The 144,179-nt window shown below is 45.2% G+C and overlaps 1 protein-coding gene across 2 annotated transcripts; it reads left to right on the forward strand.

Moving 5' to 3' along the window:
- The first annotated feature begins 9,953 nt into the window (after positions 1-9,953).
- On the forward strand, positions 9,954-75,160 carry VSIG4 (V-set and immunoglobulin domain containing 4). 2 transcript variants are annotated; one of them, XM_073558380.1, is made up of 8 exons: positions 9,954-10,088; positions 39,676-40,020; positions 45,135-45,200; positions 50,687-50,749; positions 59,488-59,646; positions 64,146-64,247; positions 64,635-64,656; positions 73,500-75,160. In XM_073558380.1, exons 1-8 carry the CDS (start codon positions 10,034-10,036, stop codon positions 73,645-73,647), a joined length of 960 nt encoding a protein of 319 aa, XP_073414481.1. In that variant the 5' UTR covers positions 9,954-10,033; the 3' UTR covers positions 73,648-75,160. The 2 variants fall into 2 exon arrangements, with proteins under 2 accessions (XP_073414481.1, XP_073414487.1); XM_073558386.1 differs by lacking the exon at positions 50,687-50,749.
- Positions 75,161-144,179: the final 69,019 nt, after the last annotated feature.

Consider the following 144,179-nt stretch of genomic DNA (forward strand, 5'->3'; position numbering starts at 1 on the left):
ATATGGGAAGGGTAACCTGAGTTTCATCAGAGTCAGATTCAGGCCGTGTAGCGTGCGAGGGGAATGTAGTGGTCTGGGTCAATGTACCAGCAGATTCATCGAGCAGTGGCTGGGCATCAGTGCACTTGTGTCGCCCCCAGGAGTACGGTCGCCACAGTGGCATTACCTTCCTCCTAGGGAGTGTGATGTCATGCTTGGGAGCAACGAAGGATCTCTCTAGCAGGGTAACTGATTGGGCGGCGTTATTCCCACGAGTCATGACCCTCCAAACAGCGTTCATGAAGGCAAAGTGTTTGTTTTACGTGGGCAGTATGGTTGCAAAGCTGAACCTTAAAGGAATGTCCAGAAGGGCACCACCAGGAGTGGAGCCTACGGTTAAATTCGACTCCACCTGGGAAACCTCAACCATGCCAGCTACAGAAAAGATGCACACATTGCAAGCTTAATTCTGTTAACGAACGAGACTCCGTCATGCCCCGCGGTCCGAGTCCGGCTTACTAGAGGGACACGTGAGGCTCTGGCACATGAGATTGGCCAATAACTGGTGTGTCATGCCCTTACATGTCCGTGGCTGCATGTGCGCTACACTGAAAAGGCCAGCGTTTGTCGCTTACAGGTGCAGATAACCCGCTGAACAACGTTAGTGATGGGGATCACTGATTACAATTATTACCCGCGAACGATGATTTCCCAGTAAGTGCAGGTCAACCGCAGTTCCGGAATTAGGCCTAGCCGTCATTCCTGAAAAAATGAAAAACTTACGTGTGCAAACCACAGGTGCTGTAGCTTGCTTAACAGCTCGCCAGCCGTTCTCACGCCCAGTATGGATTACACGTGATTGCACAAAGGTGAGAAAGGGTACCGTATCCCCGGATAACATGTATGGATAGCGTACACATTCAAAATATATGTCTATACATCAGGAGGCATGCTCAGACGGTGTTAGGCCCAGTATGGCTTGCACGTGATTGCACAAAGGTGAGAAAGGGTACCGTATCCCCGGATAACATGTATGGATAGCGTACACATTCAAAATATATGTCTATACATCAGGAGGCAGGCTCAGACGGTGTCAGGCACAGTATGGATTTGACGGCCCAGACTACACAGCGGAGGAGCAGGGAGAGGTAAAGATTGCAAATGCTGGGGCCCTGCCCAAGCATGGGGGGCCCACTCGTGGGTGTCGGTACTGGAACTGGGCCCCTCATAGTACGGCGGTGTGTCTGACGGCGGGTGTGCACCACCACCGTCAGAGACACTTGATTGCACTATGAGGGACCCTGTGCCAGTGCCCGCGCCCGAGAGTCGGCCTACCCACCTGTCCAGGGCAATGGCACTCGCACGGTGTCATGCGCTAGGTGGTGACCCCGGCCATGGGGGGGGGGGCAGCACAGTTAGGGAGTTTTAGAAAGTGGCATATGTTGATGTTGGACATTCAGCTGATGCAAAAGGCGAAATAGGTCAAGTCCCAGGAAGAGGTGACCAAAGCAAGCCATTTTTCTGTCACCCTATGTGTCATCAGGGGAAGGTGGGACAAAATCCTTGGAAACCCATGCATGGTTCATTTTAATGAAGGTTAGATCATCCACATTTTGGGTTGACAGACGGGTCCTTTTTTCTGTCAGGATTGATCCAGCTGCACTGAAGACTCTTTCCGATAGCACACTTGCAGCTGGGCAAGCGAGCTCCTGTAAGGCATATTGTGCCAATTCAGGCCAGGTGTCCAGTTTAGCGGCCCAATAGTCAAAGGGGAATGACCTGTGTGGGAGAACATCGATATGGGAGGAAAAGTAGTTTGTAACCATAGTTGACAACTGCTGTCTCCTGTCACTTTCCATCGATGCAGTATTACCAGTTGTGTGAGCGGTACGTGAAAAATCAGTCCACAACATTGTCATTAAACCCCTGTCTCCAACGCCACTTCTGCTGTGTGCACCATGAACACCTCTGCCAAGCTGCCCCTGGCCCGTGCGGCTCGTGTGAGAACCATCATCGCTGCTGTGTGCTGGGAATGCCTCAAGCAACCGATTTATCAGAGTTGCTTGTTTATTAGCCAATATTAGGTCAAGGTTCTCCTGTGGCATGATGTTTTGTAATTTGCCTTTATAGCGTGGATCCAGGATGCTGGCCAACCAGTAGTCGTCATCGTTCATCATTTTGGCAATGCGGGGGTCCCTTTTTAGGATCTGCAAGGCATAATTGGACATGTGGGCCAATGTTCCCGGTGTCAATGATGCACTGCGAGTGCTGGTTGGAGGAGCACTTTCTGGCAAATCCACATCCCTCCAGTCACGCACAAACCCTGTACCAGACCTTGCCACGCCAACATTTTTACTTGCCCCACGAGATGCATCCTCCTCCCCTAAGTAATCATCCCCATCATCATCCTCCTCCTCCTCTTCTTCCTCCACCTCGTCCAGGAGAGGTCCCTGAGCAGACAATGGCTGAATGTCATCAAGGATTCCCTCCTCGTCAACATTAGCTGCAGACGCCTGCTCCTTAAGGTGCATCAAAGTTTGCATGAGCTTCAAGGTGTATGTAGAATTGGGCAGAATAGGAATCTCCCTAGAGTGTAGGTCTGTAAGAACGGAACAAGTCCTCCTCTTATCCTTCCACAGTGACACACAGATAGCTTCACTGTGGCCGTGATAACAGCCGTTACACGGTACTGAGAGGAGCGTGCACGTACACGGCTGTCCGGTGTACGTAAAATTGTCAAGCTCCGTGTTTTTTAAGTATACGGACTGACACACGCTGTCTCTCTATAGTTTTGAATGTGATCAAACAGCAAATATATTTAACTGTTTGAAAGCTAGACAAAACTAGTAGGTGCAGGTCTGTAAGAACGGAACATGTCCTCGACTTATTCTCACAGAGTGACACACAGATAGCTTCACTGTGGCTGTGATAACAGCCGTTACACGGTACTGAGAGGAGCGTGCACGTACACGGCTGTCCGGTGTACGTAAAATTGTCAAGCTCCGTGTTTTTTAAGTATACGGACTGACACACGCTGTCTCTCTATAGTTTTGAATGTGAACAAACAGCAAATATATTTAACTGTTTGAAAGCTAGACAAAACTAGTAGGTGCAGGTCTGTAAGAACGGAACATGTCCTCGACTTATTCTCACAGAGTGACACACAGATAGCTTCACTGTGGCTGTGATAACAGCCGTTACACGGTACTGTGTGAGGAGCGTACACCGCTGTATGGTGTGAAAAAATGCACGCTCAGTACCTCAGCAGGACAAAAAAAAAATTGGGATTGCTTTTAAAAAAGCAGTTTGCAGAGCAGTGGGTAAACAGCAATGCAGCTGTCAGGAAGCCTTAGAAGGCAGCCTAACAACCAACACCGCTGATCCACCACAATATAGCCTCCCCTTGCACTGCACACACAGTGACTGGTGTGTTGTACAGGCAAAATCGCTAGTAGCAGAAGCAGTTTTTTTTTCTTCTTCCCTGCCTAACGCTCTCCCTACAGAATCAGCAGCAGCAACCTCTCCCTATGCTAAGATCGGCAGAAGTAAGATGGCGGTCGGCATGCACGCCCTTTTATAACCCCTGTGACGCCCACCAAAGCAAGCCAATCACTTGCATGCCCTTCTGAAAGATAGTGGTGACCCCTGCCTATGTCATCACGTTGCCCACAGTGTCCGTGGATCCTGATTGGCTGAAAAAGAGCGCAAAACAAACTTTTGAAACGCGACTTTGGCGCGTAAGTCGACGACCTCGTGGCCGACCTCATCCTAGGGTCGGGTTTCGTTTCATGAAACCCGACTTTGCCAAAAGTCGGCGACTTTTGAAATTTTTCGACCCGTTTCGCTCACCTCTTACCGTCACCATTCTCCGCTTAGGAAGGTTAACCTGGGCACATGAAGTGCAAGCCTGGATAAATTTTTTAATATCTCGAGCTCTATGAGGCCGCCAATACGCTCCGGCCAAGAGCTTCGAGATTTGCATGTAACCTCAATGTTGAGGCGCTTGGGAGGCATGCGCCCATGCGAGAACTTGAGCCCTAAGATGAGGAGGGACAAAAGTCTCTGTGACCGGTTCAGATTCTGACCATTGCGGGGAGCTGGCTTCTGGAGAAACCGCACATACATGGGGATAACCGCATATGGATTCCTGATCATAGTCTGTGTTGAGATCGGTACGAGACACCTCCATGGGCTCAGGGGGTATAACCTCTGGCTCAGACAGCTCAGGAGGTACAAAAAATTTAGGAGCTGAGGCAGTTCTTCGCTTGGAGTGAGCCCTCTCCATACCGCGATTCGAAAAATGGAGGTCGATACGCGAGGAGACGGAAATTAGCTCTTCCAAACTGGTGGGGATCTCTCTAGTGGAGAGAGCATACTACTGGCTGAACCCAAACACTCACACAATCGTATTATCAGAGGGAAGGAGTTTCTTAATAAGTTAGTCACCAGTCCAAGCATCCATCACCATACTTACAGCATCAAGCATGAAATACTAGCGCATGGCGGAACAGCCATGCGTGCTTTTTATACCAAACGGGATCTTCCGGAAGTCTCCAAGGCTCCAGGAGGAGCCAATAGGATTAGACACAGGACCTGAGCATGTGACTCACGAACTCCAATGGGAGCTCGTCCCATGAGCATGCTCAGTGGAAGGAACAGAGGACTTAACCTCTGGAGACAGTTGCCGCAAGGTACTCTCCTCTTCAATCTCCTCTACCGCAGATGAAACGCAGGAGACTGCAGCATATAAGGGTCTAGATTTCATCATAGGGAAGGAAGAAATCAGACTCCTAACAGTTTAATGGTGCCTCAAAATTTTCTAGTGATACTTCCGTTTCTGACAAGGAGACTTTTAAACAATACAGAAATGCCATGTTTAAGAAAACAAGGATGTGGTGGACAAAGATGTCCTTAGAGAATTATGTAAGCTATCAGATAGTACCAAGAGGTTTGAGAGTACAGCTATTTCCTACGTTTGAATAGAATGATGAAAACTTGGTGAAAAGGAGGTCAACTGCTGCTTCTTCTTGTTCACTTGAATTTCTTAAAATCATCATTGAAAGTAATGTGCATTCATTGACAACAATTGAAAATGATTTAGAGAGATTAGAACAGTTGATGAAGAAGGACATAAGAAAGGACCTTTTAGATGTATGGTCTAAAGAACTTAATGAAGATATGGAAAAATGGGAAAAGGAGATTTGTGATAGAAAAATTAAGAAGTATCAGAGAGATGTAACTGACTATGAAGAAAATAAAATTTTCAGGTGGCAGTTAGAAAGAATACAAGCAACATGCCACGACAATGAGAATCATCTTTCAGTTCAACATCATCAACTTCTGAATATAATGCATTAGTGAATGAACAGGATTCAAATCATCCTACTAGGCATAGAACACGGAATGGAGGTTATAAGAGGCAAGCTGATATTTTTTCTAAACATCCTAAAAGAAGTAAAAGTGATAATCTTAAGGTAATTAATCTATCTAAACATAGGTTATCTGATATTCAAATATCGGTGTTGGAAAAAGGTTTAACTTTTTCTCCCTCTGCAAGTCTAGACCCATTTATAGCCATCAAAGATTTACATCTTTTTTCGAGGAAAATGATACTCCAGAAAATGCATTTTAAGACTGAGGATTCTTCCTCATCTGCCCTGGAAAGAGAGGCTTTGGAAAACCTCAAAGCATTAGCAGAAGAAAGTGAACATACACCGGTGAGCCAGGTTTTCCCCCTTTCCCTTATAAATAAATCAAAGAAATTACCACCATTAAGTATTTGCCCTGCTGTAGAGGTTTTCACTCGAGTAGTAACTGATGAAATTGAACAACTTTGCCATAATGGGTATGGTATTACCAAATGCAGCAAGTTTGAGCGTGAGGCTATTAGAAGTTTACAAAATCTCACTGATGTTGTATTTAAATCAGCGGATAAAGGGGGGAACCTGGTAATCTGGCCTAATGAGTTATATGAAAAACAAGCATATAAATTATTGAATGACAGAAATTGTTATGAAAAGTTGCCAGTTAGTCCCTTACAGTCATTTCATATAGAGTTGATTAAGATTTTGGAAGTGGCTTTCATAAATGGTACCATTCCTAAAAAAATTGCTGGATTATGTGAAGGAGATGCATCCTCGTCTTCCAACACTCTATTTAATCCCTAAGATTCATAAAAATGCCTTAGATCCACCTGGAAGGCCTATAATATCAAGAAATGGGGGTCTCTGCGAGGTTGTCACCATGGTAATAGATTATTACTTAAAACCTTTAGTTGATGAGTTGCCATCCTATATTAAGGATACAAACTCTGCTTTGCGGAGAATTGATTATATTCATCTGAGTGATGATGCTATCATGGTGACGGCTGACATACAGGCTCTCTACACATCTATACGCCATCAGGATGGTTTGGAGGCCGTTTCTTGGTATTTAAATGCAACTAATAATGATTTGATTTAATTGATTCTACAACTATTGGAGAATGCACTAACCCACAACATTTTTATTTTTAAAAATGCTGTATACAGACAATGTCAGGGTACTGCGATGGGGGCTTGTTGTGTCCCATCATATGCCAACTTGTTTCTTGGTTTATGGGAAAGAAAAATCTTTGTCACTGATCCTGTACCTCATTCCGGCCTAGTTTTAGGCTGGATGGGGTACATCGATGACATTTGGTTCATCTGGGAGGGATCCAATCTTGAATTATCTGTATTTATGGATTCCCTCAATAATAATGACTTATAATGTCAAACTTACCTTCAAGACAGGCAGAACCATTGAATTTTTGGATCTTTTAATCAAGGCTGATGAAAAAGGTGTTTTGTCTACTGATTTATTTAGAAAACCAACTTCAACAAACTCCTTTCTACATGCTACGTCCTCGCACCCCCCCGACAACTATCAGGGGTATTCCAGTGGGACAATTCCTGCAAGCTAAAAGAATTTGTACAAGCGTTGAAGATTTTCAATTACAAGCAAAGGATCTTTCTCAGAGATTTTATGAAAGAGGCTATAGCAAAAAAAGTGTACGAAAAGGATATCAGTGAGCTTTGAGCACATCGAGAAATGATCTTCTATATAAACAAAAAACTCAGGATGTAGGCATAGCTAGTCAGGTGTGTATGATTGCAACATACCATAACAAGTGGCACAAATTTAGAGATATCTTTCAGAAACATTGGAAAATACTCCAGACAGATCCCATTTTGAAAACAATTTTGCCTGAAAAACCTCTTGTGGTGGCTAGGTTATCTAAAAATCTACGAGATTTGTTAGTGCATAGTTTGCACAATCCAGCAGGTGATAGAGCATTGAAGGATCTTTGCGATCCAGGTTTTTATCCATGTGGCCTCTGTAAGGCTTGTATCAATCATACCAAGACCAAAATGTTTTGTAATTTTGATAATACCAAAATTTACAATATTAGAAAACATATCACCTATGCCTCTCGTGGTGTAATATACCACGCTACCTGTCCTTGCAATAAAATTTATGTGGGGTTAACCACACATGAATTGAAGATACGGACATGAGAACACTATCGAGACATCACCAATGCCAAGACTATTGAGGATGAATCTACTTTAAAAACATTACCTAAGCATTTTAGGAAATACCATCAATGCAATCCCAATGGTTTGAAGATAAAAGGTTTTGATTTGGTGACACTGGGGGTTAGAGGTGGTAACATCAGTAAAACTTTGGCACAAATTGAGAGTAGGTGGATATACAGACTAGGCACTTTATCACCTCAGGGGCTTAATGAGGGTTTTGGCTTTGGGGCTTTTCTGTAGTTATTTAATGTCTAAGGCAATCTTGTCTCTTTTATGGGGGGTTTTTGGTTTTAATTTATTAATTGCTTTTTAGTAATTTAATTTTGTTTCATTAGGTTCGTCTTTATATTCCGGTTAAGCCAATTGGTTTCATGTATCTTATGAGGATCATCTACAAGCTTGAACTTCATCCTATTTATGTGTTCATATGGATGTATGAGAAGATTATCTGCAATATCTGGAATATTATGGCAGCAAAGAGTTCGTTTTCCAGTCCTTCACATTTTTATGTGTTTTGCTATATGAATATGGTGTTGTATTTATGACACAATTATAGTTGTTAATAGGATGATTTTTTATTTAACAACATTGTCAATTTTTTCTTCTCATTGTGGTGACCTTGCCTGTATTTATTTTTTATTTTTTACTTTTTATCTTTATTTTATTTTTGTATTTTAATATCAATATGCACTATAATATGCACTATATTATTTATCATGTGAATTTCACTTTAGTAACATTGCAGCACTTTATGGTATATGTTATTTAATAATGTAGATTGCACTTCTTTATTTTCACTTAAGCTGTATTATTATTTGCATAAGCGCTATATGGATATTTTTAATAAAGTATAATACTTCTGAGTTTTGGTACATTCACATTAAGATCAGGTGTATATGTCATTTAAGCCCAGTAATTTGTAATTATATATACAATGAACCAATATTAATCTTTGTTGACACTGCAGGCACTTTATTTATCACGTTCACAGCCGGTGGGTGTGCGCATGCGTCGCCTAGACCGCCCTGAATCTCCCAGTCCCGGCAACAAGATGGTGGCGCCTGACTTCCGCCCGGTTTCTGACCAGGTGGAATGCTTGCGTTACTATGTCCGGAAGTGGGTGGTTCATTTAGGAGCGTTCGTGGCTTCGGATGCGCTGTCATACTCCTGGCTTTCTAACAACATATGGTTGGAACTTTTTACACGATGCACACACGTAAGTGTTTAATAATATATGGGCTACGTCACTGATGATGGGATGATAGGATTGGCTACCGGGTGTATATAATGACATTCTGCCTCCCATTACAACACGCCCCCGGAAGAAGAACAGGCGAAACGCACGTCGGGGTGGGTCGCAGTGGCAGATTCAAACACGCATTCTGGTAATATATCTATTGCACTTTTTTGCTGGCATTGTGATCGTTTTGATTCGCTGCTTTTACCTCTCATTGGTCTGTTGTCCAGGCACTACTGCTTTAGGATGATTATGCATTGTAGGCATTGTTATTATTAATGGACTATAGATAATGATTGTGATAGGTTAGTGGCTATTCAATACGGATATCTGATGTATCAGTAAGCAGCTTTTTTATTGAGTCAGTGTGTTTACTGCTTGTGACTTCTAGAATTTGAGGCACTTTATGTATTTTTATGTAATGTGATAATTTAAATAAAATTTTCTTATCTTTTTTCTACATTCCTTGTGCCATTAATTTATTTTTTTGGCATTTTTTGTCATTGATGTATTACGGAATGTGACCTGTGGTGTTATTTAGGTTAAGAGGACTAATATGTATGCAGATATATGAATATGAAGTCCCCCCTCTGTTTGGCCACAGACATAAAGACTTTACTGATTTTCTAAATCTGAGAAAAGTGGTTATGGACACATTGGTACCATTTACTGTGAACTGTACAATTATGTTGCATCACAATAACACACAATCTCCTTCAGTTTGAAAAGTTCTAAACACATCATTCTTTCTTATGAACACTGAAATAAAGTTCCCCAGTAATGTATTTAACATGTACTGAAGAAATAAAAAAAAGTTAGAAAAAGGGGCAAAGCCTATATACTATGTGTGGCATAATTAGAGTACGTATGTTGTGAAAAGGGGCATTATATATGACTTACATCAGGTGAGAATGGAATAAAATAACAGGGTGGAATTAAACAACTGAAACAAAACTAGAATTTTACAATTGTACACAATTATGTGAAGTTCAAATTTGTTGCAAAAGGTCACACGTAGCCTAAAACATAAAGTTCCTAATTGTGGTAACCTACAAAGGGATGAGTTCATGAATATCCCATATTTTGAAATAGTTAACAAACATTCTTGGTTGCCATCTAAGAAGAACTGAGAAAAGGGAAGGAAGTTGTATCACTAGGACATTTAATTGATAATATAGAAAGCAGAAAAGGAAATTTTCATGTCCTTCTCGTTATTATAGCAAGCGACGTTCTGAGAAGAATAGCGGATAACTGAATCATGGAGCAATTTAAGTGGCTTTTTGTGTTTGTCATTTGTTTTTCGGAAGGCAATGGTGAGTTATGATTTTTTATAAATTTGCCAGCAAATAGCTAAGATTTTGAGAATTGTTATTCAATTCTGTTTCTAAGGATTTTTTCATAATCCTTTTTCTAAGAATTGATTTTATGGATTTTCCTTTCCTGTGTTTGAAAAAAAAGTGTTTTCTCACAAATCATAAAAATAAATATTAATGAAATATTTATTACATATTTAATACATTAATATTAGTAGTAGTAGTATATTGAAGGGCTACATTTTGGAAAAGTTTTCAGAGACTGAAAGTTGATTGGCCAGAATTAAGTGTCTGGAAACCCCTGATTTGGGCTGTTACTATATGTCGGGTAGATGTTCTTTTACGATGTTCAGGATATTTGAAACAGTAAGAGCATATTTGAGCATACACGGCAAATGTATAGTTAAACCAGTAAGACTTCTCATGAACATTTTTGCAGCTGATCATGAACCCATCACCCCATTTTTTATCTTCAAAAATAAACCAATTATACTCTTCAGTGTGTGCCTTCTTGATGGCACCCATTCTAAAAAAATCCTCAACAAGCAGGAGATGACACCACCTGGACGTACATAGGACCAACAACACGAGTACTGGTTTAATAGAAGGGAATGAAGGAACCTTGTATGTGAAATTTCAGACTGCTCCTCATAGAAACCACATATACGGCACCAGCCATATTAGAGAGATGAAAATGGAAGAACAGAGCATATGATTGTCAGAAGAAATGTTCTGTTCATGATTATCAGCAGATACATGTTTAGAGAAGACCTTTCACCAGTTTTCACATGCTAAACTTGCCACATGATTACAGTAAGTCATTGAAGATCTGAACAAAATGTATCTTTTATTTCTCATGACTGCTTATGAAGTTTATATGCCAATTCTCCTTTCAACCAAGGATAGTTAGCAAAGATTCTTCTCTGGGGCATTTACTTTTCCCCCTTTATGACATTGCCCAATCATGAGCAGGCAGCATCTTGCAGGAAAACAAATTGTCCCCAGAAAAGTTTGCAACAGGATTACCCTGTGTTATATGAAAAGACTTTGTCTAACCAGGTGACCTAGATGTCACTGCTGGCATCTACTATAATTTCATCTATGAAAGAAATCAGGAAATAATGCCCCGCTACCTGGGATAAAAGGAGAGCACTGTATGTGTAATGCTTCTGGCACACTGTATGCAGCTCTCATCTCACAGCACTGCCCTTTCTTTCTTACTATAAGGACACGACAGCTCTGGCAAAGGAAAGCCTCATCTATCTCAAATACTGAGTCATCATTCCTTGATGAGCGAATGTGATCGGTTAATGCCTGTTTCACATCTCTCTCTCTTTCTCTCTCTCTCTCCGAGTGACTTCGATGTGCTCGAATAACATTCAAGTCCCTGCGACTGCATGTCTCATGGCTGTTCGACAGCAGCAACACATGTAGGGATCCCCAGTTTGTTAGGCAATCTCTGCAAGTGTTGCAGCTGTTGAACAGTAGTGAGACATGCAGTTGCGGGGACTTGAATGTTATTCGAGCACACCGAAGATATTCTGTTAGTACCTGAGTATGCTCAGATAACACCTTATTCAAGCACATTCGCAAATCACTACTGTCCTCCTATGCTTTTAATCACACGAGCGTCAACAGTGAGATCAATGTGACCGGAAGCATCAGTCTTACCATATCATACAGAGCAAGCCTCTTCTAAGCTAATGTGGCACCCCCAGGAGTATGGTCGCCACAGTGGCATTACTTTCCTCCTAGGGAGTGTGATGTCATGCTTGGAAGCAATAAAGGATCTCTCTAGCAATTAATCACAACACACAACACAGTTTCCATTCCAGGTCAGCAGAGGGAGCTCTGAACCAAAACTGGGGGAGGAGCTACTCTCTGGGGCCAGGAGGGAAAAATTAGAGGAGTTCGTGTGAGAAGGGCAATGTGTGTGGACGTGGAGGAGAAGAGCTGGGAGATTGAGCAGGGAGTTCAGGCTCATTCCCAGCTATAGCGCATAATCTGGAGCCCAGTCTCCAAGGCTGTACGGACACTGATGGTCCTGCAACAGAAACCGGAGAAATAGGAAGCTGTAAATGCTCCATTCCCACATAAGACTCAGAGGCACAACAGCGATGTGTGAGCCAGAAGAGGAAGGCTACAGCTGTCTGCCATACGAGGGAGTTTTAAAGAGAATAAGCATGTGGAACTTCAGTGTAACACAGTACTGTAAGGACATAAAAATAAGCACTAGGAAGGAGACTACACAACCCCATCTGCATAGAGAGATTCCTAAGCTGCTTCCAGGCTAGCCAGCTCCTGGACTGCATTTGCCAAGCAAAGCAAAGGTAAAAGAAACTGCACCCTGTTGTGTCCTTGCCTTCTTCCTGCAAATTCTTCAGCACTGCTACATCTCTGTGCCTAACACTACACCCTCTTCCTCAAGACCTATTCTCACTGCCCTGGGACTACAGCTCTGCCTGTGGGGAGCTATTACATCTTGCTGCTATATACCATCTGTCCAAGAGGATCTGCTTGCAGCATCGGCTTAATCCCTTCATTGCCGAGCACCACAGGTGGCGACACGAATCATTCAAACTTTATTCCATCACTTAACCCCGTTTACATGGGTGCCCAGGGCTATGGACCGGGTCACCGCTGCTGTGACCTTCCCCTTTGAGAGACCGGCCCGCTACCGAGTACCCCACAGCCCTGGGAGGGCGACCCATTTTAGCGTCACGAACAGGATTAACGGAGCCCGGTGTCCCCGGGTCCTGTGTGCCAGAGACTGTGTTGTGTGCCACAGACTGTTGACGCCATCGCTGCCATTACCCTGCTGCTTGGCGCGCGCGGGAAACCAAAGGGGCGGGTTGTCATGGGCGGAGCCAGCCGAAGAGCGCGAAAAAGTGAAGCGCCGCGCGGGAAGAGATCAGCGCACGAGAAATGAGAGGCCGAGGCCTGCAGCCCCGGCGTCCCCCGATCATCCAGCCAGTGGAGCGGTAACCGGTAAGCAAGCACAACCCAGGGCCTGGCCAACGTTAACTAGGGGGGAAGAGAATGTCTGAAGCAAGAGCAGACGCATTGGCGTATGCCACTGCGAACCTCACAGCGCCACAAGATGCAGGGCCCAGCGCAGCTGCGGCTCCCATAGCGCCGCTGAATCCAGCAGCCAGCACTGCCTCTGGAGCACCGCAAGAATCAGCACCCACCGCAGCAGTCCCCATAATGCCGCTGTCCATGCCCTATATACCGGGAGCGGCCTGGCTACCGCAGTACACAGGTGAGTCACATACCCTGAGTGAATTCAAAGAGAGACTGTGCAGTTTGTTCGAGGTGTATCCTCTGTCTGAAAACCAAAAAGTGAACATCCTTATTGGGCAGCTCACAAGTGCAGCGCAGAGGGAGGTAAAAGCCTGGCAGGACAGTGATAAAGAGACTGTTAAAAAGATTCTGGCTAAGGCTAGTTTCACACTAGCGATTATTCCACGCAGCGCACGGCGCTGCTAAGCCCCGCCCCCTGCCGGCTCCCTGCCCGCCCCATCCTGTCATCGCCGCCTACTATCGCACATGGATGCTTGCAATCTGCGCACCCTATCTTTAGCATAGGGTGCACAGATCGTGCGCTGGCCGTGCGCTAGTAGGATTTTGGCGTGCGCTGTGCACTTTTGAAGGTGCGCCAAGCGCGCCGAAATGCAACATGCTAAAGATGCTAAAGCACCCTATCTGCTAAAGATAGGGTGCGCAGATTGCAAGCGTCCATGTGCAATAGTAGGCGGCGATGACCGGATGGAGCGGGCAGGGAGCCGGCAGGGGGCGGGGCTTAGCGGCGCCATGCGCTGCGTGGAATAAACGCTAGTGTGAAACTAGCCTAAGCTAAGAAGCACCTTTGACACTCGCACTGCAGCTGAAATAAAGATGAGATTCTTTGGGTGTAAGGAGAGAGTGCAGGACAGTATACGGGACTATGCACTTAACCTGCAGGAGGCGCTGCGAGCCATAAAGCAGATTGATCCAGACAGTGTGAAAGATGGAGACAGACTGTTAAAAGAGCAATTTATTGAGGGACTCCTATCCAGTACCCACAGAGCACAGCTGCACATCATAGCCCTACAAAACCCTGACCTAGACTTTGCAGACTTCAAGGACAGGGCTATTCGGGTGCTGCATGAACCAACTGTCAGCCGCCCAGTGCCCCCTAGACGCCCAGCGATCACATACCATCAAAAAGCAGCATCTTTCTCAGCCCTGTGGACTCTGGACAAAGACCCATCTGTCAAACTGCGTCTTCAGGTCCAGGAGTTGACCAATAATATGGCTGTACTTGCCAAAACCATGCAGTCCATGCAGGAGTCCTCAAAGTTGAAGATCCAGCTGGCCTCCAGTCCAGAGGATGTCCCATGGCTATGGAAAAAGAGGATCCCGCCATGCCGAGGGAGAGACAACGATCGCTATGACCAGAAAGGACGTCCCATCTGTCATCACTGCTGCAAGGCAGGCCACATCGCAAGATTCTGTTATTTAAACGAGCAACCCCTGGGGCAGAGGGCCAACCCCCAGGAATAGGACCACAAGGCCCAAAGAACTAGCGAGCCAAGTATGTTGGAGGGCGACCGATCCTCCCAGTGGTGATTGACGGCATCCCCATGAACGCTTTGCTGGACACTGGCTCTCAGGTGACAACTATGCCCTATATCCTTTACAAGCGGTATTGGGCTGACTCTGAACTTACTGGTGGCCCCAAGTGATGAACTGACAGTAGTTGCCAGCAATGGTCAGTCCTTGCCGCAAGTAGGATGTAAAGAGATTACTATTAAAGTGGGGCGGGTAGAGTTAAAATCTCAAGGTCTGATAGTTATAGACATTGATCGACGAGAATGTAACCCAATGATGACCTTAGGAACTAATGTGATTGAAAATTGTCTTTCCGAAGTTATTGTTTTGCTGCAACAGGTAGCCGAGACTGCTGGTTCCAGTGAACAACAAGTCCTGCAGAAGGACATCAAGGCCCTGATGCAAAGACAGCAGGTAGAACTGTCTGGCGGAGAAATTGGCAGCGTCAGAGTGAGTGATTCGTTCCCTATTGCGATACCCCCCAGATGTGAAATGTTAATTTGGTGTCGGGCAGCCATCGGCCTCAGAGGAAAAGATTACCAAGCATTGGTAGAGCCAGTGTACTCTGATAGCCGACCCACTGTCCTGACAGCCAGAGGGGTAGTTGATGTCCGTAAAGGGAGAGTACCTGTACATCTTTGAATTGTGGGGAAGAGGAGGCCATAATACCTCGGTATGCCACAGTTGCTAAGCTGCTTACTGTCAGCAACAACGCCATACAGGCAGCAGAGCCCTTGGTCTCGTCCGACCAACCAGGTGGAGGACAATGGCTCTGTAAAGCAGCTGGAGGAGTGGTGTCAGCAGCTGCATGTGGGAACTGACTCCACCCCTTCATACCAAAAGACTGGGGTTTACCGAGTGACTCAGGAGTACGAGCGGGTATTCAGTTATCACCCCCTAGACTTTGGGAAGGCAAAAGGGGTTCAACACCATATCCCCACTGGAGATCATCCCCCCATTAAAGAAAGGTACCGGCCTATACCCCCAACACAATACCAATGTGCCAAAAGTATGTTGCGGGAAATGAAGGAGGCTGGGGTGATCAGAGACAGTTGGAGCCCCTGGGCAGCTCCAATAATCTTTGTGAAAAAGAAAGATGGTACAGTGAGAATGTGTGTTGATTACCGAAAAATTAACAGTATTACACATAAGGATGCCTACCCATTACCCAGAATTGAGGAGTCATTAGCCGCACTTAAAACTGCTAACTATTTTTCCTCCTTAGATCTCACTAGTGGGTATTGGCAGGTTCCCGTGGCAGAGGCAGACAAGGAGAAAACAGCGTTTACTGCCCCAATGGTTCTCTGCGAGTTCAACTACATGCCATTCGGGCTCTGCACTGCCCCAGGGACATTTAAACGGCTAATGGAGTGCTGTCTTGGACGCAAGAACTTCGTGACAGTCCTGTTGTACCTTGATGATGTCATTGTTTTCTCCAAGACTTATGAAGACCATCTGAAGCACCTGGCTGAGGTGTTCGAAGCCATGTCCAACTTTGGCCTGAAAGTGAAGCCATCCAAATGTCACCTCCTGAAGCCCAAGGTACAGTACCTCGGTCATGTAGTGAGTGCAGAAGGTGTGACACCGGATCCTGACAAAGTCACTGTCATCCGGGACTGGCAGAAGCCCAGCAACCTCCATGAAGTACGTCAATTCCTCGGGTTGGTAGGTTACTACTGAAGGTTCATCAAAGGCTTCACTGAGATAGCCACGCCTATGCAAAATCTTCTGGTGGGCCAACCCAAGAAAGCCAGGAAGAAGAGTCCTACATTTGAATGGAATGAGGAACTGGAGAGGTCCTTCACTCGACTGAAGATGGCTCTCACAGGAGATGAAGTTCTGGCCTACCCAGATTATGACCAACCATTTGTTCTGTATACTGATGTCAGCAACGTGGGACTGGGAGCAGTACTTTCACAGGTACAGAATGGCAAAGAAAGCGTGATCTCCTACGCCAGCAGGAAGCTTCGTCCCACTTAAAGGAACCCTGACAACTACAGTTCCTTCAAACTGGAGTTCCTCGCCATAGTCTGGGCTGTGACTCAACGATTCAAGCATTACCTAGCTTCAGCCAAGTTTGCCATCTTCAAGGACAACAACCCATTGACTCACTTGGAAACTGCAAAATTAGGTGCACTGGAGCAGCGATGGATGGCCCGGCTGTCTAACTATGAATTCACCATCAAGTACCGAGCGGGGCACAAGAATGCCAATGCTGATGCGCTGTCCAGAATGCCTAATCTGCCAGATGCAGAAGACCCTGAGGCACTTGAAGAAATAGAGTTACCTGCCTTCCACTGGCCAATTGCGGCCCAACGTGCCCAAGGAGTGAGAAACAGACGGTCTATCATGAAAGAGGCCACCCTAAATCCATTGCCTCATCATGACTGGACAGAAATGCAGGATAGCGACCCCACAGTCCGCCTGGTAAAGCAGCTACTGTCACAAGCTGACTCACGCCCAGATCCAGATGCTCCTGAAGAAACCCAGCAGTTGTGGAAGGAAAGAGGCAGGCTGTTCATTTATGAAGGAAAGCTGTATCGGAGGAGTATCAATGCCCGCACTCATGAGTTGCTCTGGCAAGCGGTAGTCCCAAAGAGGGAGGCATCAATAGTCTTGGAAGCCTATCACAATGGAGCTGGACACTTCGGATGGAAGAAGTTGGAAGCCTTGCTCCGGGAGAGATTCTACTGGACTGGAATGAGGAAGGCCATTGAAAATTGGGGCCGGGAGTGTGGACAATACAACCTGCGCAGAAAGGACCGTAACAGCCAGCGAGTTTCTTTGCAGCCAATAATAACCAAACAGCCACTCGAGTTGGTCGCCCTGGACCATGTGAAGCTAGTCCCGAGCCATTCAGGCTACATTTATGCTCTTACCATCGTTGACCACTACTCAAGATTCCTGGGTAGTCATGCATGTCAAGGATCAAACAGCCAGGACAGCAGCCAGAGCATTCCAACAGCACTTTTGTAGACCACACGGATATCCCGAGCAAGTGCTTACAGATCAAGGTCCAACCTTTGAGGCAGAAGTGTTCCAGGAATTCTGTAACTTGTACAGTTGCAAGAAGATCAGGACAACACCGTACCATCCACAGACCAATGGTATGTGTGAAAAGATGAATCAGGTGGTGATCGACCTACTGAAGATCTTGACTTTGGAAGAGAGGAATCTGTGGCCAGAGAAGTTGCCAGATCTGGTTGACCTCTACAATCACATACCTGTGAATTGCACCAAGTGCACTCCAGCCTACCTAATGAGAGCAAGGCCTGGCAAGTTGCCTATTGATTTGGATATGGGAGTCCTTACACCTGAGGTGACATCACCAGATGCTGACTGGGATACAGAGCGGCAGCAACCGTACCGTAGAGTACAAGAGTGTGTAGAGAAGAGTCTAGCTCAGGCGAGGCAAAAGCAGGAAAAGAACTGCAATCAACATGCACCTGCAGTTCCCTTGTCACCAGGAGAACAAGTCCTAAAGAGGAAAAGAAGGATGCGTAAATTGGATGACCAATGGGAAGCTGAACCCTACACCGTCTTACCATCAAACTTCGACAACACCAAAGTGTGCCTTATCAGTAAGGATGGAGGAGAAACCTTATCAGCAGTCATCGAGGGATCATCTGAAACTGTGCCCTGACCAGCTAAATTAAAGGATGGGAGAACAAAACAACCTTCAACCCCTAGAAGAAGAAGAAAAGGTCAGCACTGTACTCGGAGAATTTCCTGCAAACTGGACAAGGGGGAGGAGCTACTCTCTGGGGGCCAGGAGGGAAAAATTAGAGGAGTTTGTGTGAGGAGGGCAACGTGTGTGGACGTAGAGGAGAAGAGCTGGGAGATTGAGCAGGGAGTTCAGGCTCATTCCCAGCTATAGCGCATGATCTGGAGCCCCGTCTCCAAGGCTGTAAGGACACTGATGGTCCTGCAACAGAAACCGGAGGAATAGGAAGTTGTAAATGCTCTATTCCCACATAAGACTCAGAGGCACAACAGCGACGTGTGAGTCAGAAGAGGAAGGCTACAGCTGTCTGCCATACGAGGGAGTTCTAAAGAGAATAAGCAAGTGGAACTTCAGTGTAACACAGTACTGCAAGTACCTAAAAATAAGCGCTAGGAAGGAGACTACACAACCCATCTGCATAGAGAGATTCCTAAGTTGCTTCCAGGCTAGCCAGCTCCTGTGCCATCTGTAACCTGGACCCTGGACTGCATTTGCCAAGCAAAGTAAAGGTAAAAGAAACTGCACCCTGTTGTGTCCTTGCCTTCTTCCTGCAACTTCTTCAGCACTGCTACATCTCTGTGCCTAACACTACACCCTCTTCCTCAAGACCTATTCTCACTGCCCTGGGACTACAGCTCTGCCTGTGGGGAGCTATTACATCTTGCTGCTATATACCATCTGCCCCAGAGGATCTGCTTGCAGCGTCGGCTTAACCCCTTCATTGCCGAGCACCACAGGTGGCGTAACGAATCATTCACTCATAAACTTTATTCCATCACTTAACCCCTTTTACATGGGCGCCCAGGGCCTCAGACCGGGTCACCGATGCTGTGACATTCCCCTTTGAGAGACCGGCCCGCTACCGAGTACCCCACAGCCCTGGGAGGGCGACCCACTTCTCTAAAGGGTTTTTACATTTTTCTTTACATGGCACTTACTACTTATAATTGGGTAATGTCATACGGGAGAAAAAGTAAAGAAGACTCTCCAATCACCCCTGAGGTTGAAGGGGAAGTTATCATATAAACTTTCCAAGATAATGTCTATGCAACTGAGATAGCAGATACAAAATATAAAAAATTATTTTATTAAAATCTTCATCAAATATATATCATTATGTGGCCAGTTTAGCATGTAATAATGATGAGCTAGTTATGGTGACTAAACGTTTGCTATAGATAATCCAAATGTCAATTTGGACTGGAGGGTTGCTGTCCATTACTTCAGCATACAGTAAACTGCATATTTTCAAAAGTTTGTCAAGAAGACTACTTTAATAAAGTGTCCTGTATTATAAAGCAAAATAACTAAGCAAATAATATATTATTTCTTATCATATTAAAGTAGATTTATCACCAGATTTCACAGTGCAACCTACATACAATGTTACATAAACCTCTAAGACCTGAAGAGGCCGCTGTATTATGTTGACAAGCCCCATCAGAATGGTTGTATTATTATTTATAAAGTTTTTTATGTGATAATTATATTATATTTACCTGAAATTAACATGGCATCCATTCTATAAAGACTCGCAACATACAGGAGAAGACAGGCTGGGTGGACACTTCCCAACTCCTTTAGGCTACAGTATACTGTATAAGTAAAGTTGGACAAGAAGTATTCGTGTAAAGCAGCACATTTTAAAAAGCAATTACACAAGCAGTCAAGCCTTATGAACCACCAACGTTAGCTTGTCTAAGGTATCTATTTGTAATGTATGTAGATTGGCTGGAAACATCTTACCCATGTGTGGTCATAAACTGCTAGTTGAGCAAACACCATAGACATTTGAAAGAGGAGGTGCCGTCTTTGTATTTTCGCTGCATCAGATTGCAGATCACCTTATGAGACTTCTCCACAAGTGATACAAGTTTTTCAACTACACCCTTCAAGAAAGTTTTCTAGTAGTTTAAGGAGCAATTTGAACCCATAGGTGCATTGCAGAATTTTAGAATATTGGGAACCAAAAAATTACACGTATCCCACTAAAATGTTGTTTAAACCGCAATTTTTTTTTTCATTTTTCACATGAGGGAATAGGAGAAAATAGAATGCATAATATGTAATACAAATGCACCTGAGTACGCCAATGCTCCATCTGTAGTCAGAAACTAATGTTGGTGCCCAATGCAAAGCTCCGAAGGGAAGGAGTAGCATTTTGGATGGCAGATTTTGTTGGAATGGTTGGCAGAGCACCTAAGGAGCCAGGAAGGCAGAAGAAACCCAAATGTTACCTAATCTTACAAATCACACCCCTTAGTGAATACATGTAGCGGAATAGTGAATATGTTTACCCAGATGTTTCATAAAATTTTAAATCATTGAGCCATGAAGATAAAAACTTAATTGTTCACCACTAAAATGTTGCTTTATCCTTAGATTTTATAATTTCACAAGGAGTAATTGGTAACATTAATGGCAGCATAATGTGTTATATAATTACTGTGGAACAAGACTATACCCTACGTGGGGTTGTACAGTACTATTTGTGAACATGGCAGATCCGGGAAGGAAGCAGCATTATTTGACTTTTGCAGCATAGATTTTCCTGAAAGAGTTTGTGAGCTAAAACCTCCACTGAAGTGACTCCATACACCTCTCTCAGAGGTCATCTATGGATGTAGTGATTATTTTGATTCCACAGTAGTTTTCCAGAACTTGGCATGTAGAGTGAAATGGCAAATATGCCAGCGTAGCATACAATATCATGCACTGTGACCAGATTATGCTTCTCATGCACTGTTACGTGGGCACTCCATAATACACAGTGATGCGAATTGCTGTTAGGCAGATTGTGGGACTTAGCAGGGATGGGATGGGGACATTTGGATTCAAGAGCGCAAATTTGGCTGGGTTTTGTTTTAGAGGGAGGTACATCACTTTTTAAGAACTTTTGTGCTAACGTTAACACGGAAAGCCCTTATATTTACAATGATAGATGATGGACCTGAGTGGGTTTCAGTTTCTTGAGTTGAGTTGAAGCCTTTATTGGTACCATTCTGGAGTACATAACATTTTCGATCACTTTTAAGGCTTGGTTCACATTGATCCTGTGCTCTACACTGAACACAAGTCAGAGATTAAGTTATGTCCTGGTTTATGTCTAAATCTCCAAAGTACAGTACATGATTCAGATAGATCCCTCGATAGAACCATTCACTATAAGGAGGTTGATGAAGTCACTTTGGACTTTGTCTGGTCAATGTTCCAGTAGTGACCTTCTAAAGAGTGGTTAAGTGTGTTTTTGTACATACCTTAAAAGATTGAGCACCGCAGGGAAAAAGACTAAAAGTAGTTTTAATTGTTTCCATCTGCTTTATTATAGTGAATGGTTCCATTGGGAGTCTAATCTGAATCACATTCTTCAGATATTCAAACAGAAACCCTGATGTAGGAGCTCAGTGTAGAGCTCACGGTCAATGTGAACTTAGCATTATTGCAATTTTTGGCAAAGTGGACAAATCCATACAGCTGTTCAAGAATTGTGTGGGTATATTTTTTATGCCATTCATTCTGCCGTAAAAGTGATTTTACAACTTGTTACCTTGGATCAATATAATTAGAGTTATACCAGATTCATATATAGTTTAGATTTTGCTACTTTCCCCACAGTAAAAACACCCATTTACCTCACATCTTTTGTTTCTGCATTTTCACATTTTGAGAGCTATAACTTTTCTATTTTCTCCAACCAGAGCTCTAAGAGAGATTGTGGTTTTCTAAGGGATGTTAAATTTTTTATTAGTAGCATGTGGGGGTAAATAGCATTTTATTCGGTCTCCCATGACAGCACCAATGAGAGATTGGATCTGCCCTTCAGGGATAGGAAACCTACATACATAAAAGGGTGGCACCTTTCTCCCGCATCAGTTGGTTTCCTGTCCCTGACAGGTGAAACTCTTCAGACATATCTGTGGAAGGTAGAAAACTGAAGATTGAACATATGCCCAGGCCCGGCTGGCCTACTTAGGCAGTGGGGGTCCTCTGCCTCGGCCTGTCCGGTGTCCTGGAAGTGCCACAGTGGGTCCAACTGGGGCTGCACATGTGAGTGACAGCAGGCAAGCAGCCTCCGGGTAGGAGAGCTGGCATGAAGGTGGTCCATTGCCAGGGTGTAGGAAAGTATGCAGCTGCGGTGTGTGTACAGCCTCTGGGGCTGCGTCTGGGCTTGCGGTGGTGATCCCTCTGGCGGCTGGGTGTGCACGGGTGGTGACCGGCGGCAGAATGCAGCGGGGTTTGCTCTTGCTGTCCAGGTGCATGTGCTGTGGTTTCCGGCGCGGCCTCGGTGATGCGGCCGGGGCATGGCCTTGGTGACATGGCAGAGGCACGACCCCGGTGATGCGGCTGGGGGCATGCGCGGTGAAGTCAAGGACGCGCCTGAGTGACATGTCCACATGGGCCTCGATGACGCGGCTGGGGTGCACATTGGAACACGGCTAGGTCACGCCCCTATGACGTGGCCAGGGTGACGGCGGAAGAGACAGCAGCCGCGGCGGTGAGTCTGGGGGTGTGGTTCCTGGGGCTGTGTGCAGTGGCACCTGGAGGCCGAGTCCCGCGGGTGGGACCACATGGGTCAAGGGCTTGAGCTGGGGAGTGTTTCGCGGCATGTGTATGGGGGTAGGGGCACAGCCAGCAGTCTGCAGTGGAAACACTGGGAGGACCTGCTGGCCCCGGTCGGGGACAGTACCAGATTGAGGGAGGAGCTGGAAATATTTAAGGAAGCTGGGACAAGAGCCAGGTGCTTCTAGACCCATATTCCAGTCAGGACATGGAGTCACCAGAGCAGCATCAGGTGCAGGTGCAGCAGCAACAGCTCACTGAGAAGCCCCATGTGAGAGAAACCCAGCCACGACCACGTAGGGACGCAGGAGGTGGTTGTATGGGTGAAAGTCCGGTCAGAGGAGTTCCAGCAGACTGGATGAGTCTCCAGCCTCTAAGGAGGATCCTTCGGCTGAGAGATGTCTCCCGCATATTCCGTTACCATTCAGCTACACGTCACTGGTAAGTGATCTTCATGAAAGTTCGCTAGGTGATGTGTTTTCCCCTTATTTTTCTGTTAGGGGAAGAAATGTACCGCTAAAACTAAGCACAAGGAGTGCGCGGTTTGTGGAGCCCTACTACCAGATTCCTATGGGAAAAAACTTTGCCAACCATGCATTCAGCAGATGGTAGCGGAGGAAACACCAGACTTTGTGTCCAGCTTGAGAGATATTGTTAGGGCGGAGGTTAGGGAATCAGTGAGATCCCTTTCCCAGGAAGGTGCTCATAGAGATAGGAGGACCAGGTCCCCATTGTCAGATAGTGACAGCAACTCAGGGGAGATGAGATTGTGTCAGCTTCTCCTTGTTCGACTTCATCATTGGAGGCTCGGTCGAGCCTTTCCTGCTCTCCGATCAATCGGAAAAACTAGCTAGTAAAGGTGGTCAATAGTACAATGGGCATAGTCGAGTCCCGGCCTGAGAAGTATATGCAGGATGTGATGTTTGGAGGGTTGGACCAGAGAGGTCGTAGATCTTTTCCCCTGAATGATAAAATCTGTTCTCCTATCTTGCGTGAGTGGAAGAGACCAGAAAGGAAAGGTTCCCAACCTCCTGCCTTTTAAAAGAAGATACCCATTCGAGGAATCGGGATCATCTTCATGGGATAAAGCCCCGAAGCTGGATGTAGCAGTTTCCAAGGCATCCAGAAAAGCCTCACTGCCATTTGAAGATATGGGGAATTTAAAGGACCCGTTAGACAGAAAAGCTGATACTTTTCTGAAAGGCGCCTGGGAAATGTCGGCGGGGTCCCTTAGACCGGCGGTGGCTGCTACCTGCATAGCCAGGTCTTTGATGGTCTGCTTGGACCAATTGGAATCCAAACTAAAAGACAGAACCTCCAGGAAGAGTATCCTGTCGTCTCTTCCCATGATCGCGGGTGCTGTGGATTTTTTATCTGATACATCAGCAGACTTGGTCAGACTAACCGCAAGAGCAGCAGCACTTTCAAATGCAGCAGGGAGAGCCTTGTGGCTAAAATGTTGGCCGAGTGACATCCAGGCCAGATCAAAGTTATGCAGCGTTCCTTGTGAGGCAGATCACTTGTTCGGGCCAATCGACAGCAAGAAGTTTCCCAGCCTTACCGATCCCCCCCATGGTCGTTCCTTCAGCAGGAAAAGGTCCAGCCGCAGAAAGTCATCTAGAGGGTACATGTTTATTTCCTCCCGGGACCGCAAAAAAACACCCCAATGACTGCCGACCCAGGTTGGGGGGAGGCTTTCAACCTTCTACCCTTCCTGGTCAAGAATTTCGGACAGTATGTGGATTCACAATATTATCTGTGCAGGACTTAAATTAGAGTTCCAATGGCCATTCTAGATGATCTCGGGTGGCTGGTGAATGTTAAAAAAATCACATTTACAGCCCCTATAGGTGCAGGAGTTCCTGGGTTTCGGTGCTGGAATCTGAAGTGCAGGAATGTCATTTACACCGTCTAAAGTAAGCGGTTTTCAGTGTCAGGTTCGGAAGGCAGTAAACAATCCACCTATGTCCCTTAGTGGGGCAATGTCTCTTCTAGGCTCACTCACATCGTGCATTCTGGTGGTTCGCTGGGCCCAGTTCCATACTAGGGTCCTTCAGTGGGGATGTATTGCGTAATGATCGTCAGCTAGGAGGGTGCCTGGATCTAATATTCTCTCTGGCCCCTCTACAATATGGTCCCTGCATTGGTGATTACATTTATCCAACCTAACCAAAGGGGTTCCCTGGGTTAACCATATCTCCCAGATTATTACTACCAATGCTAGCCCCAGGGATTGAGGAGGTGTGGGTCCAAGGGACCTGGATAGGTGCTGCGCAGACCGGTTCCTCTATCGGGAAAGAATTATTAGCGGTGGAGCTAGCAATAAGTCGGCTCCTTATGTCTTTGCAGGGTGCTGTCCAACAATTAGGGAACTGTGGCCTACATCAACCACCAGGAGGGAACCTGGTCCAGATCTTTGATGGAGGTGATGGATTGTATTTTTCAGATGGCCGAAACACATCTACTATCATTAACCTCCCTGCACATAAAAGGAAAGGAGAACATCAAAGCCGATTTCCTAAACTGCAACCAGCTCAGACAGGAGGAATGGGTGTTGAATCAAAGTATTTTCAACCAGATGCTTTCCAAATCCCATGGGAATTCAAACTAGCATAAGCATTTCCTCCAATAGCTCTGATCCCATTGGTACTACGGAAGATACCGGAAGACAGGGCACATGTTATTCTGATAGCCCGATTTTGGCTCAAGAGACCGTGGTTTTCCTGGCTGAGGATGTCCATCTCTGACCCCTGGGTCTTCCCAGAACTCAGAGACCTCCTCTCCCAAGGTCCGGTCTTTCATCCACAAGTTTCCAACTTTCATCTAACGGCGTGGAATTTGACAGGGTGTTGTTAAGGAGGGGAGAATTTTCACACAACTAGATGGACACTTTACGTAAAAGCAGAAAAGCATCTGTAGGTACGTGTGCCGACCGGGGGGGTGGTCCCTTTTTCGCCACCACGAACAGACTTGAGACAGAGACTGATGTGCGTTCAACAGGTCTCTTTATTGGCCATCCTTTTGACGACCGTAGCACCACACAGCAGCTGCATGCAGCACCACACAGCAGCTGCACGACACCCTCCATGCACAGGCCCTTTCACCTTTTCTTCTCTTTCCTCTTACAGTGATGTCACTCGCGGTTCTTTCACTGTGGCTGCCATTAGGCCCATGGCCACAGCACTTCCCCTGCCCGAGTCCGTCTGGTACCCCCAGGGCATTCTCTGTCCGCAGCTCTCCTGTCAGGGCCACCCACCCGACCGTCTTTCTCCTCAGTCCCCTCCGGAGCTTCCTCTTCTGTCTGTCTCTCCCTTCCGTCTCTTCCTCTCCTGAGCTCCTCCTCCTGGACTGGCCTGCTTTTGGAACTCTCTACCACTATTTATTCCCCTCCTCAGGAATTCCCCTCTAGAGCTCCTGTAACTCCACCCCCTATGACTCTGCGGTTTCGTAGCCTTAAGCTGTTGGTAAGCCCTTTCCTCACTGCTCCCTTCTACCATCTTATGGCCAAACTACAGTACTACACCGTCTTCTTTTCCTGCTGTTCTTGGTTTCCCCCTAGTGGCCAAACCCAGTATCTTACCATCCTCTACTGTCTCCAGCTGTCTCCCCACATGCATATACAGCAGTCCACGTCAAGCACTTTTATGGCGCATTGCACATTTACCTTCCTGCTGCAGACAGGTCCATAGGTCAGTCCACTTCCCCTACACATCCACAACGAAAATATATGCCAGAACCTGGAACAAGTTCCTATTAGTTTCAGGGGTGGAGGTTGGAGGACAGGTTAAGATAGGCCAGGTACTGGAGTGCTACCTCTATTAGGGCCCCGTCACACATAGCGACTCACCAGCGATCCCGACAACGATACGACCCGGTCAGGATCGCTGGTGCATCGCTAAATGGTCGCTAGTGAGCTGCCAAACAGGCAGATCTCACCAGCGACGTAGCAGCGGTCGGCGGTCGTTACTTACCTGTCAGACGTGGCGATGAAGACGTCCTCCCGCCCGCGTCCACGCGTCGCTTCTTGGTGCCAGCAGGAAGCCCAGCAGGAAGCCGCCAACAGGAAACGGCCCAGGACGTTCTCGCGCGATCAGCGATAACCAGCGGGGGAGCCGGTCAGAGGTAGGTGTCACATATAGCGATATCGCTAGCAATATCGCTGCTGCGTCACAAAATCGGTGACGCTTTAGCGATATTGCTAGCGATATCGCTATGTGTGAAGCCCCCTTAAGACTATTGTCATTGAGCACTGCAAAGAGCTAAGGTTCTTATCTCCAGAGTAAATTCAATCTTTACAGAGGTAACAGGGAATATAAGGGCCCTATCACACACAGCGAGAACGCTAGCGAGATCGCTGATTTTGTGACGCATCAGCTATCTCTCCAGCGATATCGCTGTGTGTGACGGGGATCAGCGACCGGCCCCCCTGCTGGGTATCTCTGATCGTGCAGGATCGTCCTGTGCCATTTTTTGATCGTTGGTCTCCCACTGGCCAGCACGCATCGCTGTGTGTGGCAGCGGGAGAGCAATGATCAGCGACGCTGCATGCTGGTTTCCAACGTAAACATCGGGTAACTAAGAGCCATGCGGCTCTTGTGTGGTACTAGCAGGTACGCAGGACGCAGTGACGAGGCGCGAGACGGTTTGGTGCTTTAAGTAATAACGTTTATAGGCCTAGAGGTAACTGTCCTCAGTCGTAGCCTGACCAGTCACAGGGGTAACAAGAGTTGCCCTCGCAGGGGCTCAATACAAGCAAACACAAACAGGTAGAATACGATTACGTCCGGCGAAAGCCGGTCACTATAGGGCCGCGGTATGGCCGACTATGGGTCCTTAACTATATAGTCAACTTAGCCGTCCTGACGTCCCTCGGCATTCTGGACGAGGGTTCTTCGGCGTAGCAGCCGCTGGGCCCAGCGGCTGAAGAGTTGACGAAGTCTTCGAGCATTCCGATGCTCCGGTGACACCGGGGCACCACAGGCCCCAGAGGAGACCTTGAACGGATGGGCCACAGTCCCCAGACTGGGGCAAGCGGCAGCGATGCGGGGTGGCGATTGGCAGGCCACCTGTGCAGCTAACAGTTGCGACGGGGAATCCACGGCGAGCAACGGCCCAGCCCCTGCCGTGGACCAGAGCGGGACAGTGGTGGCTGCCGATGGCACTGGACTTGCCACGGCCACAGGTGAGAGCAGGGCGGCTGCGGGTGGCGGGAGACAGTCTGCAGCCGCGGGCTGGAGCGAGGTGGCAACGGTCGCCAGTGACCGCAGGTAGGCCGCAGCCGCGGGCTGGGGAGAGGCGGCAGCAGCCGTTGATTGAAGCGGGGCAGTGGCTCTTGGACGGTCGTCTGGGCGCCGTCCCTCTGGTGTCCTAGGTGAACGTCTCTCCTGGCTCTGGTCAGTCACTTTGGCTCTCAGTCGCTCCCACGGTCTCCTGCTGCTTCTGTCCCGGTCTTCTGAGTCACCTTGACTAGCGTTCCTCGCCCCTTTTATACTGGCTCCTCCCCTAGCCCATCTGTCCATCTCCACGGTCCGTCCCTGAACTCTGTCCCCCGGGAACAGTCTCCCCCCCGGAACCTAGTTGACGGAGTTCGGGTATGGTGGAGCCTTCTGGGGTGGTGGATGGTGGTAGGATAGCCGATTCTGGTGGGATGCCCGGGTCCACTGTAGTGTTACTACTTGGGCGGCCCGCGAATGCGGTTGGGGAGTCCTCTTCATCGTCCAAGTCCCAGACCGTGGGCGGAGGGTCGGGGACCTGAGGGAACGTGTTGTGAGTTCATTCTCGGGTTCACCAGTTGTGAGTTCCCCTTCTGGACTCCCTCTGGTGGTGACGGGAGGTGGTGCAGCTGGTTTGATCGGTGGAGATCTGCCACCTGAGAATGAGGATGACGATTGGATCTCAGGATTCTCAGATTGGATTTAAGACAGCCGATGCCCTATTCAGTTGCTGGTGATTCCTTCTGGCTTGTCAGCTCTTGGTTTTCAGCTCTGTTCCAGTCATCTAAAGCTAAGTTTTTCTGCTAATGTTCACACTTGATTTTGTTGGTCTATTCAGTTTTTTGTGTGGTCTGCTAGCCCCGGCTGGGGGCTGAGCTGAATTTCCACTCTTATTTATCAGTATTTTGCCAATTGGCTTTTTGTCCCTTACTAGTTCGGTCTCTTTTTGCTCTGTCTCAGAATATTTCAGAGTGCTGATATAGTGGGAGAAGTCTAGTGACTTCAGGGTTAATTTTGCTATCAGAAGTGTTGGACATTATTTTTGTAGGGTTTTTTGCAGGTTGCAGATAGTGTCTTCCCTTTCTTTTCCTGTCTAGTTAGTTTGGGCCCCATCTTTTGCTCAGCCTATTTTCGTGCCTGTGTTTGTGCCTTCATCTTGTTTCACCATCAATACATGTGTGGGGGCTATCTATTCCTTTGGGGTCTGCTCTGGGGCAGTTAGTTTTCCCTTTTCTTGCTTTAGGCTTATGTAGTCCTCCGGCCGTGACGAGGCGTCTAGGTTCATCATAGGCACGCTCCACGGCTACTGCTAGTTGTGTGGTAAGATCAGGGATCTGCAATCTGCATAGTTACCAACCACTCTGGTTTTCTGTGGCTTAGCTTGTTTTGCTTTTTTCTCCTCGGTGACCCATTCATAACAGAACGATTCGAGTCGCATGGGATCAGTGGACGCACAAGGCCGTAACATGTTACGGTGCACAACACGAGTGAGAGGTGCGTCATTTCGTTCGGATTGTATTTCATACACAGGCCCGTCGGGGCTTATTCGGCGCAACACTCGATACGGGTTCTCCTCCCACCGTGGTTCTAACTTGTTTTGGGGGCGTTGATCTAGTACGAGTACCCGATCCCTAGTCTGGAAGTCAATTAGTGGGGGCAGCGCTCCTCCCGAGTGCTCTAGATCCTGAAGCTTTGTATAAACGATTCGGTGGAGGGTCTGCAGCCGGTGCCGGTGGTTTCGGACCCACGAGGATACTCCGGTCCAGGGTTGGGGTTCCTCCGGGTTTAATTCCACTTCCCTGATTCCTTTACCTTCCCGTCCGAACAACAATGAGTAGGGGGTGTTACCAGTCACCCGGTGCACCCGGTTATTATACACCCACACCAGCTCAGGAATGTATTCAGGCCAGCGGGCCTTTCGGTCGCTCTCCAGGGTACGCAGCATTTGGATTAGTGTCCGATTGAATCGTTCGCAGGGTCCGTTTCCCTGCGGGTGGTATGGTGTAGTTCGAGACTTATCAATACCGTATAGATGATGTAGCTCTTCCATGACCCTTCCTAGGAAGCATGCTCCTTGGTCCGAATGTATTTGTTGCGGGAAGCCGTACACTTGGATAAAGTTCTTACAAATCGCATAGGCGGCCGACTCCGCAGTCTGGTCTCGTTTGAGGGTGACCACGGCGAACTTGGTGAAATGATCCACCATAACGAGACAATATTCATACTCCTGGTAGGCGGGACCTATGGTCAGATAGTCCACCGTGAGGAGCTCGAGGGGAGCTAATGGTACAATTGTCTGCACCGGGGCCCGTTGCGCGGGAGGTTTAGCGACCTCTCATGGGCGGCAGGTTTGGCAAACTTCGTCCACAGCAGCATACAAGCGTGGATGGTACACTATCTGCTGCAACCATTGCAAAGTTTTTTGGGCACCAAAGTATGCCCCCTTTTCGTGGGCTTCCCGAACCAGTTGGCTGAGATGTGTTCCGGGCACAATCACCTGCCATATTGTAGCCGACGTTGTTCGTGACACGGCTTTCCGATATAGAAGACCCTTTTTGATGGCTAGTTTCTCCCACTGGCACAACATCAGCAACATGTCCTGGGTTACAGTCTGTCTCTGTGAGCCAGTGGGCAATTTGCTGGTGACCACCCATCGGCGCAGGAGTCCGATTTCTCCATCTTCCTGTTGCTGCTGGATCAACTTGTCGCATGGCTGTTCCAGCATTCCTCCTAAGGGTCCTGAATGAGGCGCTTCTTGCGCGTAGGCGGTAAGCGCGGTGGTGGTGAGGGAGAATGGCGTCTCTTCTCCTTCTGATTCGTCATCTCGATTCCTCCCTGGGGCGGTGTGTCGGATTCCGGAGAGTGCGTCAGCGTACACGTTTTCATCCCCTCTATTGTAGATGATCTTGTAGTTGAACTTTGCCATCCGAGCCACCCATCGCTGCTCCAGGGCCCCCAGTTTGGCATTCTCCAAATGGGCTAGTGGGTTGTTGTCAGTCCGCACTACCACTTCGGAGCCCGCCAGGTAGTCTGCAAACCGCTCCGTCATTGCCCACACTACCGCGAGGAGCTTGAGCTTAAAGGAGTTGTAATTATCCTGGTTGCGTTCGGAGTCAAGCAGCGACCGGCTACCATATGCGATCACTTTCTCTCGGCCGTCCTGCACCTGTGACAACACAGCTCCTAGTCCCTGGAGACTCCCGTCAGTATGCAGGATGAACGGTTGCGAGAAATCCGCATACGCCAATACCGGGGCTTCCAAGAGTGCAGCTTTGAGATCTGAAATGCATCCTCTTGTGGTTGCTGCCACTGGACCTTCCGCCCATTCGCCCCGGCTGGAGCCCCCTTCAGCAGGTCCTGCAGGGCTCGGGCTCGGCGTGCAAAATTCTTCACGAACCGACGGTAGTAGCCGGCCAACCCCAGGAAGGCCCGCACGTCTTTCACCGTCTCTGGCGTAGGCCACCCCTGGATGGCAGCGACCTTTTCCAGGGACGGTCTGACACCCTCCGCCGAGATGTTATGCCCCAGATATTCGATCTGGGTGCGGAACAGGTGGCATTTCTGGGGCTTTACCTTTAACCCGTACTTCTGCAGCCGGCCAAGCACCTGCCCCAACCGACACAGGTGGTCCTCGAACGTGGCGGAATAGATAATGATATCGTCCAGGTATATCAACGTGGCTTCAAAGTTGAGGTCTCCCAGACACCGCTCCATCAAGCGCTGGAAGGTTCCTGGGGCATTGGCCAGCCCGAATGGCATCCGATTAAACCTGAACAGTCCCATGGGAAGGATAAATGCCATCTTGGCCCTGTCTTCCTCCGAATCGGCACCTGCCAGTACCCACTGGCCAGGTCTAGAGTCGAGAAGTACGTTGTGTTCCCCAAGGCGGACAGAGACTCTTCTATGCGGGGCAGCGGATACGAGTCCTTGATGGTGCAGGCGTTCAACTTTCGGTAATCCACGCAAAAACGCAGAGTGTCATCTTTTTTGCGAACCAGTACAATGGGGGCCGCCCAGGGGCTCTGGCTTTCTTGTATGACCCCCTTTCGAAGCATTTGAGCCAATAGGGTTTTCACTTCTTGGTATAGCTGCGGTGGTATTTGCCGATATTGCTCCCGGATTGGGGCCGCTCCTGCCGTGGGGATCCCATGCGTGATGGCCGTGGTACATCCAAAGTCATCCTCATGACTGGCTAAGACACTGTAATATTGTCCGAGAAGTGTCTCTACCTGGAGAAGTTGGGCTGGCGCTAGGCTGGAAAGTTCGGCCCGCATTCTCTCCAGGATGGCTTGATGTTTCCCCTGGGTCGAGGACACGGCAGTCTGTAGGGTTCGTACCGTTACTGCCCAAGGATCTTTGGGCTGCACCTTCAACTGGACCGCGGGGTACGGCAGCATCTCCTCCAAAGGCCTTACTAGTTTAGCCATTTTGGCCCGGGGCTTCAAGGCGATATCTTGGTCTCCCAGGTTGACACAACGCACCAGGACGGTCCCTTCCCGCACCAGGGAGCGGGCTACCAGTATGCCAGGGTGTAGGCGCTCCGAATAGCATGGTTCCACCTGCACTTCCACGCCCTCCAGTGGCATCGGGGCGCGGATCGGCAGGGCCACCACCGTCTGCCCTGGAGGAAGCACGAGCGGGGGAGCCACCAGCGTGACGACTTTACCTAGCGCCTCACCCTCCTGGCACTCCTGGAGCACTCGCGCCTCCCGCACCAACCCCACTGGCTCAGGGTCTCCTGCGTGGGATCGTTGAGGAGTAGATTGCCGAACTCCCGTAGTACGTTCATGCCCAAGATAACTGGATGATGGTCATTAGCTTCCCCTTGGGTCATGACCACTCCCTGGCGGCCGAGGGATTTACCACACAGCGTCATCTGGAGCCACACCACTTCGGCATCAGGTACCGGCAGTTGGTTTGCGGCTACTAGTCATATCATGGGCCCCCACTGGGGCCTTGCTGCTTCCGGGAACTGCTGCCAGAAGTAAGTTGCAGGCATGGTCATTACTTGCGACCCCGTATCCACTAGGCACCGTACAGCACGGCCCTCGACTTCGGCCCACACTATTGGGCACTTAGCGACCAGATCTTCGGGACTTCTACCACCCCTTGTTGTGGCTTCTGGCTCCGAGCAGCGTCCCCCATGCCCGGAGCCCTCTAGTTTAATGCCTGCTGGGGTGGGTATCTCCCACGCCGCGGACACTCTCGTGCGAAGTGGCCCAGTTCTCCACACTCATAACACTGGGGCGGTGAGGCCCAGCCACCCCAGGTATTGCGAGGCCCCCAGGGCCCGGGATTGTAGCCAAGCTGGCCGGGCGCAGGCTCCGTTCTCTTCTTCACTTCGGCCAGCTCACTGTGGATACTCTTCAGCTCTTGCCTCATTTCCTCAATCCACTGAGGTTCTCTGACAACGTTTACGGCAGCCTCCATGCTCTGGGCCTTCCCCACGGGAACCGTCACCCCCTGCTCCTGCTCCCGCACCCAGGCCTGACTCCCCACCTCAGAGAAAGCTATATGTGGGTTCACCCGGATCTAGTCCCGCAATGCCTGCTTGATTAACGGGTCCCGGTGTCCAGTCACCAACTGGTCGCGCAGGGTAATGTCGATGGGCCCTACTCCGTCCTTCCGCTCTATGGCTGTGTATAGCTTCTGGAGGGCGTTCATATACTGGGTGATGGTCTCTCCCCCTGCATCCGACTGAACAACTGCGTCCTCAACTCTCCCACGTTTGTTGGATCCCCGTGGGTTTCTTCCAGAATCTGCAAGACCCCGGCAAAGGTGTTGTGGTGTCCCGGGGGTCTCAACATCACTGACTTCTGGGCTTCCCCATCCAACGCCATGAGGGCCACTTCAGCCTCTAAATCGGGGGTCATCGGATGCATGCGGAAGAGGCCCCGCATGCGCTCTGTCCAGCTCCAAAGCAGTGTATTGGAGCCAGAAAACCGGGGCAGGTTACTTAGCATAGCCCCCAGAGAGATGCTGGAGCGGGGGCCCCCATTATCGGCAGCTCCCGCAGTCCCACTCTGATCGGGCGCACCGCTGTCTGCGCTCGGAGACTGCATCCTGCCGACTACGCCAAATGTGGTACTAGCAGGTACGCAGGACGCAGTGACGAGGCACGAGACGGTTTGGTGATTTTAGTAATAACGTTTATAGGCCTAGAGGTAACATTCCTCAGTCGTAGCCTGACCAGTCACAGGGGTAACAAGAGTTGCCCTCGCAGGGGCTCTGTTGTGAGCTCATTTTCGGGTTTGCCTCTGGCTTCTGGTGAGGGTTATGGAGCTGGCTGTGCTGACAGAGGAGTAGTGAGTTCTCTATCTGGACTCCCTCTGTTGGTGAAGGGAGGTAATGAAGCTGATCTAAATGGCAGAGACCGCCCACCTGAGGAAGAGGACTGTGATTGGACATCAGGAATTTCTGATTGGATTTAAGGCAGCCGACTCCCTAGTTTCTTGCTGATGATTTCTCCTGTCTGTGGCTTCTGGCTTCCAGTTTGGTTCCTGCCTTCTTAAAGCTAAGTTTTCTCTGCTATTGTTCATATGTTTTTGTCTGGTTTACTTAGTTTTGTGTTCAGCCAGCCCTGGCTGGGACTGGGCTGAATCCCCATTTTGTCTCTGATCAGTTGATCTCTTTTGCTCTGTCTTCAGAATATACCTGAGTGCTGATATAGGGAATTGAAGTCTAGCGACTTCAGGGCCTTTTTCTATCAGACGTGTTGGACATTTTTTGGCAGGGTTTTTTGCGTGATTGCAGACAGTAGCTTTTCTTTCCTGTCCTTTCTAGTTAGTGAGGGCCCCATCGTTTGCTCAGCCTATCTTTCTATCTGTGTTTGTGTTTTCATCTTGTTTCACTGACAATACATGTTGGGGGCTGTCTTTTGCTTTGGGGTCTGCTCTGGGGCAGTTTAGATTTTCCCTTTCTTTCTTTAGGCTTATTTAGTTCTCCGGCCGTGACGAGGCGTCTAGGACCACCGTAGGCACACTCCACGGCTACTGCTAGTTGTGTGGATAGGATCAGGGGTCTGCAATCCGCTAGTTACCAACTTCTCCGGTTTTCTGGGCTTAGCTTGCTTTTTGTTTTTTCCTCCTCAGTGACTCATTCATAACAGGGCTCAATACAAGCAAACACAAACAGGTAGAACACGACTACGTCCGGCGAAAGCCGGTCACTATACAGCCGCGGTATGGCCGACTATGGGTCCTTAACTATATAGTCAACTTAGCCGTCCCGACGTCCCTCGGCGTTCTGGATGGGGGTTCTTCAGCGTAGCAGCCGATGGGCCCAGCTGCTGAAGAGTTGACGAAGTCTTCGAGCATTCCGACGCTCTGGTGACACCGGGGCACCACAGGCCCAGGAGAAGGCCTTGAACGGATGGGCCGCAGTCCCCGCACTGGGGCAAGCGGCAGCGATGCAGGGTGGCGATTGGCAGGCCACCTGTGCAGCTAACAGCTGCGACGGGGAATCCGCGGCGAGCAACGGCCCAGCCCCTGCTGCGGACCGGAGCCGGACAGTGATGGCCGCCGACGGCACTGGACTTGCTGCGGCCACAGGTGAGAGAAGGGCAGCTGTGGGTGGCGGGAGACAGTCTGCAGCCGTGGGCTGGAGCGAGGCGGCAACGGCCGCGAGCGACCGCGGGCAGGCCGCAGCTGCAGGCTGGGAAGAGGCGGCAGCAGCCGCGGGTTGAAGCGGGGCAACGGCTCTCGGACGGTCGTCTGGGCGCCGTCCCTCTGGTGTCCTAGGTGAACGTCTCTCCTGGCTCTGATCAGTCACTTTGGCTCTCAGTCGCTCCCACGGTCTCCTGCTGCTTCTGTCCCGGTCTGCTGAGTCACCGTGACTAGCGTTCCCCGCCCCTTTTATACTGGCTCCTCCCCTAGCCCATCTGTCCATCTCCACGGTCCGTCCCTGAACTTTGTCCCCCGGGAACAGTCTCCTCCGGAACCTAGGTGACGGTCCCCTTGGTTCCGGCCCAGACACTCGGCGGGGGCCCTTCTTCCCACACTTGGATACCCGCTGTTTACCCTAGATACCAGCGCACGCTGATATCTAGGGTAAACAGCGGGTATCCAAGAGCCGCGTGGCTCTTAGATACCTGCTGTTTACATTGGAAACCAGCTTGCTCGCTGGTCCTGATCACTGGAGGGGCTGTCTATGTGACAGCTCACCAGCGATCAGCCTAACGATGTCCCAGCGATCCCATTCATGTCGGATCGTTGGTAGGATCGCTGGGACATCGTTATGTGTAACAGGGCCTTAAGTTTGGAGAAGATGCACCATGATGACATAACCTTGAGAATTCTTTTTAAGGACAATGGAATGGAGATCTAGGTAAAGGGAGTCTGAAAAACCATGTCAGAATTACTGCATAGTCCTCTTTAAAATCCCCTCTCCCCAAGACTCACAAAATGTTTATTTACTCCCCCTCATTACAGGGAAACTTTCCATTTTAATGCTTTTATTTTTTACTTCCCTTCTTCTAAAAGTCACTTCCCTTTTAATTTTCCCATCAACACAACCATATAAGTTCTTGTTTTAAAAATCAGTTGTAATTTTAAATTACTTTATTCACTTTAAAATGGAATGTACTGAAAATGGCAAAAAATACATTTGGAAAAATGGTGAAAAAAAGCTATTTTAACATTGATTTTTGTTGTTTTTTTATTGCATTAATTATGCGGTAAAAATGACCTGGCTGTTATTCTTCAGGTCAGTATAAGTACAATGATTTCAAACTCATAATGTTTTTTCTAATTTACTAGTCAAAGAAAATACAGAGTTTTGTTTAAAAATGTTGGTTTGTTTTACCATTTTCTGAGACCCATAACTTTATTTTTTACATCAAAAGAGCTGTATGAGGATTTATTTTTTGCATGACGAGCTCATATTTTTATTGATGCCATTTTGGCATATACAATACAGACCAAAAGTTTGGACACACCTTCTCATTCAAAGAGTTTTCTTTATTTTCATGACTATGAAAATTGTAGATTCACTCTGAAGGCATCAAAACTATGAATTAACACATGTGGAATTATATAATCAACAAAAAAGTGTGAAACAACTGAATATATGTCTTATATTCTAGGTTCTTCAAAGTAGCCACCTTTTGCTTCGATTACTGCTTTGCACATGTAGGGGTGGGCGAGGCGAGGGCCCAGGACAAAATTAGGTGGTGATGCTGCTGATGATGCTGATAGGCGGAGGAGGTGTGCTGTGCTCAGGTGATACGGATCCAACAGGGCTGGGGGGGTGACCCACCTCTTAGCGCAGACAGACAGGAGGCTGAGACAGGAAAGTGTATTCAACAGGTCCGTGATTTATTTTCCAACTCCTTTAACAGCTTCCACAGATCATGACAAGACCTCTTAGGTATTGCTTCCCTCACAGACCCGGGTACCTCCACTTATGCTGTGTGTCACCGTCGTGGTGTCCCCGTGGTTCTCTTCACTGTGGCTGCCCTAGGCACCTTCACCACAGCGCTTCACCGCCCAGGGTTCACCGTTATCCTCACCCACAGGGTGTCACTGTCTGCTGCTACCGTCGTCTGGGTTACCCCCCGTGACCATCCTCACTGTCAGGCTCTCTCTCTGAGGGTTCTCCGCTGCCTCTCCTAACAGCAGACCCTCCTCTCTTGTGAGCTCCCCAGGCTGACTGAATCTTCTAGAAGCTTACCTCAGCCTTTATACTCTCAGCCCAGGTAGCCCCACCCACTGTCACCTGACAGTCACCTCTAACCAATCAGAGTGACCATGACCTATGGCAGTTATGTAACACTCTCATGGCAGTTACATAACCACCCCTTACAAGCTCCTCACTGCCCTCTAATGGTCACTCTCATTATGACAACCTTTTCCTCGATTTGAGTGTCCCTGTCAGGTCAACCTCCCCACACATACTCTTGGCATTCTCTTGATGAGCTTCAAGAGGTAGTCACCGGAAATGGTTTTCACTTCACAGGTGTGCCCTGTCAGGTTTAGTAAGTGGGATGTCTTGCCTTATAAATGGGGTTGGGACCATCAGTTGTGTTGTGCAGAAGTCTGGTGGATACACAGGTGATAGTCCTACTGAATAGACTGTTAGAATTTGTATTATGGCAAGAAAAAAGCAGCTAAGTAAAGAAAAAGGAGCGGCCATCATTACTTTAAGAAATGACGGTTAGTCAGTCCGAAAAATTGGGAAAACTCCTGCACATCCCAGTCACAGATTGGACAGCAAAGATGTCAATCAAGGCACCGACAGCCCAGCAAGCCATCACAGTATTGGACAGCCAAGCTGTAAATCAAGACGCAGATATCTCAGCAAGACAGTTTCCACAGAATAGCATAGCAATCATTCACTGAGAGGAGGAATCGTGACATCACTATAGTGTGCTCCGATTTTCTCGGATGTAGCACACTGTGAGGAGAAGATAGAAAATTCAATTTCTCCATCTTCTCCATTGTAGGAGTCAGATGACATCCAAGTGCAGTTGGATGTTTTCCATGTGTAGGGAAGGTGACCTAACGGACGGACTTGTCAGCAAGTAGGAAAGAGGGTTCTCACATTTTAGACAGATAGCAGTTATGACACTGGGGAAACAGCTGGGAAAGTGAAGGTGACATGCAGTACCTTGGGTTGACCATTAGATGGCAGGGAGGAGTGTAAGTTCAGGACTCAACAGCAGCTTAGGGCTTTAGAAACCGTTGGTCATGGGGGGCGGAGTTACAGGGAACCAGGAAAGTATAAATTTGACAGGAGGGTTCAAGAAAGTTCCAGTCCCCGGGAGGTGCTCAAGAGACAAGGAGTCTGTGCCAGTGTGTTTGCTGTGAGGAGAGCCAAACCAGGGGACTGAGGAGAGAGAAAGTCAGGGGGGTGGTCCTGACATGAATTACCGCAGTACAGACGAGGCCCCGGGGAAATGCATACCGTATTGAAGACGAAAGCTGACCAGTAAAAGTGCTGATGGTGTATGGGCCTAAGGCGGCCACAGTGACTGTGCTGACAGGATCGTCGCTCAGTGAAAAAAGGGACGGTATGTGTGTTTACTTCCCTGGTGGAAAAGTACGGTGTGGGTAGCGAGGCCTGGAAACGGAGGCCCGTGAAGGTATTACATGTACTGCTGAGGCCGTCAGTCGGACGGTAAGGAATAAACTTGGACCTGTTGTACCCGAAACCTGCCTCCATCTTTTGTCTGTGACGTCTCTGCGCAGTATATAGAGGGACCACCCCCCAGCCCAGCCCACGACTCTACACATGCACCCAAAGACTTGAATGGGTGAGTGTGTTCTGATTTCAGAGTGAAATTGCAGCATGCTGTGATTTTTTTTTCGCTGACAGATTCTGTCAGTGAAAAAAATTGTGCATTAGCACTGCCCCATTGAATAACATTGCTCTGAGAGCTGAGATGAAAGCAAATGTTCTGTGTGCAACAATGTACTACAGATGAGAAGTAAATTCATTTATCTTTGAATTGTGTCTTTTATTCTTATTCAAAGCAATTTAACATTTTGTCTCCATACAGCGTCATCTGACCCTTCCTTAAATATGAAGGACACTGTGACCGGAGTACGTGGTCGCTCAGTCAACCTTCCTTGTACTTACACACCCTCAGAAGATGAAGTGGAAAGGATTGAATGGTCTTTAGATTCTGAAGTAATAATTATTCGCATTAAATCACAAGATGATGTCCCACTCACTAAGTTCAGAGAAAGAGTGGCAATATCCAGAGCTCCAGGGGATGTTTCCTTGACTATCAAGAAGCTGAGCCTAGATGACAAAGGTCATATCAAGTGCAAAGTCACATGGAAAAAACCTGATGGGACGTTAATCTCTAAGGCAAATATCACTATTCTTAAAATACTAAGAGGTAAGTTTTTTCATTTTAGGAAAAAAATCTTAGCAATTTGTCACAGTGCAATTTTCCTGCTAGCTAGTAAAAGTAGCCAATCACTACTGCATCTACTACTGGTAATGCCAAGCTAATTGAATTTAGGGTGGTAAGACATGAAGACCGCAAGGTATATAATATAAAATGTAACCTAAATGGGATCTGGGGGCATATACATTTATAGCATTTTTATCAAATTTTCCAGAAAGGCCTGATATGTGTCTGATCTGTGTTGTCCTGACCTTTGGCTTGCTAATCTAACAATGAGAGTGACCATTCTAGCAGAGAAGTGGGCACATTTGCAAGGGTAAATTCACATGCTATTTTCTGCAGGTAATCCTGCACTAAAACATGTCTCTTGGCAGGAAAAACGGTGCATAAAATACGTGAATATTTTACTGCGTTTTTTGCACTTTTTAGGTATTTTTAAATGCATACAAAATGTAACATGTGCACATATCCTTATGGTATGTGTGCTCAAACACTAAAGGGGTTGTCTACTACTAGGACAACCCCTTCCTGATCAAAATGTTTGGCCCCGATAAAATAAAAAACTTGAACTCACCACCCGTGTCGGCGCTGCTCCTGCAGTGTCGGCGCTGCTCCTGCAGTGTCAGCACTCGCTTTCCTCGGGGCTCCTGTGCTGTTGCTGTGACCCAGGTGCCCTCCCCCCAAGTTAGATGCAATATAATGGATTATAAGACACACCACCATTTTATTTAAAAGGAAAAAAATCCTAGTTTCCACCACAAAATTTGAGGTGCGTCTTAAAGTCCCAATGGTATTATAATCCACAAAATACTGTAATGATTTTTCATCTTTTTCTAATTGACCTGTCATGAACTTTGTCAGGTGCCTTGGATGCTACTGAAAAAGGAGTCTCCGCTTCCCACTCACTCACTGGTATACTCACATATCACAATAGGCTGGCAAAGAGCTTAGCGCTCCCCGCAGTCAGTTCACACTTCCACCCCACACTTTACGCTGGCAACACTCCCAGTTTTACCAAGCGAGTGAGACGCCTGCACTGGACAGCGCCCTAATACACATACACGTCCAGCTTTCCCAATGAATGGTTCAATACTTGCATGCTGGCTACAAGGTAACACAACTAAGCTATTTTCTCACCTTGAGATTGTGAACACATAAGAGCAGTGGTCTCCAACCTTTCTGACCTTGAGAGCCACATTCAGGTTAGACAGAGGGTCGCGAGCCACATTCAGCACTGAGAGAGGGTCGCGAGCCACATCCAGCTCCCACCCCCTTCAAAGTAGAGTCAACCAAAGCCCCCATTACAGGTATAATGATAACCAAAGCTTTTCCACAGAAATCACTCCAAAGCAGTACACTGAGATCCAGGGGTTCCTGCAATACTCCCATTCAGTATTCTCCCATCAAGGACTCCCAGCACACTGTCACATCCAGCTTTGAGCACCTCCTCTGACAGGAAGTACCATCCTCCAGCGTATCATACCTAAAACATCGCTAAACCCCTAAGACCAGGATATGTGCATCCAGATCTGCAATTCTGTGCAGGGCTACTCACAAAATTCACCATTTTGAGATGTATTATTCATACCTGTTTGCTAGACCTGGGCCTAATGCACCAAGTTGGCAGACAGCCGCGAGCCACAATTCATGGGACTGCGAGCCACATGTGGCTCCCGAGCTACAGGTTGGGGACCCCTGCATTAGAGCAATGAGGTTCAAACTTAAAACTTTTTTGATTTAATATACAAAATTAACTTTACTGCTTAAAAAGGTTACAAAAGGTGAAATCACAAAAAGACATAGTGTTTTACATGAATGCTGTCACAGAATTAACTTTTTTGCTCTTAATCACATGAACCCTGCCAATCCTAAGCATTTCTGGTTCATGTCACATTCTTTTGAGGTTGAAATAGTTTGGTAAAGTTTACAAGTGAATTAAACTTTATACTTGTGTCTAAAGTGTATGCTAAACCCAATCATGGCATGGGCAGTGAACATGGTAGGGCCATAGTGTTAGCCGTAAGCAACAGGTTCACCACCGACTCTGCTGCCACAACCGTGCGTACACTAGTAGTATCAAGCGCAAATCACAATTAGCCTTCTTTTCTGGCAAGCATTTAGTGAGGAGGCGATGAAGGGCATGGTGAAGTGTATTTGTCAAAAAGAATCAGATATAAATCAGTGAATACTTTTATTCACAACTGGTTGATGCCAATAATTAGATTCGCCATAACATCTGTCTGCCTCCCATCTTCATGCGATGATGTCCTCCTCCTTGTTTCTGCCGTGTCTCCTGTGCAGGATTTGCCCTGTTGAGGGCAGAGTAAAGTACTGCAGTGCGCAGGCGCCGGGCCTCTCTGACCTTTCCCGGCGCCTGTACACTGCAGTACTTTGCTCTGCCCTCAACAGGGCAGAGAATTATGCCTGCGTAGGAGCCGCGACAGCAGCAAGGAAGAGGATGTCATCACATGAAGATGGGAGGCACCGGACCCAGACCTGCGACACCCATCAGACCCAGACCACATCGGACTCGGACCACACCAGACCGCCCCTGGGTGAGTATAATCTAACTTGTTTTTCTACTCTTTGAGGTTACATTGGGGGCTTATCTACAGCATTACAGAATGCTGTAGATAAGCCCCTAATGGCGGTGGTCGCATCTTATACGCGAAAAATGAGGTGACAGATTCCCTTTAAAAAAAGTACTTATCATGTGTTGTCCAGCCATCATGATAATAAATATGACATTTCAAATAAGCTGCGTGATTTGTCATCAGCCAGTATCTGTCTAAGTACCGTTACTAATTGCTATTGGGTGCATAGAAGATGTGGGGACAGATGAGAAAGAGAGACCGGATACTGAAAAGAATTTAAAGGGAATCTGTCACCTGGTTTTGGCGGACTATTTAAATGAGGTCTGTCCGGTCCGATGGGTGGTGTTTCGGATCTTTGCCGCCTCCCAATCCTTGGCCACCGTCCACAGTTTTTTCATGAACAGGAGTAGGTGTCCGCCATCTTTCGCGTGTGCGCTAAGCATTCTTGGCTCGCGCACGCTCAGTATGCTTTGCCCAACTGCGGGCAAAGCCGAAAAGCCTTACTGCGCATGCACCGGTTAACTAGGCCCCGGAACACAGCAAAATACTTCCGTGGCTTAGTTGACCGGCGCATGCGCAGTAAGGCTTTTCGGCTTTGCCCACAGTTGGGTAAAGCATACTGCATGTGTGCGAGCCAAGAATGCTTAGCGAATGCGTGAAAGATGGGGGACACCTACTTCTATTCATGAAAAAACTGCGGACGGCGGCCAAGGATGGGGAGGCGGCAAAGATCCGAAACACCGCCCATTGGACCGGACAGACCTCATTTAAATAGCCCGCCTAAACCAGGTGACAGATTCCCTTTAAAAAGAGGGAACAAGGAAGAATTAGATTAGTGAGTTGAAGTTATAGGCCTGTCTAAAGAGATGGGCTTTTAAAGCACGCTTAAAAATGCGGGGGCTAGGTATTAGTAGGGCCGTCTGGGGTAGTGCATTCCAGAGACCTGGCAAAGCACGAAAGAAGTCTTGGAAACGGAGGTGCGAGCTTCAAATTATAGAGGATGTTAGTCTCAGGTCAGTTACAGAACAGAGAGCATGGGAAGGGTAATAGACAGAGATGAGGGAGGAAATGTAGAGTAGTACAGAACTGTGGAGCACTTTGTGGAAGAGAGCGGTAAGATTGTATTTCATTCCTCAAGGTGGAGGCATCGTTGAAGCGGCTGGACAAACATAAGCATCCATCAAAAATTAATCTGGCTTGAGAAAGGCCCGCACCCTTTCTGGACCGAAACGTCGCACTGAATGGGCATATAGCCCTATGGGCTAAATAAATCATCTTCATACTCTTCAAAAGGCGTGCTGCTTTCAATTTTTGATGGATGCTTTAAAGGTTTGGTATATGCCTGGGAGCGTGCACCCCCTCTTTTCTTATTTTGTTTGTGCTGCTTTTTTATTTTTTCAATTGGACAAACATAAGACTAGCTGCCGCATTCAGGACACAGTGGAGAGGGGAAGGTTTGGTAAGAGGGAGACCAATCAGTAGAGTTTCAGCAGTCCACATGAGAATGAATAAGAGTGACAATAAGAATTTTTGCAATTTCAAAGGTGAAAAAATTTGAAACAGCTCCCAAAATAGGGCTAATTTTTCAAATGGCTTGGTGACAACAAGCCATAGCTTCTTAATATTCAAAACAGGGCACCTGTTTTGTCTCCAGAAAAAAAATATTTTTACACACCTTGATAAAATGCTTTCGTAATTGCTTAATCATTTTGTGATTAGCAAATCAGTTGTGGATCCCAAAAAGTGAAAAAAATTATATTCATACCTTATAAACAATTCAAAAGGTACCTATGCTTGTGTTCTAAAGAGATAATTTTGGGATGGCTTGTAAGAAAGCTATGACTTCTTCATTTAGTAAAGTGATAAGCTCTTGTTACTTTCCAAACAACAATAATTTTTACACCCAACTGCGTGAAAATGTCACAGCTTCTTCCACTTGTAATGCCTGGGTATAAACAACATTAAAGTATGCATCTGCTGCCAAAAAAGACATCGTATTTAGACTTTTTATATAATATAAGTAGCCTACAAGGTCTTAAACTGTTGTGGGTGATTAGTTTGCTTGTTACAAACTGTGACATCAATTTTCCCCTAGTCAGATAGTTTGAGATCTCTTGGACATTATAAAGGCTGTGTTTGCGTCGAGTTCAACATCAGATTAATAGATTTCAAGTGGAATTCCATAAAGATTAAAAAACAACCATAAAACAGATTTCATCAACCAAGGTTATTATTTTAATCAGTATAATGACGTCGACCTGACACTGTCGGTAGGTTACTGTGCACAATCCTGTTGACAGGCTCCCTTTACCATGAAAATTGATTTCCAACACATGCCACTGTGTTATTGTGTGACGATTTCTGTGACCTGCTTAATTTTATGTGTACAGTATAAGCCATGTTGGTGTCATAATATGTTGCCTTGTAGGACTTTCTTTTTACAGTAGGCAGCAGTACAAAGCTAATAACACCAATTAATACATTTTGTTTATTTTATTTTATTTATAGTGCAACCAATAACTGAAAAACCTAAAGAAAATATAGTGACAACAACACATCAAGAACGTAAGACCAGTAAGTACTTATCTGGTTTATTTCATTGTTAAGTTGTATACAGTGACTTGAAAAAGCATTTGAACACTGTGAACCTTTCCACATTTTCCATGTTACACCCACAAACTTAAGTGTAATTTATATGGATTTTATGTGCTATGCCAACACAAAGTAACAAGTATTTGTGAACTGTAAAGAAAATACAGAAGTCACATATGTAATTTATTCTCATTCTAACTACATGTCACGGGGCAGTAGTGGGAAAGCAGGGGACGAGGAACCTGGGCCCCTGAACTGCCCCACAAGCTAAGGGGGTGCCCTGACTTTCCTTAACTTGGGGGTACACTTGATGGTAGTGAGGCCCAAGTCACCGACCTGTCCCTATCTCCTGTTTAGCCCTGAGCTAAACCCCCAACCTCCTCCCCCGGAGGTGAGACAGGGAAAAAAGTGAACTGCACCAAAAACCAAAGGAAAGATAAGACAGACACCTCGGGGTTAAATCAACTAAAAAACAAAACTTAGCTTTATCTGCTGTAATGCACCTAGCAGCAGAGTAAGGCACCAGATCAGCATTCAGCAGAACCACCACTGCTCTTGATAAGCTGAACCACCACTGCACCAGGTAGCTCCAGTCTTCACCATGGTTAGTGTCCAAAAGGAAGTGTATCACCAACACCAGGTGATGCCTCAGGTGACCTTTTATAGGAAGGTGGGAGTGGTCACCATCAGCAGACTCAGACTAACCAAACATGTAGTAACACCAACGGCCACCGGGGGGCAAAAACTATTATTAACCCGCAATGGCCTGAAAGGAAAAAAGTTTATTTAAGAGTATCCAGAATCTGACACAGATCCAAAAATGGATTGTGACACTACAGCTGTTCTGTGAAGACCACAGAGGTTTGTTTGAGAACATTAGGGATCAAACAGCAACATAAAATCTAAGGAACACACCAGACAGGTCAGGGATAAAGTTGTGGAAAAGAGTAAAGCAGGGTTAGCTATTGAAAATATAGTCCACGCTCTGAACATCTCAAGGAAAACTGTTCAATCCATCATCCAAAAATGGAAGGAGTATGGCACAACTGCAAACCTATAAAGACATGGCTTTCCACTTACACTGACATCCCAAGCAAGGAGAGCACTAATTAGAGAAGTAGCCAAGAGGCCAATGGGCTCTCTGGAGGAGCTGCAGAGTTTCACAGCTCAGGTGTGAGAATTTGCCCACAGGACAACTATTAGTCACATACTCCACAATCTGGACTTCATGGAAGAGTGTCAAAAAGAAGCCGCTTTAGAAAACAAGCTGTAAGAAGTTCTGTTTGCAGTTGCAAAAACGCATGTAGGGGACACATCGAACGTGTGGAAGAAGGTGCTGTGGTCAGATGAGAGCAAAGGAGAACTTTTTGTGCTAAATGTAAAACACTGTGTGTGGCAGAAAATATTTTACAAACCTAAATTTAATGATTAAGTGGTATGACCCAATAGTTTTGTCCACATAGTGTAGATTATACTGTTGCAGAAAAAAGATGTTGAAAAAGGGAGAAGTCACTGATATGATATTCCACCATACTTGGGCCTCATTCAGACATTTTGATTTTTCTCGTATTTAAAAATACAACCTACTCTTCATCAGTGTTTTGTTCTGAGTTTCAGTGTTTATCATGTATTTTATCAGCAATTCTTCACTGATGAAAAAAACAAACAACAAACCCCTCCTGTCCCAGAATATTAACATCAGCCATCAGCCGTCAGCTTTCCCTCAGCTGTTTATGAAATTTATGGAGTACCCCACTCTGTTTTTTTTTTTGTTGTTTTTTCATTTTTTTTTTAATTTATTAACAAGTTCAGCAATATACACACCCAAGGTAACCTTAGTTTACAGCCTTCAGGTGCTTCAGCAGCTGGAAACTTCAGTAACAATAAAATGTAAAAAGGTTACCGGGGTATTACGGTAGCTCTAGTGCCGGTCTGTTGAATGCTGGAGTGCCGGACTCGCAGTCGTTCATCAGTCCGGCATCGGCATCGCAAAGCAAGAGAAAGAGCTGCTGTGAATTCAGGTGACCTTAATGTTCTTGTTGACAATGAAAAAAGTAAGTAAAAGATTTACCATACCTGTGCTAAGGATGCAAAGTGCTATTAATAATTACCTGTAGACGGATCTCATGTATGTTTAGGTTGTGGGTAAAATCGGGTATAAGGTGCAGAGGGATACACTAAAAGGGAGAGGGTAATAATTATTATTAGGGCAGAATAAAAAACACAATATTAATACTCTTATAAAGTGACAAGTGCTACATTTAGAGGGATCATATGCATAAATCAGTCATAGCGTGCGCCCCTCTATAGGAGAATGTATCCCTCCGCACCTTATACCCGATTTTACACATGACCTAAACATACATGAGATCCATCTATAGGTATTTATTAATAGCACTTTGTATACTTAGTGCAGGTATATCTTTTACTTATTTAAATTTTATATCTCTAGGTGGTTTATTAATAATAATAATTTTTTTTCTATAGCGCCAACATATTCCCCAGCACTTACATTAGAAAGGGGACTTCTACAGACAATAGACATTACAGCATAACAATATACACATAGATCAAAACAGATACCAAGAGGAATGAGGGCCCTGCTCGCAAGCTTACAATCTATGAGGAAAAAGGGGAGAAACGAAAGATGGATGGTAACAATTGCTTTGGACCATCTCTAGTGTAAGAATCGGGTGTTCGTGTTGCTGCATGAACCAGTTAGCAGTAGAGTTGAGCGAAACAGGTCAGTCAGATTCAAAAGTCGCTGACTTTCGCCAAAGTCGGGTTTCATGAAATGAAACCCGACCACAGTGTGAAGTCGGCCATGTGGTCGGCGACCCAAGCGCCAAAGTCGGGTTTTGCCGAATGCTTGCACGTGACTTTTTTCAGCCAATGAGAGAAGCGTAGTGGGAGCGTAGCTGGAGTGGGAGTGGGAGAGAGAGAGGGAGAGAGAAAGGGAGAGGGAGAGAGACAAGAGAGAGAGAGAGAAGCGAGAGAGATTTCGCCGCCTCTAGGGTTAAAATTCATGCCAGGTGTGTTTACAGTCTTCCACTCACTGCCGACTTTTCTCCCCATTGACTTGCATTGGGTTTCATGTTTCACGACTTTTCCCTATAGTCGGCCGATTTCGTTCGACTCGACTTTTGAGAAAGTGGGGCTTCATGAAACCCGACTCGACCCTAAAAAAGGCAAAGTCGCTCATCTCTAGATAGCAGTCCAAATATGTAACAGTACAGACACAGAGGGCTATTAAATGCATAAAGCATGTGAGAACATGATGTGAGGAACCTGGTTATGGTAAAAAATTTTGAATGAACCACACAGGGATATTTAGGTTAATGCGTTGAGGCGATAGGCCAGTCTGAACAAATGCGTTTTTAGGGCACGCTTAACACTGTGGGGATTGGGGACTAATCGTATTAACCTGGGTAGTAAATTCCAAAGAATTGGCGCAGCACATGAAAAGTCTTGGAGACGGGAGTGAGAGGTTCTGATTATTGAGGATGTTAACCTCAGGTCATTAGCAGAACGGTCTTTAGGTCTTTACTTGCTGCTGATTCAAAGTGTTTACATTAGCGCCGCTAGTTTCATTCAATGCAAAAAGTAATTGAAAAAAAAAGTGTGGAGTCCTCTGTAATTTTCATAATCAGTCAAGGGAAAGCCGGTGGTTGGTGGCTGATGTTAATATTCTGGGAAAGAGAAAATATTCATAAAAGTTTCCAGGCTATTAATATCAGCTCACAGCTGTATATTTACCCTTTCCTGGTTATTAATATGGGGGACCCTCCCAAAAACATTATGTCGGGTTCCCCTGTGTTATTGATAACCAGCCAGGCAAAACTGACAGCTGCAGGCTGCAACCCTCAGCAAGGCTGGTTATCAAGAGTAGAGAAGTCCCCATGCTGTATTTTTCAATTATGTAAATAAATAATTTTAAAAAAATGGCGTGGGGTCACCCTCAATTTTGACAACTAGCCAAGCTAAAGCTGACAGCTGGGGGCTAGTATTATCAGGCTGGTAACTGGCCATGGATATTGGCCCCACAATCTAAAAATATCATCCCACAGCCACTCCAGAAAAAACGCATTTATTAAATGCACCAATTCTGGCGCTTTGCCCGCCCCTTCTGACTTGCCCTGTGGCGGTGGAAGTAGAGTACTTATTTTTGGGGTTGATGTCACCTTTGTATTGTTCGGTGACTTTAAGCCCACAGCTTAGTAACAGAGCGACGTCTATCCATTACTAATCCTATAGTTATATTGTAAATAAACACACTGCAAGAATAAAGTCCTTTCATTGGAAGGATGATAGAGACTCCTTTAATTAATCTAAATTAAAGCTTACACACATCATCACCCATTCCACTAAAGCCATGGTTTCCTGTAGGAAAGCACAAATAAAAAACAACAATATCCCTCACCTGTCCGCCATTCTGTCCCACTCTGTAATCCATGTCTGGGGTAAACAGTTTTGAACCTGGACAGTGCCAATATGCGACCGTCCAGGCTGAGAACCAGTGATGAATGAACTGCTGAGAGCGCAGCATCAGTGAGCAATGGTGACATCATAGAGGTTTCTGCTGGTCACTGAGGCTGCATTCCCAGCTGGGCCCCTGAACTGTGTGAACCTCAGTGAGATCAGCGCTGCGTCGTGAGATTTTTTTTTCTTATTATAAATTATTTTTTTATAGCACAATCGATGGGTCAATAAATGCCACTTTTCCTTGTGACGACCCCTAATTTTAGTTGTTTTGGCACCTTGAAGGTGTTGTCTATGCGTTTTATTTTGCCTCCCATTGAAGTAAATGGGGTTCGGGTATTTGGCGAACATCAGGACATTCGCCGATCCAAACCGAACTTTGAAAGGTTTGCTTATCTCTAATTACGAGCTGGTGCTTGCAAGTACTGGAAACATGCCATTTAAATGATGCAATCAGAAAGAGATCAGTTCTGGCTGTGGCTCCTAGACCCAGATGACAGCTGTGTAATATAACCATCATCATCTCCATGTGTTGTGAGGCGGGCTCAGTTCTTGATCCCCACTACACTTGTGGAACACTGCTTAGAATGCTTATTAATGTTCTAATGGTGGAAAGGGTTAAAAGGTCACATATATTATTTGTGTATCCAGTGTCGAACTTGGGTGTCAAGGTCCCACCAGTAACCAACTCTAGGGCCCCACTTTTCATCTACATGCAAATATGACATTATCCTCAATCACAGATTTATATAACAATGAACTGGGTAGATTGATAAATGAATAAGACGCCGCCTTTGTCTGTACATAGTGATTCAAGTATATTGTGCCAAGTGCTGCTCATATAAGAGGATGGTGGCCCTCTCCTGCACTGGGGCCCACCAGAGAATTTTCCTATTTTCCTATGGGCAAGACCAAGCCTGTGTGTATCTCTTGGTACTAGAAACAATGTTACATATGTGATCATCTCTGTTCATCTCTTATCATTTTAGCAATGCCAAACTCCATTTTTACTAAGAAAAACAATGCTACCATTGTACCTGAAGTCACAACAAGTAAGTGATAAAATGTTTTAGCTATCATTTAGGGTTAAACTGTTTCTCACCTACTCTCTTCTGCAGCAAATGTCTTATGTGCACCCAGGATCGGACTGGCCCACCGGAGAACCGGAGGGCCCAGGCACTGACATCTGCTGGCATACTGGCAAGCAGCTGCTTAGAGCCCCCACTTCTCCAGGGGCCCCCAGCCAATGGAGTGTCGCTAGTAGCGGCACACCCAGCAGCTATGGGGCCCCTGAGTCCGGGGGGCCTGCCCGATGCCAGCAAAGCAGCAGCTGGAGACTGGAGCCTGTCCCCGCTGCTAAAGAGAAATATTCACGCTTCCCCATGCCCCCATGGGCGTGGAGAGAAGTGAGTATTCATTTCACTTTAATAGCGGGCAGTGTTAGCCGCAGACTGAGGCTAACACTGTAGTACTCGCAGGTACGCAGGATTCAGTGACGAGACGCGAGACGGTTTGAGCTTTAAAGTGTAACTTTTATATATATAGATGCCTATAGGGGCTATCTTGAGCAACCAAACAAGCTAACAATAATTGTCCTCGCAGGGATCAACACAAGAATACACTGGTAATGAAAACACGACTAACCCAGCAAAGACCGGTCACTATAGGGCCGCGGTATGGCCGACTACGGGTCCTTAATTACAACGTGTCATTTATCCTCACTGACATCCGGCAGAGTACTGATCGGCGATGCTTCGGTGTTTCAGCCGCTGGGCCCAGCCAATGAGGATCTGGCGAAGACTTCGGGCGCTCCTAGGCCCAGGCGAGATGGGGGCACAGCAGGCCCCTGGAGAGTTCCTCGGCATAGTGCCCCCCGGCGGAGGCAGTGTCGCCTGGGGGCTGGAGAATGGAGGCCGCAGCCCCAAGATGGGAACAGAGCTGCGTTGTGGGGACCGCAGGCGGCAACGGACAGGCTGTAGCCGTGGGCTGGAGTGAGGCGGTGACTGCCGCGGGCGGTAGTGGGCAGGCCGCAACCGCGGGCTGGAATGGAGCGGCAACGGCCGCGGGCGGCAGCGGACAGGCTGCAACCGTGGGCTGGAGTGGAGCGGCGACGGCCGCTGGCAGCAGCAGACAGGCCGTGACTGCGGGCTGGAATGGAACGGCGATGGCCATGGGCGGCAGTGGACAGGCCACGACCGCGGGCTGGAGTGGAACGGAGATGGCCATGGGCGGCAGTGGACATGCCGCGACCGCGGGCTGGAGTGGTGCGGCAACGGCCATGGGCGGCAGCGGACAGGCCGCAACTGCGGGCTGGAGTCGGGCGATGGCGGCCGCTAGGAATGCGGGCGGACGATCGGTGTTTCTCTGCTGGACGGCTCAGTGCCGTCCTCCTCCTGCCCATGGTGAGTCTCCCTTCCATCTCTCCTGTCGCTGCTCTCCTCTCTGGTCTCTGGCGGAGGCCCTTACTCTGGCTCCCTGGCGCCCTCTAGCTCCCGTGCCTCTTCATCCTGCTCCGTCGACTGACTGCTGCTGGCGTTCCCAACCCCTTTTATATTAGCTCCTCCCCCAATCTTTCTAGAAGTCTCTGCGGTCCGTCCCCTCATTATGTCCCCCAAAAAACAGTCCCCCTAGGAAGCTTGGTTCTGGCTCGGACACACAGCGGGGACTCCTCCTCCTACAACACTGCCCACATGTAAAGCCAGTGTGGCTGCATCGGGGCCCCGGAGGTGGGCTCCTGCAGGGCGGCTAACCCTGACGGTAATCAGCGGGCAGGGAGCAATTCCTGCAGCTTGGCAGTGGAGCAGAGCTGCAGGGATCCAATGCCGTTCTGCTTCCTGCCTGGCGCTTCCTGTCTGACACAGCCACAACATCATCATTCCGCGCGGCTGTTTCAGAGAGAAAGCTGCCGGCAACGAAGATGCTGTGGGGATATGCCGCAGCTGCGGGGAACGTGCGGAGAGGTGAGTGGTGCTGTGTGTCTGTCTGCATGCATGTATGTGGTGCTGTGGGTGTGGTGCTGTGTGTGTATTGGAGATGTGTGTATTGGAGATTGGCAATGATGTGGGTGATGGAGAGTGTAGTGATGGGGGTGGTGGGGGAGAAGGCAATGTTGGTGGTGGAAAGGATGATGGGGTGGTGGGGGACGAGGAGGCAATGATGGAGGTGGTGGAATGGTCAATGATTGAGGGTGGTGGGGGAGAAAGCAATGATGGAGGTGGTGGAAAGGATAATGATAGGGGTGGTGAGAAGGCAATGATGGAGGTGGTGATGAGGACATGATGGAGGTGGAGGGAGGCTGCTTTATACCCTATGAATGGGGGTTGCATTATACTCTGAGGGGGCAACATTTTATTCTGTGGAGGGGCTGCATTATACTATATGAAGGGGGCTGCATTATATTCTATGGGGGGGCTGCATTATACCTTATGAGGGAACTGCATTATACCCTATGAGGGGGGTTGCATTATACTCTGAGGGTGGCAACATTATATTCGATGGAGGGTCTGCATTATACTATATGAAGGGGGCTGCATTATACCCTATGAGGGTTCTACATTATATTCTATGGGGGGGCCACATTATACCTTATGAGGGGGTTGCATTATATTTTGTGGGGTGCTGAATTATACCCTATGAGGGGGGCTGCTCTATATTCTATGAGAGGGCTGCATTATATTCTATGAAGGGGCTACATTATATTCCATATGGGGGGCTGCATTATATTCTGTGAAGGGGACTACTTTATATTCTTTGAGGGGGCTACATTATATTCTATTAGAGGGCTACCCCAACCCCTGCTACATAATTAAGACATGTACTACCTTTTGTTATACCCTGATATTTGCGTGTTTTACCACACAATTGATGGTCTTGTATTTATTTCTATGTAGCTACATAGTGGACCCCAAGAATTATTTTCTCTGGTGTGCCCAAGGTACTCCAGTTCGACGCTATGTGCACCATTGGTCTTGCCAAGCAGTTCACTACCGCTTCCCAAATACTTGTTCTGCATCAATCTCCAACTTCCTCTACCTTGACTCTGGAAAGCTCTATTTTTGTGACCTGACCACTAACAACAATCCTACCTCCCCCGGGTTTCTCTGGGTCCTTTGTGAAGGACCCTGGAAGTAAGATGGCATCTCCCGGGAAGCGTGCTCCTGCTGCACAGCAGGGGGTCACTAAACTGACTTATGCCTGCATGCCCAGTCGAGCGTGAAGCTTTTGCTGCAGGAATTCTGCTAGATGGTACTTGGTGCAGCGAGGCACCGCTCACAGTGGGGGAAGCACTGATGTGTCTCCTCCGGGACCCAGCAGCTGATCTCCGAGTGGTTGATAGCAAGCCTATGCTGGGACTAAAGGCCCTTTTACATTTAGCAATGCACCAGCGATCCGACCAGCGATACGACCCGGTCAGGATCGCTGGTGCATCCCTAAATGATTGCAAGTGAGCTTCCTCACAGGAAGATTTCACAACGATGCAGCAGCGACGCAGCGGACGATACTTACCTTTCACAAACAGCGATCCAGACGTCCTCCCGCCCGCATCCAGCGTCGCTCGTCTCACACAGCAGGAAGCCCAGCAGGAAGTAGACGACGAGAAATGGAGCCGCCTGATCTCGCGCGATGAGCGACAGACAGCGGGGGAGCTGGTCGGAGGTAAGTATCACACATAGCGATATCGCTAGCAATATCGCTATAACGTCACAAAATCAGTGACGTTTTAGCGATATTGCTAGCGATATCGCTATGTGTAAAACCCCCTTAGCACTGCTCCCACCCAGGATCCCATTGATTTTTTTTTCCAGCCATCCCAGGGGGTGAACACTGGCTGCTGCCTGGAGTCTCCCTATAAGAGCATCCATACCAGTAAGAAGATCTGTGCACAGGCTTCAGGGTCTTGAAGGTGGAAGGGGGTTGGGTTGTCCCTCAGTTTTTCTGGGTCTTGGGTTAGGAACTTTGCTGTCCAGTGGTCCGAGGTCAAAGAGGGCCACTCAACCTCAGTCAGTCCTATTTATGTTTCTTCCCCTGAGACCCCACCTATAACCTATGTAATTTCCCTCCTACCTTCAGACCACTACCCCCTGGATCACCTTTCATCCCCCTCCCCACTTTCCACCCCTCATCTTATCCCATAAGGTCACTCCCTCCCTTCCAGGGTCATGCCAAGCCTCCCCCTATCCCTGCGTGAAGGGTCCAGCTGATGCTTGATTGACAGTTTTGACATTCCATGTACTAAAATAAGGACATAGATGGAAAATAACTAGGTTGGAGTGTTCACTGATCTGCGTACAACCACCAGGTCTGTCTGCTCACTCAGCTTTCTAGGAAGTCTCAGGCTGTGTGCCCAGATTGTGTTTTTTAAGTGTTTCTGACGCTTTTTTTCCGCAGCAGAAACGCTTAAAAAACACATCCCATGCAATCCTATGGGATTCCGCAGTTGCTGTGCCAATGATGCCGATTTTTCCGCTGCGGACTCACATAGCGGAAAAATCTGCAGCATGTCCATTAATTTTGCGGAATCACTGCCATTCCGCCGCTATAGGATTGCATTGAAATGCTCACTTTACGCATGTGGCTATGCCCACCATGCGTAAAGTGAGCGCTTCATGTGAGGATGGTACCCAGGGTCTGGAGGAGAGGAGACTCTCCTCCATGCCCTGGGTACCATAATCCTGTTAAAAATAGAATTAAAATAAAAAATCAGGATATACTCACCCTCTGATGGCCCCCGGAGTCCTTCCTGCCTCTTAGCCACGCTACCAGTATCTTCCGTTCCCAGGGATGCTTTGAGCGAATCACCTGAGATGACGTCGCGGTCGTGTGACCAAGACGTCACAAAGGTCCTTCGTGCAAAGCATCCCTGGGAACGGAACGTACCGGGAGCACCACTGAGGAGATTGGGGGCTGTCAGAAGGTGAGAATAACCATATTTTTTACTTTTTTTTTAATTATTTTTAGCATCCTATCTTTTACTACTGATGCTGCATAGGCAGCATCAATAGTAAAAAGTTGGTCACACTTGTCAGCACTATGCTTGACAAGTGTGACCAACCTGTCAATCACTTTTCCAAGTGATGCTTCAAATCGCTTGGAAGGCACAAGCATTCCACAAGCTAAAAACGCTTGCAAAACGCTTGTGTTTTGCGGGAAAACACATGCGAATTCCGCATGCGTTTTACCCACGGCAGGGAGTTGCGGAAATGCTGCGGAAAAGTCTGCAGCATTTCTGCAACCTGGGCACTTAGCCTCACTGTTTTCATGGTCCCTCACTGGATCACCCTGGTACTTGAATGATTAACCTGGTGTTTTCTCTACCTATTCCGAAACGTACTAGTAATTTCGAATAGAGCCACCACTATATTTTTGTCTTATTTCAAACATAGTTCATAGTAATTTCTTAAAGGGAGTCTGTCACAAAACTCTCTACTCTTTTCAGTCATCTTATATACAAGGCTCCCTGTATACTCATAACCGCTATGGCCAAGCATCAGGTTTATTACAGGCTGGTTAGTCTGTAAGCCACTAACCTTTACAATGCAGAAAATGCACTGTTAGTCCTACATCTTGAGTGCAATCTTCCTGACTAGAAGAGGTAGAGAGTCAGCCATAAGAGGTATTGTCAGATACACACACAGTGTGAGTCCCCACAACCCACAAACAGTATGATACCACACATAGAATAATGACACACACAGTATGTTCCATAAAAGCTCTCAATAACAGAATGATGACCCTCACATTATGATCTCCAATGGTCCACCAAAGCATTATGATGGCCACCACAGACCCCAAACAATATTATGCCAAAGACCACTACACACAGTGTGATGTCTCCTTGGTCCCCCACACAGTCTGTTCACCCACAACCCTGAAATATAAAATGATGACCCCCACAGCCCACCTACACAATATAATGGTCCCTACAGCAACTCCAAGCACAAAATAATTCCCCACAGCCCCCAAACACAGAAAGAGAACCAACATAGTGTGATCCCTTACAGCCCCCCTAGTGCAGAATGATGACCCCAACAGTTTGATCTTCCATACAATCCAACACATGATGGCCACAACAGCCCCCAAACACGATGTTGTCTCCCACAGCCAACTATACACAGAACAGTGGTCCCCATGGTGCTCCACACATTATGATCCCCCACAGCCCTCAAATACAGGATTATAACACCGACAGTAGGACTCCACACAGCCCCCTAAAACAGTATGATGGCCCCACCGCAACTCCAAACACATTATGATGCTTCATGTCAGGAACACCGCACTGCACTTGCTCACTGAGCCAGTGTGCATGTCCTGAGTACAAACCTGTGCCCAAAGATACCTGTGGAGTGGGGCAGCAGTGGTGACGATGCGTGCTCCATGCTCACAGGACCTGTGTCACTGAAGGTAGAAAGCAGTGAAGGACCTACGATCATGTGACTGCAGGGGGCGGGGCTTAGCATCCTGCTGCTGGAGTTAAGTGCAGGATTCTACTACAGGGATCCTCAAATCAGACAAATGGGGGTCATACACAGAGAGGGCAGCGCGGTACCAGAGGGACAAGCAGAGAGTAGTCAGAACGTAAGCAATGAGTCATACACGGAGATAGCAGCAAAGTACAAGAGGGGCAAACAGAGACTAGTCAGGACATAGGCAATGAGTCAGAAACCAGAGAAGCAGATAAACAGTACAGAATCAAGAGACAAACTCACAACAGGGGACAGAACCGGGTCAGAACCATATAAGCAAACTAGAAGACAATCAGAATGTACAGGCACACAGGGGTCACCACACTCGGCCAAAGGCAAAAGTATAACTGACAGGGATTGAGTCTCCCAGGGCTATAAGAAGCCCTCCTTGAGCCAAAGAGAGGCTACAATAATTAACCCCCGGGTGCAGGTCAAGCCTGCACTGAGCCCAAGACATTAACCCCTGACGTGCAGGTCAAAATCTACACTGGGATCATGACACTTCACAGCCCCAACACAAAATGATAATTCCTAAATTATGATCCCTCACAGACCTACAGCACAGAATGATGACTCACACAATATGATCCCTCACAACACCCAAAGAATGATGACCCTCACAGTAAGATATCCCACAGCCACAAACACAGACTCATTACCTCAAAGCCCTGAATAGCAGAATGATTAACTGTATAGCATAATCAACCAGTCCCCAAACACAGAGTGAAAAATCCTTATTTTCATTTGTACTGTATTGTTGATTTCTGAAATAAAAATTAAAACCACGGTTATGCTTTAAAAAAAGAGAATTGAATCACCTTACTTTTTCCCCCATTAAAAATCAATACATTTTAAAAATAAACGTATATGGCATCACCACATTCATAAATGTCAGATCTGTCAAAAAAAAAATTATTCGATTGGTAAATGTCATACGGAAAATAAGATTTTGACAGGAGAAAAAGGCATTTTATTTTCCATTGATCACACCGCCCTAAAAAAAAAAAACAACAACACTAAAAAACTCATACCGCTACATACAATTAAAAATAAAAACTTTATGAGTCTTGGAAAACCAAACATTTCTTTTTAACAAACTTCTTAATTTTTTTTTCACCACTTAAACAGAAAAAAAATTCTTCATGCTTTCTATCACCATAATCCTACTGACCTGAAAAATGAAGCACACACGTTATTTTTACTATTAAGTTAATAGAATAAAACAACCCCCCCCCAACAAAAATGGTATTTCATTTTACAATTTCATTAGAATTTTTTCCAATGTTTTCAGTACATTATATGGTGTTAATGAAAACCACAAATTGACCAAAAAAAAAAAAAAGATACAAGTACTAATATGGTTATATCTATGGAAAAATAAAAAGATATCGCTCTTGGCAGAAGAGGTAGAAAAAACAAAAACGAGAAAAGGACACAGGTTGAAGGAGTTAATGAAACCAAAAATGGTCAGAGAAAAAAAATTGCCCAGTCCTAAAGGGGTTGCCTAGGATTTGCATATTGATTGTCCATTGGAGAAAAGGCAATCAATATGAGATCTTTGATGGTCTGATACATGGCGCCCCACCATTCAGTGGCTGGATGTAGCCAATATACAGAGTTGGGAAACTGTAGCGCCAAACATTGTTTAGTGGCTGCTAGTGATGAGCGAGCGTGCTGGGATAAGGCGTTATCAGACCATGCTCGGGTGCTAATTGAGTGACTTTGGCGTGCTCGAAAAATATGTTTGAGTCCCCGCGGCTGTATATGTCGTGACTGTTCAACAGCCGTAAGACATGTATGGATTGCCCGGCACCATTTCCCACACTGCTGAAATATTAGAGAGTGGGCTAAAGTCATTTTGTGTTGCCGCTCGGGCCTCTCTGCAGCTAGGACATCTTACAGATTATCAGTGGTGGCCAGTACCTGGGCCATCTAATATCACCAATTCCCAGCAGAGCACAGTTTGTACGGCAGAGTCGTTTTCCCTTTTCACTGGGCAAGTCTCTTTCTTCTGTAACGTGTAAGCTCTTCTGGTCAGCGAGTTCCTCTCTCTCACCTGTAAAGTTTAAACTCTTATGGTCTGAAGGTTTCTCTTTCTTCTCTCCCTGACGTGCATTTTCCAAGCTTTCTTACTGAGATTCACGAAAATTTATTTATTTATTTACATATCGATTTTTGGTGGGAAATTCGGCAAAGTAAGTAAATTTGAATTTCAAAAGAACTATTCATCTGTACTGAGGAGTCACACATTTACACACAATATGACATTTTAGAGGATGGATTTTTAAGTGTGAATTGGAATCAAACACGAATCTGTTCTGTTGAAGGAATCTCACATTTGGATGACATCTCACATGTTGGAACTGTCAGCACAGTGGAGACAACTAAACTTACAACTATTGGAAAACTTAATGAAGACACAACTCGGACACCCTTATATTCTGTGGGAATACTCTACACAAATGCAGCAATTGCTCAAAAGAAAGGTAATTCTAAAATGGAAAAAGTATATAAAATACAACTAGATGTTTTGGAAAGCTGCTTGTCAGCGGGAAAACTGGTCTATATTTATAGGCAAAAAAAAATTACTGTATATACTCGAGTATAAGCAGACCCAAGTATAAGCCGAGGCACTTACTTATGCTATGGAAAACTGGGTATGCTTATTGATTCGAGTATAAGCCGAGTACATATTGTCCCTTCATCCCTGTCCTGGTATGCATGGCTCCCCCTGTCCCGGTATGCATGGCTCCTTATACCCTATCCTTGTATGCATAGCTCACCCGTCCCTGTCATTGTATGCAGGCCTGCCCCGTTTCTGTCATTGTATGCATGCTTTCCTGTCCGTGTCATGGTATGCATGGCTTCCCTGTCCCTGTCCTGGTATGCATGCCTCACCCATCCCGTCCCTGTATGCATGGCTCCTTATCCCCTGCCCCTGTTTGCATGTATCCTATTGAAAAAAAAACAAACACACATCCTACTCACCTACCTGTGCTCCCTGGGTGCTGGCACTGCATCTCGTTCTGGCCGCCGGCACTTGTATCTCTTCCTTCTGAGCGGTCACGTGGCCCCACTCATTAAGGTAATGAATATGCGCTCCACGCCTATGGGAGTGGAGAGCAGTGCATATTTATTACCTTAATGAGCGGGACCACATGATCACTCAGCAGGAAGAGCTGCAGGCATCGGCGGCTGGAACGAGGTGCAGTGCCAACACCCAGGGAGCGCAGGTAGGTGAGTATGATGTGTGCTGGAAGTCGGCAGCTGCGTGCGCTATTACAGCAGCGGCACAGGATTTAGCCGCCGCTCCCCCTCCCCTGTTAGCTTTCTGGGACAATGACTCGTGCATAAGCCGAGGGGGCATTTTCAGCACAAAAAAATGTGCTGAAAAACTCGGCTTATACACTAGTATATACGGTGATCAGAAAGTATATATATTTTACTGTACAATATAAAATCTTCCCTTTCTCTATAAAACCTTTAGCAGTGAAATAACTTCTAAAGAGAAAGGTGACACAACTGCTTTACAAACACAGAACTTCCTTTTAAATAGAGTAATTTTTGGGCTAGTGATAGCATTTCTGTTATATCCATCGAATATTTTATTAGTATTATTACTATGTTGTCATTTTCACTAACCTGTAAAATTTTCATTTTTTGGTTGATGGGGCCATGTGAGGGCTTATTTTTTGTGGGGCGAGCCATCATTTTTATTTATGCCATTTTGGTGTAGATATGACATTTTAATTGCTTGCTACAGCATTTTTTGAAGTATTGCGGAGACTAAAAAAATGTAATTTTGATATTTTTGTATTTTCGTTCTGTTTTATGTTGTTCACAAAAAGGGTTAGGTATTTTTATATTTTAATAGATCGAACTTTTCTGAATGTGTATTTTTTCTTTTTATTATCTTTATTTTTAATGGGGGGAAAAGCAGGGCGAGTTGAACTTTTATGTTAGGCCGGAGTCACACTAGCGAGAAATATAGACGATTGCTATGCGCAAAAAAATCGCATTGCACTCGTCGCAATGTTAATCTATGGGGCAGCTCCCATCAGCCGATTTTTTTTTCTCTGCCATATTATGCGATTTTCACCGTATTACACCTGTAAAATGCCAATGCAAGTCTATGGGGGCGAGAAAAATAAGTATTACACATGGACCAGACATGTGACTTGCGAAAAATACGCACTGGTGTCCTTTACAAAAGCCAGCAATTCAGTGCGCGATACAGTAAAATCACACTGAGATGTTTAATAAAGAGATTAGGAACAAACCCAGTTGCATAATTATGCCAGGGAAGAAAAACACCATGCAGTGAGTCTTCCTATAAAAAAAACAGCTGTGCCAGGCAGTGATCTAGTCACACAGTAACGCTGCTTCTCCTCTGATTATCTGTCAGTGCGAGATCAAAGGAGAAGTCGCGTTACAATGAGTCAGATCCCCGGGAAATAAGCGAGCTCTCTCATTGGCTGCTGTGATGCTGACGTCATCAGGACCTGAACCAATCAGGTCTCAATGAGGTTGGGGTTCGCAGCAAGCATTGTGCACCGGGATCCCTGCATTAAAAGGTATGTGGGGGTCCCGGGGGGCACAAAGCCGCCGACAGTAGATAAACATCGGCGCTGCACAAAGCCCAGCAAGCGCCGACGTTTATCTACCGTTGGCAGTCGGGAAGCGGTTAGCAAGTGAAGAATTCGCACACATCAATAAATGCACAGCAGGTAACATTTGTAGATAGATGTGGGGTCGCTTGAGATGTGGCGGTCCTGTAGCAACACAGATAAGAGGTCCTATAATAACTGCAAATTAATGGTGAGACAGGACAATAGAAATGAAAATTAATAAAATAATAAAAACAAGGACATCTGGTACAAATGGAACCAACAACAATAAGCGAAGAAAAATAAAATGTGTATTAAGTTATAAATCTCACAAAAAGGAGGCAAAGCTGAGATGTTCGTTCAGGCCTTTGGGGGCCATAGTGTCAAGCAAGACTATCCATCTAGCCTCCATATGAGCAAGGATCTTATTATTATTCCCCCCTCTATTTCCCACACTGTCAGTTCACCTCAGGTCAGCTGGGGACTCCGCGTAGCCTCAGTGACGTCAGTGGTTGTCAGTGAGGCTGCGCAGAGTCACTGGCTGACCTGAGGTGAACTCAGGAGTGTGGGAAAAAGTTCACAAACTTTCCCACGCTAATCAGTTCATCTCCGGTCAGCCGGGGAGCCTGCGCAGACATGATTTCCTTCATTCTGCAGTAGTTTACAGCCGGGCCGGTAGCATTATCACCAGTCCCTGTTGTAAACTAGTTAGCCCCTTGTGATGGATTGCAGCGGGGGACTTGACTGAACGGCGAGGAGGTATGAATATTGTTGATTTTTTATTTAATTTTTTTTACAGGAGAACAAGTGATTCAGTTGGATTGGCAGCATAAAGGCAATGGGAATAGAGAGGCTAAGTGACAGAAAAGCCGCATCTTATTGATGCACCTTTTCTGGGGTGGCTGGGGCAGATGTTTGTAACCAGGGGGGGCAATAACAATGGTCCCTCTCTAGGCTATTAATATCTGCCCTCAGTCAGTGGCTTTCCCTCTCTGGTGGAGAAAATACCATGGGAGCCCACGCAATATTTTTCAACGAATTTACCCATTAACATCTACATGTCCCAAATTTTACACACATACACTAATCTAATTATTAGTCAAACACATATATAAAACTAAATGAATTGAAATGGTTTACTGTATGTAAACCATGTGTCATTTCATGTCGGGTTCTGCAATGATTTTCCAGAAGCCGGCAATTCATTTAGCAGTTATAATGATATGTATAACTCTATGAACTATAAATATATACAGTCATATGTAAAAGTTTGGGCACCCCTATTAATGTTAACCTTTTTTCTTTATAACAATTTTGGTTTTTGCAACAGGTATTTCAGTTTCATATATCTAATAACTGATGGACTCAGTTATATTTCTGGATTCAAGTGAGGTTTATTGTACTAACAGAAAATGTGCAATCTGCATTTAAACAAAATTTCACCGGTGCAAAAGTATGGGCACCCTTATCATTTTCTTCATTTGAACACTCCTAACTACTTTTTACTGACTTCCTGAAGCACTAAATTGGTTTTGTAACCTCATTGAGCTTTGAACTTCATAGCCAGGTGTATCAAATCATGAGAAAAGGTATTTAAAGTGGCCACTTGCAAGTAGTTCTCCTATTTGATTCTCCTATGAAGAGTGGCATCATGGGATCCTCAAAACAACTCTCAAATGATCTGAAAACAAAGATTATTCAACATAGCTTTTCAGGGGAAGGATACAAAAAGTTGTCTCAGAGATTTAACCTGTCAGTTTCCACTGTGAGGAACATAGTAAGGAAATGGAAGAACACAGGTACAGTTCTTGTTAAGCCCAGAAGTGGCAGGCCAAGAAAAATATCAGAAAGGCAGAGAAGAAGAATGGTGAGAACAGTCAAGGACAATCCACAGACCACCTCCAAAGACCTGCAGCATCATCTTGCTGCAGATGGTGTCACTGTGCACACACTTTCCTGGAGTGTTCGCTCTCCAGGCCCACACTAAACACTGATAGCTCTGGCAGTCAGCCTTTTAAGCCCAGACTACGTGACTCCTCTATCATGTGATTGATCACATGATCCTGACATCACACAGGTCCTGTCAGGACACTGCAGGAGGAGATACATGGACATTCTCCCTCCCGCTCTATAAATGTCCACTAAAGCCAGCCTATAATATTGCTTTCAATAAACCGTCCCAACACATAGTGTGCTGGAGGAAACTATTCTGGTTTTACATCACTGACGCCATCATGCGCAGTGACACATATCTCCCCTCCATCATGTTATCAGTGACTCTGTCACAGGAACATAGACACAAAAGGAGGTAAAAAAAAAAAATGGAATATCTTGTATTTCCCGCTAGCAGATTCATCTCTCATCTTCTCTTTCTGCAGGTCTTGGGATACCAATATACTTACTTATAATCCTTATATTATGTGCTCTGAGCGTCATTACTCTAGTAATTGCCCTCATCATCAAAAAGAAGAAAAAGAAAGGTAAATTGTCGTGTCTGTTATAGATAGATTAAATATATTTCTTTACAATGTACTGTAAATTTTGAGAGTAGACTACTCGAGGTAAAAAATTACTGTGAAATGCTGAGGGATTTAGCAGGATTTCTTGTGATCTGAATATCATTGAAGGGACTTCTAATAAAAAAGATTCTAAGAGAAATTGACTCTCAAATCCAGACCTCCCCATTTAAATGATCCCCAAATTTGATTATATGTTGTGAAAATTATTAAAACATTATGGTAAAGTGCAACACAAGCTTATGACGCTCTCAAAGGTTTTACGTTGACAAAAGTTTGCACTGACCAGTTATGTTCCAGAATTCTGTTGTATTTGTTTTGATATTAATAATCTTGTTTTTCTTGTTTCAGACTACGTCTATGAAGCACCCACGTAAGTGCAACTTCTAACAAAAGAGGTTTCTAATAGAGATGAGCCAATCCTTTAAAACTCAAATTTGCCAGAAAATTTGTACCGTGGCAAATAAATTCATTAATTGCATAATTAAAGAGCTTATGAATATGTGTAGAACACTGTTAGTTCCGCTTAGAGTCAATTGAACACGTTTTAAGCTCTGTAATGCAAACGGCTTTTTTAATGTCTAATTGACTTCAACATATCTGGCTAGGGAAAAAAGGATTGTAACCAGAGGTAGATAACAGAATATTTAACAAAACACTGCAATATTAGACTTTTTCATAGAATCATAGAATTGTAGAGTTGGAAGGGACCTCCTGGGCCATCTGGTCCAACCCCTGCTCAAAGCAGGATTCGCTAAATCATCCCAGTCAGATGTCTGTCCAGCCTCTGTTTGAAGACTTCCATTGAAGGAGAACTCACCACTTCTCGTGGCAGCCTGTTCCACTCATTGATCACCCTGTCAAAAAGTTTTTTCTGATATCTAATCTGTGTCTCCTCCCATTCAGTTTCATCCCATTGCTTCTAGTCTTTCCTTGTGCAAATGAGAATAAAGATGATCCTTCTACAATGTGACAGCCCTTGAGATATCTGTGGACAGCTATTAAGTCTCCTCTCAGTTTTCTTTTTTGCAAGCTAAACATTACCAAATCCTGTAACCGTTCCTCATAGGACATATGTTATGAGCTCATTTTCTCCTTTCACCAATGTCAAGGTGATCTCATGAGGCAGTTAGAATAGGGACCCGTTCAATGAGATCACCTTGTCGCTGGTGAATGGGCTCACATCTTTTGGCCAAATTTTGTGCTAAGTATCTCATATGTTTTTCTAAATTCCAAAAGCCATTATGCTATTCGTATTTCACATATTTCATATTTGATGTGCCTTAATGCAATTGAGTGCAACCATTTCCTTATTTTGATATGTAGCACTGTGAAATAGATAGGGCAATCAGGTAATGTGTGTGATGCAGTGGCTGTGGTAGGAGAAGCACAGTAGTTAGGATGGGGAAGACAAGAAGATGCTTGGCAGTTTAAGGTCAGGGCATGACACACCATGGTTGTCATGTCTCCACAGAATGGACTGTTTTGGTTTTTTTTTTTGCAGCTTTGGTTGATACTTATTTCTCCTGATGAACTACTACTCTGAGGGGAAACACATTGAAAAAGTGGATTGATGGTCATTATCCTACTATTATGGATGAATACAGTGGGGAAAATAAGTATTTGATACATGCCGTTTTTGCAAGTTTTCCCACCTACCAAGTATGGAGAGGTCTGTAATTTTTATTGTAGGTACACTTGAACAGTGAGAGAAAATCCAGAAAATCACATTGTATGATCCTTGCATAATTAATTTGAACTTCATTGCATGAAATAAATATTTGATACAATAGAAAAACAGAACTTAATGTTTGGTACAGAAATCTTTGCTTGCAGACGTTTCCTGTAGTTCTTTACCAAGTTTGCACACACTGAAGCAAAGATTTTGGCCCATTCCTCCATAGAGATCTTCTCGAGATCTTTCAGGTTTCGGTGCTGTCACTGGGCAACATTGCGTTTCAGCTCCCTCCAAAGATTTCCTATTGGGTTCAGTATTGGAAACTGGCTAGGCCACTTCAGAACCTTGAAATACTTCCTATGGAGCCACTCCTTAGTTTCCCTGTCCGTATGTTTTTGGTCATTGTCATGCTGGAAGACCCAGCCATGACACATTTTCAATGCTCTTACTGAGGAAATGAGGTTGTTAACCAAAATCTTGTGATACATTACCCTGCCCATCCTCCCTTCAATACGGTGCAGTCTTCCTGTCCCCTCTGCAGAAAAGCACCCCCATACTACTGTTAGGAACGGCGGAAGGCACTAAATAAAAATAAATAATAAAGTGCGTCCACCGTGCAGTAAATGTTACAACCGCTGCTAGGTAATGGCTGACGAGCAATATGGCGATATAATGCGCACGGGTTAGACTTCACCCGAAGTGCGCAGAGCGGGCTCTGTTCACACACAGAGGCGCCGCAACATAAACATACAAAAACACTGAGCATGTTAGTATCACAGCCCTCAGGTAAATGCACACATGGTATCAGGTCACAGGAACAGGACCTAAGACAGAGGAGCTACGTCCATCTAGACCTACCGTGTGTGCGGCGTCGCTACTGCGAGCGCCAAGAAGGGCTGCAACTGCAGCGCGGCGTTGGACACTGCCGCATAATGACACAGCTACAAAGCAGGCGCAATGTCGGACGCTAGCGCAGAGGTGCGGTGTGCACAGTGGCCTAAGCCTTGCCACTGACTGGCGCTGACTGCTGAACTAATTCCCTATCCACATGCGTAATATCAGAGGGAAGGGGTTTCTTAATAAGTCAGTCACCAGAATCATACATCCGTCACCATTCACACATAGCAAGTATAGTCTATACTAGCGCATGGCGGAATGGCCATGCGCGCTTTTTATAGCAGCTGGGACCTTCCAGATCTCCGAGATGGACCAATGAGATCTGGAGCAGGACCTGGGCACATGACTCCCGATCTCCAATGGGAGATCATCTCATGAGCATGCCCAGAATGAGCACAGAGGAACTTAGTCTCTGGAGCGGTCAGCTGCAAAGTAATCTTCTCTGCAGTAGATAGAAAGCAGGAGACCGCCGAATTTGAGGCTCTGGATTCCTGCAGGGCAGACGCAGAAACCTGACACCTAACAACTACGATGTTTTCCCCACCATGCTTCATGGTTGTGATTGTGTTCTTGGGGTTTTACTCATCCTTCTTCTGCTTCCAAACACGGCGAGTGGAGTTGATGCAAAAATGTTCTATAATGTCATTACCCAAAAAGACGAGATCTTGCATGGAGCTCCAGTTTGAGGAACATTGACAGTCATCTATGTGTTTCTTCCATTTTTTAAATATTGTGCCACCAGTTGTTGCCTTCTCACCAAGCTGCTTGCCTATTGTCCTGTAGCACATCCCAGCCTTGTTCAGTTCTACAATTTTGTCCCTGGTGTCCTTAGACAGCTCTTTGGACTTGGCCATGGTGGAGAGCTTGGAGTATGATTGATTGCTTGTGCTAACAGCTGTTATACAGGCAACAAGTTCAAATAGGTGCAATGACTACAAGTAATGAGTGCACAGTAGGTGGGCCTCTCAGAGAAAAACTAACGTGTTGGTTGGTAGGTGGTCAAATACTGATTTCATGCAATTATATTCAATTTAATTATACAAAAATTATACAATGTTATTTTTTTTTAATTTTTTTAGATTCTTTCTCTCACAGGTGAAGTGTACCAATGATAAAAACTACAGACCTCTCCATTCTTTGTAGATGGGAAAACTGGTAAAATCGGCAGTGTATCAAATACTTATTTTGACCACTGGTCATTAAGGGTTTAATAGAATCGTATCAGAGGAGACAGATGTCTTTTATTAATATGTCTTTGTATATCTAATTCCCTATCAGAGAAGTTTAGTGTTTCTAACATATTATTTATAAATCTAACACTCTATTGGAGGAGTGATAGTTTTTTTTTTTTTAAAGTATATAGGGATATTGTTAGGGCATATAAGAATAGTCATAGTTGAGCGGGGGTGCAATTGTCATATTGAATAGGGTGACAATCTCCACCGCCAGGTAGAGAATCTTTAGGTATATTTAGGGATTTACATATGGCCTTCTACAATTATATTTACATTCATTTTGTGGCTGTTTTTTAACAATTTGTGTAATGTCATATATTTTTGCCCTGAGGCCTACCTACGTAGGTGTATTTACACCAATCTTTGCTCATAATATCCTTCTATTCATTATTGTGTTATATTTTATGGTGCATGAAGATGCCAATGAGTATTTTTAAATATTTTTTGATAATGTTGTTTTTTTTTTTTTTCTGTTCTATACTTCAGCAATAGCAGTTCCGTAACAGCAGTACTATGGTATATATGACATGGCAAACATGGTGTAGATGCCCACCATAATGTGGTACACTGGTACTGGCGTTTGCAGAACAGTGTAAGCAACAATCAACAGCTTGGCAGGCAGACAGATAGCAGGTCCGATTTAATCATTAGCATAGGCCGTCAGTGTATCAAAATCTGCACAGATCCATACCAGATTCATTTTTAGAAATGTTAGGTTTTCCCACTTATGGAAGATAACTTGGTCCACTTTGGTGTGACAAATTCTCCACTTGCACTGAATACTCTCTCTGACATGACACTTAAAGCTGGACAGGACATTACTCCCAAAGCAAGCTGAGCCAGTTTTCTCACTGATCCAATTTGTTGACCAAGAAATCAATGGGATTGGGGCTCAGGGTATCTGCTTGAGAAAGACTGTGCCCTAAGTACTACTAAACATGGCTGTTCAGACAGTACATCTGTGTTTGCTGAACTATGTCAGGTTGTTGCAATAGCAGAAAAAAACTTTACTACTGTAAGAGTATGAGCAGGAACACGTGATGCAGTGATGGGATGCAAGCAGAGCAAGGGTCAAACAGATTTATTTACAAGGGAATGTACTCCATGCCGGTGAGTCAGGGATTGTAAGGTGATGATAAGGAATTGGGGCAGAACTGGGAGAGTGGCAGGGTATGTCAGGGACAAACGAAAGTTCAGTAATAAAGATGTGAAACTTATCAGTCTGTAGTCTTCTTGGGTGCAGCTCCTCAGGGTTCCAACGGTGGCACTGACAACAGCGGCATGTGACGTCTCAGTGAGGTCTGTAACATGCGGAGATCCAACGGTAGCACTGACAACAGCGCCGTGGGGCGTCTCTGCGAAGCCTCTGGGAGGCAGGAAGACTTCCTGTGCTCAAACATATCTAGCACGGCACTAAGTCTAGTGTGGGGAACCGCCGGAACGGGACCACTCCGCGGTGTACACAAGTCCTTGGTAGTTAGGCTCTGTCCTAGCTGTCTGTCTCTCTCTCTGTGCGTCACACTCACAGTGCAGTCTGCCTTCACTAGGAACACCTCCTAGCGTGGAGGGTAGCAGGGAGCTGTCAGTCGGTCGTCCACAAACCGTAGACCTGTATGCAGGGGTCTGTCAAGTATGCGGTCACTCTTGGGCAGAACGTGTGTGGTACTATCACGCTGGGTACGGCACTCAGCTTAGCTCTCCTCTGCTGGCACAGCTCTGCACGGCTCCGCTCTGCTGGCACGGCTCCACTCTGCAGGCGACGGGGGCTCCTTTCATACAGCCCATCGCCAAGCCAGTACTTTCTGGTGGGGGAAGCAGAGTGCGCTGTTCTCTGCTCTGCGCACTGCGCTCTGCGCTGTCCTCCGCACTGCTCTATGCCAGTGCCAGACTGACCTCTTTGGTGTGCTTCTCCATTTTATCCCCCTGCTGCTGCGCGCGCTTTCCCGTCTCTCCTGGGTGAGCAGGAAGCTCTGTCTCTCTCCTCCTTCCCTCCTGCAGAAGAGGAAGGTCCGCCTCTCTCAGCCTTCCCACAGAGAGCAGGGGAAAGTTCGCCCCCTTTGGCTTACCCCCGGGAACAAAGGATGCAGCCTTTCTAGTTCCAGACCCGGCATGCAGGTACCCGCGGTCTGGTTTATCTCCTTACACTACATTTCTAATTACAGGTATTTGCTAATATTATTATTAGTACACATACTACATATTGAGATAGGATCTTGGATATGGGAATACCCCTTTAAGGTTTAAATTGCCTCTGTCAATAGGAGGTTAAAACAATACGCATACTGTAGCAGGTAAACATTTTGATACAAGTTTCAGGATTAGCGAGATTTCTCTTAAAAAAAAATAAAAAAACAAGCCTGCCTTGAATTCAGAATTTGAATTTATCTGCAAAATCTGAAATTAGTGGGTTAATTCTACCCCTACTTGTCACTGTGAGAAAAACAAACTAACAAAAAAGCAGCTATTAAGGACCAAGCCACTTTGTAGGTTAATGACCAGGCCTTAATTTTGAAATCGGACCACTGTCACTTTATGTGGTCCCAACTCTGGAACACTTCAACGTATCCCACTGATTCTGAGACAGTTTTTTCTTTTCCATGACATATTGTGCTTCATGATAGTAGTAAAATTTCTTCAAAATTTATTGTGTGTTATTTGTGAAAAAAATGTAAATTTGGCAAAAATGTTGAAAATTTCACAATTTTCAAACTTTTAATTTTTATGTCCCTACATCAGAGCGTTATGTCACACAAAATAGTTAATAAATAATATTTCCCACGTGTCTACTTTACATCAACACAATTTTTGAAACATAATTTTTTTGTTAGGAAGTTATAGGGGTTAAAATTTGACCAGCGATTTCTAATTTTTCAACAAAATTTACAAAACCATTTTTTTAGGGACCACCTCACATTCGAAGTCACTTTGAGGAGTCTATATGGCAGAAAATGCCCAAAAGTGACAATAAAAACTGCACCCTTCAAGGTTGTCAAAACCACATTCAAGAAGTTTATTAACCCTTCAGGTGCTTCACAAGAATTGAAGCAATGTGGAAGGAAAAAATGAACATTTAACTTTTTTTCAAAAAATTTTACTTTGGACACAATTTTTTATTTTGTCAAGGGTATCAGTAGAAAACGAACCACAATATTTGTTGTGCAATTCAATTTCTCCTGAGTACACTACAGAGGAATGAAGGAAAACCTGTCTGTGCAGGCGCCCCGGCTGACCAGGGATAAACTGATTAGCATGGGAAAGTTTCTGAACATTTTCCTATGCTCCTGAGTTCACCTCAGGTCAGGTGTGGACTCTATGCAGCCTCACTGACGTCAGCAGTAGACACGGAGGCTGTGCAGAGTCCCCGCCTGACCTGAGTTGAACTCAGGAGCATGGGAAAATGTTCAGAAACTTTCCTACGCTAATCAGTTCATCTCTGGTCAGCCGGGGCACCTGCGCAGACAGGTTTTCCTTCATTCATTCGTAGTTTACAGCCAGGCCGGTAGCATTAGCAACGCTCCCGGTTGTAAACTATTTAACCCCTTCAGATGGATTGCAGCAGGGGACATGACTGAACGGCACAGAGGTATGGATATTTTTGCTTTTTAAAAAAAATGTATTACAGGAGAACGATGGCTTCAGTTGGATTGGCTGTGTAATAAACTTGGTAAAAAACTGTGTCATTATTTCATTAAAATATTTTCTAATTAATGTCTGTGTGTATTTTTAACCCTGTAATACTATTGGATTAATAATGGATAGGTGTCTTATTGAAATGAATTGAAAACTGAATTGTTTCCTGCATTAAACACATCTACCGTAATTTTTTTTAAAAAATTTATTTAAAATGAACAACTTATTGAATCTTATTTTGTAAAATATCAATTTTCTTGGAGGGAGAAGAAAAATTTTCAATGCCATATATTTTTATAGATTTTTTTTCTTGCCCCTGCAGATGACAATACTCCCCAGTAAGTGACCTCCAATTAGCTATAAGCTTATACACTTAGGCCTTGTTCACACGTACCGGTTTTTTTGCGTTTCCGCGATGGTATTTTCTGCGAAAAATAAGCATCCCATGCATTCCTATGGGATTCCACAATGCAGTGCTAATGCTGCGGTTTTTACCGCGGCGGAATCGCTTCGCGGTAAAAAACGCAGCATGCTCATTAATTTCGTGGAATCCCGTACCCATAGGACTGCATTGTTCTGCTTACTTTCCGTATGTGGCTGTGCACAGCATGCGAAAAGTAAGCAGAACATTTGTGGATGGTACCCACGGTCCGGAGGAGAGGAGACTGTCCTCCGGGCTTTGGGTACCATATCCCTGTAAAAAATAGAATTTAAAATAAAAAATATTGTTATTCTCACCTTCCGACGTCCCGCGCAGCCTTCCTGCCTCTCTCCACGCTCCCGGTCCCAGTAAGCCTTTGCGAGCGATGACGGCCGTTCTCACGGGATCGCGAAGTCTCGCGGTCATTCGCGCGACGTCATCGCAAATGACCGCGAGACGTCGCGATCCCGCGAGAACGGACGTCATCGCGGTAATTGTCGCAAAGGATTACTGGGAGCGGGAGCGTGGAGAGAGGCGGGAAGGCTGCGCGGGACGTCGGAAGGTGAGAATAACAATATATTTTTTTTTTATTATTTTTTACATTCTATCTTTTACTATTGATGCTGCATAGGCGGCCTCAATAGTAAAAATTTGGTCACACTCGTCAAACACTATGTTTGACGAGTGTGACCAACCTGTCAATCAGTTCTCCAAGCGATGCTACAGATCGCTTGGAAAACGCTAGCAATTCTGCAAGCTAATTACGCTTACAAAATGCTAGTTTTTCTGCGGGAAAATCGCGGGAATTTAAAATGGAATTCCGGAATTCTCGCTGTAATTTCCGCAAGAGTTCTGCTACGTGTGAACCCAGCCTTATGGTGCCCCTCTTGAAACTGCTGTAGTCTTTTTAGAGACACTAGATACATAAGTTTTAACGCATATACTTTAGAGGCATAGCTCCATTGGTTTGTCCTAGAACCTCCACAGTGGCATGCATTTAAGTCTCATGTTAATGGCTTTCATATTATATCATTAGTCTTGACTGAGAGAGGGCTATTAGCATTTATGGATGGGAACTATATGATGACAGCATTCCTATAAAACTTTGGTGTATTATCCTGTTGTATTTGCATCTCCATTTTTATATAATTGATTTAAAAATTTGTCAAAAAAGTTGATTTATTTTATTTTTTGGCTCTATACTTCCTTGCTATGTTGGGATTAATAGATATAAACTATGTAACTTTAATTACGTTTCAATAAAATGCTGATCCCTTTAAAACGTTTCCAGAACATCAATGTATTTTGGTTGTTGACTGCATGTGACTTGTCATTATTGTCTTATTTTTCCTTAGGATGAATCACTTGTTGGCTTTAGATGGTGTGGACAATGGATGCCAGTCATGTACTTCCGAAACAAAAGACAGTAACACCTATGAACTATGCAGACCTACCTCGCTGTCAGTGTATGAAGGCATACTTCCCCCCCAGTCCGGCCAATAACAATTGCTTGTAGTTGAAAAAGCAGCAGAAAAAAATTGTTCTTAAAATTCTAGAAGATGCCATTCCATAAATATAAAATAAAATATTTGGAAAAGGGGTATAACTAACGTCTATGGGGGTTCAAAATGTACCCTTCCCCACCCAAATAAGTAGCAATGCTTCTTTTTGGAGTGTTACAGTGAGTGATTATGCAGAGTGCAGCAAGTGAGATGAGTCTGTCATCAACTACTGCGCTCCGCATAGGTATTGCACACTTGGTTGCTACCTATGTAGAGTGCAGCAGCTTACCATAAACTCATCTTGACTGCTGCACCCTGCGCAAGAAGTGACAGAGAGGACAGAAGATTATTAGCTAATGAATGAAGAGAGTATTGAATCAATCCTTACTAAGAGCTGTTTCAGCATCCTTACTAGTGATGAGCGAGTATACTCATTGCTTGGGTGTCCTCCGAGCATTTTGGCATGCTCGGAGATTTAGTTTCGGAATCTCATCTGCATGATTTGCGGCTGCTAGACAGGCTGAATACATGTGTGAATTCCTAACAAACAGGCATTCCCCACATGTATTCAGGCTGTCTAGCAGCCACAAATCATTCAGCTGCGGCAATACAAACTAAATCTCTGAGCACGCCAAAATACTCAGAGGACACCCGAGTGTGCTCAGGAAAACCCGAGCAACGAGTATACTCACTCATCACTAATCCTTACTATTTCCTATTCCTACCTAGTTTTATGGCGAGGGTTAGGCTCAGGACTTGGGTTTGGTTAGGGGTTAAGGGTATTTCTACAAATATGACCAGTGTAATATAATTGTTACCAAAGAAGATTACGGTAAATAGTAAAGTTAATTAAAAATAAACATATAACATTTTATTTTTAACACTTTGTTTATTTTAGCAAAAACCAGGAAAAAATAGGAAGTCAAATTGCATCAGTATATTCCTCAAATTACAGTAGATGTGTTTTGGGAATAAGGGTTTCAATACTAGACAGGCAGAAGGGACTCTGGGAGGGGTAATGGTTCCCGATTTGGGGGGACAAAGCACTTGCTTTGCCTCCCACACTTCGCCATTGCTCTTCATAGCAGCATATTACAATAGATATAAACTCTGCACCGCCCTTTGAAAATTGCAGGTTTTTGTTATGTAAAAAATTCATTCCAAGATTAATCCTTTTAGAACTTTTTCCAATTTTAACCCTTTCCCTATATGGACTTTTTTTTTCTCCTTCCCTTTTCCAAGAGCTATAACTTTTTTTTTTTTCTGTTCATATAACTGTATGAGGACTTCATTTTGTGGGAAGAGTAGTACTTTTGAATGACACCATTCATTTTCCCGCATAGTGTGCTGGAAAATGGAAAAAAAAAATTCCAAGTGCGGTGGCAATGCAAGAAAAAAATTTTATTCAGACATTGGGGCTTTTTGGGGGAATTGTTTTTACAGTGTACTTTGTGGGGTAAAAAATGACCTGATAATATGATTCTCTTCATCAATACAATTATGTCCATACTAAACTTGTCTAGTTATTTTATTATTTTAAAGGTGAACAAAAAAAATCTGATTTTTTTTAATATTGTTTCACCATTTATGAGACCCATAACACTTCCATTGGGTTAGACAACATTTTTATTGATACCATTTTGGATAGGAAGTGACATTTTCAATTCTTACAGCATTTTTTATGGTAATCAACAAAGAAGCAAGTTAAATTATTATTTTTTTTCTGTTTAAGGTGTTTACGAATTGGGTTAATTAATTTTATATTTTGATAGATCAGACCTTTCTGTGTGCGGTGATACCATATATGTATATTTTATTTTCTATTTAATTTAAATGGGGGAAAAGGAGAATAAATTAAACTCAAGATTTTTTTTTTCATATTTTTGAAAAACAAATTTTACTTTTCACTGTTTTTATTAGTTTTCTTCTAGGGGACTTGAACCTGTGAATCATTTTATTACTGCATACAATAAAATATTCATGTCACTTTTGTGGTAGACAAAAAGTAAAAAATTGGTTCCACACAATGGTATATCAATAATAAAAATCTCATCCTTTCTTATAACATTTAAAACAAGGTACAAAAGAAAGATGCTACAAAGAAAAGAAGAACTAACAATCCATAGGAAAACCCACTACAGCATTACAACGAATGTCATTGATATAAAAGACATCCACACAATATAATGCGCAGTAACATAACAGCATCAAAGATACATGGAAAGCGAACACCCACACTACCCATTTATGATGCAATTAACCACCATGGGTATGCATAGTTACAAACTGTTTGTTGTGCAGCTATCTTCCTAAATATCCTCCTAATAGCGGAATGCATATGAGTAGTATGGGAGCGTGTGGCCAATAATGTCTAGTATATACCAGTGTCAGCTGGTGGAGATCCCTGGACGTCCCTCTGCCCCTACACGGATTTTGCACAGCTTCTTCGCCTCCCTACTCATCACCAAAGGATAACCATACGCACAGTAAAGCATGGTGGAGGCAGCATTATGCTTTGGGGCTGTTTTTTGGCAGCTAGAACTGGGGCTTTAATCAAAGTTTAGGAAAAATCTTCAATGGGCAAAGAGTTACAATTTGAGATGTTCCATGCAGCTAGACTCCTACCGAAAAAGATGGAATGCTGCCATAAAGGGTACTTCAACAAAGTATAAGTTTAAGGATGTGCAAATACATGCAACCACATTATTTTAGTTCTTTATTTTACCTTTTATTTTTCAATTGAATTCTGCAGATTATGGGTGACAATAAAAGTGAAAACGTTCTGAAGTGATTCTTTATGGTATTTGTTTTTTTGTTTTTTTTATAATAAAAACCTGAACTTTTAACAAGTGTGTGCAGACTTTTTATATCAACCATATAATATAGAACCGATATAGTAGTGATAAATAGTAGAAAGCCGCAAAAATTGGAATTCCCTGCAAAAATCCCCTACTAAGGGTCCATAACTGAGGTAGTTGTGACCGTGATATGAAACATGAAAGCTGAAATGAGGCAAAGTTACTGACCATGGCTATATTAACACTTGCATCTTTGCAGGCAGCTTTTTGATTAAGTTAACTGAAAAGCTAAGAACAAAAAGAACATTTAAACACAAATGAATAATCTGCATGTATGTGTGCATATTGAGGTGCACTTAACATGGCCAATCTGATTCTTCCTGATGACTATGTTCTCTGCTAGAAGCACTGCTCCTAAAGCCTCCTTCTAACATCTGATTAGAGTCTGGTACGAGTGTGATCCAATTTTCACATACATGGAGAAATTGCAAAAAAAAATTCTCCAGCTGCTCTATTCTGACAGTCTTTGAAAATTGGATTGTACTCGGATGTAATCCAAGTGCAGCCCATTTTTTTTTCATGGACCCATTGACTTGCATTGCTGATTTTGACCCAACACTTGGATTAAAATTGGACATGTGCTTGACATTTTTCGTGGACCACTAGGTATGAGAGGAAAAAAAAAATCAGACATGTGAAATGACCCCATAGACTATCACTGGCATGAGTGCTATCCATGAAAATCGCTTAAAAAAAGGATGCAAAATATGGATGTCTAAATGATGCCCAAGGGAAAAAACACAAGGCTTGCGGAGGTGCATTGAGGCACCACACACAGCACCATGCACATTGCTATCTGTGTGCTTGCATTCAGGCTAAAAAGCCTTCTACTTATTGGGGTCTGAACCCTATTGGTTATGTATTTTGTTTCGCTAGGCAGGCTGTAAAAAGTTATAAGTTTAGATTCCCACCTAAATCACGGAAGGTTGAAAAAAGGTGAATTTATAAAGCCAATGATGTAATCTCAGTTAACACAGTTGTCCAGCTGTGGGGAAGGTGACCTGACGGACAGACATGACTGGCAGAAGGAGGGGACGGTTTGTGCACTAGTGACAGAGATTGACAGGTTAGAAAGGTAACAGCAGGGAAAAACAGAAAAGGGAGTGCAGTACCGTGAAATGACCACAAGATGGCAGGGGAGAGTAGTACAGGACTTAACATCAGCTTAGGGCTTAGGAATCTGCTTAGTCATGGGGGGCGGGGAGATAGGAGCCCGGGTGGGAAATTCCCCTGTGAGAGGGGATAAATAGAAGAAGGTGGGGCTCCAGGAGAGTTTAGTCCCAGGAGGAGCTCAGAAGAAGATTGGAAAAGGGAGAAGAGCTCGGCCAGGGGGACGGACAAAGGAGAGACTGTAAGAGAATGGTCAGCCATAATATACTGAGCGGCCATGTTGTCTCTAGCAGCTATTTTGTTGAAAGTTAGAGAAGATTCAACTTTTACAAAAGAGCTAATAAAATGTACTAAATGGAGGATGGAAAATGAGATCATGTCTCTTACTAACTTCAGTAGATGTGCATAGAGGAAGATTGGATCAATAGGGGAATAGGTCACGAAATATATGGTCAATATGCTTATACGTGATAGTGTGGTAGCGAAGAGTAAAGTCATTAAAATGTCAGGATGTAAGAATTTATGGACATAGATTGGAGACAATGATGAGATTTTAGGACAGTAGCCATAGATACCAATGACTTATGGGTTTTAGTGTTGCTTGGAGAAATGTTAATTAATATCTTCGTATTATGTCATATTCTCTGTTCTAAACCACGTTCCTGTAGAATTACCATGAAAACGCCTTAGAATTATAATGTTAACACCCTCTGCGGCAAAATGCAGCTTTCTTTGTTCTCATAATGTATAAGAAGCTCCTGTTACTGTTGCTTGTTGCCATTCCATCGCCATCATGCCACTGTGCCTCACCATGGCCAGGGCACAGAGCCTTATCATCGCCAGACTTCCTAGCGAATCTCTGCCTGTCTGTATTCCTGTTTTTGCCCGCATATTCCAACTCCTCTGTTATTCTGTATCTGTTTTGCCGTGTATCTCCGAATAAACTTCAACCTCAGCTTCGAGAAGAATTGTCTGCAGTTTTGTCCGGCTCTTCCAACTCTCCCGATAAGAACATTTTCTTACAAGTGGCGATTGCCAGCCAGGAGGAGCGGCTCCGGAGAGCGGCCTCCAGAAGAACCTTTGTGGAAGAAGTTGCAGATGAGAATTTGAGGTTGGAAGAGTGAAGAGAAAAAAATAAAAGAAACGCGTGTGGCCACACGTTAAACCGATCAAAGGAAGCCAGCCTGAAGGAGAACCTCTCGTGATCGCTCCGAGACCGCCTGCCCGATTTTTTTATAAGAAAACCACGGACAAAGAAAAGACTATAAAAAGATGAGTAACTAAGAAGAAGCTATCTACAAGGACGTGAGAACTTTTTTGTGCCCGGTAGCAAGAAGCTTTAAAAGGGCGTGGGGAGACGCCTGGCAAGCTAACGAGTGAGGCTGGAATCACGGCTGCACCTCTTTTGATATCTGGTCGACCCAGCCTGCAGGAGGTCTTCCATTCGAGAGAGGTGTGAGTATCTAACTTTGCTTAAATTGCATTTGTTGATACTAGAACAGAGTAAAACTCGTCCTTGTAGACCACTGTAAATATGGAGTGGTTACGGAAGCAGGCAGAGAAATATGCTGGCACACACCAGCTGGAGGGGGTTAATGTGGAAACCACGTGGCTAAATTGTATGCGATGGTTTACCACAGAGAACAGGGAACTAGATAGAAAGAATTCGCTGGGGAAAAGTAACAGCCGGGTATCGGCTTTGTGTAAGACAGTCATAACCTTTGATCAGGCTCTTGATAAACAGTCTACACCACAGTATGTATATGGGGTCACCCGGGCAGGGGCAGTGTATGGGGAGAGATTAGAACAGCTGAATGAGACATTGAGACGAGCAGAGGAAACACAAAAGGAGGGGGTTGAGTTGGAGCCTTTGACAGCACTTATAGCACAGATGGAGTCTGCAGTGGGGAAGTGCGGGGCTGACGTAAACACAGTCTCAGAATGGAAGTCAATGTTAGGAGACTGGATTAGAGAATATACCAACACACAGGATAGATTGTCCCGGCAGCTTCAACTTATGCAGGCACAGTTAAGTAAAGAATTGATCGAAGAAGGGGATGATTCATCACAGGTAGATTTTAAATTTAACGCTGACACTGCCTCTACCCCAAGAAAAATCCCTACCCAAATGTCTCTGGTCCATCTTAAATTTATTAAAAATTTGCCTAATTGGGAGGAAAGTAAGGGAGTGTTTCATAATGTCCTTGGCTTTGAATCATGGCTTGATAAATTCCAAATTAAATCTAGGGAGGATGCTTCCCGTTATTTCATGTCTTTTGTGCCCCCTGAGTTCATGTCTCACCTTAGGCCTGTTTCACACTTCCGTTTTTGTGTCCGCCAAACGGATCCGTTTCCGTTTTTTTGACGGAAACGGATGCAAACGGATCCGTTTTTAAAAAAACAGATCCGTTTTTTTGACGGATCCGCGGTAACCGTAATGGAAGTCTATGGGACAAAAAAAACGGATCCTGCAAAAAATGGCGGATCCGTTTTTTAACGGAAAACAACGGATTTTGACGGATTTGAAAAAACGGAAGTGTGAAACAGGCCTTAGAGCCCAGCAGGCAAAGGGTGTTCAGTGTGATTTGACAGAGCCGCAGGGAAGAATGAAGTTTGTGATTTCACAGAAGTTAGGGGGGAGAAAGCCCTCACCGGCATTGTTAGATTCCTTTAAAATCAGAAAGGGGAGTGATCTCAGGATGGAGGCAGATAAATGGGTTGCAGCCTGGTGTGTTGTGTTTGATAAGACCTTAGATACTATGGACCAGGGTGATAAATTTGCCATGATGGAACAATTTGTAAAAAAGGTGCCCCTGGAAGGAGTTTTTAAATCAGGAGTTTTGCAAAATGCGGAATCAATTGAGTACGTGGTGGAGGCTTTATTAACCAATGTTAGAACGATGCAATCCGAGGTGAAGGGTGATGAGTCCAATGTTTTTGCGTACCATTCACCTCGGGGTGTATCTGCTGATTCAGGGAGGCCAGGAGTTCCGGGGGGGTACGGCCAGCTGCCGAGAATGGGCAGGTCCCGTTCAGCAGAGCCCCCACGGGATCCCATGAGAGGTCCTCCCTTGTGTTATCTTTGCGGGCAGTTGGGACACTTTAAACGGTTTTGTCCCAACTTTGTGCCAGGGCCTATATCCCGAGAACCCCGGGAGCCCTTTAACCCCCAACGGCCCCGGGAGTTTTCTAGACCACCTTTCAGAGTTAGACCTCCGTATCCAGCAGTGAATGACCCTAGGCAGTATCAGCAGTACAACGGTCTTCAAATGGTTAACCCAGTCTCACAGGAGCCTTCTGCTCCTGCTCCCTCCCCAATGGCTTTCACTCATCCGCACCCGGAGGTCCATGCTATTCAGGGAGGGGTCACTCCTCCTCGTCCCTATGCTCCGCTGATTAAGGAGCTGCGGGAACATGAGGACCGGACCCTGACTTAGGATCTCTTTGGGGCGGAGGTGGCAGCTGTTGGACGGAAGCCGTGTCCAGATGGGGATGATGGATTTTTCGGGCTTCCCACGGCAGGTAACACTGATTGATGGAGTGCTCCCCCTGTTCCCCTTACCCTCCTTGCCCCCCTTTCCCTGGGTAGGGACAGTAGACCTTATGTCAGAGGGAGAATAGAGGGGCTGCCTTGGGAAGACATCCTCATCGATACAGGAGCCTCAGTTTCAATAACATGACACAAATTGCAGTCACCCCCTGGACTGCCTGAGAATACCACGTTGGTAGAATTTGGGGGGCTCCTGTATTCAAGCAGTAAAAAGTCGTTCAGTGAACCTGAGATTTCAGGACACAGGGGGATGGAAGCAAAGGGGTCTTCGATGCGCTTTTTGGGTAAACCCACAGTTACGGCACACTATTTTGGGAACTGATGTTTTGGGAGCAATGGGAATTGTTGTTGATTTATGTAACAAAGTCCTGTGGCGAAACAAAGAAGCCACTATCTGTTCTGTAATTGTCCCTGTGGAGGAGGTGGAGGAGGAGGAGGAGAGTCATAAATTACCCATTGCTAGTTTCGGAGCATGTACTGGTGAAAATGTTGAAAATGCTGACAATGATGCTTTAAAGAATGAATTGAAGCAAAAGTTCCCTGAATTGTGGATCTCAAAGAAAACTGATTGTGGATTAATGCAAACTCAGGTTAAAATTGATGGTGAAAAGCTGACACCTTTCCAGCGTCAGTACCGTATTCCTGAGGACGCCATCCCTTACATAAGGGTTGCAGTCAGTGAATTGGAGAAGAAAGGTGTTGTTGTAAAAGGTAATTCTCCATGTAACAGTCCTATTCTACCTGTAAAAAAGGAAGATGGCAGTTTTCAAATGGTAGTAGACCTGAGACTTGTAAATAAGTACACTCCTTCAGCAGCTCACCTTGTTGCATCTGTCCCTGAAGTTATGTCACAGCTGAGGAGTGATTGTAACGTGTTTTCTTGTTTGGACATTGCAAATGGCTTTTTCTCAGTACCCCTAACACCCGAATCTGCCCTCCGCTTCGCATTCACTTTTGAGAATGTGCAATACTTGTTCACGCGGCTGCCCATGGGATTTCACAGTTCTCCTGTGTATTTCCATCAGGCATTAGCTCAGGTGTTAGAACCCCTTGGTTACGGAGACAAAGTCTTACAGTATGTGGATGATTTATTGATTTAAACTGTCGATGAATGTGAACACAGAGAGACCCTTGAAAATGTTTGTCAGGCTTTACAAAATGCAGGACTCAAAATGAGTCTAGACAAAGTACAATTGATGAAATCAGAGGTTAAATTTCTGGGTGTGTCTGTCTCAGCAGAAGGAAAGAAGCCCATGCATGATAGGGTTAAAGCTATTCAGGCTGTGCCTATACCAACTAACATTACTGAACTCAGAAAATTTTTGGGTCTTATTAATTTTTCCAGAGAATTTATTGAAGATTTTGCCAATTTGGCTAAACCACTGTATGATTTATTGATACATGCTGATGATGATTTTACCCCTGTGACCGTAGAAGGAGCAGCCTTACAGGCTTTTGAGGGATTGAAGCGCGCCCTTACGGCAGCTGCTGCATTGGTTAACCCTGACCCTTCCCAGCCTTTTTACATTCAGACTCACACTGGTGATATCTCTATTTCTTCAGTGCTCCTACAAAAATGGCCCAAAGAAAGCCCAGAGGTATCTAGTCAGTTGTATGCCCTAGGTTATTACTCTAGGTTGCTTACTCCCGTGGAAAAAGGATTCACTCAGTGCATGAAGCACCTACTGGGCGTGCACTGGACTATGAATCAAGTGAGACATATAGTGGGATTTGTTCCTTTAAGTTTACAAACCCCGCACGTCACTGTAAAAACTCTGCTGCAGAAATTCTTAAACAAATTGAGCAGCAGGGCAAAGAATTTCCAAAATTATGGTCCTTCTGTAAAATTTAAGGACACCAGAGGCTGATTCCTGACCCTCACATCCTTGGCAATGCATATGTAGACCACGCATCCAAGGAAGCTGCACTTACGGGCGATGACAAATATCCCCAAGAAGTCATCGCTGCAGTCACTAAAAAACCCCGAGAGCCCCCCCCTTGTTTTTTCTCCTCTTCAAGATCTCGTAAAAGCACAGGAGAAGGATGGAGACTCATCCCTGTTCAATTCCCTTGAGTCCCTGCCCAATAAAGGGGACAGGCTAGTGCTTTACATCCCAACAACAATGATTAAGTCTTTGCTCAAATTTTCACGCTAAAAAGGTGATTAAAATGGTTCATATCAATCAGTGTAGACTTCTTAATTATTTTACTGAGATTTCTGGTAAGGACTGATACTCCACTCTTTTTTTTCTATTTTCTCCAGGTCCGCTGAAGATTTTCATATTCGACTCCTGAGACCGTGAACCTATTGGATGATCAGGAGAAGATGTTTCACACTATACAGTGGGACTCTGATAGTGTGAGAGGGGGAGCAGATCAGGAGAATTCAGAAGACAAAGAATGAGAAGAAAAAGACCAAAAGACTTGACTATTGTGCAACTTATTTTTTCAGGACTATTTGAATTATTTTTTTATTATGTGTTTGTGCTATTTTTAGGGACTTTTACCTTACACACACACACATGCATAAAGCGCTGAATTACCTCCATATTCTTATTTTCAATAATTCACCCATGAATATTACAGTACTGTATGTTGTACTCTGGATAGAGTACAAGAGGGGGACTTGTAAGAGAATGGTCAGCCATAATATACTGAGCGGCCATGTTGTCTCTAGCAGCTATTTTGTTGAAAGTTAGAGAAGATTCAACTTTTACAAAAGAGCTAATAAAATGTACTAAATGGAGGATGGAAAATGAGATCATGTCTCTTACTAACTTCAGTAGATGTGCATAGAGGAAGACTGGATCAATAGGGGAATAGGTCACCAAATATATGGTCAATACGCTTATACGTGATAGTGTGGTAGCGAAAAGTAAAGTCATTAAAATGTCAGGATGTAAGAATTTATGGACATAGATTGGAGACAATGATGAGATTTTAGGACAGTAGCCATAGATACCAATGACTTATGGGTTTTAGTGTTGCTTGGAGAAATGTTAATTAATATCTTCGTATTATGTCATATTCTCTGTTCTAAACCACGTTCCTGTAGAATTACCATGAAAACGCCTTAGAATTATAATGTTAACACCCTCTGCGGCAAAATGCAGCTTTCTTTGTTCTCATAATGTATAAGAAGCTCCTGTTACTGTTGCTTGTTGCCATTCCATCGCCATCATGCCACTGTGCCTCACCATGGCCAGGGCACAGAGCCTTATCATCGCCAGACTTCCTAGCGAATCTCTGCCTGTCTGTATTCCTGTTTTTGCCCACATATTCCAACTCCTCTGTTATTCTGTATCTGTTTTGCCGTGTATCTCCGAATAAACTTCAACCTCAGCTTCGAGAAGAATTGTCTGCAGTTTTGTCCGGCTCTCCCAACTCTCCCGATAAGAACATTTTCTTACAGAGACAGTCAGGGGGGTGGTCCTGACCCGACGGACCGCAGGACAGGCAAGGAGAAGAGACAGTCAGGGGGAGGCCCTGACTTAACGGACCGCAGAACAGACGAGGCCCTGGGGGTACCGATTGTAAGACGACCTCGGGCAGGTGAAGCGCTGGCGGTAGATTAGTCTTGGACAGCCCCCAGTGAAAGATCCGCGAGGTGCGTTACTGCGACTGGAGCTGAAGATTAGGTACCCGGGCCTGGCGATACAGTGGTGTAAAGAAGCTGCGGTGCGTGTTTGGTGGTCGTCAGGAGGACGACAAATAAATCCGGAACTGTTACAAGTGGAAGCTGTCTCCGTCTCGTCTTTGCCTCGTCTGTAAGCAGTGGTACACCCCCCTAGCCCAGCCCCCTACCACACAGCCAACATACACGGATCAGATTTAACCCCTTTCCGACATCTGGCATAATAGTATGCTGATGTCGGACTCCTTCCCTTTGATGTGGGCTCTGGCACTGAGCCCACATCTTTTCCAGTACATATCAGCTGTTTTGAACAGCTGACATGTGCCTCTAAAAGCCACGGGTGAAATCACGACCCACCCGCGGCTGTTAACTAGGTAAATGCCACTGTCAATCTCTAACAATGGCATTTAACTCGCGCTTCTGGCAAGCGTGCCGGAAATCCCACCCACTGGCGCCCGTGTCACAAGACCGCAGGTCGTCGATGGGTTGGCATGACAACCAGAGGTCTCCAGCAGACCTCTATGGTTATCATAGCCAGTTTGCTATGAGCGCCGCCCGATGGTCGGTCCCCATAGCAAGTGAGCAATTCTGCTACATACAGGCGATCTGGTCATCACCTGTATGTAGCAGAGCCGATCGGATTATGGCAGCTTCTAGTCTCCCATGGAGACTATTGAAGCATGCCAAAAGTAAAAAAAAAAAAAAAAGGTTTTTAAAAAAATAAAATAATATAAAAGTTCAAATCACCCTCCTTTTGCCACATTCAAAATAAAACAATGAAAAAGTCATACATACACATATTTGGTATCCCCGGGTTCAGAATCGCCCGATCTATCGATATAAAAAAACAATTAACCCATTCGCTAAACAGCGTAATGAGAAAAAAAGTAAAAACGCCAGAATTACATTTTTTTTTGGTCACCGCAACATTGCATTCAAATGCAATAACGGGCCATCAAAAGATCGTATCTGCACCAAAATGGTATCATTAAAAATATCAATAAATAACAGAAAACTGACGGCACATCAAGCACTAGTCTGAACAGGTGCATACCAAAAAACAGCTTACATATCAAAATGAGGAAATGGTTGCACTCAATTGCATTAAGGCATATCAATGTGAAATACATGAAGTGTGAATAGCATAATGGCTTTTGAAATTTAGGAAAAACACATGAGATACTTAGCACAAAATTTGTCCAAAAAATGTGAGCCCATTCACCAACGTCAAGGTAATCTCATGATCGAATGGTTCCCTAATCTAACTGCCTAGTGTGAACACTTACCTCTGGCTAATAACTTGGTCAAGCCTATATTTATAGGAAGGTTGGAACCAAATGTGATTGGATGTAATTAAAATCACAGCTTGGTGAAGGGCAGAGTGCTCAGTCAGCAAGCCAGCATACAAATGACAGAAAACTGACAGCACATCAAAATATCATTAAAAAGTATCACCATGACTCGCAAAAAATAAGCCCTCACTCTATACCCGAGATCACGAAAAATGGAGACACTATGGGTTTCGGAAAATGACGCAATTTTTTTTTTTTCTTACAAATTTAAGAATTTTTTTTCACCACTTAGCTAAAAAAGAACCTAGACAAGTTTGGTTTCTAAGAACTCGTAAGGACATATGTTAAAACCACTGGTGTTGTTCAAAAGTACAACTCGTCCAGCAAAAAACAAGTACCCAAGTACAAGTTGGCCATATTGATCGAAAAATAAAAAAGTTATGACTCTGGGAGGAAGGGGAGCAAAAAACAAAAACGCAAAAATGAAAATACCTCTGGGGTTAAGGGCTTAAGGAGTACATTACATAGCTTGCACAGATAATTATGCTTTTCCCATAGCACCAATTGTAAGACCCTGTAGCCATGAACTTAAAGGGGATATCCAGGACTTTGTGAAAAACAAAAAAAGTGCCGAAGCACTAACAGGCAGGTATATAATCATAGAATCGTTGAGTTGGAAGGGACCTCCTGGACCATCTGGTCCAACCCCCTGCTCAAAGCAGGATTCGCTAAATCATCCCAGACAGATGACTGTCCAGTCTCTGTTTGAAGACTTCCATTGAAGGAGAACTCACCACCTCTCATGGCAGCCTGTTCCACTCATTGATCACTCTGTCAAAAAGTTTTTTCTAATATCTAATCTGTGTCTCCTCCCATTCAGTTACATCCCATTGCTTCTAGTCTTTCCTTGTGCAAATGAGAATAAAGATGATCCTTCTACAATGTGACAGCCCTTGAGATATTTGTAGACAGCTATTAAGTCTCCTCTCAGTCTTCTCTTTTGCAAGCTAAACATTCCCAAATCCTGCAACTTTTCCTCATAAGACAGGGTTTGCAGACCGGTCACCATTCTGGTCGCTCTTCTCTGAACTTGCTCCAGTTTGTTGATGTCTTTTTTAAAATGTGGTGCCCAAAACTGGACACAATATTCCAGATGAGGGCTGACCAAAGAGGAGTAGAGGGCTTTAAACTAGAAGAAGAGGGGATGGGAGGAAAAACAGCAGACAAGAACTTGCAGCAGAAGGACAAACTAATCAAGGATACTAGATGTGGTAAAGAGGACCCAAGACAGGGTACTCAGAAGGAAGCTAAGAAAAAGGAAGCAAAACTTCTTTCCTGCATGCTGACCAACGCAAGAAGCCTGACCAATAAGATTGAAGATCTGGAGTTGGTAATGTATGAGGAAAAATACAACATAGTAGGAATAACTGAGACATGGTTAGACGACAGCTATGACTGGGCGGCTAACTTGCAAGGATATGATTTGTTTAGGAGGGATCGTAAAAGAAGGAAAGGGCGTGGAGTCTGTCTATATATAAAGTCCACTTTAAAGCCCTCACTAAGAGAAGATATACAAGAGGGAAATGAAGAGGTGGAGTCTCTATGGGTGGAGATACAAGGAGGGAAAAGTAATAAAATCCTCATAGGGGTTTGTTATAAGCCACCAAATATAACAGAAACCACTGAAAATATATTATTGAAACAAATAGACAAAGCAGCAAATCACAATGAGGTGATTATTATGGGGGACTTCAACTACCCCGACATAGACTGGGAACCTGAAACCTGCGTATCTCAGAAAGGAAACCAATTTCTGTCAGTAACCAAGGATAATTATCTGTCACAACTTGTGCAGGGCCCAACTAGAGGGACAGCCCTTCTGGACTTAATTTTAAGCAACAGGCCAGATAGAATAACAGAAGTACGAGTCGATGGGCACCTAGGGATCAGTGACCACAATGTAATACAATTCCACTTGTCCTTCAGTAAGGTGCCCTGGAAGGGGGTTACAAAAACGCTGAATGTCAGGAAAGCAAAGTTTGATCAGCTTAGAGAGGACCTTCAACGAATTGATTGGGACAATGTCCTCAAAAATAGGAGCACAGAAAATAAATGGGAAATATTTAAATCAGTTTTACACACCCACTGCGAGCTAGCCATACCATACAGAAATAAAAGGGCTAGGAACAGGAGAACACCAATGTGGCTAAATAAGGATGTAAAAAGGGCAATAAATAACAAGAACAAGGCATTTAAGAAGCTAAAACAAGAAGGCAGTGAAGAAGCATTAAAAAGTTATAGAGAAAAAAATAAAATGTGTAAAAAACAAATATATTTAGCAAAAGTGGAAACTGAGAGACTCATTGCTAAGGAAAGTAAAACAAGCCCCAAACTATTCTTTAATTATATAAACAGTAAAATGATTAAAATTGATGGTGTCGGCCCTTTAAAGAACAATGAGGGTGAAATCATAGAGAGCGATGTGGGAAAAGCAAATGTTTTAAATACTTTTTTCTCAACAGTGTTCACACAGGAAAAGGATTTGCCAGGGGAAATGCAGTGATAATGTAAACTCCCCATTAAGTATTACCTGCCTAACCCAGGAAGAAGTGCAGAACCGCCTTAGTAAGATTAAAATTGACAAATCACCAGGCCCTGATGGCATTCACCCTCGGGTATTACGGGAGTTAAGTAATGTGATAGACAGGCCTCTATTCCTTATATTTAAAGACTCTATAGAAACAGGGTCTGTTCCTTTTGATTGGCGGCAAGCAAATGTGTTACCAATATTCAAAAAGGGGTGTAAAAGGGAACCTGGAAACTATAGGCCGGTAAGCTTAACATCTGTTGTGAGTAAAATTTTTGAAGGGTTTCTAAGGGATACCATTATGGAATATCTCAATGTTAATAAATGTTTAACTCCATATTAAGGCTACTTTCACACATCAGGTTTTCGGCGTCAGGCGCGATCCGGCGTCGTGCCGGAATGCCGGATCCGGCAAATGTTTTGTAAAACCTGAAGTGCCGGATCCGGTTTTCTGCCGGATTCGTCTTGTTCTTGACAGACAAAACCGGATCCGTCTCATCCGGTTCATCCGTTTTTCTATCCGTTTTTCTATCCGTTTTTCGACGGATTACGCCGGATCCGGTTTTTAAAATTGACCCTTGTGGCCTTCCGAACGGGATTGGCTACTGGAAAACTAGATATAGCGTGTTCCTACAGCCCTTCTTTGACAGGTTGTAGAGAAGAAAGTGCAGGTTGGAGAGAAGAGCAAGTTACTGGCGAAGATGGATGTTGTCATTGGAAATATTACCACTAGAAGTTCTGTGACGGTTTCAGGGACAATTTTCCACTATACTTTATGTCACCTCAAGGCTGAGTACACTGGGATGACAGAGTGTGAGAGATTTTTGCCCTAAACTTGTGTACCTTCTGGACCAACAGTATATACCTTTGCCAACCAAAGTTGGCTATCTTGTCATGGTCTTACTATTTTTACCTTTAGGCCACAGGTGTGTACCTGGTTGTGTTTTATGCAAAGTATTTCACCTTTTAACAAAAGTTGTGTACATTGGTAGGAAATCACCAACAATAAACACAACTTTTTAGGTGAAATACTTTGCTTCAAACACAACCAGGAACACAACTGTGGCAAAAAGCTAAAATTTACCCACAGTTATACCTGGTTTTGAATACCTTTTTACCTTTGAAATACCCTGTATTTAACCTTTTTTTAAAACATAGTTCGCCGCAGAAAGAAATGACAGACAACCATTGTGAAACGATAATTTAACTTTTATTTAAATTTTTTTTTTTTTTTGTAAAATGTTTTTAAAGTGCAAAAAACTTTTTTAATAAAGGTTTTAAACCCAATGGGCATTTTTATTACAAAAAACACACATTTACAATTCTGTGTACTGTGGGGTGGAAATACTGCTGGAGGGGCTGCGGGACACTTCGACACTGGGTGTGTGGAGAGAGGACTGGGATCGTGGTGGGGAAGGAACAGTTAGAGGTGAAGGTGTGGAAAAAACTACAGAATGGGTGGACATGTGGGAAGCAGAAGAGGTGGTGGGTGGTGGAGTGGAGGGTTGGGCAGGGACTGTAGGAGCAGATGATGTTGATGGAAAGTTGTATGGGAAGGAGTTTGGTACAGGGAAGGAGTTTGGTACGGGGAAGGAGTTTGGTACGGGGCAGGTTGCTGGAAGTGGGGAGATGACTGGTACTGGGGAGGTTGCTGGTACTGGGGAGGTTGCTGGTACTGGGCAGGTTGCTGGTATGTAGTAGGAGGGGGAGGATGAAAAGTGGCTGGAGGGGGTGCAGATGTAATAGGAGGGGGAGGATGGAAAGTGGCTGGAGGGGGTGCAGGTGGAGGAACTACAGTGGTGGGAGGTGGAGGTTGGGAGGTAACCTGCTGTAGAGCACCGTGGCACGAATGCATTACATGCATCTGCTGGGTAGGAGATAGTGTTTCCATGCGCTCCACAACAGACCTGAAAAAGGTGTGGTTTGGCGAAGATCTTGCTTCTGAATGCATGGTTTGCAGAAGTGTCTTCACCTCCAGAATGCTGGAGTTGATCTGCTGGAAGCCTGCGGAGATTTGCTCTGACAAGACTTTTAGACAGTTCTGGAAAGATGCATTCAGATGCAATAACTCTTGCGCATAACTCTTTTCCTGACCCCTCTGCCGCTGCCGCCCAGTACCCGCAGGTGTACTAGAGGCGGCAGGGGCAGAAGGGTGGGGTAAAGGGAAAGCGATCTCCTCACCAGCAGCTTCATGTAATGTAGGCGGCCACGATGCTCCTGTGCTGGTGGATGGGACAGATGGGTCGAATGTGTGGGAATGCAGGGAAGGTGCAGATGTACCGGGGCGGTCGAAGTGTCCCTCGGTGCCGGTCTCCTCAGGGATCGCCTCAGTAGGGTCCAATCGTGCAGGCTCCCGAGTGCTGCTCACCGTGCTGTGGAATAAAGAGAAAAAAAAACAATTAAAATACTGACATGGTATGGCCCTGGCTGAAAAAAAAAAGTTACATCTAACATTTTTTTCACATGTGGTGTGTAATATTTACCTTCTTGTGAGCATTGTTTCCCGGAGGAACGACAGGGCTTGTGCGTACTTGTACTTGCTCCTGCGTCCTCCAGATCCACTCGGGGCCCGCATCTCTTTATTGAACTCCTTCTTGAAACGATCCCTCACAGACCGCCACCGATTCACAATTCTGTTCCCTGAAACGAGAAAGGAGTGGTTAGTATACAACATCAGTGTTTCACAAACTCCAGTCCTCATGGTCCCCAGGGGTCATGTTTTCAGGATTTCAATAGTAAATAGAAATCCTGAACACATGATCCGTGGGGACCACGAGGACTGGAGTTCGGGAAACACTGGTTTACATCAAGCAACCTGTATATACTTACGCTCTTTAATCTGGGCCCGAGCTTCGAGGTCCTCCCAGCGGCCCACAAGGAGAGAACAGATTTCCTCCCAGAGTCGTCGGGTAATGATCAGGTCAGCGTGGCGGCGGTCAGCCATATTCCAGAGCGGCTCCCTTTCTCTGACGAGATCGATGAGGCGGTCCACATCAATCCCTCCATCCTCACCGTCAGAGTCGGGAGCACGCTGTGAAGGCTGTTAAAGAAAAAGACAAAAATAACATAATTAGCCTCCACAAAAGAAATGAAATAAAAAGTGCAAAAAAACAAAGCAAAAATATTTATACTTACACGCTGGTGACCGCCGCGTTGCTGTCGCCGACGACCCTGGGAGGCACTGCGAGGACCTCTTGGCCGAGCACCAGATTGGGAAGACTAGAGAAGAAAACAAAAAATGTTATGTGTTTGGATGTAGGCATTTGTTTGCTGTGTGTGGTCTGCAGAACATTGTTTTCTATGTGTTGTGTGTAGTGTGATGTTGTGTTTCTGCGTTTGATGCAAAAAACTTACGAATTGTGAGCCCACTCCAAGCGTCTGTCCTCCCCTTCCTTCTTCTTCTGGGAGCTCCTCTTCATCTTGTGATTCCTGTTTTGAAATAAAAGGCAATGAATAGACATATATTACAGAGATGATGGATTTTGGAAATAAAAACTTACCGTCAAACGCTGACGATGCGAGGGAGGGCTCCCAGAAGAAGATGTGCTGTCCTGTTGATGGCCAGACTCCATGGCTGTGGGTATTGCTGCTGCCAGTGATGCCATATCTGCTGCTGCTGCTGCTGCTGCATCTCTTTGGCGGCTGTTGAATAAAGAGAAACAAAGGGCCAATGAATATCTTGATATTCCATGGCCCTAGTTTGGAGGAATGGGGGATTTGATAATTACCGTCTCTCATCTGCTTCTGGACTCCCCTCCCGTTCAGCATGCTGCTCCATTTGGGGTGGTGCTGATGGTGCTGCTGCTGCAGATGTCTGCTGCCTTCTCCTGCTCCTGGTTCTTGGCTTGGGTGGCATGTTGGGTCTGGCTGAGGGTCCCATTGTCTTGCTTTTATATATCTCCTGTGGGCAGAGCTACTGAGCATGCTCAGACCAAAAAAACCGGATCCGGCCACCGGATCCGGCTTTCGCCGGATCCGGCGCATTGCGGCACTCATAGGCTTTCATTGTGTGAAAAAGCCGGACGCGCCGGATCCGGCGGGTACGGCTTTTTCGCCGGAGACAAAAAACGTTACAGTAGACGTTTTTTCCAGACGCCGGATCGCGACACATTGCGACACATTGCCGGATCCGGCGAAAACCAGATGAAACGCATGGCCATCCGGCGCGATCCGGCGCAAATGCAAGTCAATGGGGGGGAAACCGGATCCGGCATTGCATTTCGCCGGATCCGGTTTCTGTCAAAAGCGCCGGATCGCGCCTGACGGCGAAAACCTGATGTGTGAAAGAGGCCTAACATGGATTTATGAAGGATTGCTCCTGTCAAACTAACCTGATCAGCTTCTATGAGGACGTAAGCTCTCAAATGGACCAAGGAGAATCAATGTCATTTATCTCGACTTCTCTAAAGCATTTGACACTGTCCCTCATAAAAGATTGGTAAGTAAGATGAGAAAGCTTGGGCTAGGGGAAAATGTGTGTAGATGGGTAGGTAGCTGGCTTAGTGATAGAAAACAAAGAGTGGTTATTAATGGTGCATACTCAGATTGGACCAGGGTTACTAGTGGGGTACCACAGGGTGCTGTATTGGGCCCCCTACTATTAATATATTTATTAATGATCTAGTGGATGGCTTACACAGTAAAATATCAGCATTTGCAGATGATACAAAACTATGTAAGGTAGTTAACACAAAGGAGGACAGTTTGCAACTACAGACAGATTTGAGTAAATTGGAGAATTGGGCTGAAAAATGGCAAATGAGGTTTAACACAGATAAGTGTAAGGTTATGCACATGGGAAGGAGAAACAGATGCCACAATTACTTACTAAATGGGAAACTGCTGGGGAAATCAGACGTGGAAAAAGACTTAGGCATCTTAGTCAATAAGAAGCTAAATTGGAGTGCCCAGTGTCAGGCAGCTGCCACCAAAGCAAATAGGGTCATGGGATGCATTAGAAGAGGTCTGGGGACACGAGATGAAAACATAATTCTCCCTCTGTACAAATCACTCGTCAGACCACACTTGGAGTATTGTGTGCAATTTTGGGCACCGGTGCTCAAGAAAGACATTACTGAACTTGAATGGGTTCAAAGGCGGGCTACTAAAATAATAAATGGAGTTGGTTCACTAGAATACCCAGAAAGGTTATCAAAATTAGGTCTATTTACTCTAGAAAAGAGAAGACTTAGGGGAGACCTAATATATATATACAAGTATATCAGAGGGCAATACAGAGATCTTTCCAATGAACTGTTTGTACCAAGGACTGGGACAAGAACAAGGGGGCATTCTCTTCATTTGGAGGAAAGACAATTTCTGCACCAGCATAGAAGAGGGTTCTTCACGGTAAGAGCAGTGAGGCTCTGGAATTCTCTTCCTGAGGAAGTGGTGATGGCCAACTCACTGAATTAATTTAAGAAAGGAATGGATGCTTTTCTTGTGAGTAACAGTATAGTAGGTTACGAATAACATAATATTATAGGTAGATGGTTGACCCAGCTTAGGGGAAGAAATTTTTTTCCCTATTGGGAAAATTGGCTTCTACTCTGTGGGGTTTTTGCTTTCCCCAGGATCAGCAATGCAGAACAGCTGCACTAAAAATAGGCTTTACTAGATGGACATAAGGTCTTCCTTCAGCCTTCAAAACTATGTTATTATGTAATGACTTCACGTGATCTAGACTGTATGCTTGAAAGATTATGGAGAGTGGTTCAAAAATGTCTTCTGCTATCTCCTTCAGTACTCTGAGGTGTAATTCATCTGGACCTGGAGACTTGAATTCATTTATGTTAGCTTAGTGTTTCCTCACTATCTTTCTGTTTATAGATATCCTGGATTCTTCTATTCCTCTAATAGGACAGTGAAGAACAGTTGATGTTACATTTCCTTTCTGAGAGAAAACAGATGCAAAATAGGAATTTAAAAGTTCGGCCTTCTCAACATCCTTTCTTACCATTTCATCATTTTCATCCTGTAAAAATCTTATAGCATCTTTGACTTTTCTTTTACTTTTGACATATCCCCAAAATCCTTTTTTATTGCTTTTGAAGTCTCTTGCAAGCCTCAATTCATTGTCAGCTTTAGATAATCTGATTCGTGCCCTGCAGGTTCTGCAGACAGCATTATATTATTCTTTAGATATGTCTACCTCTTTCCAGTTTATAAGCATTTCTTCCTTCCTTTTTATCATGTGTTTAAGTTCTGTGTTCATCCATTCTGGTTTCCTTAAATGCTTCATATTCTTCCCTCTTTTTGGAATTGTTAATGATTGTGCTTTGAGAATTTCATATTTCAAGATTTCCCATCCTTCCTAGATATTTTTGTCCTTAAGGATATCCAGCCATTGGATCCCTCCAATTCTTTCTGAGTCCCTTAAAATCTGCCTTTCTGAAATCTAACCTTGACGTCTGAGTCTTCACAAGTCTTCCGCCTCTAGTTATCCAAAATTCTAAATTGCTTGGTCACTACCTCTTAAGGGCATGTCACATTAAGAGATATCGCTAGCAATATCGCTATAACTTGTGACGTTATAGCGATATTGCTAGCGATATCGCTATGTCTGATACTTACCTACGACCGGCTCCCCCGCTGGTTATCGCTGATCGCGCGAGAACGTCCAGGACTGTTTCTCGTCGTCAGCTTCCTGCGGCGCTTCCTGCTGTGACGACGAGCGACGCGTGGAGCCGGGCGGGAGGACGCAGGATCTCCTGGTGTGACAGGTAAGTAGCGACCCCCGTCCCCAGCGATGTCGCTAGTGAGATCTGCCTGTGTGGCAGCTCACTAGCGACCACTTAGCGATGTACCAGCGATCCTGACCGCGTCATATCGCTGGTCGGGATCGCTGGTACATCGCTAAGTGTGACAGTACCTTTAGGGTCCCAGCCACTCTTACCTCCTCAACCATTAACTCCCTGTTTATAAGGATTAGATTCAAGGTAGCAGATCCCCTTGTTTTCTCCCCTACCTTTTGGAAGATAAAGTTGTCAGCAAGAGGGGATAAGAATTTCCTTGACCTGTTAGTTTTCCCTCTGATTCACAACAAATGTCTGGATAGTTGAAATCTCCCATGGCCACTATGTCATATTTTTTTCAAAACATTTTTCTTTCTCCATCCAAGTGGAATCTGATGGCATACACGTTTGTTCTTTGTGGGCAAAGTCTTAGCTTGATGTATTTCTTCATCGTTCTCCTGCATGAGAGCCTGATACTGGTTTCCTGAGCAGTATGGGTGCTGACTGTCTGCTGATCCTCCTGCTTCTCTGGGTCACATGCATCCATTCCTCTGTGGTAATTGCTATATACCTGCCTGTTGTGCCTGGCGTTGTTCATCACCAACACAGAGTGGTCACAGACCTTTCCTGCCAGGGATTCAGCTGCCTCTGCTAACATCACGACGACAGTGCAGAAGCTTCTTTTCAACCCAGCTCTGTCAACAGGGCGTGGCTTCCGACTTCACTGACAGTTGACTTCCTCAGTTCGGCAGAGGGAAACTGACTGTCAATCGGAATGATGTCGAAGTCCCACACTGACAACAGAGCGGAGCGTAAATGAAGCTGCTGCTCTGTCAATGCAACGTCAGTCTGTGACCGCTCTGTGCAGGCGATGAACGGCACCGGGCATGATAAGCAGGTAAGTAGCAACTACCTGCTTGTTATTGCTTAGATACAGGTTTTGTTTTTCTCCAAGTCCCAGATATCCCCTTTAATCTCCAGTCCCCGGATAAGGACATCATTTCCTGTGCCATCACTTAGAGCCGACTGTTCAGGCCACATGCCAACACAGGAAATTCTGTAGTGATTTGAGTACCGGACCAGAAGAGAATCCAGGAGACAGAATGGAGAAGTAGCCATCTGATCAACTCACCAGACCTAACTGATCAATATTAGTAAGTTATATAACTTACTCTTCAAAGCCTATTTATGTATTTTGGCGAGCTGGACAACCACTTTGGGTATTGCTGGCTAAAAACTCTAGAATCTCTTAGATTAGCTAGTTGTGAACAAACTATAGATTGCAAATACATAGTAACTATATCTGGCGTGTACACCTCTAGCTGTAACTCTGTGGCGTATGTAGCTTAACATATAATACAATTTAATAACCTGGTTAGTTATTGACAGATGTGCATAATTTGATGACAGGAGACGTTTGACAATTTGTAAAAGGAATTGAGTTTTTTTTTATTTCACAGTAAAATGCATCTAACATATGTAATTAGCTCAATGTATGGATTTTGTGTGAGCAAATTATACTGTAATAGAACGATATTTTAAAATAAAATTATCTACTGAGTACAGCGCATACTTCCTAACATAAAATTCCTACTAATGCATGTTATATGTGAAAATTTGCTCACAATTCCTCTTTCTGAGAAGCAGCTCATCCAAGGGTACAAAACAGCACAACAGAGAATCAGCACCCACTCCATCATTATCACCTTCAGAAGAAAATATGTTCATGAATTGAAAATCTTGTGCTAATTTTTGCTTCTGTCTTTTCATGCACCAAAAAGTTGTTAATTGATTCAATCTTATTAAATTTCTCCCAAAAAAAAAAAATCTTAAAGGTAGGGATGAGTAAAAAATTAAATCTGTGTGAAATTTTATGAAATTAGCAGATTCAAATAATTTTCACCGTTTTATGCATTGCAGAAGCCTGCATCAGGCAAAGAAAGCCCACATGATGTCAGGCACGGAAATTCCGATAATGTCTTGCAGCTTTGAAAGCACATGACAAGGCAGCCAATCAGAAAAGACTATCAGAGCCTATAAAAAAAAGCTGAGGCAGGGAATGTAGCAGTCAAATTAGAGTGAGTCAGAATAGAGAGAGAGAGAATGTCAAGTTCACAGCCCAGCAACAGAAAGCCCTAAAACATTGGACAAACACTCAAATCATTAATGTTTTGTACACCACAGCACTGAAGAAGATGACTGTAGTAGTCTGTGATTAAAATGTGGATTCAGTATTCGGTCAGTATTTTACATTAGTATTTGTGAGCCTAAATCAGGAGTGCAACAATCAGAGGAGAAGTATAATAGTAACAAGTCACCACTTCGGCAGTTTTCAACCATTGCTAATTGGGATAGAGATAGAAAAGGTGCCAACACAGTAGTACCAGACTATGTGTGATCGATCAGTTATATGGAATAGATGGCTTTTGTACTGATATATGTGAACCACTCATTTTTTTCTTCATTCTTAATTAATTAGAATGCAGCAGCAAGCTAATGCAATATTTTTTATTGAAAACAAAAATGAAATCAGTGTCAGTCAAAAATGTGTGCTTGCTTGTCACAAGCTATAGCACGTTTTTGCATTTATTGTGCAATCCTCTTTGTGTGGGGCAGGGAATAATTGGGATAAAAAAAGAAAATTTGACTGTGTATGTTACAAAGTACGCATGTCGCCAACAATTTTTTCTTCACACCTGGTTTACATGTCAATTTTATAGCCCTATACCCCACACAAGTACAACACCATTTTAGGTGTTTTACTAGTCTAATTGTACAACCATAAACTCCATACCTATGTTGGGGCCTGAAGCCACATTTTGCTTTCTGAACATGTAACTGGCTACATAGCATTTCTTATGTCCTTATTTTAAAAGGAGAGGGTGGAATTTTATTTCAATAAATCATAAAAAGATAAATTCAGAACAGCCTAGATCAGTGATGGCGAACCTATGGCATGCTTGCCAGAGAGGGCACGCAGAGCCCTCTCAGCTAGCACGCGGCCTCGCCTCACTGCGCCGGAGCTGCAGCTTCCTCCTTCCTGTCACTTCCTCTCACTTATTGAGCGGCGCAGCCGCGGAGCTGAATGATGATGTCATCCAGCCGCGGCCGCGCCGCTCAATGTGTGAGAGGAAGTGACAGGAAGGAAGCTGCCAGCATGTGGAGAGGTGAGTTTGGCCACTGGTGTGTGTGTGTGTGTGTGTGTGTGTGTGTGTGTGTGTGTGTGATGGGGAGAGAGCTAATGATGGGAGTGATGGGGAGAAGGCAATGATGGGAATGATGGGGAGAGGGCTAATGATGTGAATGATGGGGAGAGGGCCAATGATGGGAGTGATGGGGAGAGGGCTAATGATGGGAGTGATGGGGAGAGGGCTAATGATGGGAGTGATGGGGAGAGGGCCAATGATGGGAGTGGTGGGGAGAGGGAAATGATGAGAGTGATGAGGAGAGGGAAATGATGGGAGTGATGGGGAGAGGGGAATGATGGGGGTGATGGGGAGAGGGGAATGATGCGAGTGATGGGGAGAGGGGAATGATGGCAGTGATGGGGAGAGGGCCAGTGATGGGAGTGATGGGGAGAGGGGAATGATGAGAGTGATGGAGAGAGTGGAATGATGGGAGTGATGGGGAGAGGGGAATGATGGGAGTGATGGGGAGAGGGGAATGATGTGGTGATGGGGAGAGGGCTAATGATGGGAGTGATGGGGAGAGGGGAATGATGGGAGTGATGGGGAGAGGGGAATGATGCAGATAAAATGCACTAGTAACCTTTTTTTTCCTTAAGCTGTGGTGCTTAAAGATAGTTTTGCCCCCGGTGGCCATTAGGGTCATTGCACTGTGGTTTTTTCAGTTCTAGTTTTGCCCCCGGTGGCTGTTAGGATCATTGCACTCTGGTTTCTTTAGTTTAGTGCATGTGATTATAAAGCAAGTGTGATTGCTCTGGCTCTGCTATAAGAGTGTCAGGTGTTGCAATCACTGTTGGTGAAATTGCTCATTTCCAATCAAGACTGATGAAGGAAGGAGAGAGAGAGTTCCTGGCAGCTCAGTCAGAGTCCTGGTGAGGAAGGAGTCAGAGAGGATTTCCTTGCAGCTCTGACAGAGCTTGGTGGCAGCTATTCAGGAGGAAAGCTGCATTCTGGTGGTGGACTCTGTTGCTGGAAGCAAGAGCAACAGAGCAAAGCTAAGTGGTGTTTCCCTGTTTGTGACTTCCCTAATGTGTGTTTCGGTGCAGTGTTGGGATTAGTTTCTGCACCGTTCATTTCATTAGAAAGGACTAGGTGCAGGGCGAGCTAGGGTTCTTAGGTTCCAGCTCGGCGACAGGTGCGGAGCCTGTATAGGGACTGTTAGGAGTGTAGAGACTGGCTCAGGGGAGTGCAGGAGATCTCCACGTCCCCGTTCCCTATCGCAGGGCCCTCCATTGTATCGGTTTCCCTGGTGTTTCCCCTTATTATTTAAATTCGCCCTGCTGGAGGCGGTGTATCCAGTTTCACATGTAATTCTGAAATTCGCCTGCTGGAGGCGGTGTATCTGGCTGCACGTTATATTATTTAAATTTGCCCTACTGGAGGCGGTGTATCCAGGGTCACATGTGTGATAGAAATTCAATCTGCTGGAGGTGGTGTGTCCAGTCACACGTTGACCGTCACAGATGGGTGTGATGGGGAGAGGGCCAGTGATGGGGAGAAGGCAATTATGAGAGTGATTGGCAGAGAGCAAGAATGGGGTGATGGGGAGGAGGAAATGATGGAGGTGGTGGAATGGGCAATTTCTACATGAAGAGGATCATGATGGGGCATTTTTACATGAAGGGGATCATGATGAGGCATATTACTACAAGAAGGGGATCATGATGGGGCATATTTCTACATGAAGGGGATCATGATGGAGCATATTTCTGCATGAAGGGATTCATGATGGGGCATTTCTACATGACGGGGATCATGATGGGGCATATTACTAATGATGGGAGTGATGGGGAGAGGGGAATTATGGGACTGATGGGGAGAGGGCCAGTGATGGGGAGAAGGCAATGATGGGAGTGATCGGCAGAGAGCAATGATGGGGTGATGGGGAGGAGGAAATGATGGAGGTGGTGGAATGGGCAATTTCTACATGAAGACGATCATGATGGGGCATTTTTACATGAAAGGGATCATGCTGGGGCATATTTCTGCATGAAGGGGATCATGATGTGGCATATTTCTACATGAAGGGGATCATGATAGGGAATATTTCTGCATGAAGGGAATCATGATGGGGCATATTTCTGCATGAAGGGGATCATGATGGGGCATATTTCTGCATGAAGGGGGATCATGATGGGGCATATTTCTACATGAAGGGGATCATGATGGGGCATATTTCTGCATGAAGGGGATCATGATGGGGCATATTTCTGCATGAAGAGGATCATGATGGGGCATATTTCTACATGAAGGGGATCATGATGGGGCATTTCTGCATGAAGGGGATCATGATGGGGCATATTTCTGCATGAAGGGGATTATGATGGGGCATATTTCTGCATGAAGGGGATCATGATGGGGCATATTTCTACATGAAGGGGATCATGATGGGGCATATTTCTACATGAAGGGGATCATGATGGGCTTATTTCTACATGAAGGGGATCATGATGGGGCATATTTCTGCACGAAGGGGATCATGATGGGGCATATTACTACAAGAAGGGGATAATGATGGGGCATTTGGCACATGTTGGCACTTCGTCATAAATAATTGGGATTTAGGTTGCAGTTTGGGCACTCGGTCTCAGAAAGGTTTGCCATCACTGGCCTAGATGGTTATTTAACTGTGCATGCCTAGTTTTGCACAGTACTACTGCAAAGCTAAAATATGATCTACTTAATATTCATAGTATTTGCCTCTCCCAAAATTACCAACAATTCATGTACTTCCTTTATTCATAGACAAACACAATATGAACAATAACAACATAAAATAGATAGCTACACAGATGGAACGGGTATGTGCACACACTGATATGGTAAGCAAAATGAAGCATCATGAGAAAAATATAAATTAAACACCACAATGGAAAATGTAGGACAGAGGTTGGTTTAAACACCAAAAGCTAAAATTGATATACCAAAAATGATGATTCCACTGACTTTCAACAAAATCGAGTATATAAATGGAGAACTTTACCAAAAAATAATCGCACTGATAGGTCACCATCCGTATCATATTTTTCTTCATTGGGTGAACAGTTGGATTCTTCTAATTACTCTATAACTACAAGATTCAGGAATTACCCATGGAGAAGGTGGGATCATAAGACTCCTGGCAGTAACCATAGCAAAAAACGTAAACCTAACTCTGGGGCAAGCTCAAGTTCAGCTCTTAAGGTAATTCATCTTTCTGATCAACTCTTTTTAGATTCAGAATTAACACTCCTTTCCAAGGGTTTATCTTTTTCACCATCTATGAGTTTTGATCCTTTTTTAGCCATCAAAGATTTGAACATTTTTGCCAGGACTTTAATTTTTAAAAAATGGTTCCACAATGATGAATTACAAAAAATGTTCCCCCTTCCTGGAGAATAAGCTGCTTTACAGATATTAGAAGAACTGGATGCTAAGAATGATTCTACTTCGTTGGGTAAGGTTACCTCTTGTTTGCGGCAGAAGTCTAAAAAATTTCCCCCTTTGCCAATGTGCCCTAATATAGACATTTTTGTACAACTGCGTATGGGGGTACAGAACCTGTTTCACGTCCCTAACCCCCTTAAAGTAGAGTATAATATTTTACCACTGTGTATTATGTCATTTTGCTATGTGTTATGTAAGTAAGTAGAGCTAGAGTAAGTGTAGTACCCCGAATCAGACACTATATGGGGCACATTAGTGTACATCATTATTTAGGAGGAGCTAGCCGTGATTAAGAGTAAATGTCTTCCTGTTGCAAGTTAGTAGGGGCCCAGGTGCCCGTGTAGGGCAGATAGCTTCGCAACGTTAAAGAAAAGTACCCAGCCATCCAGAGTCTGGATGGACAGAAGTTCAGCTGAAGCAGCAGTGTGACAGCAGTGTGGAGCAAAAGCGAGAGAAGAGGTCCTAAACATTACGGGGACGCAGGTCGCTCATCATGTGGCAGATCGTCGCATGGGCTGATGCCCTGAGATCCGGGGCAAAACAGATGAGAATACACCCAAGCATAGTGAGTCTGGACAGGAAGGATGCTGCATTTCTGCAAGAGGCGGTATGACCCTAGCAAGTACTGAGGGACATAGAAAGAAGCGCAGGGAAAGTGGAGAATGTGGACTGTGTGGAACTCTATGCTGATGCTGTATCTGAAAAGGATGTGCTGTGAAAAGAAGAAAGTAAAGTTTTACGTTTTAAGTTTGAAATGGACTCTTTCTCTTTATATGTAACCACGCCAGCAGCAGAACTTCAGCCAGCCTCATGGGACCCTGACGGTGCAGAAGGTGAAGCAGAAGGTATGCTGCAGAGGGGACAGTATATTCATGTGACGGGAGACCAGGGCGCGCTAAAACATATTCTCTCAGCCACGACTACGGCCCTGGCATTCCCTCACAACTGGTCTCTTCTGATTTTGAGAAGATATCTTCTAAAATCCACAATAATAATTAATCAGCAACAGAAAGGACTGCACTTAAAACTTTGAAACAGAGAAAAGATATTTTATACAAACCTGCTCTTAAAGTTGGGGACATTGTCATATGGCCTTGTAAATTATATGAGACAGAAGCTTGATCGATCCTGTTATAAAAAGCTTACTTTCAATCCATTAATATCTTTCAGGACCGAACTATCCAAAATTTTACAAACAGCAAGAGATACGAATCTAATCAATAAAGAAATCTTTGATATCTTAACTATTAAGGAACCGGCAATACCAACTTTTTATTTATTGCCCACACTACCAGGTAAGCCCATTATTTCTGGGATTGGAGGGTTGACTGAAAAAATATAAGACAATCCCTTCATATCTTCGGGATACTACAGAATTGTTACAAAAAATTGACTCCCTTCACATTGAGAATTACATGATTCTCATGTCATGCGATGTTGAATCGCTGCACACGAATATCATACATAAAGATGGTCTTCGTACAGTCAAATTTTTCTTGGGTATGTATAATCTTTTACCTGATGAGTCTGCGTTTATCATTCAACTTTTGGAATTTGTGCTCACACGCTATTTCTTTACTTTTAATGGGTCCTTCTACCTACAGCTCCAGGGTACAGCCATGGGCGTGGCCTGTGTTCCGTCCGATGCAAATCTATTCCTGGAGCTGTGGGAGAGGGATCTGTTTTCATCTGACTTGTTTTTGGATCGGGTACCTTTTTGGACCCGATTTATTGATATTTTTTTCATCTGGCGTGGCAATGAGATTGATCTTAAATCTTTTATTTCTGAGCTGAATCAAAATGATTTAAACATAAATTTAACATATAATTATGATTTTCATAGGATAAATTTTTTAGACATTACCATTCGACTTGATGATCAAGGCATGTTGCAATCAGACTTATACAGGAAGGATACAGCTGTCAATTCCCTCCTTCACGCCTCTTCATCTCATCCACATCATATCATCAAATTCATGCCTATGGGACAGTTCTTACGATTATGCAGACTATGTTCTTCTGATAAAGATTTTGAAACCTAGGCCATTGAGATGCGAGAAAGATTTTTTGGACCAGGGTTATAGTCATCGTAGCATTAAGAGGGCATATAACAGAGGCTCGAATTCAAAGCGACAGGACCTCATTTATTCTACAAGGACTAATAAGCCTAAAAATCAGGTAAGATTCTTAACATAGTTTCATTCTCAATGGCAATGGGTGCAGGATATCTTATTGCAACATTGGCCAATTCTTCTGGTGGATCCAATCTTGAGGCAATATATCCCGATATATAGACCTTGTATTACAGCTCGATGTTCTCGCAATTTGAGAGATTACCTGGTCTAATCTCATTATGTACCCAATACTCAACCAACCATTTTTTCTAGTAGAAAACCTAGTCAGAAATGGGGTTGTTCACCTTGTGGTCAATGTGTGGCTTGCACTAACATTGATTCTGCAACACAGCTTAATTCATCTGATAACAAATTAAATCTAATAACTCAAACAATTACATGTTCTACAACAGCTGTTGTTTACCACGCCACCTGTCCGTGCTCAAAAATCTATGTAGGTCTTACTACTCGCTCCCCTTTAAGGTAAGGGTACGTGAACATGTCAGAGATATTGTGGCTGCGTCCAATGAGGATAGCAAAGAACATCTCAAACCAATTCCTAAACATTTTAAAATCTACCATTCATGTGATCCTACCGGTTTGCGTTTCATTGGCATTGATTGTGTTCATTCAGAATTTTGTGGCGGTAATATTAGTAGGATGCTGGCCCAGAAGGAATCTAAATGGATTTGGACTTTACGCACATTGCAACCCTTGGGTTTAAATGAGACTCTTAATTATGCCCCTTTTCTCTGATCCCCACATCCTTATTTATTTGTTTAGTGTCTATTATGTTATTTGACTCTTATATTTGTTTTTATATGTTTTTATTAATATTTTTTTCTTTTTTTTTATTTAAGATCCATCTCCTCTGATGTATCCATTTGAAGCTGGGATCTGTGTCTTCCAGACAATCTCTTTTTTGTTGCCCTCCATTTATAACATCATCAATATATATATTGTTTTATTTTTTTATTTTTAATTTTTTTCTTACTCATTGTTTATTTTTACTTTTTGTATACCCCTGTTCACATACACCTTTTTACACAAATAGGAATTCATCACATTCTCATTTCACTATTCATCTAAACATTATTTTCAGCATATATTCAGAAAACTTTAAATATATGATATATATTTCGTTCATGTACATTATAACAATTGTATACCCTGTCACTTTAAATATGTGATTTTCTAGTATTGTATTATGTATGCACTGTCACTTTATTTCTGCTCACTCATTGCACTGTCACTTTAAATATGTGATTTTCTACTATTGTATTGTTATGTATTGTGGTGTAGTTACCACTATGTCAGCTAGGGGGCGCTGTGTGGGTGTCCCAGGACGGGTGTACAGGCACATTCAGTGTGGTAACAGGAGCAGGGTCCTAAATGACCATTATGGGTCTCAAGGTGGGTGGCCTTGGGATGCAGGCTCCAGGGTGTATTGATCAGCAGAGGTACTGCTGATCTTTCTGTTACACTGTGTCAGGGAAGCCTGTGTGTGTCTATACAACCTTTAGTGATGTCATAGCCATGTGATCACCTGTGGGTGTGGTTACAGGGCTATGTAATTGAGGTGTTTGGCACATGTGAGAGTGGAGGGAGTCTGTCAGAGTGTGGACAGATTTCCATGTGTCCAGGTGGGACACTACAGAGTGGTCTGTGTTCCAAGGAAGGAGAAGCCTTCCTGTGTCTGCGGCTGCAGATAGAGCGCTGCTCTGGACATTGCCCTGGCCTATGTATATTAGTTGTATATGGGGAGGACTACACCTCCCAGGATGTTCTGAGACTCTCGGTCCGAGTCTGAAGCCACAGACGTTTATGTTCTTTTGTGCCTAAGCTAGAGGCTATTTTGGTGATATGCTGAGTTATGGTTTATGGAGCAAATAAACCTCATGAACTTTGGGAAGAACCTGCCTCATGATTGTCTCCCGCTGCACCTGAGCGAGTCACATCCCTACAATTGGCGGAGAACGCGGGCAGCGATTCCCAGAAGCACGTGTGGCAGCGCTGGAGATTCTGAGCCAGGAGAGCAGACAGTCTGACAACCGTGAGTAATACTGACCGAGGTCAGAGAAAGTGACTGTATTAATATTTGTGGGATACCTCTGAGGAGAAGAGGCGTCCAGGAACCTGTGTGGCCGACACAGGTAACAGACAGGAGTCTGTGTTGCACTGACAAGGGTCAGTGAGAGACTGTGTTCCTGGAGGGGTCAGTGAGCAAGGTCCTGGAGGGTCAGTGTTGGGAGGTTCTGGGAGAGGAATCGGATCCCTGGAACACGTGGTATGACCTTGGACCTGGTGAGGTGTGTGTTGGTCAGTCTCAGGCGGAGACGGATGTCCTGAAGAGCACCCGCTGAGCCCCTGGACCTGGTGAGGCTGGTGTGTTGGGAGACCCTGGGAGGAGGGTCGGCTCCCTGAATAGTACCCGGTGTGCCCTGTGTGTTGGACGGTCTCAGGCGGAGACGGTACGTCCTGAGTGGCACACGAACAGGACATGTGAGAGACTGTGCATGTGTTTTTTTTTTTCGTTTTTTTTTTCTTTTCCTCTGCAAAACCTGACGGTGCTTGCTGTGGCTCAGTGGGGTCACGAAGGTCTCGCAGCACAGGGACCTGGTGTTTTCTTTAAGGGATCTGCCCTGGGAGCATTGGTAGCAGACGCTGTCTGTCTACACCATCCTGCTGCAGCTTTATTGCATATGACTAAGCGGATACAGTAGTTGTGGCTTTACACAACTATTGAGGGTGAGTACCCTGTATTATTGCTGCATAACCCATTATACCTGCACTGGTAAGGCCCTATGGGTGCACTTTTGTGGCTTTTTTGTCTTTTATCTTTGAGGGTGACAAGCGGCTTCCAGTAACCCGGCGGGGTTACGAAGGTGACAAGCGGCTTCCGGTGGATCGGCGGGTCCACGAAGATGGCGCAGCAGGAGCTACAGTGACACCAGCCGCTGTGTATGTGTGTGAACAGCAGCCGGAGGTGCCGGTGATCAGTGACAGCAGGAGCTGTGGTGGTGCCAGCAAAGACTTGTGTGGTATCGTTAAAAGACAAACTGTACTGTGTGAACTGTGGCCTAAGAGGTTCTGCAGGACGGACATGGGGAAATCCCAAAAGGGGCGGTGACCCAAAAGGGGGCGGTGACCCAAAAAGGGGTGGTGACCCAAAAGGGGGTGGTGACCCAAATTGGAGTGGTAACCCAAAAAGGGGTGGAGTCCCAAAAGGGGGTGGTGACCCAAATTGGAGTGGTAACCCAAAAAGGGGTGGAGTTCCAAAAGGGGGCGGTGACCAAAATTGGGGTGGCAACCCAAAGCGGGGTGGTGGTCCAGAAAGGGGCCAAGTGTGAAGAAGTGACAGCACTGGGTGTCTCAGTAGGTATGTCTGGAGTACCGCAGTGTATGTGCAGGTCTTTTTCAGAATGTGGAATATCCTTTCCGGGGAGTAATGATGGGCCACAGATGTGTACAGTGATGCTGCACCGGGAAGGAGCCTTTGGTCGGCTGGAATCAGAGAGTCAGGTGACTCTGACAGGAACTCCTCTCGTTTTCTCTCTGACCGAGAAAAACGTCAGGGTTCGCTGTAAACACGGGGTCACGGTGAACTACGCAGTAGACACAGTAGTGTTTGAGGGGACCAAAGGTGGTGAGTGCCAAGGTAGAGGAATACCACGGGACTTAGTCTATGCCTGGGAGAGGGGCCGGGACTTTCTTTTGTTTGATGACGTTTGGTCTGACGATGGAGATGCTTCGACTGTGGGGCAAGCAGACACTGAGACAGTGACGGCTCCTGACATGGACAGGTCAGAGGTAGAACTGACCAGAGGAAGAAGTACATCTGCCCAACTGACGGACCTGACGTCTCGTGATAAGACAGATGGTGGGCTGGGAGATGAGACTACTGGACTAGACACATTGGTGCTGGACGGTAACTGGAGGGTTCACTCAACTGGTGTGACTGACCCAGTGGTACCCTTTGATGATATAATTAAAGAGGTAGTGGTGAGACACGTGCTGGACAAAAGAGAGCAGGATCGTGAGATACAGCTGATAAAGGAGACTGTAACAGAACTTGTCGAACGGGAAAGAGTCCTAAGGCAAGCAGCTGAGCACAGAGTGGATGAGCTGGAGAAGGAAGTCTCTGAGCTCAGAGGTCACCTGTCAGCGTGTAAAACCATGAACAAGACCCTGTTGGAAGATATGGAGGTGCTCAGAGAGGCCCAAGAGAAGCATCAACAGGAGATTCTCAGGAGAGAGGATGAGCGTCGCTACCTGGCAGAGGAGAAAGATAAAGTTCTGCAAGAACTCAGTGGAGTAGTAAAAGGTCTTCTGCAGAAGAAGTGGATGGGCAAAGACGTACAGCGGCCTTGCCCGACTGATAGCAAGGCAGAACTGCCAAAGCCCATCTTGGAAAAGGGTCCTGAAGACTGTAAATCTCAGGAAGATGGTGAGCCAAGAGCTGCACAAGACAGTCACCCGGTCTTGGCAGATACCTTGAGGGAAGTGTCCGTGGGGAACCCAGAGCCATCTGTCCAGGATGAGAGCAAGTCCATGACCTTCAAGTGTGTGATGGAGGTACCCGAAGACGTGCGAGAAGCGTGTGCCAGCGAAGGTGTGCATGAGACCTTTAAAAAGGCAGTAAAGGCCTATAGTGTGAGCTGGGCACCAGAAACAGACCAGTTGGTGATACTGGCAGAAACAGAAGACACAGAGAGAAGGGTGGCTGTCCTGAAGGAGATGCACCTACAATGTCTCCGCACGAAACAGATGCTCGTGAAGCGTAATTGGAAAGCCGCTCGACGTCTGGAGCTTGCAAGGGAAGCACAAAGTCGGCTGGGCTTTGTGGAAGACATAATTCCGGTGCCCAGAAATCTGGTGGGGAAAGTCGTTGGCAGACTTGGAAAGGTGATGCAGGAGATGGTGAATCGATCCTGTGTGAAGAGAGTGAGGATCCCACCTGCTGGTGAAATCCAAGTCGTTATTGAAGATGACATGGTTCCTGTCATTGTGGTTGGTTCGGTGGAAAGCATTGGGAAGCTTCGCATGCTCCTGGAATATCGGGTAGCGTACCTGAAGGAGATTGAGCAGCTAAGACAGGATCGACTGCAGATGAATGAGCAGATAGAGAACGTCAGGTGGCGTCCCCCTCCAACCCAAGGTGTAAGGACCCGAAGGGATCCTCCAAGGAATGAAAGGACAGGTAGTCGAAGGCAAGAACGTCGAGAGTCCGCAAGTGGCCGTTCTAATCTTAGTAACATAGGCACGAGACTCGGTGGTGGACATAGCGACAGAGGGTCAGACTCAGACCAGCCAGTTGGCCCAGCTGGACGTGGGACTCATGACCGTGCGAACTGGGAGAGCCAGCCAGTGAGAGAAAGGTCGCGTGATGAAGCACACTGCAGACAGGTGGAGACTAAAGAGTGTCTGGTCACACTGACGGACGTTGACGGGAAGGCCAAAGCCCAAGGCCGAGATACTGACCGCTGGGGGCAGGGGAGGCCTAACGTAAATATGCAGTATGACTACCGAAACAGACGGAGATGGTCCTCCCGACTGGTAGGGCAAGGTGACATGGGTGCCAGGTCTCAAGATCCCTGGGTGATGTCATGTGTTCAACCCCACAAGTTTGAACAGAGGGGGGAGGTATGTGGTGTAGTTACCACTATGTCAGCTAGGGGGCGCTGTGTGGGTGTCCCAGGACGGGTGTACAGGCACATTCAGTGTGGTAACAGGAGCAGGGTCCTAAATGACCATTATGGGTCTCAAGGTGGGTGGCCTTGGGATGCAGGCTCCAGGGTGTATTGATCAGCAGAGGTACTGCTGATCTTTCTGTTACACTGTGTCAGGGAAGCCTGTGTGTGTCTATACAACCTTTAGTGATGTCATAGCCATGTGATCACCTGTGGGTGTGGTTACAGGGCTATGTAATTGAGGTGTTTGGCACATGTGAGAGTGGAGGGAGTCTGTCAGAGTGTGGGCAGACTTCCATGTGTCCAGGTGGGACACTACAGAGTGGTCTGTGTTCCAAGGAAGGAGAAGCCTTCCTGTGTCTGCGGCTGCAGAAAGAGTGCTGCTCTGGACATTGCCCTGGCCTATGTATATTAGTTGTATATGGGGAGGACTACACCTCCCAGCATGTTCTGAGACTCTCGGTCCGAGTCTGAAGCCACGGACGTTTATGTTCTTTTGTGCCTAAGCTAGAGGCTATTTTGGTGATATGCTGAGTTATGGTTTATGGAGCAAATAAACCTCATGAACTTTGGGAAGAACCTGCCTCATGATTGTCTCCCGCTGCACCTGAGCGAGTCACATCCCTACAGTATGCACTGTCACTTTATTTCTGCTCATTCATTTCACTGTCACTTTAAATGTGATTTTCTACTATTGTATTGTTATGTACAGTCATATGTTAAAGTTTGGGCACCCCTATTAATGTTAACCTTTTTTCTTTATAACAATTTTGGTTTTTGCAACAGCTATTTCAGTTTCATATATCTAATAACTGATGGACTCAGTTATATTTCTGGATTCAAATGAGGTTTATTGTACTAACAGAAAATGTGCAATCTGCATTTAAACAAAATTTGACCGGTGCAAAAGTATGGGCACCCTTATCATTTTCTTGAACCATTCACACATGATTGCTAAGCTTGCTCTTTCATGCTTTTTCTCCTCCACTCCTCAGCTTGGATTTGATGATGTTCCTGTTCCTAGGTCTGCCCACGTTTGCAGTGTAAGCGGGGCTTCAGGTCATGCGACCGGCTTCTCTCCGTGATGCTACAGAACAATTATTATGATCCTTAGTAGGCACACATCAGTGGTGCGCATGTGGGCTCACCTCCCCCTCTCTCCTATTCCCCGATGCGTCTCTCTGTTGCCATCGTGGCCCCCTGGCCTGTGGTCCGCTCACGTGATTAGCGTGGGCATGGCTACTGAGTCATGGGGCCGGAATGTCACTGTGACGCTTTGGCTGATGGGAGCGATGGGCAGTGTAGGGTTCCACCATGTAAGTGGATGGGGATTACTCACTTTGTAGGTCTTTGAGGTAAACACTGGCATGCTCAGGGTTGAAATGAAGCCATTCAGTTTATTACTAAGACAGTTCCAGCAGCCATTTGCACTGTTTGTTAAACATTCAGCTTTAAGAAATGAATAGTTTCACACTGACCCCGGTCAGTATAACACGGACACCTGTCCGTTACCAGCTGGTGTCGGCAAGACAGGTTCTCAGATCCCTCTTGTCCTTAGAGGTATCCGTAAACATGAAACAAAATACAGTCTTTTCCTGAACAATACTTCTCACTGATCCCGGTCAGTATAACACACGGATGTCAAGACCGTTACCTGTTGGATCGGCCACACAGGTTCTCGGATGCCTCTTATCCTCAGAGGTATCCGATAAATATCCATTCACACACAGTCTCTTTCTGACCCTGGTCAGTATCACACGGTTTTCAAGACCGTCCGCTCCTTTTGGCTCAGACACGCCAAAACGGCTTCCCCAGGCTATGCGTCATCCGAGCCTGGAACATGGGACCTCTGTCCACACTGACAGACTCCTAGCACATACTCTCACACATGTGCAAGACACCTTCCTTAGATAGCCTGTAACCACTCCCAGTTACCTATCACATGGCTAATCACATGTTCATGACCTCATCATAGGTCCTGCAGATTCACAACCACAGACATATCTTCAGACAAAATGGGGTACAGTGAACCCCCTCACCACGGAGTGAGGCACATGGGTAGCCCAGATGCAAATGTGAACAACTACTTAAAAAATTTACGTACACTTAAGAAAACACTCCGGGTTACATCACAGGGAGCTGCCATCCCTGTGATACATACAGTACCTCCTATTAACCACGTGACCACCAGTCACACCACAGCGGGTAGTGGGCATACCACATGCGCCAACAGTATAGGCTATACTTGCTAGATGTGTGAATGGTGACGGATGTATGATTCTGGTGACTGACTCATTTGAAACCAGTTCCCTCTGATATTACGCATGTGGATCGGGAATTAGAGTTATAGTCAGCGCCAGTCAGTTGCAAGCCATACGCCACAGTGCATACCGCACCGCTACACTAGTGTCCGATAGTGTGATGCCTCACGGCACTGTCGTACAGCGGCAGTAGTTACCGCTGCCCTGCAGTTAGCAGCACTTACTGGCGTCCGTGGTAGCGACGCTGCAGGCACGATAGGTCAGGACGGACACCAACCTCGGCCTTGGGCCATGTCCTGTGACCGTATACCGTGTGTGCATGCCAGCTGAGACCTGTGAAGCTAACAGGCTCGGCGTTTATGCTTTATTTGTACTAAAGCGCCTCTGTGAGTTTAACAGAGTCTGCTTTTCGCACCTCAGGTGACGTTTAACCCGAGCGCAGTAACCGCTCTGAGTAATGAGTTTAACCCAACCGCTGCTGAGTAATGGCAGACTCGCTATATGGCGGTATATAGCGAGTCTGCCATCACTCAGCAGCGGTTGTTACACCTACTGCACGGTGGACCCCGGGCGGCGAACGCACTTCTTATTATTTATATTTAGTGCGTTCTGCCATCCCTAACATTATACTAGCGCCAGGGTCTGGCTAGTAATGGCGAACCTGCAGCTGCTGCAGCGGTACATTCGGCAGCTGGAGAGCAGGTTGGCGGCTATCGAGAGCTCCACCTCAGCTGCGAATGCTACGCTAGCCGCTGCTCAGGCATTCGCAGAGGCTGTCTCACGCGTGCCCACACTCACGCCTATGCCGACAATATCTCGCCTCCCGCTCCCCGACAAGTTTTCGGGTGACAGCGCCACCTGTAGGGGATTCGTGAGTCAGTGCTCTATCCAGCTTGAGTTACTGGCTGCACGGTTCCCTACAGAGCGGGCTAAGGTGGGATTTATTGTTTCTCTTTTATCTGGCAGGGCATTAGAGTGGGCTACGCCATTGTGGGAGCGTGATGATCCTGTGGTTCAGGGGGCTGCTCAGTTCCTCGTGGCTCTGAAGCAGGTATTCTTGGGACCACGGATCATGCACGATACCTCTCTCCAATTATTGGCCCTAACACAGGGGTCTCTCTCGGTCAGCCATTATGCTGTCCGATTCCGGACATTGGCTTCTGAACTAGAGAGGCCCGATAAAGCGCTCATCCCTGTGTTATGGAGAGGGTTAGCAGAGCATGTCAAAGATGCTCTAGCAACCAGAGAGGTCCCCACAAGTCTGGAAGAAGTGATTGCCATCTCCACCCGCATTGATCTCTGGTTTGTGGAGCGCGGGCTGGAACGTGCGCAATCCAGACGAAGGGTTAACTTGGCTCCCACCTTCACCGAGCCGCTAAGATCTCCCGCTCAGGAGCTTACATCCTCCGAACCTATGGAGGTGTCTCGCGCCGACCCTAAGCCACGTCCGGTGCGAAGCTCAGCACGTTGTTACCAGTGCCGGCAGTTTGGCCACTCGGCTAGCACGTGTCATCTGCGGTCGAAAAAACGATCACGTCCAGTGGTTGTAGGTGGTGGTCAGACAAATATGAGACCCTTTTCTCCCAAACCGGTATTCCAAGGGACATTAGATAGCGGGGCCTCCACCTGGGAGGTAGAGGTTACCGTGGATTCCAGGGCTGAGGGGAACTTTATGTCCTCGACCTTCGCCCAGAAACACGCTATTCCACTGGTTTACTGCCCCAACCTCTGACCATCAGGGTGGTTAATGGTGCACCTTTACCATCTCAGGTGACCCACCAGACAGCCCCACTCGGGCTCTCAATCTCACCCTCTCATTGTGAGATTCTGTCCTTGTTCATTTTACCAGATGGCATCGACCAGGTGCTTCTCAGAGTTCCCTGGCTCCGTTGTCACTCCCCTCATATTGATTGGACTTCGGGGAATATACTGGGTTGGAGCAAGGACAGTGAGGGAAGGTGCCTGAGAGGCAGTGTTCAGGTAACTTCCACTGAAGTGCCCGCGGATCTCTCCGTGCATCCTAAACCTTACCACCAGTACGCGGACGTCTTCTCTAAAAAATCTGCGGAGATGCTCCCGCCGCACCGTCCTTACGATTGCCTGATAGATCTTCTGCCAGGCACGGAACCTCCTAGAGGCTGTGTGTATCCACTGTCACTCCCTGAGACAGAGGCTATGTCTCAATATATTCGGGAGAACCTGGCTAGAGGTTTTATCAGAAAGTCGGTGTCGCCGGCTGGTGCAGGGTTCTTCTTCGTGCAGAAGAAGAGCGGAGAGTTACGTCCCTGCATTGACTACAGAGGTCTCAACACTATAACAGTTAAAAACAAATACCCTCTCCCATTGATCTCTGAGCTATTTGACAGGTTGCGAGGGGCCCAGATCTTTACGAAATTAGATCTACGGGGGTGTACAACCTGATCCGCATTCGCGAAGGAGACGAGTGGAAACCAAAGCTTGGTCACGCACCTGCAGCATTTCGTCTATGCAAGGCAGGATGACTGGGCATCCTTGCTACCATGGGCTGAATTTGCCGTGTTATAATAATTGTGATAAAGTACTTTCTCTTATGTGCGTATATATATATATATATATATATATATATATATACATACGTGTATGTGTGTGAGTGTATATATATATATATATATATATATATATATATACACACACACACACACATGATTGCATATATGCCATTACTATGCTTAGACTGAAACTCTTCAGCTGATGTAATATATGGGTGTAATGCTTAGTTTGCTATCCTTATCTAACGTACAAAATAAAAAGTCATACCTTTACTTCTCTGGTAACGTAGATAAGGATTGCTAACAGCTAAGCATATTCCAATTCTATGTACTATTTTTGCAAACGAAGTAGTTTTGAACGCCCTTTCAGCTCTTCTACTTAAACTCTAAGAATCTGTATGGAGACAGACAGAGGACTGCTCACATCTGGTGTGGCTGTCATTCTCTCTCCATGCCGGCATGACCAATAAAGAAAATCTTGCTTATTCAGGTCTGGACGATTTCTAATTGGAAGACTAAAACGCCACTGACACCCTGAATAATGCAGTGGCTGATTCCACTGGTCAGATGCCATTCCTTCTAAATTACGGCCAACATCCGCGCGTCCCTGTCCCGATGCCAGTGTCCTCCGCTGACTATAGGGTGGCAGACTGGGCAGTGGAGGCTCGCGACATTTGGGATCGCACTCAGGATGCTATTCGTGCCTCTAAAGAAAGAATGAGGGCATCCGCCGACACACATCGGTGACCCGCTCCAACCTTTTCCCCCGGCGACTTGGTGTGGCTCTCTGCTCGAAACATCAAGCTGCGGGTCGAGTCCACCAAGTTCGCGCCGCGATACATCGGACCTTTTAAGGTTCTCGAGCTAATCAGCTCGGTGGTCTACTGCCTCGCTCTTCCTCCACATTTAGCCATTTCTGACGTTTTCCATGTGTCCCTTCTCAAAGCTGTTCACATGGCCCAGTTCTCTGAGTCATCTGCCGGGTCATCAGACTTGTCTTCGGACGAGTTTGAGGTTAACGCCATTGTGGAACGCAGGATTGTGCGTGGCAAAAAGTTCCTATTATTTATATTTAGTGCATTCCGCCGTCCCTAACAAATCTGTATTGGCTACATAGGAGTATATATATAGAGGCTAGTTCCACACCTTAGACAGTCCCCCAGAAGAAGGCTCATTTAGCTGAAATGTACGTAGGGACTCCTGTTGCTGCAGTATTCTATTGGTAAATACTTTACTTGACCTTTTACTCACCCATTCTGTGTTTTGTGACTTACTTACTTCACTTTATTGTTACTTTATTTTGAATCAAGACCTCTTACTATTGATTTTGTCTCATTCTATGAGTGGGTTGTATGCTAATCTTACCTTGTTATATAACCCTTTTTGGGATATTACCGTTGGCGCCATCTTGTGGCTGACTCTGATATATTGACATTTTTACACTGATATGGGTATGGTTGTCACTACATAAAAGTTAATGTAGACCAGGTATAATTTACATACAAGTCATACAATAAGCAATACAATTTACGTTGTAGCCTTTCTACACACTCAGGTGCGGTTGAGGTAGGCGAGAGAAGTGGTCTCAGTAAAACATCCAGGCTGGTTTATTAAAACTTCATAAACCGCTCAAGATAGCCAAACAACAAAACGGCCTCTTCCGGTACAAAGTGAAAACACAAAGTAAATAATCCATACAGTAGTGCGAATTTGCCCGCTCGGGTCAGTGTCCAGCTCTTTGGTCCTTAGCAAACACAAACAACACTGGAGGGCTACACACAACGTGAATGAAATAACTAGTCTCCTTTTTGTCACCAATACCACATCCTGGGATGGGGATATGTGAGCAGTCAGTCCCACCCATCTCCCTTACTGCTCGAAAACTGTGTGCTGGAGCCAGGGCCCTTTTTACACAAATCGGGGCCCAGGTAAAATTCAATGTGGGGCCCCCAATCCTGAAATATTCCACCAACAACACTGTTATTCCCCCTTCACATGTCCATATAAAACACGTACGTGTTACATCAATATTAGTGTCACCAGTGTTTTCACTCAGTGTGCCATCCACACACGCAGGGTTGGACTGGCCCACCAGAGAACTGGAGAATCCTCTGGTGAGTCCTGCCTTATCCTTCAGGAGAGTTCATAGTGCAAACCTTGCAGCTCCTATAGGGCTCTACAGTTGGGGAGAAACGTGGGCTCTCACAATAAAATCCTCAGGGGGGGCCCAGTGTTCTCCAGTCTGACGCTGCGCACACTTACAGAACACGGACGGCATGTTTACACGGGCCCATAGGCTTGTATTGGACCTTGCCATCTGTGCTTCTGGGAAAACATGGACATGAGTGCAGCACCAAAGGTTAACCCCTATCTGACATGAGACGTACTATCCCGTCCATGGGACCCGGGCCCCTATGCCCATGGACGGGATAGTACGTCTAGCGCGATCAGCGGCGCTCACGTGGTGAGCGACGCTGATTGCGGCCGGGTGTCAGCTGATTATCACAGCTGACATCCGACACAATGTGTCAGGGGCGGTCACGGACTGCCCCCGACATGTTAACCCCTTGCACACCGCGATCAAATACGATTGCGGTGTACCGGGGGTTAAAGGGAAGCATCGGCAGGGAGGGGGATCCCTCCGTGCTTCCCTGAGCCCCCCACAGCAGCACAATGTGCAGCGCTGCTGCGGGGGTCTCCATCCCTGCAGGTCCCCCAATCCAAGATGGCGACGGGGACCTTCGGGGGCCTGCAGGGAGCTGGCTTCCTCAGTGCCTGCAAAGCGCAGGCACAAGGAAGCCTTGTGCAGTGCCTGTGACAGATAGCTGATCTGTCACAGTGATCTGTGATGTGACAGATCAGCGATCTGTCACAGGACAGTGATGTCCCACCTGGGACAATGTAATAAGGTTAAACAAAAAAAAATGTGTAAAAATAATTGAAAAAAAGCGCTAAATAAATTAATAAAAAAAAAATATTCCCTAATAAATTCATGTTTTTGGAAATTAAAAAAAACAAAACAATAAAAGTACACATATTTGGCATCGCCGCGTCCGTAACGACCCGCCCTAAAAAACTGTCCCATTAGTTAAGCCCTTTAGTTAAAAATAAAAAACGAAGCAAAAAATAATGATTTATTATCATACCGGCGAACAAAAAGTGCAATAACGCGCGATCAAAAAGACGCATATAAATAACCATGGTACCGCTGAAAACGTCATCTTGTCCCGCAAAAAACAAGCCAACATACAGTGTCATCAGAGAAAAAATTAAAAAGTTATAGCTCGCAGAATAAAGCGATGCAAAAATAATTATTTTTTATATAAAATTGTTTTCATTGCATAAAACCACCAAAACATAAAAAAACGACCTAAATGAGGTATCGCTGTAATCGTACTGAACCGAAGAATAAAACCGCCTTATCAATTTTACCGCACGCGGAACGGTGTAAACGCACCCCCCCAAAAGAAATTCATGAAACGCTGGTTTTTGTTCATTCTGCGTCCCAAAAATCATGATGAGGGCTGCTTCATGTGGACGGGGAGGGCCTGTAGCTATGGAGGGTGGGGTTGTTGCTATAGAGGGCATGTTTGGAGTAGAGTAGGAGGTTATGACTAGTTCTCTTTTCAATGCCAAAACACACCCCCCCTTGGACGTTCTGTTCAGAATATCTAGAAAACCGTGCAAACTAGTGACAGAAAGTAAATTACTTATTGTCATAATTCTGCAGCCCAGATATGTACTGAGATTATGTGAAAAGCCCGGACAACCCCTTTAACCAATGAGCCCCCATGCTGCCCACACCAATTGATGTTTGTTTTTTCCAGAACATTTCAGATACAATCCTCCGTCACCTGAGCAAATTGCAAATTATGCCACAATAAGTAATTGGACAACGAACATCCCAAAGCCAGAGCTAGTGATAGATATGTGGAAGCCAGACTCATCCAGGTGTCGGAAAAAGGACTTGCAAGTGGAGGCCCTAGTGCAAAGCCAAGAGTGGCAGGGGCTTACAATTGTCAGTGATCCCCATAAAGGACACTACCTTTTAGCGAGCATGCAATTTAAAGTGGGCCAAATCGTTTGTGACTTTCATGGACACTTGATAAGTGGACGAGCCGGGAAAGAAATCCAAAAAAAGATATCTGAAGAAAAATGTTATATGTTCTTCTTTAGAGACAAGGATGTAACCATGTGTGTTGATGCTAGGGAGGCCCAGTGCCCCGGTCACCCCAACTTCCCCTCCACCTACGGTCGATTAATTAACCATTCTAAAAAGATGGATAATTTAAAACCAGTGGTTCGCTATGTGGACACCAAGCCAATCATCTTTTTCCAGGCCAAGAGAGACATTTCACCTGGGATGGAGCTGTTTTGTGATTATGGGGTCAATAACAAATTGTTTGGCAAAGGGGAACCTCTCGAATGGCTCAACGAGTAAGAGCTCTCAAATTGTTGAGGTGTGCGTTCCCTACTGCTCTAGATGGGCTGCTGTCAGAAGAAATTAATGAGTGAATACTGAGTAAGGTGCCAAAACCGAAATATGTGTATATAGGAGTATAAGTTCATGATTGACTGCCCTAACAAGGCGTGGAATGGTTGCTGGAGCTGGTATTGGTATTTCCGTTATAGTACGGGTATGTAGTGCTAATCCCTCCATGGGGTAGAGATTAACAACTCAAGTACTGTAGGCACATAAAGGGATGAAGAGTGTACATAATGGTTTATGTTAAATGTAATCTTCAAATTACCAGTAGGTTGTAATCTGTGCCTTAACGTTGGGTGCAACACCAGGATTTTGCTAAGTAAACTACAGACATTGTCAGGTTGGCGCTGTTGGGGCTCGCTCCCACTTGTGATTAAATCTGACAAATGCAGTTTGATTAAAAATCTGGCTGCATTTGTACCTATTTAATCCTATGCTTGTGTTGACAGTGGCGTGTTTTATTATTTAATTTTTTCCTGCTCTATCGCTCTGCACTCGGACTCCGGCAGCAGAGATGGAGAAATTACTTTCTCCATCTCCTCCGCAGCTGTTCTGTGAGGGGATCAGAGCATTGACACTCGGCTTTTGCTTGCAGCAGAGCAGGAGCTGAGGGTCATTAGTATATCACATCGTATATCGCATTGGGTGTGATATGCTAATGTGTCTCTGGCTTTGCGCTAATTTAAAGGATTCCTGGGTTCATGAAATCAGTCTTGTGATTTTTGTTTAACTCATAATGGCAATTAACGATAAATGAGATTCTCATGCTCTGGTTTGGGGCTGTGGGTGGGGCTTTATGTGGTGGGTTGTGGGCGGAGCTTTGTGTGGCACTTTCTGGGCTTAAATGACAGGTCTGACCCTTCACAGACCTGCTTCCTTGTGTACATACTGCTCCTGCACATTTAATATTCTATTTTTAAAAACAAAAAAATTTTTGCTTTTATAAAAAAAAAAAATGGTGGCACATGCGCAATAGTGTCTATCAGCAAGCAATGCTCTCAATCTGTGCATGTGCCGCCCACTTCCAAGGACAGTGAGGGAGTGGGCACAAGAAGAGGAAATGGTTGCCGTTTAACATCACAGCACTCCTGCACTGGTCTCACAGTGGGTGGCACATTGTCACACCGAGAGCATCACTTGCCGATACTGCACATGTGCATATTATATATATATATATATATATATATATATATATTTTTTTTTTTTTTTTAATTGGGGAGCAGGTCAGTAGTGAGGGATCAGCAGAGCTGCCCCAGAGCATGAGAATATCATTAACTGCAAGTAAAGATTACACAACAGCCACAGGACTGTTTTCATCACCCAGGTATCATAGGCATATTCTAGGCTATGTGCCCACGTACAGTATACAGAAAATTTCTGCATGAAAACCGGAATCCTTCCCAGAAAACGCGTTTTTGATGCGTTCTTTCCGCGCATCCCCAGTCTCATAGAAAATAGCTAAAAATGCGGAATTTTCCGCAAAATTAATGAGCATGTTGCGTTTTTTTTACCGCGATGCGTTTTTTCGCAGAAAAAAGCACATCAACATGCACAAAAAGTGCAGTATGCATTAAAATGAATGGGAAGCTTCTTTTAAGCGTTTTTGCCGGTAAAAACGCTTAAAACGCGAAAAAAACGCTTACGTGGGCACACAGCCTAAATCAGCATAACGGCGCCAACCTGACACTGTCTGTTGGTTACTGTGCCCAAACCTGGTAACAGGTTCCCATTAACGTTGGGTGGGCTTGTGAGGTCTGTTCCTTCTCGGATTGATATGGCTTGATCGATGCGGCTGTGCCTGTGATTGAAGACACTGTGTGTATGAAGAGCTCATTGATACCATAGTGTCTTGCATATAATCGTCCGTATTAAGCTTCTTTTACATTTACCGTGTTTTTGCTGGCCGTTTTTGCGTCCCCAATAGATTTCTATGGGGCCGCAAAATCGTCCCGCAAAAATACCACGGTGTGCCGTATGGCCGTGAGGGCCGTATTTTCAGCCGTGAAAAAAAATTGAGCCTGCTCCATCTTTTTCACTGTGTACATACACGGCCCCCATTTAAAATCAATGGGGCTGCAAAAACAAATGGAAGTTTGTTTTTGCGGTGCACACTCAATTCCGGTTTTGCAGAACGCCGTGTTTTTTTTGTTTGGTTTTTTTTTACAATACTTCAATAGTATTGGAAAACTGAAAAATGGCATTCCGCAAGTTCTTTGCGGTCAGTTATTGCTGCAGACCATGAAAATTGCGGCAATACAGGCCGCAATAACAGGCCGCAAAAAAAACGTAAGTGTAAAAGAAACCTTACATGCAGATAATTGCCACAATAACAGCAGTAGTTACAGTGCGACCTGTAAATGTAGTGAGGTAACTAATTTCCATTTAAAACAGATAAAAGGTACTGGTAATTAGCGAGTCCTTTAGGTTGGGCCCCAAGAGTTTGACTTTACTTGCCTACGAGAGATGTCCAGGACTGTTTGTCACACTGTCAGAAGCAAATATGAAGTATGGCGCAGGCGTGTCCTCCCATGTCACTCACTTTGCTGTGTGGTGCGCGCAGGCTGCACTGTGAGATCTACAGTGTACACACATATAGGCTCCGCACACAGATGTGTTTTCTCTACCAGCAGCTCTAAATCCACCAAACACCTATGTCCTAGATTAGCCAGTTATGTGTCAGTGTTATAACCCGGCTCACATTGCATGTAGCAGAAGCTGCTGAAGGCAGAAATCCACTAATGTCTTGGCCAATGTTCTCATGTGGTGGTTGGCCAAGCTATTTTACCCGCTTTTATATTGTTGCATAACTCCTGCACACCAGCTGTTGGGAAAAAAAATGTATAAGCTTTATTGATCCATCATTTTGTATTTGGCCTTTACTTCAGTTATCTAGAGCCAATCGCTCGGTGGAATCCACCCTTTTCTAATCTAGCATCTGACATTTGTTCCTGCATACTTATTAAGCAATCCTGTATACATGCAAAAAGAAAGGAGTCTATATCCATATATAAAATCACCTCATTATTTTATTAAATCGGATAAATTACATCAAACAATAGATAGGATAATTATACAATGCTATGGCAGAGTGTAAAACTGAGAGACCAAGGTGCAACACTAGTGCAGTATTACTGACAGCAGGGAATATCAAACTATATATATTGCCAGTGCAACATCATAAGAGGTCCCACAGACAAAGATAATTACGTGATTTTATATTTGGATATAGACTCCTTTCTTTTTGCATGTTTACATGGTTGATGGAGTTTTCCTGTGGCTAATGGCAGTTGGTGGTGGAGGTATTTCTCTGACCACTACTCTTTATTATGATTTTTGCCATTGAGATTTTGTATTATCTTATTAGACAATCCTGTCTGACAGTCTGAATTTTAAGACCAAAATGTTACTTTATTTTTGGATTGCACTACAAATAAAATTATCCTTTTATTCATCTTTTGGAGTGCCAGATTTCTTTCTTGAGAGATGGGATAGCTATGCCACCGCCACCCCGTTTACCATCCGCACCCGGTGACCTGATTGTGGGATGCCGATATTAGTTATGGTGGCTGGAGCTAATTATTTGGGTCGGGTTGGGTGACCTGATGGCCTTAGTCTGCTTATAGCTGGGTCTGTGTTCCCACAATAATTTCCGGTGAGTGTTTTTACACTGCATATTTTTGAAGGAAAAAAGCCAGTAACCTATTTTACTTAATTGGTGCAGAAAATCTGCAACATCAAAAATGCATCATAACATAGCCAAACTATGGGCAGTCTCACACATCCAGATAATTCCGGTACTGGAAAAAACGGTACCGGACCTGTCCATGTGGATATATGGTACATCCGTGTGACAATCGTGTGCTGCATCAGGACCACACGGACGGTCGCCAGGGAAGAAGCGCTACAGTAAGCTCTGTTCCCCGGTGGCTGGTACTGAACGCGGATGTCATTCTTCTCTCCTGCACTGCCGGCAACAGCGAGCAGGAGAGAGAATGAATGAAAGAAAACCCGACGTGGGGTCCCCTTCTGTTTGTGAACCAACCCGGCAAAACTCACAGCTGGGGGCTGCTATTCTCAGGCTGGTAAGGGGCCATTGATCTTGGGGGATCTATTAGATGCGCCTATTCTGGAGCTTTGTCGGGTTCTTCCTACTTGCCCTGTAGCGATGGCAAGTGGGGTTAATAAGGAGTTAATGTCACCTTGCTATTGTAAGGTGACATTAAGCCCGGCTTGGTAATGGAGAGGTAAGAAAAGGGTTAAATAAACACACCGTAAGAATAGTCTTCTAAAGAAACAATACACCACTTTTTTTTTTTCCATCTTTATTTCACTGCTAATCCCATCTTGAATACCTCGATCTCCTGTAAAAAAAAAAAAAAAATCAAACAATATACAATACCTGTCCGACGTACAGTCATTCCCACAGCGCAATCCATATCTGGGGATAATCCATTTACAACTGTAGCGATGCCAATGCGACCGCTCGGGCTGTAAACTATTGGGGAATGTATGGGAAGCAGCGAGCACAGTCTCGGTGACGTCACTGAGTCTGTGCTCGCTGACGGCATGAACTCCTGTGACCTCAGCACCGTCACTTTCCCACAGAGCTGAGGTTGCAGGAGTTGACGTCACCACTAGTTGCTGAGCCTGTGCACGCTGCTTCTCATTCATTCGCCAGTAGTTTACAACCCGAGTGATTGCATTAGCACCGCTCCGGCTGTAAACGGATTAACCCCCAGATATGGATTTACGCCGTGGGACTTGACTGAGCGCTGGACAAGTCTGGTATATTGCTTTTTTTTATGTGTTTTTTATTTTACACAGGAGATCGAGGGTTTCGAGATGGGATTAGCAGTGTAATAAAGGTGGGAAAATGTGTGGTGTATTATTTCATTAAATGACTTAATTCTTACTGTGTGTGTGTAACCCTTACTATAGGATTAGTAATGGATAGGTGTCTTATTGACACCTCTCCATTACTAAGCCGTACTTAATGTCACCTTACAATAGAAAGGTGACATTAACCCCTTATTATCCCACTTGCCACGGGTACAGGGCAAGTGGGGAAGAACCCGACAAAGCTCCAGAATAGGCGCATCTAATAGATGCGCCTTTTCTGGGAAGCTGTGGACTGCTGTTAATAGGCTGGGGAGGGGTCATATTCATGGCCTCTTACCAGCCTGAGAATAGCAGCCTGCACCTGTTAGTTTTGCCTGGTTGGTAAAAAATATAAAAGGGACCCTACGTCGGTTTTCTTCATTCTTCCCTGCTCGCGCTATTGCCGGCAGAGCAGGAAGAATGGATGACAGCCTCGTTCAGCACCACATGCAGGGGAACAGCGCTTACAGTACGTGTGCTACACGTGTTGCGGCCCAGGACAAAACTGACATGTCTGCGTGTTTTGCACATGAACACACAGTCTGTGAAAACACACTGACATCTGCATGGACCCATTCATTTGAATGGGTCTACGTGTGTCAGTGTCTCCGGTACGTGAGAAAACTGTCACTACACGTACCAGAGCCACTGACGTGTGAAACTGGCCTTGGGTGTAGTTTCTAAATTAGGTTTACTTGTGGCTCTCCTAATGTCACTTGCAAAGTGTCAATGCCATAGTTTGTAACCATATAAGATGGGATATCTGTGTGCTCAGAAGAAATTGCATAAAAATAGAAATTGGTGAAAATAAAAAATTTTTGATGTAAAACAATTTTGTAGAGAAAAATACATTTTTACGTAATAAGAGTGGCATTGAACAAAGTCTGTGCACACCCAAAATATCAGTAATAACAAATATTGTATTTGAATATATAATCTATTTGGTGCAAATGCATTTAAAAACACCAGAGCCAATTCCCCCATAGTAGTTGTAGGAAAACACTTGCTTGCTCATCCATATAGTAATGCAAGTTCTCTCTAGATATGTGCAATGTAAAAGGATGCCATTGTTAAAGGGGTGCATTAAGCAACAGAAATTACTAAAAAATTATAGTTTTTAAAGGAGGAACTCGCCCTGCAACTCTATTGAGGTCCGATATTAACTATTAAAGCCGAACTGGACTATTAATAATTAATATCCACTTAGTAATGCCTCAATGTTTTCTTTCCCTATATTACACTAACTGAGACAAAACTGTATCAATAAAGGCTATTTATTGCACACACAAGTCTACAGTCTATTGCATACATATATATTTATACCCAAGCTAGCAAGTGGAGAGACAGAGAGATAGATACCACAGCTCTAATATAGTTACAACAATATCACAAAGTAAAAACCCACAATTAACTGCCCAAATTACCCAAATCACACATGCAATATCAACCCTCCCATCTATGGCTTTCTTTCCCTAATGAAGTATGGGGGGCTTAATGCTGGAGTACAGGGCCTAGTAAGAAAAGGGGTTACAGTCAGAGTATACTTGGCCACCATGTTGTGTCCCACAAATGGGAACAACCTGTAATGTATATTCCCTGTGTTGAGTTTTTTCCTCCAATCAGCAAAATTCCCTGTTGTTGCTAGGTAGAATTTGACTGTGTGAAGATTGTCCCTATGTCCCTCCCGTAGTTGGGCTCTTTATTAAGTTGCTCCTCCCTTCAGTTTAGCCTACAGCAGCCATTACTCTAGACCAGACCTGGGTAAGGGCCCGCCCACTGCTTGTGACCGGCCCGCGGAGGGGTACGGGACTTCTCCGGTTCCTGCTTTCCTCATGAATCATTCATGAGGAAAGCACAAAGCAGAGGAGTCCCAGCAGACGCGGCGGTGAGCGGAGCGGACCCCGACCTCCTGAGAGTGGCACAGAAACATTGCCTCCAGCGCACCGCCCACACACCAGACCTGAGGCGCTGACTGGTCGAGGCTGGAGGGGTGTGTGGTCTGAGAGAGGGATGCGTAGATGCCGTTGGTGGCGTCTGCTTGCAGCAGTATACATCACACCACGCCTCCAACTCTGTGCTAAAACGTGCGGGCGTGGTGTGATCTATACTGCTGCAAGCAGACCAGTGACACTGTAGTGCAACGTAAGGCTAGCGTCAATTACTTTAGACTGGGTCTGGACTGGGTGTTTACGTCAGGCCAGGGTATGGGACTCTGGGCAGAGTGGTCAGCGCCTAATAAAGCCCCTGTGAGCAGTACAGGAGTGGTACACAGATACCACTTGCTTCCTCCCCTTTCCCCTGCAGCAGCCACGTTCTTCTGAAACTTGGGCAGAGCCTCCCATTGGAAGAATTAGGCAAGGTTAGCTGTTATAGCCCTTAAATATGTCGGCTAAAAAAAGAAAGATTGATGCAGAATGCAGAGTTTTTAACAATATAGTATATATTCTATACATACAGTGGGGCAAAAAAGTATTTAGTCAGTCAGCAATAGTGCAAGTTCCACCACTTAAAAAGATGAGAGGCGTCTGTAATTTACATCATAGGTAGACCTCAACTATGGGAGACAAACTGAGAAAAAAAAATCCAGAAAATCACATTGTCTGTTTTTTTTTCATTTTATTTGCATATTATGGTGGAAAATAAGTATTTGGTCAGAAACAAGCAATCAAGATTTCTGGCTCTCACAGACCTGTAACTTCTTCTTTAAGCGTCTCCTCTTTCCTCCACTCATTACCTGTAGTAATGGCACCTGTTTAAACTTGTTATCAGTATAAAAAGACACCTGTGCACACCCTCAAACAGTCTGACTCCAAACTCCACTATGGTGAAGACCAAAGAGCTGTCAAAGGACACCAGAAACAAAATTGGAGCCCTGCACCAGGCTGGGAAGACTGAATCTGCAATAGCCAACCAGCTTGGAGTGAAGAAATCAACTGTGGGAGCAATAATTAGAAAATGGAAGACATACAAGACCACTGATAATCTCCCTCGATCTCGTGCTCCACGCAAAATCCCACCCTGTGGGGTCAGAATGATCACAAGAACGGTGAGCAAAAATCCCAGAACCACGCGGGGGGACCTAGTGAATGAACTGCAGAGAGCTGGGACCAATGTAACAAGGCCTACCATAAGTAACACACTACGCCACCATGGACTCAGATCCTGCAGTGCCAGACGTGTCCCACTGCTTAAGCCTGTACATGTCCGGGCCCGTCTGAAGTTTGCTGGAGAGCATTTGGATGATCCAGAGGAGTTTTGGGAGAATGTCCTATGGTCTGATGAAACCAAACTGGAACTGTTTGGTAGAAACACAACTTGTCGTGTTTGGAGGAAAAAGAATACTGAGTTGCATCCATCAAACACCATACCTACTGTAAAGCATGGTGGTGGAAACATCATGCTTTGGGGCTGTTTCTCTGCAAAGGGGCCAGGACGACTGATCCGGGTACATGAAAGAATGAATGGGGCCATGTATCGTGAGATTTTGAGTGCAAACCTCCTTCCATCAGCAAGGGCATTGAAGATGGAACGTGGCTGGGTCTTTCAGCATGACAATGATCCAAAGCACACCGCCAGGGCAACGAAGGAGTGGCTTCGTAAGAAGCATTTCAAGGTCCTGGAGTGGCCTAGCCAGTCTCCAGATCTCAACCCTATAGAAAACCTTTGGAGGGAGTTGAAAGTCCGTGTTGCCAAGCGAAAAGCCTAAAACATCACTGCTCTAGAGGAGATCTGCATGCAGGAATGGGCCAACATACCAACAACAGTGTGTGGCAACCTTGTGAAGACTTACAGAAAACGTTTGACCTCTGTCATTGCCAACAAAGGATATATCACAAAGTATTGAGATGAAATTTTGTTTCTGACCAAATACTTATTTTCCACCATAATATGCAAATAAAATGAAAAAAAAACAGACAATGTGATTTTCTGGATTTTTTTTTCTCAGTTTGTCTCCCATAGTTGAGGTCTACCTATGATGTAAATTACAGACGCCTCTCATCTTTTTAAGTGGTGGAACTTGCACTATTGCTGACTGACTAAATCCTTTTTTGCCCCACTGTATATAATATTGGGTACAACTGAGTTAATTATATTAGTCCGGCCCTCTGACACCATCCCAGTTTCTAATGCGGCCCCATGGCAAAATTAATTGCTCAACCCTGCTCTCAACGCATGTGTACTGTGCTGTACAGATTACTCCTTTTTACCTACTGTTCATTGTAACACAAGATTTTGGAAGAAAACAGTATCGTTTCTCCTGGTCTTTCTACAGTTGCATTGCTGGTGGAGTTAAACTATCTGCGGGCGCCTGTTGTGTGAGTATGAGTTATACAGTTATCTAAGAAGCTGATAATTAGAATGCTTTCAATTTGCAGTCAAGAAGAGGCAGAATAGTAAAAAGGAATAGCTGTCTCCAGAACAGTATACAGGTGTAATCCAAGAATAGGATTTTTTATAAGGCTACGTTAAAGCCACAACAACAGTAGCTTACATGGTTGCAGACATTCTCTTTGCTCTTCACCTCAGAAAATTGCACAGCCAAAGATATACCTGTTACTAAGAACCGTTCAGTCTGTAATCCAGAGAAAGGAACATCTAAGCTATTGAGAAGCTGCAGTTTTCATAGACTTGTATCACATTCTGTGCTCTTCCGCTCAGCTTTTTGCAACTTTGCATTGGTCTCCTTGACAACCAGGAGCAGAACAGCCCCCACCCTTGCACTCCTGCCACTATGTCTGAGACTAAAAGAACCCTTTCACTGCCAGTCCTGCAGCAGCAACAAATGGAAACAACTTCTCACAGTTCTCAGTGAAAGATCCAAACGATTAACCAATCCTACATGGAAGGTCAAAGAGAATCTAGAATTCACCAAAAGTGAATTGCTACACCACACAACTTCCCTATGGAAAAGAGTGCTGAAACAAGTGACTGTCTTAACTGTGCCCGACTTTCACGAGTTACCACCAGAGGGAGGCCTTGAACAATTGTACTCTGCATACCAGTCTTATAAAGACACTTGTAAAAAATACATCTCTACTCTGCTGAAATTAAATACGCCAGAGTCTCTAAATGAACTTCAGGACTTGAATCACAGTTTTCGCAAAATAAGTTAGCAAGAGAAAAATGTAAACCAGCTCACCGTATTCCCTTACTTATGTCGTAAAATCAACAATTTTGATTATCAAATGTTAAACACAACACCAAAAATCCCAATTATTTACAACACTGCATTATATCAAACCCAAGAAATGGTCACCATAGGGAGGTGCCTATCCCTACGCTGGCCTGTTTGTCCCTACCTGACAGCGGTGGTTGGCACCCTAAAACCTGCACAGTGGTGCCCCCACTCCTCGACAGCTATCCCTGCTCACCCTATAGGGCCCTATAGTGGCAGGGATGTGATAAGGTGTTAAACAGGTAGGTGAGAAAGAAAAGTGTTTGTTTGTAGTCTCGTTTCTTTGGTTTAGAGGGTATATGTTCTCTATCCAATTTTGGTTGTTCTTTTTTTCTTGATGGTTGAAATAAGTCTGCCTGTGTTCTTCTCTTTATCTGAGATATGTTAGTCTATCTATCTTTCGATGTCCCAAAGATATCTTCTCATAGCCTAATCTATGTGAGACCGATGATTTCCAAACTAAACTACCCCTCGGGACCATAAATTGGGGGTTGTCATTAGATCACTCAAAGTTGGCGTAATCACTTTATCTCAGAGTATGTATGTATGTATATATATATATATATATATATATATATATATAGTGAGGTAGCGCTGTCATTTACTTAGGGGATTCTCGCTTGCAGTGAACAAAAAAACAGTTCCGGCACGGATTTTCCATCAACCATAACACAGTCCTTTCGGTTTATTAATCCTCATAAACCAGGACAGCAACAGAAAGTTCACTTAATAGCATTACCAGCAATAGCGTTCATTATAATGCTTCACTCTTATTATCAATGTCCAGTACGCAGGCTCTCTTAGCCTCACAATTATCTCACCCACGCCAGGGTTCCTCATGCGGCTGCAGCATTCCGCACACGTTCGTTCCCTCCAGGGAACTCTCAGGCACACATTGCCATTGCTCCCAGCCACTTCACACGTGCTGTCTGGGAGAAAGCTCCATCTCTGCAGGACCTTGCACACTAGACCAACCAGGTCCCAGCATTCCTCCACATGTGACCTACCCTGGCCACATTATATGGTCTATAGCCACACCCACCGGGTGACGTGACTATGACCTCATCACAGGTCCTTCACACCCTCACATAGTCTTTTACTACAGGCGTTTTCAGACACACCCCTTGGTGGGTTTGTAGGTAACTGGCCTGCCCAACTCCCAAGTTACCTAGAGACTTCCCCCTTATACCTTGAAATAACACCTCAGCAATACCATTGCTGATCAATACACATAACTAAGTCTCCATCTCAAAGCCACCCCCTTTGAGATACACAACCATCCTTCAGGATTCTGCCACTCATCCTCTCCCTTGGAACCTCCACACAGCGCCCCCTAGCGGACATAGTGGTTACTACACCACTATATATATATATATATTGTGGCAGGGCTAAGGGTCGTGTAATTGATGGGAGATATGTGCCTCATAAATGGCTTGTCTCTATAATGTAAGGCATAAGTAAAGCGTACCAGATATTATTATTGTTGTTGTTTGAAGGACCTGTGGTGAGGTCACAGTCAGGTGACCAGTCAGCTGCTGGGTTCGTGGGTGTGGCTACAGCCTTATAATGTGGCCTGCTCATGAACCAGGGAGCTCTATGTGGGGAGGACTACACCTCCCAGCATGTGCTGAGACTCGCGGTCTGAGTCTGCAACCACGGACATTTATGTTTTGTTTGCCTAAGCTAGAGGCTATTTTTGGTGATACGCTGTTTTATGGTTTATGACAGAAATAAACCTCATGAACTTTGGAAGAATCTGTCTGATTGTCTCCCGCTGCACCTGAGTGAGTCACATCCCTACAATATATATATATATATATATATATTGGTGAGATAGAATGTAGAGAGAACTATATATGGCAACTATGAAAAATTCTAACCTCTTAAAACCTTAATTAGTGCTACAAAACACAATATGGGCTTGCGCTAAGAAAATTCAATTGTGCCAAAAAATTATTGTTAGCCAATCAGAAAATATAAGCTCTTGATATTTCAGGATATGTTGATATATAGCATCATATTACTCCAATATTTGTTCATATATCTGTGCCAACCCATATCAACAACAAAGGGTCTCAACAAACTGTGGGCTTATTCTGAAAGAATTCAATTATGCCAGATAGATAATATTATACAGTCTATTGTTCAATTCTGCCAGATAGACAATATTCAGATAGACAATATTAGTCCAGATGTCAAATGATGTTATTCAGTCAAAATTTTAGCCTTGTGCACATGTCAGGAACTGTATACGTTCCACAGAGCTCTGTGTGCCACCATCGGTCTTGCGCATGTCCGGAACTGTGTCACCAAAACTGTATGCATTCCACAGGGCTCTGCGTGTCACCACTTTCATCATAGGCCAAGTATACTGCGCGCTTGCGCGAAACTATAATACATTCCACAATATTCCTATTAAAAAGTTGTTTTGCCTTATACTGCATTAAATCTCGTGCGGTGCATACTTATTACCGGATATGTCCTACGTTTCAACGCAAATAGTTGCAAGATAGATCAGCTTTCTTAAAGGGAATCTGTCACCCTTTTTTTGACTATCAGCTGCCGGCATTGACATCGGGGGCTTATCTACAGCATTCTGTAATGATGTAGATAAGCCCCCGATATAACATGAAAGATAAGAAAAACACGTTAGATTATACTCACCTGAGGGGGCGGTCCGGTCCGCCTCCCATCTTCATACGATGCCGTCCTCTTCTTCCCTTCCTGTAGTGGCGCAGGCGCACTGCTCTGCTCTGTTGAGGGCAGAGCAGAATACTGCAGTGTGCAGGCGCCAGACCTCACCTAAAGCCTGCACACTGCAGGACTCTGCCCTCAACAGGGCAGAGCAGTGCGCCTGCGCCGGAGCCACGACAGGAAGGGAAGAAAAGGACGGCATCGTATGAAGATGGGAGGCACCGGACCGCGACACCCATCGGACCCGGACCGCCCCCTCCGGTGAGTATAATCTAACGTGTTTTTCTTATCTTTCAGGTTACATCGGGGGCTTATCTACAGCATTACAGAATGCTGTAGATAAGCCCCTGTTGTCAATGCCGGCAGCTGATGGTCAAAAAAAAAGGTGACAGATTCCCTTTAACCCGTATTTACACAACCTACATGTGACTCATATCCTACATATAATAGAGAGTATATTCACATGTCTTTAAAGGATTCATTTTTTCTGGATGAATAATTACCTGATCTAATTTGCAATTTTGTTGTGTAATTGTTATGATCCATGCGGGATCAGGACAGATAAAAAGCACAGGTAACCTTTTTTTTTTCTAAGCTGTGCTTAGGGTTTGGTTTTTGCCCCCGGTGGCCATTAGGATTATTGCACTGTGGTGTCTTTTGTTCTAAGTTTGCCCCCGGTGGTGGTGAGCATCATTGCACTCTAGCCTTTAGTTAAGTGCACATGATTATATGCAGGTGTGATTGCTGGCTCTGCTATAAGAGCCACAGGTGTTGCAATCAATGTTGGTGATAGTGTTCATTTCAACCATCCTTGGTGGAGGAAGGAGCTGGAGAACGTTCCTTGCAGCACTGTCTTAGCCCTGGTGTGGAAGGAGTCAGAGGGGATTTCCTTGTAGCTTTGACAGAGCTTGGTGGTAGCAATTCAGGAGGAGAGCTGCATTCTGGTGGTGGACTCTGTTGCCAGGAGCAAGTGTAACAGAGTAAAGCTAAGTGGTGTTTCCCTGTTTGTGCTTTTCCTTAGTGTGTATTAGTACAGCAGTGGGGCCAGTGCCTGCGCCACCCAGCTCCCTAGTAAGGGATAGGTGTAGGGTGTGCTAGGGCGACAGGTATCCTGACCGGCGCCCGGTGCCGAACCGGCCTAGGGAGCGTTAGGGACACTGACTCAGGGGAGTGCAGGAGGTCTCCATGTCCCCTTTCCCAACCACAGGGCCCACCGTTGTAACTGTTGTCCCCCCCTTGTCTTGTTGTTTTAGTTACCGGCCTGCGAGCCGTGTCACACAGGACAGTATCACGTTCCGCGTCTTGTCGTTTTAGTTACCGGCCTGCTGGTCGCATCACACAGGACGGGTCCACGTGACATTATCACCAACAGACAACTTTTTTTTCTGCTGAGCCATGGACCCAGTACAGCCCTTTGCCCAAATGCTGCAGACCCTTACTAATGAGATTAGGGGGCTGCGCGGAGGGTTGGTGCGGCAGCTGCGGCTGTTGGTGGGCTCTGGGGGCTTGGTTCAGGAACAGACTCAGCCAGAACCCAAGATATCCCTCCCTGACAGATTTTCTGGAGGGAGAGATCAATTCTTGGTGTTTCAACAAGCCTGCACATTATATTTCAGGCTGCGCCCTCGTTCATCAGGGAGTGAAGAGCAACGGGTGGGAATCATTATGTCCCTTCTTAAAGGGGATCCCCAATCCTGGGCCTTCTCCCTACCGGATGATTCTCCATCTTTAGAGTCTGTGGACGAGTTCTTTGCGGCTTTGGCGCTTGTGTATGGGGATCCTGATGGCGTCGCCCTGGCGGAATTCCGATTCCGTAGGTGTAAACAAGGAGCCTGGGTCGCTGAGGAGTGCTGCTCAGATTTTAGGAGATGGGCCACTAATACTCAGTGGAATGACCCTGCACTTAAGAGTCAATTTGTGCAGGGTTTGTCTCCAAAGTTGCAGGATACTCTGTTGCAGTACGCCGCCCCCAGGTCGCTGGAGGCCGCCATGTCCCTTGCCATCCGGGTGGATAGACGCCTTAGGGAAAGACATATGCAAAAAGTGCCCCCTGATGTCCTCGCTAGGGAGGAGGACCCACCAGTGCGGATGGAGGAACCCAGACAGCCCGGTGTTGTTGATACAAAAAAGGGGGTGTATGCGGCTCGTCGTGGTGGGGGGGTATGCTTTTCCTGTGGGAAGCCTGGCCATTTTATGAGAGCCTGCCCAGTTCATGCCAAGTCTCCTGACGAACCCATGCAAGTAGGAGTAGCTAGGTTGTATTTGGAGCTGCCTATGGTTCGGGGAGTGGTGTCTGCATGTTTGTACTGTGGGCAGACTGGTCATGTCTTGAAGGCTTGCCCATTGCGCGCCCAATTATCTGTGCCATCTGAGAAGCCGCATTCCCCTGGTCACTTGGAGGGAGGCGACCAGGGAGTATACATTTCCTCCATTTTGCCCTCCCAAAGTACCATGTCAGCAGAGGTCTTGGCTGGCGGGGTACCGGAGGTGATACCGTTGCTTGTGGACAGCGGAGGAGGAGTCAGTCTGGTGGATGCTCGCTTTGTCCAGACTCATGGTCTGAGGTGTAGGACGCTAGCCCAGCCTATAAGCGTCCAGGCCATAAACTCTGTTCCACTGAGCCAGGGGAGCTTGACCAAGGTCGTAGAGAATATCCATCTGCGTATAGGACATCATGAGGAGTACTTATCATGCTATGTCTTGGAGGGAATGCCAGTACCTATTGTTTTAGGTCTCCTTTGGCTGAAAAGACACAACCCGGTAATAGATTGGCGGGCGAGGGAAGTAGTCAGCTGGGGGCAGTCGTGTGAGGGCTGCTGCCTAGGTACTACTGTCTCTGCCGTCTCTCTTCAATGGACCCCTTCCTCTCCGGTGGCGGCAGCAGATGTGCTGCAGGAGTCTCAACCCTCACCATTGGCCAACCATGGGAGGCGCAGACCTCGTGGTGGAAGGGGTTGGAGGGTGGGGTACCCCTTAGTGAAGTGCGGGGGTGTGAGTGTGGTGACACAGGGGGATGCCTCTGTTGTCAGTCCCAGAAAGAGTTCTCCAAATGGTGACAAACGAACGAGTGGCAATAAACGTTCCGGTCCCGACCTGTGTGTGAACGAGCGTGTATGGGTGGCCACCAAAAAACATCCAGTGGAAGTGTGTTTTGGAGTGTTACCAGCTCATACCAAACATACACAACCCGTTCCCCAGGTCAGCGCTTCGGAGATGTGTGTTGCCTCCAGAACATACGTTGCCAATACCAGCGGGCTCGTTTCTCATCAACCTGACATGCAGGTAGTTATTGGGGTGAACTCTGGGTCTGGGCATCCCCGCTGTAGGTGGTTCCCTGATGGGGAGCGGTCTTGAGGGTCCAGAGGCCCCTCATTAAGGGGAGGGTACTGTCATGATCCATGCGGGATCAGGAAAGATAAAAAGCACAGGTAACCAGAGCTTGGTGGCAGCGATTCAGTAAGAGAGCTGCATTCTGGTGGTGGACTCTGTTGCCAGGAGCAAGTGCAACAGGGTAAAGCTAAGTGGTGTTTCCCTGTTTGTGTTTTTCCTTAGTGTGTATTAGTACAGCGGTGGGGTCAGTGCCTGCGCCACCCAGCTCCCTAGCAAGGGATAAGTGTAGGGTGTGCTAGGGCGACAGGTATCCTGAGCGGCGCTCGGTGCGCAACCGGCCTAGGGAACGTTAGGAGCGTTAGGGACACTGACTCAGGGGAGTGCAGGAGGTCTCCACGTCCCCTTTCCCTATCGCAGGGCTCACCGTTGTAACTGTTGCCCCTCCCCCTTGGCTTGTCATTTTAGTTACCGGCCTGCTGGTCGCGTCACACAGGACGGGTCCACGTGACAGTAATAGGGCTAAAACAGTATCCCATTCTTTCAATATATATGGGTGCATGATATGCTTCACATAAAGTTGTATATCGTTCCCATTATATAATATGGCTGGAATGATATCTAAGACTACCAATTTATGGAAGGTACAGGTGTCATTATTGGAAACAAATCAGGGCAGATCAATAGAAGAAATCACTGAATGTACCCCCTTTAGTATATAATGACATTAGAAATAATCCCCCAAGTTTGATGGGAGAAAAGAGATGTAAATTCTCTGAATCATAGAATTGTAGAGTTGGAAAGGACCTCCTGGGCCATCAGGTCCAACCCCCTGCTCAAAGCAGGATTCGCTAAATCATCCCAGTCAGTACCCCCTCTAGTATATAATGACATTAGAAATAATCCCCCAAGTTTGATGGGAGAAAAAAGATGTAAATTCTCTGAATCATAGAATTGTAGAGTTGGAAAGGACCTCCTGGGCCATCAGGTCCAACCCCCTGCTCAAAGCAGGATTCGCTAAATCATCCCAGTCAGTACCCCCTCTAGTATATAATGACATTAGAAATAATCCCCCAAGTTTGATGGGAGAAAAAAGATGTAAATTCTCTGAATCATAGAATTGTAGAGTTGGAAAGGACCTCCTGGGCCATCAGGTCCAACCCCCTGCTCAAAGCAGGATTCGCTAAATCATCCCAGTCAGATGTCTGTCCAGCCTCTGTTTGAAGACTTCCATTGAAGGAGAACTCACCACTTCTCGTGGCAGCCTGTTCCACTCATTGATCACTCTAACTGTCAAAAAGTTTTTCCTAAAATCTAATCTGTGTCTCCTCCCATTCAGGTTCATCCCATTGCTTCTAGTCTTTGCTTGTGCAAATGAGAATAAAGATGATCCTTCTACAATGTGACAGCCCTTTAGATATTTGTAGACAGCTATTAAGTCTCCTCTCATTCTTCTCTTTTGCAAACTAAACTTTCCCAAATCCTGCAACCTTTCCTCATAAGACAGGGTTTGCAGACCGGTCACCAATCTGGTCGCTCTTTTCTGAACTTGCTCCAGTTTGTTGATGTCTTTTTTAAAATGTGGTGCCCAAAACTGGACACAGTATTCCACATGAGGTCTGACCAAAGAGGAGTAGAGGGCAATAATGACTTCACGTGATCTAGACTGTTTGCTTCTGTTAATACTGAAAAAGATAACTTTCAGCTCACCTCTTGTAAGTTCGTAAGAACTATTGAAAAGCTCTGAGCGCGGACACTTCTCTGCCAGGACGTATAATGACTCCAAGAAAAGGAAGAAAGGTCCAGCTCCAGAAATTTAAAATCCAGGATTTTTATTGTATCATGTTTAAAATACATTTATGGCTGCTTGTGATCAAATAACGTTATTTGATCACAGGCAGCCATGAATGTATTTTAAACATGATACAATAAAAATCCTGGATTTTAAATTTCTGGAGCTGGACCTTGCTTCCTTTTCTTGGGGATGCTTCTGTTAATACCTCCTAGAATTGCATTTGCCTTTTCTTCTGCTGCATCACACTGTTGACTCATATTCAGTCTGTGATCTATTAGTATACCAAAGTCTTTTTCACATGTGCTGTTGCTTAGCCCTATTCCTCCCATTCTTTATATGCTTTTTTCATTTTTATTGCCCAGATGTAGTACTTTGCATTTTTCCCTGTTAAAAACCATTGTTAGTTGCTGCCCACTGTTCCAGTTTATTTATATCTTCTTGAATCCTCTCTCTCTTCTCTAGTATTAGCTATCCCTCCTAGCTTTGTGTCATCAGCAAATTTAATCAGTTTACCCTCAATTCCTTCATCTAAATCGTTGATAAAGATGTTGAACAATACAGGGCCCAGGACAGAGCCCTGTGGTACCCCACTTGAGACATTCTTCCAACTGGATGTGCAGCCATTTACGACCACTCTTTGGGTCCGATCACTAAGCCAGTTATGACTCCACCTAACAGTTGCCTTGTCCATTCCATACTTAGTCATTTTTTCAATAAGGATTGTATGAGATACTTTGTCAAATGCTTTGCTGAAGTCAAGATATAATATCTACAGCATTTCCTTGATCCACCCAATCAGTGATTCCATCATAGAAGGAAATTAAGTTAGTCTGACATGATTTATTAGTTACAAACCCATGCTGACTCTGTTTAATCACTTCATTCTTATCCAGGTACTGACATACATGTTGTTTAATAATTTGTTCAAAGATCTTTCCTGGTGTAGAAGTCAGACTCACCGGCCTATAGTTGCCTGGGTCCACCTTCTTCCCCTTTTTCAAGATAGGAACAACATTTGCTCTTCTCCAGTCTTCTGGGACTTCTCCTGTTCTCCAAGAACTTTCAAAGATTATGGAGAGGGGTTCAAACATTTCTTCTGCTATCTCCTTCAGTACTCTGGGGTGTAATTCATCTGGACCTGGAGACTTGAATTCATTTAGGTTAGCTAAGTGTTTCCTCCCTATCTTTCTGTTTATAGATATCCTGGATTCTTCTATTCCCTTAATAGGACAGTGAAGAACAGTTGATGTTACATTTCCTTTCTGAGAGAAAACAGATGCAAAATAGGAATTTAAAAGATCGGCCTTCTCAACATCCTGTCTTACCATTTCATCATTTTCATCCTGTAAAAATCCTGTAGCATCTTTGACTTTTCTTTTACTTTTGACATATCCCCAAAATCCTTTATTATTGCTTTTGACGTCTCTTGCAAGCCTCAATTCATTGTCAGCTTTAGCTAATCTGATTTGTGCCTGGCAGGTTCTGCAGACAGCATTATATTCTTCTTTAGCTATGCCTCCCTCTTTCCATTTTATAAACATTTCTTTCTTCCTTTTTAGCATGTGCTTAAGAGTTCTGTGTTCATCCCTCCAGGTTTCCTTAAATGCTTCCTATTCTTCCCTCGTTTTGGAATTGTTAACAATTGTGCTTTGAGAATTTCATTTTTCAAGATTTCCCATCCTTCCTGGACATTTTTGTCTTTAACCCCTTCACCCCCAAGGGTGGTTTGCACGTTCATGACCGGGCTAATTTTTACAATTCTGACCACTGTACCTTTATGAGGTCATAACTCTGGAACGCTTCCATGGATCCCGGTGATTCTGACATTGTTTTCTCGTGACATATTGTACTTCATGTTAGTGGTAAAATTTCATTCAAATAACTTGCGTTTATTTGTGAGAAAAACGGAAATTTGGCAAAAATTTTGAAAATTTCGCAGTTTTCCAACTTTGAATTTTTATGCCCTTAAATCACAGAGATACGGCACACAAAAAACTTGATAACTAACATTTCCCACATGTTTACTTTACATCAGCACAATTTTGGAACCAAAATTTTTTTTTGTTAGGAAGCTATAAGGGTTAAAAGTTGACCAGCGATTTCTCATTTTTACAACACCATTTTATTTTTAGGACCACATCACATTTGAAGCCACTTTGAGGGGTCTATATGATAGAAAATACCCAAAAGTGACACCATTCTAAAAACTGCACCCCTTAAGGTGCTCAAAACCACATTCAAGAAGTTTATTAACCCTTTAGGTGCGTCACAGGAATTTTTTTGAATATTTAAAAAAAAATGAACATCTAACTTTTTTTCATAAAAAAAATAATTCAGGTTCAATTTTTTTTATTTTACCAAGGGTAACAGGAGAAATTGGACTGCAAAAGCTATTGTGCAATTTGTCCTGAGTACGCAGATACCTGACATGTGGGGGGGAATGACTGTTTCGGCGCATGGCAGAGCTCAGAATGGAAGGAGCGCCGTTTGACTTTTTCAATGCAAAATTGGCTGGAATTCAGATTGGACGCCATGTCACGTTTGGAGAGTCCCTGATGTACCTAAACAGTGGAAACCCCCTACAATGACCCCATTTTGGAAACTAGACCCCCCAAGGAACTTATCTAGATATGTGGTGAGAACTTTGAACCCACAAGGGCTTTACAAAAGTTTATAACGTACAGCGGTACAATTAAAAAATCATATTTTTTCCACAAAAATGATCTTTTCACCCCAATTTTTATTTTCCCAAGGGTAACAGGACCCTAAAAGTTATTGTGCAATTTGTCCTGAGTACGCTGATACCCCACATGTGAGGGTAAACCACTATTTGGGCGCATGGCAGAGCTCGGAAGGGAAGCAGCGCCATTTGACGTTTTTGGCTGGAATTGAGATCGGACACCATGTCGTGTTTGGAAAACCCCTGATGTACCAAAACAGTGGAAACCCCCCACAAATGACACCATTTTGGAAACTAGACCCCCTAAGGAACTTATCTAGATGTGTGGTGAGAACTTTGAACCCCCATGGGCTTCACAGAAGTTTATAACATAAAGCCATACAATTAAAAAATCATATTTTTTCCACAAAAATGATCTTTTCACCCTCAATTCTTATTTTTCCAAGGGTAACAGGACCCTAAAAGTTATTGTGCAATTTGTCCTGAGTACGCTGATACCCCACATGTGGGGGTAAACCACTATTTGGGCGCATGGCAGAGCTCGGAAGGGAAGCAGCGCCATTTGACGTTTTTGGCTGGAATTGAGATCGGACACCATGTCGCGTTTGGAAAACTCCTGATGTACCAAAACAGTGGAAACCCCCCACAAATGACACCATTTTGGAAACTAGACCCCCTAAGGAACTTATCTAGATGTGTGGTGAGCACTTTGACCCCCCCAGTGCTTCACAGAAGTTTATAACGCCCGGGCGTGAAAATAAAAAATTCGTATTTTTTCCACAAACATGATCTTTTAGTCACCATTTTTTTATTTTCCCAAGGGTACCAGGAGAAATTGGACCCCAAAAGTTGTTGTCCAATTTGTCCTGAGTATGCTGATACCCCATATGTGGGAGAAAACTACTGTATGGGCACACGTCGGGGCTCGGAAGGGAAGTAGTGACGTTTTGGAATGCAGACTTTGATGGAATGGTCTGCGGGTGTCATGTTGCCTTTGGAGAGCCCCTAATGTACCTAAACAGTGGAAACCCCCCACAAATGACACCATTTTGTAAACTATACCCCCCAAGGAACTTATCTAGATGTGTGGTGAGCACTTTGAACCCCCCAGTGCTTCACAGAAGTTTATAACGCCCGGGCGTGAAAATAAAAAATTCGTATTTTTTCCACAAACATGATCTTTTAGTCACCATTTTTTTATTTTCCCAAGGGTACCAGAAGAAATTGGACCTTAAAAGTTGTTGTCCAATTTGTCCTGAGTATGCTGATACCCCATATGTGGGAGAAAACGACTGTATGGGCACACGTCGGGGCTCGGAAGGGAAGTAGTGACGTTTTGGAATGCAGACTTTGATGGAATGGTCTGCGGGTGTCATGTTGCCTTTGGAGAGCCCCTAATGTACCTAAACAGTGGAAACCCCCCACAAATGACACCATTTTGTAAACTATACCCCCCAAGGAACTTATCTAGATGTGTGGTGAGCACTTTGAACCCCCCAGTGCTTCACAGAAGTTTATAACGCCCGGGCGTGAAAATAAAAAATTCGTATTTTTTCCACAAACATGATCTTTTAGTCACCATTTTTTTATTTTCCCAAGGGTACCAGGAGAAATTGGACCTTAAAAGTTGTTGTCCAATTTGTCCTGGGTATGCTGATACCCCATATGTGGGAGAAAACTACTGTATGGGCACACGTCGGGGCTCGGAAGGGAAGTAGTGACGTTTTGGAATGCAGACTTTGATGGAATGGTCTGCGGGTGTCATGTGCGTTTGGAGAGCCCCTGATGTACCTAAACTATTGAAACTCCCCACAAGTGACCCCATTTTGGACACTAGACCCCCCACGGAACTTATCTAGATGTGTGGTGAGCACTTTGAACCCCCAAGTGCTTCACAGAAGTTTATAACACTCGGACGTGAAAATAAAAAAATCATTTTTTTCCACAAAAATGATATTTTTGCCCCCAATTTTTTATTTTCCTAAGGGTAACAGGAGAAATTGGACCCCAAAAATTGTTTTGCAATTTGTCCTGAGTAGGCTGATACCCTACATGTGGGGGTAAAACACTGTTTGGGCGCATGGCAGAGCTTGGAAGGGAAGGAGCACCATTTGACTTTTTCAACTCAGAATTGGCTGGAATTGAGATCAGACGCCATGTTGCATTTGGAGAGCCCCTGATGTGCCCAAACAGTGGAAACCCCCAATTCTAACTCCAACCCGAACCCCAACATGCCCCTAGCCCTAACCCTAACCCTAGCCCTAACCCTAGCCCTAACCCTAGCCTAACCCTAGCCCTAACCCTACCCCAACACACCCCTAGCCCTAACCCTAGCCCTAACCGTAATGGAAAAATGGAAATAAATACTTTTTTTTATTTTATTATTTTTCCCTAACTAAGGGGGTGATAACGGGGGGTTTGATTTACTATTTATGGCGGTTTTTATTTTTGGCAGCTGTCGCACGCTAAAAGACGCTTTTTATTGTAAAAATAGTTTTTGCATAACCACATATTGAGAGCTATAATTTTTCCGTATTTTGACACACCGGGTCATGTGAGGTCTTATTTTTTGCGGGACGAGTTGACGTTTTTATTGGTACCATTTTCGGGCACGTGAAATTTTTTGATCGCTTTTTATTCCGATTTTTGGGACGCAGAATGAAGAAAAACCAGCGTTTCATGAATTTCTTTTGGGGGGGTGCGTTTACACCGTTCCGCGTGCAGTAAAATTAATAAAGCGGTTTTATTCTTCGGGTCAGTACGGTTACAGCGATACCTCATTTAGGTCGTTTTTTTATGTTTTTGTCAGTTTTATGCAATGAAAACTATTTTATATAAAAAATAATTATTTTTGCATCGCTTTATTCTGCGAGCTATAACTTTTTTATTTTTTCGCTGATGATGCTGTCTGGCGGCTCGTTTTTTGCGGGACAAGATGACGTTTTCAGCGGTACCATGGATATTTATATGCGTCTTTTTGATCGCGCGTTATTACACTTTTTGTTTGGCAGTATGATAATAAATCATTATTTTTTGCTTCGTTTTTTATTTTTATTTTTTAAGGGGTTCGCTAAAGGGGTTAACTAATGGGACAGTTTTATAGGGCGGGTCGTTACGGACGCGGCGATACCTAATATGTGTACTTTTATTGTTTTTCTTTTTTATTATTTCCAAAAAATGGATTTATTGGGGGAATATTTTTTTTTTCTAATTTATTTGGCGATTTTTTTTTAATTATTTTTACACTTTTTTTATTTTTTTTTTTACTTTATTAAATAGTCCCAGGTGGGACATCACTGTCCTGTGACAGATCGCTGATCTGTCACATCACAGATCACTGTGACAGATCAGCGATCTGACACAGGCACTGCAGAAGGCTTCCTCATGCCTGCGCTTTGCAGGCACTGAGGAAGCCAGCTTCCTCAGGCCCCCGAAGGCCCCCGTCGCCATCTTGGATTCGGGGGCCTGGAGGAAAGCAGTCCCCCGCAGCAGCGCTGCACATTGCGCTGCCGTGGGGGGCTCAGGGAAGCACGGAGGGAGCCCCCTCCCTGCCGATGCTTCCCTTTAACTCCCGGTACACCGGGATCATGTTTGATCGCGGTGTGCAAGGGGTTAACGTGTCGGGGGCGGTCAGTGACCGCCCCTGACACATTGTGCCGGGTGTCAGCTGTGATAATCAGCTGACACCCGGCCGCGATCAGCGGCGCTCACCACGTGGGCGCCGCTGATCGCGCCCGACGTACTATCCCGTCCATGGGCATAGGGGCCCAGGTCCCATGGACGGGATATACCGCAGGATGTCAGGAAGGGGTTAAGGATATCCAGCCATTGGAGCCCTCCAATTCTCTTTCTGAATCCCTTAAAATCTACCTTTCTGAAATCTAACCTTGACGTCCGAGTCTTCACAGGTCTTCCTCCTCTAGTTATCCAAAATTCTAAAATAGCATGGTATCTACCTCCTAGGGTCCCAGCCACTTTTACCTCCTCAACGATTTCCTCCCTGTTTATAAGGATTAGATCCAAGGTAGCAGATCCCCGTGGTTTCTCCCCTGAATCAAGAGATAATAAAAATCACCCTGGCCCATTTAGGCCGATGTGGGTGGGTGAGCTCAGATAGTTTCAGATCCATTGGACGAGAGACCAAAAAGGCATAAGAATGAGTATGTGTTCAGCATATTTCATAAAAAGCAACTGAATTGCATTTGTTCATTTAAGTCCATCGGGGATACTGTATCCAACCTGTGTATCCATGAGTTCTTTCTGCAGTATTCTTTTATTCCAGTTACCACGACGGACTGGCAGAGAAAAAAAATATGACATAGTTGTCATGGGAGATTTCAAATATCCAGACATTTGTTGGGAATCTCTCTCAGGCAAAACAGGTCAAGAGGTCAAGGAAATTCTTATACTCTCTTGCTGACAACTTTATCTTCCAAAAGGTAGGGGAGAAAACAAGGGGAACTGCTACCTTGGATCTAATCCTTATAAACAAGGAGGAAATGGTTGAGGAGGTAAAAGTGGCTGGGAC

This window comes from Dendrobates tinctorius, unplaced genomic scaffold (genome assembly GCF_039654945.1).
Source record: "Dendrobates tinctorius isolate UK_male_01 unplaced genomic scaffold, ASM3965494v1 ptg000013l, whole genome shotgun sequence".
Lineage (NCBI taxonomy): Eukaryota > Metazoa > Chordata > Amphibia > Anura > Dendrobatidae > Dendrobates > Dendrobates tinctorius.

Excerpts from the sequence above, each read along its gene's own strand:
- VSIG4 (XM_073558380.1), top strand. The coding sequence starts at position 10,034 with ATGGAGCAATTTAAGTGGCTTTTTGTGTTTGTCATTTGTTTTTCGGAA. Across the intron at positions 40,021-45,134 it reads TATTCTTAAAATACTAAGAG|TGCAACCAATAACTGAAAAA; the intron begins GTAAGTTTTTTC and ends TTTTATTTATAG. Across the intron at positions 45,201-50,686 it reads ACATCAAGAACGTAAGACCA|CAATGCCAAACTCCATTTTT; the intron begins GTAAGTACTTAT and ends TTATCATTTTAG.